This window comes from Lepus europaeus, chromosome 12, assembly GCF_033115175.1.
Source record: "Lepus europaeus isolate LE1 chromosome 12, mLepTim1.pri, whole genome shotgun sequence".
NCBI classification, from domain to species: domain Eukaryota; kingdom Metazoa; phylum Chordata; class Mammalia; order Lagomorpha; family Leporidae; genus Lepus; species Lepus europaeus.
Window position 1 is genome coordinate 49,373,410 of NC_084838.1, and position 144,179 is coordinate 49,517,588.

General features: G+C 36.5%; 1 pseudogene; it reads left to right on the forward strand.

The window, feature by feature from the left end:
- The first annotated feature begins 9,208 nt into the window (after positions 1–9,208).
- Positions 9,209–110,946, forward strand: LOC133770994 (oxysterol-binding protein-related protein 9-like; annotated as a pseudogene).
- The last annotated feature ends 33,233 nt before the right edge of the window (positions 110,947–144,179 follow it).

Sequence of the window (144,179 nt, forward strand, 5' to 3'; positions counted from 1 at the left end):
TGCACGATTATTTATACTATAAAACATCCCTCTCCACTTGAATTCATTGCAAATAATAAATCCTTGACCTTCTATTTACATGTTTATGACATATAGCAAAGTACACTTTTATCCAATTCAAACTCCTCTCCTGTTTTCATCAGGAACATGCTGCAAGCCTCTTGAATAGCTCCTTTTTTGTAAAATAACTTTAAATAAGGAGCTTATCCTGCTATGCAGAATGTGATGTTTTCTAGATAAATTCTATAGTTAATAGGAGGGCAACTGGGGCAACTAATTTGTTAAAGATTACATTCACAATAAAATAGACCTCTATCCTTCTTCTTCTGAAATAGTAATCCTAACATTTTTGTGACATTATAATATCACAGAAAATTGCTACCATAATTACATACCTTAGTAATGTCTGTATAACTCTAGGATGAATTAATAGTAATACTGCATTGGAACATGCAGTGAAATTTTCTGAGTATTATTCATATCTCTGCCAGAACATTCATTAGCTACTCATGACACAACCAGTACAATAGTTGTCATCTGTAATTGTGTATTGAAAATCTAGGTACACCTCACAATGACAAAGAGAACATAGAATTTCAGCAAACATTTAGGAGAAGTTAAGGGAGAATCTTAGAATCATATTTATTGTGCTCAGTACACCCTGTTAAGGCATCTTGTATGGGCCAATTTCACAAACAGGTGAGATCACGTGGCCTTACTTCTATATGGACATGTATTACTGGCTTTCAAGCGTTATGATTTCTACATGAATTTAATCTAATTCCCAGTGAAAAATGCTTATCGGCCGGCGCCGTGGCTTAACAGGCTAATCCTCTGCCTTGCGGCGCCGGCACACCGGGTTCTAGTCCTGGTTGGGGCGCCGGATTCTATCCCAGTTGCCTCTCTTCCAGGCCAGCTCTCTGCTATGGCCCGGGAAGGCAGTAGAGGATGGCCCAAGTCCTTGGGCTCTGCACCTGCATGGGAGACCAGGAGAAGCAACTGGCTCCTGGCTTCGGATCAGCGAGATGCGCCGGCTGCAGCGGCCATTGGAGGGTGAACCAACGGCAAAAGGAAGACCTTTCTCTCTCTCTCTCTCTCTCTCTCACTATCCACTCTGCCTGTCAAAAAAAAAAAATGCTTATCAAGGAAACCTGAAATGCATCTATTATATGAGTATGACATAGTCCATTATGCCACCCTGTTTCTTACTTCATTTCAATATTGATCACCCACAAATCACACATTTTCATTCAATATTTAGTGAAATTTTATAAAAATACTCATTAAAGATGCTAAAAGAAGAAAGACCTATACTTTATTACATATAAAATATGAGTTGCAGATTTTATTACAGCCAAAACAAATCATCCAAATGTAACAACTTCTTGAAATATTCACAGAATGATATAGCACACATGCTTCCTGATTTAAAATCTTAAATGCCCCTAAGAAATTCGCCATATACAAAATGTGTACTTGATAAATTTACCATGAGAAGCTTACCTTTCACAGTTCCCTAATAGTCACATTTAAGCACACAACATTAACTGTGTAAGATGTTGTAATCAACCTCTTTGCTTGTAATTTGTTTTAAATAAGACAAATCCCATCATGTGGTATATGAAGTCAAATAATCACGTGCATATCTACTGATAATAATAAAATGTATTTCAAAACAGATAAGAATTGGGAAATTAATTTATCCAATTTATTTAGTATCCATTTTACAGGTAAGGAAGCAACTCCAGAAAAATAATTATGAAGATTAAAAAATGAGTTGTTTTAGCACTACAGTGTCTTGATTTTAATTTAAAAGTATTTTATGGAAGTATTAACTTCCTTCATATTCCTGATGGGACAGCTTCCAAAAAAAAAAAAAAATAGAATGGTTTGTATGCCAAATTCCATAGTGATTGTGAGATGAACTTTTGCTGTTTGCCAGATACCCAGTTATTTTACATAAGCCCTCAGCAGTGAAATCACTTACTGTATTGTGCACCTTTTCTATCCTGTAGTCAATATATGTCCTGAAAATTGGCCTAAGGTTCTGGTAGGTAGCATGTTCTGTTTAGGACAACATTTCTTTTCTTTGCCTGATGGCTCCAAAGACAAGTGCAGATGTTCCCAGAGCCAAAATCCAGCTACACATCAGCTGCATAATAAGGAGGTGGTATGCTGTTTCCTTTCAGAGGAATATATTTTCCAACTCATAGTCTTTCATTGAGCTTTCCCAGGGTTCAAGCAGTGTCTTGAATGAAAGGTTAGACAAGCATCCCTGGAAAGCAGAAAAACTGAGACTTTTGATTATAGATGGCTAAGTTGTTCCATTCTACTCCATTGTGTGATGATGATGATAATGATTTTGATGAAGGTTGTGCAAAGAAGTTATGAAACCTGGAAAGAGTGTTGATTTGCTGTACTTTTTAGGTGAATGAGCATTATCTCTCTCACGTGATCATGCTATGTTGGCTTCTGGGATTCTACCTACTGATCTATCATTTATCTTCTATCTATCTACCTGTCTATCTATCTTTCCATGCTCCACTACAGCATTCTTTTCCTTTTCACAGATGACAAATGTACTTTAGTATGATGACTATTTTTGAAGTTTCACTTTGAACGTGGAACTGGAGAACTCAGTAGTACTGATGTGGCTAGAAAAAAGAGAAAACAACCAGGGAATAAAAGAAAAAAATAGATAAATAGCACTAAATCAAAATTTAAATTTGATGTCTGTGCATCAAAATACAAAATCATCAGCATTAAAAGGCAGCCTGAGGAATGGGGCAAATTTTGAAAACCATATATTTGGTGAGAATTAATATCTAGAACATGTAAATAATTCCTATAACTGAACAACAATAAAAAACAGCTAAACTGAGCAAAGTACTAGAATCAACATTTCTACAAAGAAAATACACAGATAGCAAATGAGCATGTGCAAAAATTCTCATCATTAATTATTAGGGAGGCAAAAATCAAAACCCGATTGAGATATTATCTCATACACATTAGGGAGGATATGTCAAAAATCAAAAAATAACAATGTTGGAGAAGATGTGAAACAATTGGAACTCCCAGGTACTGTTGATGGAAATGTAAAATTGTGTCCTGGTGGGGATAGTACGGTAGAGGAAGTGGGCTATGCTCACCTCCAACACTAGCATTCCATATGAACAATAGTTCTGGTTCCTCCACTTCTGATACAGCTTCCTGCTAATGCTTCTGGGAAAACAGTGGATGATCAAGTACTTGGGCCATTGGCACCCACATGGGAGATGGTGAAGCTCCTGCATCCAGTCTCTGGCCTGGCACAGCTCTAGCTGTTACAGCCTCTTAGAGAGTGAACAAGTGCATGGGACATCATTCTCTCTCTGTTTCTACCTCTTTGTAACTCTGCCTTTCAAATAAATAAATAAATAAGACCTTATTTATCTATATATTATTAATATATAAAAATTTATATATTGTATATGTAAAGAGAAAATCATGGTTGCTGCTCAAGAAATTAAGCATAATTAACATATCATCAAAAAATTCCAATTCTGGATATATACTAAAAAGCCCAGTGAAAACAGTGTCTCAAATAAATATGCGTGCATCCATATCACAGCATCATTCTTTACAACCCCTAGAATGTAGAAGCAACACAAGTTTCCATTAACAGATGGACAGATGAGCAAAAGGTTGTATACAAATACAGTGGAATGTTATTCGGCTTTAAAAAGAAGGAAACACTGTCATATGTTAAAATATGAGTGAAGTTTGAGAACACTATGCCAAATTAAATAAGTCAATTGCAAAAAGACAAATATTGCCAATCCCCTTTGTGGGAGGTACTTAGAGCAGGGGCAGAATGTAGAATGTTAGACACTATCAGCTGGGGAAAAGAAGGAACAGAGAGTTCTTGTTACATGGGTGCATTGTTTTAGTTTTGCAAGATAAAAAAAGAGTTCTGAATGCATCACTTCTGATCTATACACTTTAAGATTTTTTAAATGGCCATTTTAATTTTACAATGAGAAATTAAAAAATTAAAGAGAAGAAAAGAAAATCAAATAATTAAATTATTGGAAGAAATGAATCATTTCTGATATAAGACCTGATAGGTCTTCTTTTTATTATTTTATTTTGAATTTGAAGCTTGACCCTAGCTTCACATAATTACTTGACATGAAATAAGCTCTCTAAGCAAAATGTGTACCTTAGTGTTAATAAAGCATCTGAAATGGAATTAGTGATTTTTGAGCCTAAAAATAGTCCAAAGACACCTCCATTTTCACCAAGATATGCTTAATTGAAGGATTGACATACTTCCTTATATTCATTTCCTATAGAGAAATAGGAATACTGAAATAGTTTTAAATCCCAGATCCTCTAGTCTGGGCAAAGCTAATTTGAATCCTCTGGAAGGCTGCAATCATAATGTTAAACAAGATTGTATTCTCATCTGAGTGATCAATTGATAAAGAATGAACTTGTGCAATCACTGGGATTAATGAAAGAATTCATGTCCTTGTGACGGTAAATTCATATCAACTTTCTTTTTAAATGTTGAAAAAACTAGTGGAGAGATTCTGAGTGTTCCCAACAGAAATGATAAATGTTTGAGGCAAAGGATATGCTAATAAATCTGATCATTACATGGTATATAAATGCATTGAAATATCACATTGTACTCCATAAATATGTACAATTATGTGTCATTTATGAATAAACATATGTAAATTAAAGAAAATTAAATCCAGGAGAGTAGGTTGTATAGCAAATCAAAGTCTTAGATACTGTGACTTATTCAGGGGACTGACATTGCTTTACAATTTTCTGTTGTTAGAAGCAAATAATCGATCTCCCTTATAATCAAGAAGTTGGAAGTCAATATAAGTGTTTATCATACTCCTCCACCCATATTTTTATACCATTTATATTTTTTATGTTATCAGGGAGTATTCCTATGAATAATACCCTGTGGCTAAGTTGAAAGATGCCTGTAATTGATCTCTTGCTTACCTTGGGGATTTAAGCACATCTATTTCCTTGTTCGTACTTCCAGGATACAATTTTGTAAAATTTTTCTTCCTAAGTTTGGTTTCTGAATGCCGCACAAAACTCCTGGTTATTTTATATCACAGTGTATCTTAATTACAGGATGCAATATGATAGAAAACTCTGGTTTATTGTCCTCATTTTCAACTTTTCACATCAGATAACAGTTTAATCTCTAATATAACTTTATGTTAACCAATATGCGGGACTCAAATGTAATCTTTGAAATAGTGTTATTTTTAAGAAATCTAGGAAACTTGTTGTAACTTGTTGTTGTGATACTTTGATACCCTGGAGTAGATTGGCATCCAAAGATCCTGGCAAGTTCTGTTGTATTTTGTTCAAATTCTGCAAACTTTGTCCTCCTGCCTGACATCATTACAACGGAAGAGGAGCCCTTTCATCACAGTCACAGTAGATCTGTCATGTGCTAATTCTTCCCAGTTCTTGACCTTTTATCTAGCACTGAAACCTCCCAAATTCTTATGTGAATCTGGTTTGATTCCTCTTGTCATTTAATTCACGCTCATATATTTCTAAATAAGTACATTCCATGTTGCCTCTCAATAAATATATGTGTTAATGACAATTTATGCTAATCTCGAGAAATGTCTCTTCTTGTTTTCCCAAATATTCTCAATTAGTTTTCTGGGTAGGTCTGGGCTAGGCTGAAGCCAGGATTCAGGAAATCTATTCTAGTCTCCAAAGGAGTCACAGGGTCCCTAGTACTTGGGCCATCTTCCATTGTCATCCCAGGCTCATGAGCAGGAAGCTGAATGAGAAGCCCAGTAGCTAGAACTTGAACTGGTGCTCTGATATGGTATGACAATGTTGCAACTAAAGACCTAACCAACTGAGTCACAGTGCTGTCCCCACAACTGAAATCTTTGCCTTTCTTCTCACTACATGTTTACTGCAAGTTCATTCTTGCTGGACATTTCTGGATCTTTTCATATGCAATGGTTATATTAATTTCTGTGTATCATCTTAAAGCTTTAGCTAAATAATTGGTTATGATATATTTCTTCTTCAATACAAAATACCATTTTATAAAAGTTTTATGTTTTTTCCAGTTAGAAGGTCATCAGAAACAATTTTTTAACATCTTCCAACACAATTTAATATTATCTTAAATCAGAATTAAGATAGGAAACTCACATTATTATCCAAAGAACCAATATTGAAGACCACAGTCTCAGTAGTAGTCATCTCATGGAAAGTTTCCTTCACTCAGAAATTAATCTGGCTCTATTTCCAACTACAATACTTGGATAGCAACTTCGTCAATTTTTAATTCCTCTCTGTTTCTGATTTCCAAAGGACATCTGTTACATTTCCTACTTGGAGCTCCAACATAATGTTTGCTTTAGCTTTCCACATGACTTTAAAAAAATTAGGTGAGTCCAAAAAGTTGACATTAGCTACTTTTTACTGAATGACCTACTAAAATTTAAACATGCCATATACCAGGCACACATTGTTTTTTACTTCACCTTAGGTGGGAGGTGAGGATTTCACTAGAAATATTTTTATATTTCTTTAATAGGTAAAGAAAACAGACTGAGATTTTAGAGGAATTATAAAATCTATACGTCTACCTAAATAATAAAGATGGGATTTGAATCCAAAATTTTTTTTTAAGATTTACTTATTTACTATTTGAAAGGCAGAGTTACAGAGAAGCAGAGAAAGAGAAACAGAGAGACAGAGAGAGGGAGAGAGAGAAAAAGAAGTCTTCAATTTGCTGGTTCACTCCCTAAATGGCTGTAACAGGCAGAGCTGGGCTGATCCCAAGCCAGGAGTTTCTTCTGGGTCTCCCACGTGGGTGCAGGGGCCCAAACACTTGGGTCGTCCTCTACTGCTTTCCCAGGCCAGAGTAGACAGCTGGATCAGAAATGGAGCAGCCGGAACTCAAACTAGAACCCATATGGGATGCCAGCACTGCAGGTGGCAGCTTTACCTGCTATTCCACAGTGCCATCCCCTGAATCCAAATCTATTTAATCTCACACTCCAAACTGTTGTCATAACAAATCATAATTCTGCTTCAAAATAACATTTTTTCTTTCATAGTAGGCATTCTGGAAGCGTAAGAATGAGGTTTGACTCTCTTTAAAAAATATACAGGTAGAATAAAATATGGAGCCATTTCTCTATCTGCATAGTTGTAATGAATCCTCTTGTATGAAAATTCATAATGAAATTTAAATATAAACTATTGAATTATTTCTAATGTTTAGGAGATATGATAAATTTAAAATATTCTCAATGATGTAATATCCAGTTGCAAATTCTATTTCAAATTTTTCCATATTTTAAAATTATTGAAAATTAGGAAGTTTCCTCAATCATTTTATTCCTCTGATTCTCTAACAAGAGTAAGGCTTTTTTTTTTTTTAAATATATTATACTAGGGCTGGCACTGTGGCACAGTGGGTTAAAGCCCTGGCATGAAGCGCCAGCATCCAATATGGGTGCCGTTTCTAGTCCCGGCTGCTTCTCTTCCAATCCAGCTTTGTGCTGTGGCCTGGGATAGCAGTAAAAGATGGCCCAAGTCCTTGGGCCCCCATACTAGAGTGGGAGACCTGGAAGAAGCTCCTGGCTCCTGGCTTCTGATCAGTGCAGCTCCAGCCATTGTGGCCATCTGAGGAGTGAACCAGCAGATGGAAAACCTCTCTCTCTGTCTCTACCTCTCTCTGTAACTCTTTCAAATAAATAAAATAAATATTTTTAAAAATGTATATTATATTTTATTTAGGGTAGATTTAATTTTATGAGTATATAGTTAACTGAAAATAGTTCTTTAAAAATTAAGAGTGGGGATAGGAGAGGGAGGAGGAAGAAGGGTGGGAGCTGAGTAGGAGAGAAGGTAGAGTGAGAAATATCACAGTGTTTTTGAATCTGTATATAGGGGATACGTGAAATTTGTATACCATAAGAGAAATAAAAAAAAAAAGAAGTCTAAAAAAATTTGATAAACTTTTAGAGGTTGCAGCCATTTGATTTCTATACTATTCCTAATGGAGTCTCATATAATTCTACTAGCCTACTGGCATGTAAAAGGAAAAAAAAAAAATGTCAGCAGATTGGGTTAATACCAAGTTGCTTTGGAAATTATCATAAACCTTCTTGGACTCAAATTTCAAACCAGTTACACAAAATCTCTTCTCAGATTATTAATAATATCTCCATTTCCTATATTTTGTGAGTATTTCACTAGTAACATTGCTAACTGGGTAGACTAAATCCATACATTGACATACATGATAACTCTTCATAGAATTTGTAGGCCAGGGAAGTACCCAAGAAGAAAATATGTGTATCTGGTGATCAGATACCAGATTTTTCTATTACCATTACTGTTTAGCATGTTTGGTTATTTATACAGATAATTTCATTAAATTGTCAAAGCAACCCTGTCATTATTTTACAAATAAAAGCAAACTGATACTTAAGAGTGGTTGTGGCCGGCTCCACGGCTCACTAGGCTAATCCTCCTCCTGCAGCGCTGGCACACCAGGTTCTAGTCCGGTTCGGGGTGCCGGATTCTGTCCCGGTTGCCCCTCTTCCAGGCCAACTCTCTGCCGTGGCCAGGTTGTGCAGTGGAGGATGGCCCAAGTGCTTGGGCCCTGCACCCCATGGGAGACCAGGAGAAGCAGCTGGCTCCTGCCTTTGGATCAGCGCGGTGTGCCGGCCGCAGCGTGCCGGCCGCAGCAGCCATTGGAGGGTGAACCAACGGAAAATGAAGACCTTTCTGTCTCTCTCTCTCTCTCACTGTCCACTCTGCCTGTCAACAAATTAAAAAAAAAAAAAAAAAAGAGTGGTTGTGTGATTTTCCTAATATCAGAGAACTGATAGTAAAAGTAACATTTAATTCCATTTTTTAAGACCCAAAGTGCATTTGTTTTCCTCTGTGCTATGGTGCTTAGACAAAAGCGGTCCTTGTCACTCTCATGATTAGAATTAAACCCAGATTCAGACTGTTCCCTTGCTCCTAATGCTGATAATCTACTCTCAGGCCTTCAGGGAAAGCAGAGAATCTGTGTGCGGTTTGGTTTGATTGAGACCTATGTTCACTGTTACCAACTGTGGTAAAGAGGACAAAAATTATACAGAGCTAGAGAAGGAAGAAGTTAATAATTCTGAAAAGATACTCTGCTGACATGACCTATGACTTGATAAAAGAAAGAATAGATATGGTCTTGGGACTAAGAGGCCAGACAGTCTGTAAGTGCACGTGGCACGTGCACAAGCCTTTACTCAGCAGTTTTCAGGAATGCTGGGCAGTAGATGAGAAGGGGTCAGATACGGTAAGAAATAGATTGGAAGGCAAGCAGCATAATTGACCCTGCTTGGGAAAGAGAATGTGAGCTTGGAACAAGGCAAGATCCCTGAGCTCCTCCAACAGCAGGTAAGAGTTATCGATCCATTCACTCTTCATTTCATAGATATCCCTACATGAGCTCACCTTCACTCCTACATCCTCATCTCATCCACAAACCATGTGGGAATTGACCACACCAAATTCAAGGGAAATCGTCTGTAGATGTTCTCAGTAGACAAAGTAACAAGACCAGTTCCTCTGTTTGGCTTAAATTCACCTGAATTTAAAGACTGTGTATTTAAAAATAATTTGCTAACTTAAGCTGTTTCATTCTTGTACTTTGATCTAATAACTAATCAACATTTTGCCAAACCACAAAAGGTAAATGAAGAAAGCAGGCATTGAATATAACATCCAGTTCTGATATGATGTTAGCACTATTAAAAGGACTGCCTAGAAATAACAGTGAATGGAGTTGAGTATTCTGTGTCATAAGCCCAAAGATTCATGTAAAAATTCCAACCTTATATTTCAAGTCAAGTGAACAATTCCATATGCATTGAGGAAAAATGTATGTAAGTGTTCATATAGGAAGAGGTATAAAATCAAATTGTTTAAAGTTTGCTATTCAATGGAAACTTTACATGTACCATAGTAATTGCACACCAACTCTACACGGTAGTTAAAATCAGCTCCATTCTAGGCCGGCACTACAGCTCACTTGGCTAATCCTCCGCCTGCAGCACCGGCACCCCAGGTTCTAGTCCCGGTTGGGGAGCCGGATTCTGTCCTGGTTGCTCCTCTTCCAGTCCAGCTCTCTGCTCTGGCCTGGGAAGGCAGTGGAGGTTGGCCCAAGTGCATGGGAGACCAGGAGAAAGTGCCTGGCTCCTGGCTATAGATCGGCACAGTGCGCCTGCTATAGCGGCCATTTGGGGAGTGAACCAACGAAGGAAGACCTTTCTCTCTGTCTTTCTCTCTCACTGTCTAACTCTGCCTGTCAAAATAAAATTAAAAATCAGCTCCACTCTCTAAAAAATGATTCTGACGTTCATGGTGGTTAAATGTGTTCCAAGTTACAGAAGTGATAAGTGGTGTATTTGATTCCAAATCTATATCTTTTTCTTTGTAGGTGTTAATCAGTTGTGATGTTTGCAGTACTCTTTCTAGTATTTTCATGATCATCAGATTTTTTTCTATTTCAAATTCAGAGAGACAGGGATAGAGAGACAGAAAGATAAGCAGAGATCTCTCATCCCTTGTGTCACTCAACAAGTGCTTATAAAAGCCAGGGTAGTGCAGTTCAAAGCTAGGAGCTGGAACTCAATCTAGTGGGTGTCAGGAAGCTATTCTACTCTAGACATAACTTCCTGCCACGCAGGGTATGCGTCGGCTGTGGGAGGAGTCAGATGGGTTAATAGGCAATCAGGGTGATCCCAGTGGAATTTTGGGTGCAGAATGCTTGCTTCCCACCAAAAAATTATCTTTAGCAAGTTCAGAAGTGCCTGTCTGCCCACTCTTGGGAGCTTCCAATCTTACCATGAGAATAGCAAAGGAGTGGTGACTCCACCCCTCTGAGCTCTCATTTTATAGTGAAAACAAATTCGGTATCCTACCCTTGTTATGGTGTTTTTTTGTTTTTTGTTTTTTTTTTTTTGGTTTGTTTTATCATGAGCAAGCTTAACAGGCTAATCCTCCGCCTTGCGGTGCCGGCACACCGGGTTCTAGTCCCGGTAGGTGCGCCGGATTCTATCCTGGTTGCCCCTCTTCCAGGCCAGCTCTCTGCTGTGGCCAGGGAGTGCAGTGGAGGATGGCCCAGGTCCTTGGGCCCTGCACCCCATGGGAGACCAGGATAAGCCCCTGGCTCCTGCCATTGGATCAGCGCGGTGCGCTGGCCGCAGTGCGCCTACCGCGGCGGCCATTGGAGGGTGAACCAACGGCAAAAAGGAAGACCTTTCTCTCTGTCTCCCTCTACTGTCCACTCTGCCTGTCAAAAAAAAGAAAAAGAAGAAAAAAAAAAAAAAAGAATTGTCAATCAGGTCTTTTGATGGCTTTTGTCCCTGCCTGGTTACTGAATAACAAACTGATTCTGAAGTTTTTTTTTCTTTTTTTCTTTTTTTCCCTTGGAAATTGCACTTTAAAAACCCCAGTGCCACAGGTTCCTTGGGTTTTGCTTCTCTTGCAGCCCCCGTCCATGCCACTCTGGCTGCAGGCCTTTGACTCTAATAGATCTTGCTTTCAAACCTTTAAATCTCACTTTTCTCTTTGCCTTGTCTGCTTGGAAATTCTTTCAACGTGAGACAAAGAACCGAGGTAATATTTTCTCTGCTGCCGTTTCACTCATAATAGCAGGACACTGGGATGGGTAGTGCAGTTGGGGCTCCATCCAGCACTCTGATAGGGGCTGTGGGTATCCCGCATGACACCATAGCTACTACGCCAACTGCTCACTTGATCGTCACATTTTTAACACAAGACTCTTTAAACATCCCAATGAAGAAATGCTTCTAAAACATTATTTAAAATAAAATGTGTATTTCCAAGGAGACTCTACTCTGTTTAGAGATACAAATCAATATGCAAATTTAACCCAACTAAATGTGTTATCATGGAAATAGAATGACATTTTAATCATTTATTAATAATTATTATTTAAATGTTTACTTTCTTGGGGATTTTGTTTAGTAAATAAAACTTATTTAAAAATTTAGATGTTTAACAAATACACATGTAAATCTGGAGCTCCATAAGTATTCTTAAATTCCTCAAATGGAGATGGATAGCATTCTGAAGTTTCAGATAAATCACTGGTAATTTCATAGACAAAAATCCATATACCTGGCAGGCGCCACGGCTTAATAGACTAATCCTCCCCGTGAGGCACCGGCACACCAGGTTCTAGTCCCGGTTGGAGCACCGGATTCTGTCCCGATTGCTCCTCTTCCAGTCCAGCTCTCTGCTGTGGCCCGGGAGTGCAGTGGAGGATGGCCCAAGTGCTTGGGCCCTGAACCTGCATGGGAGACCAGGAGAAACACCTGGCTCCTGGCTTCGGATCAGCGCGGTGTGCTGGCCACAGCGGCCATTGGAGGGTGAACCAACGGCAAGAGAAGACCTTTCTCTCTGTCTCTCTCTCTCACTGTCCACTCTGCCTGTCAAAAAAATAAAAAATCCATATACCCAGCATCACATTCTCCCTTCCCAAAATCAGATTAGAGGAGGACATTCTTTTGGTCTCAAATATTCACTCTGTTTTCACATTAAAAATACTAATTCATCTCATTTGTAACCATAGCAAATAACTTGATGAGGTCTGGATGCATGTCTCTGGATATGAAGAGCTGACGTACATTTTCTTCACCCATGGTCTATGCATACAACATACAGTGGTGGATCGGGGACAAGCAAACACAGTAAATACTTTGAAAATTGAGAAAAGAGAACCCTGTGGCAGTTATCAGTGTCTAGCAATTCTGAGATCTTATTGGGCAAATTATCTCCAATTCTCCTATTTTAGGGGCTAGGTAAGATTCTTGATCAGACCCTATTTCAGCTTGGTCATTTTTGTTTTTCTCTATATCTCTTGATTTCATTCTCAGAGAATTTTTCCTTCCCATCACTTTCTTTGTTGTGTCTAATTCGAAAAAGTCATTGAACATACTTCTTCTTCAGCGTCCTGCCAAAGTCTTTTTTGATTAATTTTTTTTTTTAATGTTAGGCAAGTGGCACTTTTGGCAGTCACCATTCTCTTGAAATATTGTGTTTGATTCCAGTCAACTCCATGTACCACAAAATCACTTCTGGAATTGTTTCACAAATTATGCTTTTGTCCTTAATTATCAGTCCTGTGGATATATCAGGATTCCATGGGTTTGTGTTCATAAATTTCCTACATTTCCTAGAAGTCTTCATGATTTTTTTTTCTTCTTAAGATTGATTTATTTGTTTTAAAGGCAGAGTTACAGAGAGGCAGAGACAGAGAGAGAGGTCTTCCAACCATTGATTCATTCTCCAGATGGCCACAATGGCCGGAACTGCGCCAGTCCGAAGCCAGGAGACAGGAGCTTTCTCTGGGTCTCCCATGTAGGTGCAGGGGCCCAAGGACCTGGGCTATCTTCCATTGCTTTCACAGGCCATAGAAGAGAGCTGGGTCAGAAGAGGAGCTGCTGGGACTCAAATGAGCATCCATATGGGATACTGGCACTGTGGGTGGTGGCTTTATCTTTAATTCCACAACGCTGGCCCCCTATTTGTTTTTTTATTTTATTATTATGATTTATTTGACAGGTAGAGTTATAGACAGTGAGAGAGAGAGACAGAAAGGTCTTCTTTCCATTGGTTCACTCCCCAAATGGCTGCTACAGCCGGCGCTGCATCAATCCGAAGCCAGGAGCCGGGTGCTTCCTCCTGGTCTCTCATGCAGGTGCAGGGTCCAAGCACCTGGGCCATCCTCCACTGCACTCCCAGGCCACAGCAGAGAGCTGGACTGGAAGAGAAGCAACCAGGACTAGAACTGGTGCCCACAAGGGATGCTGGTGCTGCAGGCGGAGGATTAACCAACTGAGCCATGGCACCGGCCTCCCCTATTTGGTTTTTAAAAGTCTACTGAGTAGACCTTGTTACTTCAGGAGTTGTTGTTGTTAGTTAGCTTTTTATTTTTATCTTTTTACAAAGTATGTCAAGCCAGAATTTTGCTCTGAGGTCACATCTAATTGTTACACTTAAAGTACTTAACCTAAGACTATTTTTCAATGGACTGTCAAACATACAACACACACACACACACACATAGTATCAAAGTTAAGCAAAGAAGCCTTTATTCAAGACTGTTGCAATAGGGGACAGGGTTTTAGCTCACCATCACTGAAACAAAAAGCTAGTGTAGTAGGGTTTACAAGAGTAAAAGCAACAGATTTTAGGGGGAGGCTTGTCAAAGGGGTATATACTCATACCAAAGTGTTCTTAAATCAGCAAAAGTTTACTTTTCCTATGAATGGGCCACCTGTGTTAACTGGTGCCCATTGAAGAAGTTAGAGCGGGGTGAGGTAGAAGGGCTGTCTTCCCTGACTACAAAGGAATGGTTCCAGGTCTCTAAGACAGACATTTTTAGCAAAAGGTTGAGAGAATATTTACATTTCAAAGGGACACAGAAATGGTTTACAATGGAAAGTTTTAAAAATGAGAGTAAATTCCCTAATTACAGGGAGATCAGTGGCCAATAATTAGGAAGAAATTTACCTAAAATTTAGTGACACTGAGGGAAACATTATGGCTGTCCTGGTTAGGACACAGCATGGTGTTAAAGAAAAGCCCTTCTGTTTTCTAGTCACTCACTTTCTGGGCTTCTATATTTTCTCCAAATTTTGCTTTTAAAGTTGCCAGTTTCTGCTGTGCTTTTTTTGTTCTTAAATGAACTCATCGATTTGTTATAATACCTGAAAAAAATCATTCCTACATTCAAAATTCTCCCGCAAAATTTTATTTTCTTTCTTTATAGTGACTATAACTGAAATTGTACAGCATGTCTAACTATTACATAACATGGGTCATTTTCCAAGTTTTCTGTAAGAGTTTCTTTGCTACCTGTCACTTAATGCCAGATACAATGACCCATTTCAGTTTTTTTCCAATTGCTTTTGTTTTGTTTTATGGTATCACTCCATTAAGTTTCAGCATTGGTCAGGTTTTGTTACTTCAAAATATAACATAAAATCTCATTGGTATGCAACATTAAGCATTTGTCTTGCCTATGGTCTTTGTGTCATTGGGGTCATCTCTATGGGTTCAGCTGAGAAGTATTAAAATGCCAAAGGAACTTTTCTCGTGACAATGGGAGAAGCACAAGGGAGAAAGCCAAACACGAAAGAACATTTTAATCCTCTGCTGTCTGTCAATCCAGTAATATTCCATTTGCCAAAGTAAGTCAGACTGACAAGGCTGCAGTGACGGGGAGGGAAGTTCACACCACCCTCTGTGGATACAGGGTAAAGGAAGAGAATACTGAGCATAAGCAATGACTCAGTCTATCATAGCTCCTTGTCTTTCTTGCTTTTAAATTTAATGGATGAGAAAAACTTACGTTTTGAAGGATTGCTATGAGAATTATATAATATAGTATTCATTAAATACTTAATACACAATCATATGTATAAATTCCCTAGATGTTTGTTTTCTTGTACCAAGATAAATATCATTCTTCAAGGCAAAGCAATTTTACATATTGTTTATGCACATAAAATTATAGTTTCTTTAAGTTGTCTCTTCCCTTTCCCTTTAACATAATATTTCAAGTCAAATTTGTTACAATTATTATTATTATTATTATTTTTTGACAGGCAGAGTGGACAGTGAGAGAGAGACAGAGAGAAAGGTCTTCTTTTGCCTTTGGTTCACCCTCCAATGGCCGCCGCGGTAGCGCACTGCGGCCGGCACACTGCGCTGATCCAATGGCAGGAGCCAGGTGCTTCTCCTGGTCTCCCATGGGGTGCAGGGCCCAAGCACTTGGGCCATCCTCCACTGCACTCCCTGGCCTCAGCAGAGAGCTGGCCTGGAAGAGGGGCAACCAGGACAGGATCAGTGCCCTGACCGGGACTAGAACCCGGTGTGCCAGCGCCGCAAGGCGGAGGATTAGCCTAGTGAGCTGCGGCGCCGGCTGTTACAATTATTTTTAATCCCAAATAGTGCATAGGTCACATAATTCAACAACATTTTATTGCATTTTAGACATTCTGATTCTACTCTATGTCAGTTGCACCCAAGATACAGAATGGAACATTTTTCTCATAGAAAGCTATTTAAAAGAGTGGTTGAAGAAGAGACTTTGGTGGTTCCTACTGTCAAGACACTATCAGTGAGTAATCTAACTAACAACTGATCTTTGATTCTCTGGATTAAGAAGGCCTGCGTCTTGGTACAATGTAATCATTTGTACTTACTCTGTTATATACATTTAGAACAGGAGAACACCTAGAGGAATTTTGGCTGGTTTTCTTCTGCTTAATATTCCCTCCCTTCCTTTCCTCATTCAATTTGCATTTGCTATCTTATAGATATTTTTAGGAATATTCCCTGAAGTCCTTTAGAATGTGTGATATTCAATGTGCCTAGTCACCAGCTTATAAGGAAAACATTCCAGGAGAAAAAGATGAAAATGTATCAGTCCTTTTAGAACTGTCTTTCATCTGCATAAGCCTGCTCTGTCAACTTTAGGCATGCTACATATTACTGGCTTTCAAGATGGTTTTACCGAAACAGCAAAAGATTTCTTTGAAATTAAAATTGAAATAATGTGCTACAAAATCACTTTAGATCCTGCTGTCTTAATTAGTGTTTAACTATACACAAATCTTTAGGCATATAAGTATGAAACTAAAAGTACAAAGGGGAAATAATGGAAAACAGCACAGGCTTTGGAGTTAGACTAAAAGGGGTTTGATGTGTAACCCTGTAAATCATACAGTCTATGTAAATTCCAGTATCTGTATATGTTAAATGGGTTTAATTTTAGAACACTGCTTGCATAATTAATCCAGGGATTAAGTGAAATAACAAATATTTCTTATATTTCAGAAGGGGAGTGAATGAAATAATACATGCATAGTATAACACACCTAGTAAAAAATGCAATATATAAAAATATATATATAGCCCATTGTTGGAGAGAAAGTAATTTTCCCTCTCCCATTCTAAATTCTGGAGTGGACCCCTGAAACAAAACAAAATAACAAGACAAAAATAATCAAAATTTTATCAGCATATATATCATACGTAAAACACATGGGATGTCAGTAACTTAAAGAAGTGACTTAGGACTCAAGCTTATTTAGCACCCTTAGCAAATAAGATTACATTTCTAGAAAAATCAAAGAAAAGCATGTATCTGCTTCTCAATTGCCTTCTATTCAAAATAATACTTGTGCTACAGTGACATACTCTTGGGTATTCACTACACAAAGTGACCTCAAAAAGTTCATGGAAAATGGAATTAAAAGATCCATTTATTTTGGTGTAAAATATTTTGAAACCTGTACATAGATTTATCATAACATACATTTTAATGAACTTTTGAAAGATGTCTATTTTCATGGATTTTAAAATTTTTATACCAAAATATACATTTTTTCATTTCGTTTTCTTTCAAAACTTTGAGGCAATCTTATATGTCAAATATATTATATATGTGTAAAGGTATTGAACATTTTGTATTTTATATTTTACTATAACTTTACCAATGGATGTAAACACATATCTATTAATATTAATAACAGAAACACTGATATTCTTCAAGCAGGTAAAATTTGGAAATGGATTCAAACAGGTATGGGCAGACTTATCTGTGAAGGCCAGATAGCTAGTATTTTAGACTTTTTAGGAATAAAATCTGTCACAACTTCTGAACTCTGTTTCTGTAGTAGCCTAGAAACCACAGACTGCACATAAATGAATCAGTTATGGCTGTGCTTCAAGAAGATTTTATTTATGAACATTGAAATTCAAACTTTGTCTAATCTTCATGTTTCACAAAATATCAATATTGTGTATAATTTTCAGGCATTTAAATGTGAAAGTTTCTTAGCTAAATAGTTGTATAAAAATTGGTAGTGTGCCAGGATTGTTTTGGGAGCTATAGTTTGTCTACTTCTAAAGTAAAATATTGTGCCTGTGTTGACACTTCTGTTTAATGTGATTTCTGCCTTGTTTTGTTTAATCATATGGCTAGAGAATTTTTCACAGAAAAACTATATTGATTTCTATTTACTAAATGGGTAATACTATGTACACTCTTCTCCAAAAATTAATTTCAAAGATACAAAGTTCAGATGGACAGAAGTGTTGGTTATATTAAAAAAATAGGTCTTTAGCAAATATATATGTGCTCATGCTTGTATCCAAGAAAGTTATTATTCCTAATATATGTAGCTTTCCATGTCCACTATTATAAAATATTTATCTCTCTTTAACTTTTAATTTATTTGTTTGAAAGGCAGACACATACACAGAAAGCTAGAGCTAGAGCTAGAGGTGGAGAGAGAAAAAGAGAGTTTCCAATCATCTGGTTCACTCCACCAAATGCATGCAACCACTTGGGCTGGGCTGAGGCCAAAACTGGGAACACAATACTGTTCTTCACTGTGGGCGACAGAAACCCCATCACTTGAGCTTTCTCTTCTACCTCCAGCGTCTGTATTAGCATGTAGGTGGAGTCAGACGTTAGAGCTAGGAGTCAACCCCAGGAACTCCAATGTGAGTTGTAGGCACCTTATCTGCTAGGCTAAATACCCACCCCCTATTATTTTATTTTTAATTGAAAATAACTCTATTATCACTGGAAAGAAGTATTTAATGTATAAATAAAAGGAGTGCAAGTTGAAAGGCCTCAGCAAACAAAAGAATCATGAAAACTGCTCTAAAATCTTTTACTACATTACTTTTTATTATTTGTTGTTATAACTGTGCTTAAGAGGCTTACTCAAGGTTAGTTGATTTTTCTTTTAGTTTTGATTTTTCTTTTATTTGCAGATGGGAGTCAGAGAAAAAGAGTTCCAGGAGTTCACTCTCCAAATGGCTGCAAGAACTGGGCCAGGCCAAAGTGAGGCGCCAGAAACTCCATCTGGGTCTCCATGTGGGTGGCAGAGAATCAAGTACTTCAGCCATTATTCCCAGCAACATTAACAGGGATCTGGAACAGAAGTAGAAGAGCCTGGACTTGAACTGCCCTCTGACATGGGTGTCCCGAGCCATATGTGACTGGCTTCAGTGCCCACTCCTTTTGCTATTTTTGAAACTTACTTTCTTAGTGTGTAACTTTACTAGTATCGACTGCTTAATTGTTCATTTTACATTTTCTGGACAACACTGTGATCTTCACAAGAACAGGAACTACTTTGTTGATTTTGCCATTTTGCATCCAATAATCAGAATCAAGTCTAGTACAAACTAGCCTCAATAAATATTTGCTCAGTGGTTTTATAACATGATTTTCATAGATGTCCAATTCCTGCTGCTTTCCAATCTCTTTTTCCATGTGTTTCCTCAAGGATATCTCTGCCTAAAGTGCCTGAAAGAGCACCAGACACTGAAAAGAAGTTAATATATGCCTAATGAATGAATCTGTATGGTAGATAAATATAAACAAAACATGACCACATAACTCTATTCAGTATTCAGTTTTAAAATTCATATGTGGTGGACAGAATACCAGCCCTCTAACGATACCTAAGTCCTAGTGCCTAGAATATGTGATTATATGCTTTTATGTAGTAAAGGGGAGTTAGGTTGAAGATGGACTTCTGGTTGTTAATCAGTTGGTATTAGACAGATAACCTTTGAGTTTGTGAGAATCAGTTCTTTTTAAATGATTTGCTGAAATTGGGTCCATACACTCACTTCCTTGGGATTTGTCAAGGCTAGTGATATCATTATAGATGCGAATTGGAGGCAATATCCCCTATTCAAGAAAATGGTGTCTGCATGAAGTCAGATGTGTGTAAATTTTCAATCTGTCCTATAAATTGTGCCATTTAAGAACAGACAAAGGAAAAGTTAACGCAGCAAATTGTCAGAGAATACAGCCATTGACTCTCTCTTATTTAATGTCTGAGTGAAATGATATCAGCAAAAATCATCAAGATTAATAATCTTGACAAAGGTCACAAATGTTGAAAAAGAGGACGAAAAGGACCATCTTCCTGGTTCGTAATAAATAGGCCTTAAACGACTCATGTTGATTGGATTACAGTTTAATGTTATATTAATTGAATAGGACGTCAAGGAATTCATTTTTTGAGGGTGAATCTACTGCGAAAAAGCCTCCTCTGTGTCTCACTATCATTGATTCACAACTATAGAGGAAGTTATGTCACATTTACCTGCATAACTTTTTTTTTTTTCAAATTCTTCCCTATTCCCAGAGATTCAGATTTTGCAATGTTATTTCCTTTCTCCTAAAACCAAGGAATCAATACCCTGGTGTCAATAGTAGTAGTTACAAAATTGTTACATCATTCAAGTATACAAGGAACATAAATTATTGTTTTTTGTTTTAAACATTTTAATCTCTTAAAGAAAGAAAGAATAGGGATGGGGCATAGTGGGTAATCTATTGCCTGCAATACCTACATCCTACATGGGTGCCACTTACTGTCCTGGCTGCTCCACTTCCTCTTCAGCTCCCTGCTTATGGCCTGGAAAAAGCAGCAGAAGATGGTACAAGTGTTTGGGCTCCTGACAACACATGTGGGAGACCTGGAGGAATCTCCTGGCTCCTGGCTTCAGCCTGGCCCACTACCTGCCATTGGGGCCATCTGGGGAGTGAACCAGTGGGTGGAAAATCTCTTTCTCTGTCTCTTCATTCTCTGTAACTCTGACTTTCAATAAGTAAATAAATCTTAAAAAAATGGATTTTTTTCTTCATTATAAATAAATAAAAGCATATTAAGCAATTGTCACTGTTCCTCATCCACAAAAAGATTTCTGTTAATTATAGTAACTCTCATAGTAGATTGTTTTCTTCTTAACTTTCTATTAGTTTTCCCTCATATATTCTATGTGTCAATAAAGTTACTGTGTATACATTTCCTATTGCTACTGTAACTAGTTAACCACAAATGTAGTTGTTTAAAACACCACCAATTTATTGTCTTATGGCTCTTGAGTTTAGAAAAACAAAGTGAGCCTCCCTGAGCTAAAATCAAGGTCCTGACAGGACTGTGTTCCTTTCTAGAAACTTGTGGAGAGGATGTATTTCTTTCTTGGCCTTTTCAGCTTCTAAGAGTTACTCAGATTTCTTGATTCTTTATTCACACAGTCCTCAAAGTTACCAATGACTAGTAGAGTCTTCCTCAGGATGCCATCCATCTTGTTTTGACTCTTGCCTTCTCATTTCCATTTAAGTGTACTTTGTGACAACATCAGGCACATCAGAGTAATCCCTCTAATAACAACTGATTAACAAAAGGAAAAAAGCGACAAACTATGAATAATAAAAAATTTTGTTATTTTTTTAATAAACACATCAACTATCTTATGATTGAATAAGCAATTGAACAAACTTTTCTAATAAGAATTTTTGAAAGATGATGTTGTAAAATTTAGTGTTATTTTCCCTCTCATAGTTTCTTTTATGCAGGTTATTAGCACTGTGGCAAGACATATGTTTGCCTCTTTAAAAAAGTCCCCAGGATTTCCTTTTGATCGTTATTCTAGAATGTTCTTTAGTCAGTTATTACCAAAATAAATGCCAATTATTTTCAATATGTCTCATTGGAAACTAGAAATATTTTCAAGATTGGCCTAAAAACTTAGTGGATAAGGGCTTTAAAAGGGCAGAAAATGCACAGATGCACAATAAAAGTTTAAAGAGCAGGACCTGACATTTTTGGAATACCCTTAGTGAATATTAACTAGAATTCCATTGCTAGGGCTAACTTTGACTTTAACTGCTGCATTCTCACTGTTAGCTCAGTAGAACTTTGAGATTTTCTTCACTCTGGACAATGCTGTAATATGATGCTTTTGGCATCTAGTCTTCCTGTTTATTTTTTGCATTGTTACAGGTATTTTCAAGATGGAATTGTGTTCTCTACCCAAGAATCTCATTGCATTGTACTCTTGCACAACCAAGGACTCAAAGCCCAGGTAAATAAAACATAAATATAATGAAGAATCTTCAGTTTTATCTTTTAATCTGGATGTAAAGGAAAACTAGAGAAAAGTTGAAGGATTTTATCAAGTCATAAAGAAAATAAGAAAATTTTTTATATCAAACTAAAATAGTCTTTATATTTACACTGATATACACACACCCACACATACATACAAGTCAAGCAGAGTATGTTAAAGATTTATAGCATTCTTTTGTCTAAAATAGTACTTGAGATCTGGGAATTTCAACACATGATACCCATATCTTCCTTTAATAAATTATGGAAACACCTGGGTGTTTTCCCTCTACGGATTCCAATCTTGTTTTCAGAAGAACAAGATATTCAGATATTTACTACAAAGACATTTTAATATATTATTTGTTAACTCATACTCCTGTCTCCAGTATGAAGATCCTTCCACTCTTATTTTTTACTGAGATCCATCTTCAATTGATCTTATACAAATATGATTAACTCTATGTTAAGTAAAGAGTTAAACATCGCTTCTCAGCCTTTTGGCTAAGATCAAGTGAAGTAAAGAGTTAAACAAATAGTATGAAGAAAAAAAAGAAAAAATAAAAAAAATGACAAGACAAGACAAGGGCAGCTAAAGTCATCACTTCTCGAAATGTCAATTTAACTTCCAAAGATTTTGTTTTAAGTGCTCTATTAGTTCTCATAGATCAGGGAGAACATATTTGTTCCTTTGGGACTGGCTTATTTCACAAAGTATGATGTTTTCCAGGTTCATCCATTGTGTTGCAAATGACTGGATTTCATTTTTTTTTTTTTTACTGCTGTGTAGTATTTCATGGGGTACATATACCATAATTTCTTTATCCAATCTGGTTGATGGGCATTTAGGTTGATTCCATTTCTTAGCTATTGGGAATTGACCTGCAATAAACATAGGGGTGCAGATAACACTCTCATTTACTGATTTCATTGCCCTTTGGTAAGTTCCCAAGAATTGGATGCCTGGGTCAAATTGTAGGTCTATATTCAGATTTCTGAGATATCTCCATATTATCTTCAATAGTGGCTTTACCAGTTTACATTCCCAACAACAGTGCATTAGGCTACCTTTTTCCCCACATCCTCGCCAGCATTTGTTGTTTGCTGATATCTATATGAAAGCCATTCTAACTGGCATGAGGTGGTATGTTGTACTGTTGTCTTCATTTGTTTCCAGAAATTTTTTGATTTTTTTTTTAAATTTCTTCTATCCTGGTTGCCCCTCTTCTAGGCCAGCTCTCTGCTATGGCCCAGGAGTGCAGTGGAGGATGGCCCAAGTGCTTGGGCCCTGCACCCCATGGGAGACCAGGAGAAGCATCTGGCTCCTGCCTGCAGATCAGTGCGGTGCGCCAGCCGCAGCGCGCAGGCCGCGGAGGCCATTGGAGGGTGAACCAATGGAAAAGGAAGACCTTTCTCTCTGTCTCTCTCTCTCACTGTCCACTCTGCCTGTCAAAAAAAAAATTTCTTCTATGATCCACTGTTCATTCAGGAACGTGTTGTTCAGTCTCCATGTGTTCACATACATTCTAGAGATTCCTGAGTTGCTGATTTCCAGTTTCATTCTATTGTGGTCTGGGAATATACATGGTATGATTTTGATTTTTTTGCATTTGCTGAAACTTGCTTTATGGTTTAATATGTGGCCAACCCCAGAGAAAGTTCCATTTACTGGGAAGAAGAATCTTTATGCTGCAACTATAGGATAAAAAGTACTGTAGATATCTGTTAGGTCCATTTGGTCTATAATGTCAATTAAATCTGCTGTTTCCTTGCTGATTTTCTGTCTGGTTCATCAGTCCATTGCTGAATGTGTGGTACTGAAGTTCCACATTACTATTGTATTGATTGGAGTCTATGTCTCTCTTTGGATCCCTTAATATATTTTTTTTAAATAGCCAGGTGCCCTGTAATTAGATGCATATACATTTATAATAGTTACATCTTCCTGTTGAATTGATCCCTTAATCATTACATAGTGTCCTTCTTTGTCTCCTTTAACAGTTTTTATGTTAAAGTTTATTTTATCTGATATTAGGATTGCTACACCAGCTCTTTTTTTTTAGTTTCTGTTTGCATTGAATATCTTTTTCTATCCTTTCACTTTCAGTCTGGTGAGATATGTTTTTTGTAGGCAGCAAATAGATGGGTTTTGTTTTTTAACCCATTCAGGTAGTCTGTCTTTTAACTGGAGAGTTGAGACCATTTACATTCAAGATGACTTTTGGTAAGTAATAACTTTGCCTTGCCATTTTTTCCAAAAATATTCCTATTTTTTAATTTGAATTTCCTTTGAGCTTTTGCTGGGAGATTTTCTGCCTTTACGTTCTTTTGTAGTGATGACCATATTTCTATATTTCTCTGTGCAGCATATCCTTAAGCATCTTTTATAAGGCTGGATGAGTGCTGACAAATTATTTCAATTTCTGTTTGTTATGGCAGGTCTTTATTTCACCCTCATTCATAAATGAGAGCTTTGCAGCGTATAGTATTCTGGGTTGACAGTTTTTTTTTTCTCTTAATACTTGTAATATATTTCAATATATCTCACCATTCTCTCCTAGCCTATGGGATTTCTGATAAGAAGTCTGCTATGAGTCTAATTGGTGATCATCTGAAAAGAATCTGGCATTTCTCTCATGCACATTTTAGAATCTTTTCTTTATGTTTTATGGCGGTGAATTTGATGACAATGTGTCCTGATCTTTTCTGATCATGTCTATTAGAATTTCTATGTGCTTTCTGTACTTGAATGTCTCTTTCCTTTTCCAAATTATGGAAGTTTTCTGTTATTATTTGACTGAAAAGGCCTTCTAATCCATTCTCTCTCCATGCCTTCAGGAACTCCTAGAACCCATATGTTAGGTCTTCTGATAGCATTCTATAGATTCCCAACAGTTTTTTTTTTTTTTTAGTTTTCTTATTGTTTTTGTTTTGATTGTATAATTTCCTGTGCTTTGTCTTCTAAGTCATATATTCTTTCTTCTGCTTCAGTGATTCTATTAACGCCGCTTTTCACTGCATTTTTTAATTTGTTCTATTGAGTTCTTCATTTCATTTTGATTTCTCTTTAAGTTCTCAATTTCATGGGAGAAATTTTCTTTCATGTTCTGTATGGATTTCAGTAGTTCATGCATTTGCTCCTGATTACTTCTATGTAATCTTATGACCAAATTTTTGAATTCCATTTCTTGCATTTCTTCAATCTCATCATCTTCACAATCTAGTATTGAAGTGTTGTGTTCTTTTGGGGGCATCATATTGTCTTCCTTATTCTTGTTTCTTGAATTGATACATTTGTTATTCAATGTTTGTGGAGTTACACATTAGTTTCTTTGTTTTTTTCACTGTGACAGCTTTTATCCTTATACTGTGCTTCTGTAGATAAGTGGAGTATCTGCTTTCAGGGAATATCAAGACTTGTAATGGGTGTGGCCAGGGAGCTCTGCCCAGGTATCCATAGTTAAGGGTGTGCCTAAAGTGACACACCCAGGTTTGATGTAATCAATATCCTTTTTTTTTTTTTTAAATCAGATGTGAGGTTTATTCTGCTCAGCTGAGCCTCTCTTCTCAAAGGAGATCAGTGCCTGAGCACTAGACCCGAGGGGTATAATATTCATCTGCTCTGCCCCAAAGACCACACAAAGGATCCAAGCAGTCCTCAGTGTAAGCTCAGATTCCCCATCAATGTCCCTCACCAGGTAACCAGGAACCCATGAGTGTATGAAATCTCCCACAGTGACTGTCCAGAATCTCAGCCACACCAAGAGTCCTCCCACACAATCTCAGTTTTTTTTCTCACAGTCTCGGCACACAAGCCTCCCACAGTCACATGAACCCAGTCACCTGTTAGTTCTCCCCACCAGAGTCAGGAGTTCCCACTAGGCTGGTTGCTGGGTGCAGACACAAGCTGGCATAGCTGTTATGTATGCCCGAAATGGCACCCTCTCTATTGGCTTGTTACAGAACACCATTGTAAAGTCCTCAGGGAGAGAGAAACATGTCTTTTCTTTCCTACTCTAGTTTGGCAGATACACTATCCCTCTGGGCTCCAAGCTAGGTTCCCTCTAGGCTCTTCCTGCAACTTTATAGCCACTGGCTTGGGCTGCTGCAGTCTGGTCTCATCTCACTCTCCAACTCTGGTGTGTAGGCTCTCGGCTGCTGGGGTCCTGAGTTCTGGGTGTCCAGACTCTCCACATAGGTCCACTGTGTCACTCTAATTTGTGTAGAGTTTTCTTTGCCATTTTCCCTAACTTTTCCCTGAGATTCTACTCTCTCCACTTTTTAAAAACTGTTTTCTCCTAGACTAGAGCAGTAAGCTCCCTCCTTATTCTGCCAATTGGAACTCAGAAATATTGATTTAAACAGTTGTTCATGTGCTAAACTACTTTTACAAAAGCTAAGGAAATAAGGTGTACTAAAATATATGACTTTTATATAATAATAAAAGAGTGCCTGAAGGAAAGTTTCCCAAATCAACCTTTCCTCAACTCTTAACAGTGCACCCCAATGGGACAGATTCGTGCTTCACATTTCATTACTGCTAGTGATGGGCCTTGGTATGCACCCCTTGAGACTGCAGATATCTTAGGCCAATGAGACTAAAGTTTTACTCAACTTAATGTTGACCTTTGTGGTCCAGAGAATAACTTTACCACTCCAACCTCAAGAGTATGAGTAGGTTCTACCCACTGAGGAGTTAAACAGAAGTATCAGATAAATTTGTTTCAGTGCTGGGCCAGTGAGAACCAAGACTTTGTAAATTGTTGTTGCCTTTATCCCTTGGCTTGTGCCTGTGGATGGGATCTCTAGATCCACCACAGTACCAGGAAGAAAGTTGTAGCCCTAGTCAGTCAGATGTCTACTTCTGCTGGCATTATCAGAGGCTGATTTCAGAGGTCCCAAGTTGTGAACTCACCACTCACCAAAGCAGCAGGAAGCTTTGGCTTTGTTATACTCCTGTGCTACACTGGTATCAGTGAGCTATGGGCTCCTGGTATGAGCTGGCACTGCAGTTTTGGTGGCTGTAGGACTGTTACCCCATTCATCCTCCAAATCTCAAGTGTCATAATTTGAACAGAGAAACTGTCCAGTTGGGAATGGAAAAGGAAGGTAGACTTTGAGTCAGTGCATAAGAAGAGCCTGGGGTCAGTCTCTCCATAATAAAGCTCTGAGGTGGGCAAGATTCCATAATGGGATAAACCAGGAAAAGTCTTATTGAGATGTACTTCTTTATTTAGGTCTCTCCTAGTTTATTCCAAACACTACCCTAACAATCAATATAGGGCAAAAGCTAACTTGGGAAATCTTCCAGAGGTAAAACAGTGATTACATATCAACTACAAGATAACAGCACACCTAAACTTGGGGAACCATCCAGTGCTGAAATAGAGGAAGTGTTCAGAGGCTCAAAGAAGATAAACAGACTACTTAGAATTTCTGTAAGAACAGAGATAGCAAAAGACAGGTTAAAAAGACTGGAGAAAACACAGAATCCTTCTGCATAGATGACTTTGCAGATCAACATGCCTCAAGAAATTCCAGGAATCATGATTTCACCTAATAGATAAAATAAGGGTCCAGAAACTGACCACATAGTAATTGACATGTACAAGCTCTCAGGCATAAAACTTTAAATAGCTGTACTAAGAAAACTCAACAAACTTCAAGAAAACACAAATTAATATTTTGGAAGTCTACTAGAGAAACTTAACAGACATTGAAATAATTACAAACAAAATCACATATCCTTGAATTGAAAATTACACTAAGAAACAAAGAAAAAGAAACAAAAAAAGTAAAAGAAGGCATCAATAGTTGAATAGATCAAAGAGAAAAAAGAACCTGTGAGACCAAAGGTAGACTTTTTGAAAATACATAGTTGGAAGAGGAAAAAAAAATGGGAAAAGAATTAGAAAGAATGAATGAGCTTTATGAGAAACTTACAGCAGCATTAAATGTACAAATATTTGGGCTATTGATTTTTAAGCAGTATGTGCAAGGGGCAAAAGAATAGGAAGTCTATGCAAAGAGACAATAACAGAAAACTCTCCAAACCTATAGAAACACACAAGTGTCCAGGTATCCACCAGACAGTCAAAAGTAATCATTCTGATTCAACTCAACCAAATTTACCTCACTCAGTATCTCAGTGTCTCAAAGGGTAAAGAGAAAAACAAGTTTCTCAAAAATCAGCAAGAAAAAGAGACAAATAGCACACAGTATTCTAATTCACCTGACAGTACACTGTTCAGGAGAATCCTTAAAGACCAGAAGGGAGTGGTAAGAGATTTTTACAGTGCTGAAGGGAACAAAATGACAACTAAGAATACTATACCCAACAAAGCCACACTTCAAAATTGGAGAGATAAAGACATTCCCAGACACACAAAGCTGAGAGATTTACCACAAACCAGACTTGTTCTATAAGAAATTCTAAAAGGAAATTTTCAGTCTTAAAGGAAAAAATACTGAGTAAGAACAAAACAGAGAAACAAATAAATTTAACTGGTAATAGCAACTATAAAGGCAAATTTGGAACATTCTAATATTATGAACACAATGTATAAAATCTGCTTATGCCCTTCATATGAAGATTAAAAAACAAAGGAGTTAAAATAATAACTATATTAATCTAATAGGTGTTGGTAACATAGAAATTTGTTAAATGGGTCATCAAGAATTCAAATTTGGAAATGAATGGTGTTCAAGTATAGGGTATTTTATTAGTATTTTTCTCTTTCTTTTCTGGTTCTTTTCATATCTTCATGATAAATACTAAGGTACTATCACTTCCAAAGAGTTAACTCTAGTAAAACAATGAAACAGCACTTTACATTAAAGGTTGGATAGAATTCAACAGTGAATTCCTCCACCTACTCTTCCTCCCCCAGTCCTGAGCAAAAGCTGGGAGGATTTTTATTACTGATTCAATCTCTGTCCTGGTCATTGGTCTACTTAGGTTTTCTATGCCTTCATGCCTCATTTTATAAATTTTACATAGCAGGAAATCTTTCCATTTCTTCTAGATTTACAAATTACTTTTCATAATTTTTAAAGTAATTCCTGATGATTGTTTTTATTTCTGTTCTGTCAGATATAACATATCCTTTTTCATCTCTGATTTTATTAATTTGACTCTTCTCCACTGCCCCCTACCTTTTTTTAATTGGCTAATTAGGTCAATAGTTTATCAATTTTATTTTTTTAAAAAGCAGATCTCCATTTTACTGATTGTTATATTTCAATTTTTGTTTATTTTCTCCATCTTTTATTATTTCTTTCCTCCTCTAAATTTGGGGTTTGGTTTGTTCTCGTTTTTCTAGGTTCTTGATATGCACTGTTAGGTCATTTATTTGAAACTTTTCCACTTTTTTATGTAGGGACAAATTGCTATAATCTTTCCTCTTAGAACTGTTTTGCTGTAATACTTAAGTATTGATAATGAATCAAAGATCTAAATCTTTGACCCAACATCATAAAATTACTAGAGAAAAATTGCTGAGATTAATTTGAAATAAATGTTGATGGAATCCCAGAAATAGTTGAATGTGATATACCACATATACTAGGAATGCCATGTCTGAGGTCTATTATACTTATTTTTTAAGGAAGCTTTTTTAATGAGCACAGTGCACAGTGACTTCTGTTATTAATTTAACAATTAACACTTTTGTGTATGATGTCAGTGATCACCCAAGGCTCTTGACATGAGCTGTCAAGGCTTTTGAGTCCACAATCTCCATCAGTATTTGGAATAGGTAATAAGCAAAGTGGAAATTCTCTCTTCCCTTCAGAGAAAAGTACAGCCTTTGAAGGCCCCTTCTTTCCACTGGGGTCTCACTCACAGAGATCCTTCATGTAGGACATTTTTTTTTTTTTTAAAGCGTCTTGGCTTATCATGCCTAAAATGCTCTTGTGGGCTTTTCAGCCAGCCTAGAATGCCTTAAGGGCTGATTCTGAGGTCAGAGTGTGATTTAGAGCAATTGTCATTCTGTGAGTCTGCTATGTGGACTGCTTCCCATGTTGGAACATTCTTTCCTTTTTAATTATATCTGTTGTTACTACCAGACACTAGATCTTATTTATATGATCCCTTTAACACTTAATCCTATCTATATGACCAATTTAACAGTTAATATGATCACTTTAACACTTAAGATGGCATTATTACCATCAACTTAATGGGATTTGGAGTCCCATGGCAAGTTTTTAGCTGTACCCTTAGAAGTAAGTCCATAGGAATGTGTGCAGAATTATACAGCTTCTCCCTCTCTTATTCCCATTCTTATTTTTTACTGGGACCTATTTTCAATTGACTTTATATATATATATATATATATATATATATATATATGATTAATTCTATGATAAGTAAAGACTTCAACCAATTATACCAATCATTTGATGATGACCACTATGATTGATTCCAAGTTTTGGTTATTGTGAACAGTTCTACTATAAACATGGTTGTACAGGTATCTATTTGATAGACTGTGTTTGTGTCTTTGGGCTATATACCCAATAGTGGAATTACTGGATCATATTGTGTATCTATTTCCAGTTTTTAAAGAAACCTCCACACTATTTACTACAGTGACTGCACTAATTTACACTCTAATCAAAAGTATATTTGTGTTCCCATTTCTCTACATTCTTGCCAGCATTTCATTACTGCAGCAAGTATAGCTTTATTAAATGTTTTTTATATCTTTGTCAAACAATGGTTAAGAAAGTTATATTAGGGGCCGGCACCATGGCTCACTTGGTTAATCCTCTACCTGCAGCGCCGGCATCCCATATGGGCACTGGGTTCTAGTCCCTGTTACTCCTCTTCCAGTCCAGCTCTCTGCTGTGGCCTGGGAAGGCAGTGGAGGATGGTCCAAGTGCTTGGGCTCCTGCACCTGCATGGGAGACCAAGAAGAAGCACCTGGCTCCTGGCTTTGGATCGGCACAGCACACTGGTCATAGCGGCCATTTGGGTGGTAAACCAATGGAAGGAAGACCTTTCTCTCTGTTTCTTTCTCTATCTCACTGTCTAACTCTGCCTGTCTAATTAAAAAAAAAAAGAAAGTTATATTATTATAAGTTTAATGATTTCTGACTACTTTACAATTGTATATGGGTGAAATTATCATTTTTCCATTCAATTATTATTTGGTTGTCTATATTTCCACCAACTAGGATCTTTTAACTTTTTACTTGTTAAACTTCTTATTTGATGAAGTATTAACCCTTTTTATTGTAATGCAAATTTAAAATATGCTATCTCCAAAACTAAATGAAGAAAGGGAAAAGGAAGGAGGGTGGGTGGAAGAGGGGAGAAAGGAAGGAAATATCATTATATTGTTTGAATTATATCTACAAAATATATTCAATCTGTTAAAAACTAATAGAAAATTTAAAAAAAATTGAAATAATAAAACAAAAAATTTTTAAAAAGAAGAACCTGTCCAAGAACATGAAAAGGCAGTTTTCAAGAGAGGCTAATCTGGTGACACACTGAAAAACCCCAATGAAAAATTAGGTATAAATAAGAAAGTAGGATAAACAACAGCCTTAATTACAGTCATGATGATTATATATTTTCTTTTTTTATAAAATATCCAGTCTAGAATTTCATGAAAGTAGTTGCCTGTATCTAATTCCATTGATTCCTACACGTCTCTCTGCAAGTCTCCTGCCCTGGGCTGTTTCCTTGAGTACATATGCAAATGACCACCAAGCATGGTGCAAACTTCCCTTGGATATAACTTGACCATTCCCAACAGAAGTCAGTGATATCCAGGCATATACTATACATAGATTTCAACTGTCAGCCTCTTTTGTAGTGATGTTCTCATCATTAGAAAAAAATTCTCCAACACAGAGGGTTTCTGAAACAAGACAGAACTGAAAGGATTACAGATCCAGCATCTGACTCAACTTTCAGGAGATAACGAAACAGAGACCATAGCAGTTAGGGCTTGTTTTATTTTGTCCATGGACGATACAAGAGTGGGAATACTTTAGGATATTCTGCCAACTTTGAAAGTAGGAATATGAAATAATAGGATTCCAAAAATGATTGGTCTAGCACTTTTTGATTTTTTTTAACCCTCTCCCTATCTCTGTAGTTGAGCTATTTCTATCATTCTCAATATTCAGGCCCCTTTAGCTCCCTTGGATACCTCTCCACTGTAAGCACTGAACAGACTATCTACATTGGGTATTTGAAATGGTTCTCAAATTTAGCCTGTTCAAATCTGTACTATTAATTTCCACATTCCTGTCACCAGCTCTACATTACTCCTTTGCCCTCTTTTTTTTATCTGTAGTAAATTGCACAGTCAGGTTTACAATACTCAAGTGGGAATCTTGCAGTCATCTTTGGTCCTTGCCTTTTCCTCAAGCACGACAATAATATTTGACCCAATATTGATTTATCTCCTCTTGCCTGGAGGAAACATAAACTCTTACATGAGTGTTATAAAATCTCACTAACTACTCTCTTTATGTTCTCCTATGCTTCTCTCAAGTTCATTCTCTGCACAACAACTAAAATGATCCTAAAAATAAATAAATCAGATACAAGCAAAAACATGAATTTGGGGTTGGTATTGTGGTACAGTGTGCTAAGCCATCACTTAAGATGTCCACATCTCCTATCAGAGTGCCTGGAATCTAGTGCTGTCTCTGCCTCTGATTCAACTTCCAGCTAATACACACCCTAGGAGGCCGTGGATGATGGCTCAAGTACTTGGGTCCTCGCCACCCATGTGGGAAACCCAGATGGACTTCCTGGCTCCTGGCATCAGCCATGGGTAGAAATTTGATCTCTCTCTCTCTCTCTCTCTCTCTCTCTCTGTGTGTGTGTGTGTGTGTGTCTCTCTCTCTCTGCCTTTCAAATACATAAACATTTTTGTTTAAAAAAAAACATGGAAACGATTATTATTCTGTTTTGCTAAATCATTCTCTCATCTCAATGCAATATTTTAAGCATCTTTATTTTTATTTTTATTTCAATTAGAATAAATTAATCATTGGGAAATATTCATTAACATATTCTGTGGGGTAAAATTCTCAGTTTGGTTATGATTAAGTGACTAATTGCTTCTGTGCGAAAACTCTCCCACTTTAAAAGATATTTATTTATTTGAAAGAAAGAGAGAGGGAAATGACAGAGAGAAAAATGAAAAACAGAGAGAGAGAAACTGTGTGAGAGAGAGATTGGTGTTCCATCTGTTGGTTCATTACCCAAATGATCACAAGGGCCAGGCCAAAGCCAAGAACCAGGAACTTCATTCAGGTCTCACACAGGGGTACAGAGGCCTAAGCACTTGGGCCATCTTCTACTGTTTTTCCAGGTGCATTAGCAGAGAGTTGAATCAGAGATGGGCAGCCAGGACTTGAACCAGTGCACATTTAGGAGCTTGGTGCCCTCATATATTGTCAGTAGCACAGTTGGCAGCTTAGCCACTATGTCACAATGCAAGCCCCTCCCCCAATTTCCAGTAATAAGCACAATAACTCTGATCATATTGTTGGAAACACACTGTCACATTCTGTGATAATTCTATCATAGAATTAAAATAAATATAAAGTATCTATTATGACATAGGAAACTGTAGCAAGGCAATTTAGTATGTGTAGGTTGTGAGTACTGATTATTTTGGTTTCCAAGTTGATTTAGTTAATTCTGATTTTAAATTGTTTAACTGATTTAACCATAAATGATGACCCTATTTATAAATGAGCTCATAAAATTCCTGATCATTTAACACTCAGCTCTCACCAAATCAGTTTGCATAGCTCCATTAGACCCGAACGGAATCTAAAAACTTTTCCCTGCTGAAAGTTTCCTTCCTAACCTGAGCATTGCTCCTGTCTGGGGGTATTTCTAGTTTTTGAATGTTTGTTTTTCAGCTTGATTACCTTTCTGTGGCTGGAACCCAGCAAAGTTTGACTTCTTTCAAATTTTGAATCCGAGGGTAATTGAGTGGATGATTTTTTTTGTTGAAACTGAAACAATTAGAGGACATGATTCATCCACTAACATTTATCTTAAAGTGTGAGTGTACCAATATGTAAAAACTTGGATATATATACCACACACATCCATATATATATACATATAGACACATATATATAAAACATCAGTAAAGATAAAGACATCAAATGCATGGAATTGCAAATGCACATTAAGAAAATTTTCATTGTACTAAATTAAACAATTTACAAATTCGCCTAGAGTATTACAAGTATGACAAGGTAATCTATATTATTTTCTTTATCTGAATGTATTTTATCCGAATCTTAATATTTAAATATTAATGTCAGTTATTTCTTCTCATTTTTCTCAGGTTCTTTATATAAACTTATTTTTTTTCTTTTTAAAATTTTGAATAGTTATTTTGTGAGATATGCCTGAAATTTTCATTTGAATTAAGCAAGATTTCTTTGTTGTTCTTCTGTAGGGAATCCCATCCTCTACGGAGGATCTAGGGTACCAGGCCTCTCTCAAAGTTATAAACCTCTTCCTAGAGGAACCCTTTCTCCTGTCTCATCTTGAGGTCTTCCCCACTCTGATTTTCTGAGCTCTTTGTTGAAATTGCTTCATTCTTCAATTTATATCTTTGTTTAAACTTGGTTCCATCCCTCCTTCACAAGTTGTTTCTGTGAGCACTAGCCTGTTTCATATAGACAAGTTACCACCTCAGAGTTTGTTTCTTGAGGAATTTGATCTAGTAAGTAGATAGAATAGATTTTAAATTCCTTTCTCAAAACAAACCAAACAGATTTATTTGGATTAGTTAGGAAAATCTGTACCATTTATGTAACTGCTACTCCAAACTTTTGTACTCATAGATGCCTTCACAATAATTTTTTCAGCATTCTATACTACTCTCTATTTCATGGTGCATGGTGCAGGAGGATTTAAAGCAAATCTGTTTTTTATCCAATACATGGCATGTTACCAATATGGCTTTTTCTAACTTTTTACTGTTGCTTAAATTACCTTTAATGAAATTGGTGTTTGCTATTCTATACTTGATACCTTTCTTATGCCCCATCTTGGCCCTTCCAGCTTCTTGTAAACCTCCATTATATGTGAATTGTTTATCTTAAGTGTTCTTACATCTTTCCTATAAGATAATTATAAATGTAAATCATATAATTAGGTAAAGCATCCAGAAGAGTTACTCTGAAACATGTGAAAACTATTTTCTTTTTTTTTTTTAAGTTAAAACAAGAGATTCAACCTTAGTAAGAATCAATGCAAGTTCAGTAGAGTAGGTAATGTTAAGAATGCATTAAAGCCGGCGCCGCGGCTCACGAGGCTAATCCTCTGCCTTGCGGCGCCGGCACACCGGGTTCTAGTCCCGGTCGGGGCGCCGGATTCTGTCCCGGTTGCCCCTCTTCCAGGCCAGCTCTCTGCTGTGGCCAGGGAGTGCAGTGGAGGATGGCCCAAGTGCTTGGGCCCTGCACCCCAGGGGAGACCAGGAGAAGCACCTGGCTCCTGCCTTCGGATCAGCGTGGTGCGCCGGCTGCAGTGTGCTGGCCGCAGCGGCCATTGGAGGGTGAACCAAGGGCAAAAAGGAAGACCTTTCTCTCTGTCTCTCTCTCTCTCTCTCTCTCTCTCTCTCTCTCTCTGCCTCTCCATCTCTCTCTGAGTAAGTCTAGTTTCAAATAAATAAATAAATAAATCTTTAAAAAAATAATTGGGTCTATAATTATAAAGCGTCAGAGGCAAACCTTTAACAATTGGAAGGACCGGTGTTGTGGCTGCTACCTGCAACACCAGCATTCCATACGGGCCACGGGCCACAATTCGTTGCCTGGTTGCTCCATGTCTGATCCAGATCCCTGCTAATGGCCTGGAAAAAGCAGCAGAAGATGGTCCAAGTGTTTTGGCTCCTGCACCCACATGGGAGACCAGAATGAAGCTCCTTGTTCCCAACTTTAGCCTGCTCCAGCATTGTCAGCTGTAGCCATCTGGGGAGTGAACAACGGGCTGGAAGATAATTCTCTCTCTCTCTCTCTCTTTCTCTCTCTTTCTCTCCCTCATTCTGTCTCTCTCTGTAACTCTTCCTACCCAAATGAGTAAATAAATCTTTAAAAAATAAAGACATTGGCAATATTCCATAATAAGAATTTAAGGTAAATAAATTTGTACCTTTAATTCAGTAGACACTTTCACAATATTGGAGATAGCAGAACTCTCCCAGGTTTCAATTGTTTATCTAAAACTATTTAGGCCTTTGAGTTATGTGCATATTTTCTTCACTCACATTTCGGAGTTCTTGGGTATGTATCGTTGCCTGATTTTGTTACAGATATTGTCATGTGTTTTGTTGTTGTTGTTTATTAAGGCAAGAAATGTAACAGCATTTTCAGATTTAGTTGAGCTAAAGACTCATTGGAGATTTATATCTATATATATTTCTCTTCTTATTTATATTTATAATATCAGTTTTATGTGGGTATTCAGGGAGATTGGAATAGTACACTACTGCTACTGCTGCCTCTATTTTTTGAGAATCTCTGTCTTAAGATCTAGAAATCAAGATCTAACTACAAAGTTATCCATTATTACTTGGATATTCTTACTCCGAGGTCCTTCTGGAGATTAAATATGGAAACACACACACATTTTCTTTTCTATTCCCATATTGATAAACCTGCTTCCTAATAATATCAATATCTGTATTCAAATTTAGTCAAAACTATTATATGTGCAACGTAGCATCAGCATTATTATACAGTCTATATTCATAGTTTTTTGCATACTGAAATTAACTTTTTTTTTTGACAGGCAGAGTGGACAGTGAGAGATAGAGACAGAGAGAAAGGTCTTCCTTTTTGCCGTTGGTTCACCCTCCAATGGCTGCTGCGGCTGGCGCACTGCGCTGATCTGCAGGCAGGAGCCAGGTGCTTCTCCTGGTCTCCCATGGGGTGCAGGACCCAAGCACTTGGGCCATCCTCCACTGCACTCCCGGGCCACAGCAGAGAGCTGGCCTGGAAGAGGGGCAGCTGGAACAGAATCCGGCGCCCCGACCGGGACTAGAACCCAGTGTGCAGGCGGCGCAAGACAGAGGATTAGCCTATTGAGCCACGGCGCCAGCCCTAACTTTTATACCTTCCAAAAGTATCTGTGTTCTGGGAAGCATCCTAGGATTCTTAAATTGTTTTCTCTCTATAAAATACTTGAATGAACATCTTGTATGTTACATAGTCTGTATTATTAGCTCTAGTTTTCAGATGAACTAAGTGAGTCTCAGGGAATGCAAGAAACACATAAATGTACTCAACCAAAAAGTGGTGATGCAAAATTCAAACTTAAGTCTTGCTAATTCCAAAGTCTGTTTCCTTTATTCATACAAAATCTCAAACACATATAAATAAACACCTACAATTGGGTAGGTATCTGTGCACTGGCCACATGTATAAGGAAATGATGTCCCAAAAGGGTGGTGTTGCATAGGCCACAGTGCTGGTTTTTTGGATCATAAAGACAACTGGTTACAGTAAGTTAAGCCACCTCCTGGGATTTCTGCATCCTTTATTGGAGTTTCTAATTCGAGATCCAGCACCTCAACTTTAGATCTACCTTCTTGCTAATGTGTCAGAAGACTGTGAATAATGGCCCAGGTAAATTGGTTCTTGAAACTCACATGGGAGACCTGGATGGAGTACCAGGATCCTTGTTTGGGCAGACCCAGCTTTGTAAGCATTTGGGGAGTGAACCAATAAATGGATGATTCTCTCTCTCTCTGCCCCTCCTTCTCCCTCTCCCTCTTTCTCTTTCTCTGTGTGTCTCTGCCCCTCTCTGCCACTATGAATTTTAAATAAATAAACAAATGTTTTAAAAAACACAATTGGTTTTCAAAAATTGAGAACATGTAGCTCATAAAACAACTATTAAATAAGAAATAATCCACATTTCAATTTGCACTCATCAATTTGTAATTTTTTCCAAATTTTAGTTTAATATATGCTTTAAAAATTTTGGCAATTATACTGTAACATGAACACATTTAAAACAGATTATCTTTTTAGTTTAAAAATGAAGCAAGTATAAATATTTAATATACCTTTGAGCATATTTTATGTCGTGGTTGCCAACCGACTATGTACATAATGAAAAATTAAGATATCCTGCTGAGATGCAATAAACAGAATATGTATTAAGAGAGAATTAAATATGGCAGACTAATAACAAGTCAAACACAAACATATTTTCAGTTCCAATAGGATTGCAAAGGTCTAGAGTTTGGAACTGTAGCTTCTCTCTTACTACTGTTGTTGTAACCTAAAGGTTAAAATGTATCTGTCTTTAATTTTACTAAGTAAATTGTTCTTTGGCTGTGTTTTGATTTTTTCTTCTCAAAGATGGTAAAATCTAATTAGACTGAAATAGCAATAACAAACCTTACACTTAATATTAGAGGAATGAGTAAAGGAAAATAGTAAGAAACTAATGTTAATGCCATGTTGGGCTTATTATAGAAATCATATTATTTGATTTTTACAACAAAACTGAGAATAGCTGCTACCTAATTACCAATTTTGCTTCCTCTTTTCATCTAGACATTCAGATGCTCCATTTTCTATCCTTTCATGGTGTTAAAGTGAGTAATATATCCAGTACGAGCAAAAGGAATGTGGATCTCTCCTACGCCTGGTGGAAAAGACCTTCACCTGCTGACTTGAGTTGCTATCCCTAGGCCACCCTGATGTACTTAAAACAACCTTGGATGTCATGCATTAAAAATAGCAGAGCCTCAATATAGAAAGAGTCAAAGTGCCATAGCAGAGGATGGCTTCCCACAATTTGGAACTTGATACTGTATAAAAAAACAGATCTCTGAAATTTGGAGACTTTATTGCAACAGCTTAAAGCCACTCTAGCAATATTATCATTTCCATTTTAACAGCTCTATGGACACTGAAAACTATGTAACAGATAATTTTCTTGCCCTAGTAGATTTTGTCAAATTTTCTTCCTGGATTAAGCAGTAAGTAGATTATCCTGGTAACCTCGAAAATTCACCATTCAGGGTAAATAGAGGCTGTAACTTCTAGACACTGATTGTTGTTGCATCATTTTAACTTTCTGTGTGTACTTGCATATGTTGTGTGATTATTTATTTATTTATTTTGGTTACTGTATATTTACAAAAATCATAACACAAATAGTTATTATCTGTATTTCAACATTGAGTTGTTTTTAGCACATGTTCACTTGAATCTTTGATTTTATCAATGCTAGCTACTTTCACCTCTATCAACAGATTCTCTGGTTATGTATTTGTATTTCTTTCCACCTGGTGACATATTGATTACCATTTTCAGTTCTCTTTAATTATCTACAATAGTCCCTATTCACAGATTATGGAGTTTTGTCAGTGAAAGGAATTAAAAGGCTTGAAATCATTCTCAGAATAGGTTTTGTAGTTGGAGATTCAGGTAACGAAGAGACAAAGAACAAATAAAAAAGATATAGCTACAAAGGCTAATGGTTTTACTTATTTTTGATTGATTACTAGATTGAAAGCAGCGGTAGAGCATATATAGAAGAAAATGGCTTCATAAAGTTATATAACTTGACAATATTTTAGAACGGGACATAATAAAACCACCACACATCCTCAATTTGTTTATTTATAAACTTTGCCCCATCAGCATCTTTCTCTATCCTCTATGCTATCAGTGGCACAGCTACTTCCTGAGTTAGAAAACCATAATGGATCTCTATATCATACAGAGTTTGGAGGACTTATTCATTTTTCCTGCAAAAGTTAAATAAAGTGCAAAACTTTCAGCCCATCAATCCTTTAGCAAGCTGTCCAAGGTGACATTTCATTAGCACATTTTGTCAGTGGATAAATCGTACAGCATGCTCTGAAGGGAAGGTGGAAAACATCTAGTCCTTTTTCATTAGATCCATCTGAACTTGAACCACTGGAGATTACATACAAAAAGCACATGAGACAGAAGAAGCGCTATCCTGTCTATAAACTGCATTAATCATTCATTCCCTTCAGAGTGTCTTAAGTCAGTGCCATGTCTCTGGTTAAGCCCCAAACTGGCTATTCAATTTTGAATTGCATGACAGATACATTTCAAGGAAAATCAGAGACATAACGACTCCTGCCAGGCTTGATAAAGTCCTCATTCATCAATTAAGAGGTTCCAATAAACCAAAATGGATACCTAAAAATAAGGAAAATTGTACTACAACACTTACTGATTTTCTCTCCCCTTTCTTATTTCACTGAATCCCTGGGAATGAGTATGCACAGAGACTTACTGCACAACCTGGATTCAGGGGGAGAGTGCTACTATCTGAGTGATCAGGGTTCTTTTCCTACACTACCTAGGTCAAGTTCTATGTGAAGTCAGTTGGTACACAAATGTTTTGTGGATAGCTTGATAATTTGGATGTAGAGAATTTTAATTCACTTAGTAAAGTTCTCTGTACCTTGTATTATTGTTTGAACATGAAAGTCTGATATAGGGTTTAACTGCTGGTTTTATGTTCTCATTTTTGCTGGATCAAATCAGAGAGTTAGAAAATATTTCCCAGTTTTAAATAGCTGCAGTGTCAAAATGTTGTTGAATCATATTTTCAATGTAGTTTTTTGTACTTTGATACTATTATACAGCATATATATATATTTATATGTAAGTGTGTGTGTGTGTATACATCCAATGAAAAGTGTTTCACATGTATAAAATGCAAAGAATATGTATTTAAAAATGTCTATTTTCATTAGGCAAATTGTCAGGATAAATGGAAATTGATTGCAAATAGCGGTTGTGATTAAGCAAATAATCAACAAAATATCTAGTCAGTTTCTAAGTATATTGTGAGAAATAGCCAGTATCACTAAAGAGTATCTGTTATGATTGAGTTCAGAATTTTTAGAAGATAATGCCACATAAATGAGAACCTTGAGAAAAGAGAACATTGTATTGCTAATTTTTATGCATCAATAGAGCTACTCAATCAATAGAAATGTCCAAGCTGCCCCTGTGTCACAGGCAACATTTGGAAATTTTGTGAAATTGCATCATGATTCAACTTTATTTCAAAGTGCTTTGTCTTTAATAAATCAATGTTTTTCAAACTGCTACTAAGAGCACCCTGTGGCCACCTTTCAGGCAGTTCTGGATCAAGGTAAGCAGGTCGGGTCAGTGTTTGCTGAGGAATCCTCCAACATTAAGTGAAGTAATTACACTTTCGTGTGTTTTACTTCTTAGTAAAATTTCCTTTAAACAAATATTCTGCTGCTAAAATCCATCGGAACACTACTATATAATGAGAACCAAAGATATCTTTTTTTACTCACCCTCATAAGAGTGTTCATCAGACGTAACTGGAAAATTTCAGGTCTGAACATATGCCAACCACTGGCTCAGAAAATTTGGATGAAATATGTCTATTGCATTGATGGAATTATTGAAATTTGTTTGATGATCAGCAGCATAACCAACACTGACTCATTTATTGAAGTGATTAATCATGATTTACTATTAAACAGACTCTCTAAATATGTTTATTTTTCTTGGCATGTTACCTTTTTAAGTATAACTTAAAAAAATCAGTCAACTTTTTGTTATTGGGTTTAGAGTAGGCGAATATGTACTCATTTTAATTTTCATCAAGATTTACTGGGGTCTATAATACATTTGTTTTATGCTTTAGACTTCTTATATGTTTTCATGGCAACATTCTTTGATTTTCACAATGGTGAAAGGCAGAGTCTCATCAAACTGTAAGGACTTCCTACCCAAGTTGATCTGATCAGCATAGTGGCAGGGCTAGAACTGGATCTGGATCATCTTCATTTTAAATGTTGGGCTTTTCTCACATATATTTCCATTCTTAAATGGCTCTAGTTTTAGTTGATTTATGTGCATTTATTATATAGTATGATACTCCATAGTCACATAGATGTGGAATGAAAAGAGTGGTAGAATAGTGGTATCCAGGGGAATTCTAGGAAGTGTTAGGTACACCCATTCCTAAACACCTTTTATTCCCCTTGGTAAAGTCACTTATGATAAGAATAATAGATAAGAATAATAACAGCATCATTTGATACACAAAATTTACATTTTTTCATGTATTGGAATGCAAAAACATGCTCTTGACATTCTAGGAAAAGTAGTTGTAAAGCAAAATATTCATTCAATATTACAAATAAATTTGGCTTGTAAATACTTTTGAATCCAAGCTTTTGACCAGACTATTGTTTTTATTTATTTACTTTTCATGATTAATGGGAATTAATTTGATGGGGGTTATTAAAAGGAAAAGAAATTTATCTAAATTTAAAGTCAGATTATTTGCACTAATTAGGGTACTTGGACTTTACTGTTGTTTTTACTTCGAGTGAATACATAACTATACAATAGAGCTAGTTTGGATAGTGCCAGAGCAAGCACAGTAGTTAGAGCTGCCTACAAGTAGATGCTCTGGGTCAGCAGTTAGGCTCTTCTGGTTTTAAAACCTTAGGTCACTTAAAGGTTGATTTATAAAGGATATCTTATGCATATTGTCTGTAGATGCTGTTCCTAGATTAATGACACTGGAGCATGAAGATTATTAAATAGAAATTCAGGACTTTTGCATTTCATTCACAGATAGATTTTGACTGACTCTTAGTCTTGAGTTGATTATTCTACATCTTTGGGCTTCAGTTTTCTCACCTATAGCATGAGTTTGTTGTTCACTAAAATTTTAAGAATCCTGCATTTAATAAATTGGAAAGTCATGTGAAAACACAAATCCCATATTCTTTGTTTTTTCTATCCACTCATTAAGTATCGGTTGGTATTATGTCATCCAGTTTATGGGAAAAATGACTACAAAAACATCAATACATGCCATTCCTTTTGTCATCTTACAAAGCTCTTTTTAAGACATAAACAACTGTACAGATAGTATGAATGGTATATCGATTCTAAAGGAACAACCTAAGCAAGGCATTGTCTAAAATCACTTCAAACATGCAGAGATTCTTAATTATTTCTCTAAGAGACCAAATTTAACAGGACTTTGCTATATTGGCATCAGCTGACTCCATCCTTTTTACTTCCACACTTCATAACATTCCCACACTATGGTGATGATACAGAAAAGCACACAGCAGATGGGAACACAGGTTGGTGGAAGAGTCAGGCTTATAGTGGGAAAATCACAGCAAAATAAGATAAAGTTTGTGATAGTTAACTGCAGGACTATAGTGAAATCAGAGGGCAGGACCTGGCTGAAATTGTGAAGTTTCAGCATGGTTTTTGGAGTGTTGACCCAGAGCCTCATCTGTGATCTAAGAATGAGGTAAAAATCCCTAGCTGTTAGATATTAAATAATTAGTTCAACAGTCCTATCAATTGAATAGCCTTTAGAAAAACTAGATATTTGTGTTTTAATAAATCCATAAAAACTGGCTTAACACAATCCTTATCAGAATTTTAAGAAGCTGCTACAGGTAACTAAAACTACAACTCACTGTTTGAAAGAATTAATGTCTTAATCTATAAATCTAGCTCATAACTCTTTAAAGTTTATTTTTATTGCATAATTACACTTTGCTTGAACAAGTTGCAATAAAACGTGGCAACTCGGCAAATGCTATTCTTCTGCAACCCTTTTCTGTTTCAATCATATTATTATGGCTTGGGTTTGAAAGATTTATTACAATTGTAAATGTGAATAAACTACAGTGAAGTTTATGGAAGTATCTGTATTTTCACAATAATTTAATCTAGGAAATATACATCTCACTAAAATATAATAAAAGATAATGATACATAGTTTCAGTGATCTTCTTATTTAAGTATAAAAATATTGTGTGTCATATATACACGCTGGAAGCAGAGGCTTCATTTCCAAATATTTTTTGACTCATCATATAAAAGGCTGTGCTACACTTAGAGCTGTACTTTAAAGTGGACTTTACACAAAATGTTGATTTGCTCCTAAGACAGATGTAAGTAGAAAAAAGTCATCTGTTAAAAAAAGAATAAAGAATGCTTCATCTTTCAGTTAGCACATGCACACTAAGAACTCCTACATGCATGACAGTGAATGTACAGCATTCTCTCCTACCATCGCATCACTAGAGTTTTTGATGTTTGCTTCATATTCTGCTCTGAAATATCAACTTATTTTAAAGGCATGTCTTAGCCTATTCCTGCTTCTACAACAAAATGCCACAGATTGATTAACACAAAAATAATAGCAATCATTTCCAAGGGCTAGGAAGTCCAAGATTAAAGTATTAGCAATTTCATTCTTGACTGCCCTTCACAAGACTCTACATCTTAAAACAGTATTATCTCATCTAGTACTAGATTTCGATGTATGAATTCTGACAGGATGTATATATTCAAATCATAGCATTTCACCTCTGACCTCCCAAAATTCATTCCCTTCTCACATGCAAGATACATACATGCCATTCTAAGAGCTTTAAAAGTGCTAACTGGTTCCAGCACCAACTCAAAAGCATGCAGTGCAGAGACTCATCAAAATAGTAAAGTGAGAAATGGGAGAAACTCAAAGCTGCTTGATGCAAATTCTTCTGCAGTAGGAGCCTATAAAACCAGACACTGTATACCTGGCAAAATATGAGTACAGTGGTGGGATAAGCATAGGCTAGACCTCCCTATAGCAAAAGGGAGAGAGAGGGAAAAAGGTGACAGGCCCCAAGACAAATACATCAAGACAAATAATATTAAGCATTGAGGCTTGAGAATAATATTCTTTGACTTTATGTTCCACTTCTGTAACACTCTGGAGTGAAGGCTGGGTCCCCAAAGTCCCAGGCTACCCTGTATCATGAATTGCTGGGTGAAACCCAAAGCAGGTTTTACATACTGGAGTCACATGATTGAAGTTTTTTGAAGCTGGAGATGTATGCTACTGCAACAGCACAGGCGTGGTGTTGTGCTCTTCCTTTGGCTCTGTTCTGCCTTCAAGGCCCTGGCACTCTGAGTATGTGCTGGAGTTGCCAGCCTGGAAGACGACTGAAATGCAGGTGGAGGATTAACCTAGTGCACCACGGCGCCGGCCCCTGAAAAGATTTCAACTCTTTAAATTGTATTTCCTTTTAAATTATAAATTCCATCTTTAATTGGTTCCTCTCTCATAAGACAGTTTGGTAAAGTTGCAGGTTATAAAATTGACACACAAAAGTCAATAGCCTTTGTATACATAGAACGCCATGGCTGAGAAAGAAATTGAGATTGGTACCATTCACAGCAGCTACAAAGAATTTAAATACCTTGGAATAATTTTAACCCAAGAAGTAAAAGGTCTCTACAATGAAAATTACAAAACATTAAATAAATAGAAGGCTCACAAAAAATTGGAAGAATCTTCCATGTTTGTGGATTGGAAGGATTAATCTCATCAAAATGTCCACTATCTGAAGCAATTTACAGATTCAATGAGATCCCAATCAAAATATCAATGATATTCTTCTCACATACAGAAAAAAATTATGCTAAAATACATATGGAAACACAAGGGATCCCTGAACAGCTAGAGCAATCTTAAGCAACAAAATTAAAGCTGGAGAAACAACAATACCAGATTTCAAGACATATTGCAAGGCAGTTATAATTAAAACAGCCTATTACTGGCACAAAAAGAGACACGTAGACCAATGGAACAGAACAGAAGCCCCAGAAATTAATCTACAACCAACTAATTTTTGACAAAAGAGTTAAAATCAATCAATGGAGGAAGGACAGTCTCTTTAACAAATGATGCTGGGAAAATTGGGTCTTCAAGTGCAGAAGTATCAAACAAGATCCTTGCCTTACACTCAATACAAACATCAATTCAAAATGGATCAAGGATCTAATTATATGGTCTGATACCATCAAATTACTAGGCAGAAGCATCAGGGATACTCTGCAAGCCATTGGCATAGGCAAATTCTTTTTGGAAAAGAAGAGTTGAATTTAGTTGTTATTTAAATGTTTAGTGGAATTGGCAGTGAAGCCATCAAGTCTTGGGCTTTTCTTCAATAGGAGGGTCTTTATTACTGATTTAATCTCTGTCATGGTTATTGTTCTATTTTTGGTTTTCTATGTCTTCATGACTCAATTTTGTGTCCAGAAATCTATGTCTTCTAGGTTTTCTAATTTGTTCACATATATCTGTTTATGGTAATTCTTGATGATTCTTTTTATTTTTGTGATATCTGTTGTAACATTTCATTTTGTATTATTGATTTTATTAATTTGAATCTTCTCCCTCATTTTTTATTTGGTTAGTTGGGCCAATGGTGTATCAATTTTGTTTATTTTTTCCAAAAAAAAGAATCAGCTTTTGATTTCCTGATCTTTTGTACCTTTTTTGTTTCAATTTTATTTAGTTATTTCTTTACTCCTACTAAGTTTTAGTTCAGTTTGTTCTTGTTTTTTTCAACTCTTGAGACTCATTTTACATAATTTTCTTTATGAATTCCCAGTTTCTTGATGTAGGCACTAACTTCTATAACCCTCCCTCTTAAAACTGCTTTTTTCTATATCCTATAGGTTGTATTGTCGTCTTCACTCATTTCTTGGAATATTTTGTTTTCCCTTTGGATTTCTTCTATGACCCACTGTTCATTCATCAGCATGCTGTTCTGTCTCCATGTGTTTCCATATTTTCTAGAATTTCTTAAATTGCTAATTTCATTGTGGTCAGAAAAGATACATGGTACTATTTCATTTTTTTAAATTTGCTGAGCCATGCTTTATGGCCTAGCATATCATCTTTCCTAGAGAAATTTCCATGCATCAATTAAAAGAATGTGTATTCTGCATCTGTGGGATGAAATGTTCAGTAGATATCAATTAGGTCCACTTGGTCCATAGTTTAGATTAGCTCTGTTGTTTCTTTATTGATTTTTCTGTCTAGCTGAGCTATCCATTGATGAAAAGGGGGTGTTGAAGTCCCCCATTACTATTCTATTGGAGTCTATATATTCCTTTAGATCCTTAATATTTCTTTTAAATACTTAGGTCCCCTGCATTGGGTGCATATATAATGATAGTCACATCTTCCTGTTGAATTGACCCTTTAATCATTACATAGTGCCTTTCTTTGTCTCTTTTAACAATTTTTGTGTTAAAATCTATTTTGTCTGATATTAGGATGGCTACCCCTGCTGCTTTTTGCTTTCCATTAGCATGGAATATCTTTTTCTATCCTTTCACTTTCAGTCTGTTATATCTTAGTTGGTGAGGTATGTCTCTTGCAAGCAACAAATAGATGGGTCTTGTTTTTAATCCATTTATTCACTCTGTATCTTTTAATTGGATAATTTAATCCATTTACATTCATAGTTATTGATAAGTAATGACTTGGCCCTTCCATTTTTCTATAAACATTCATATTGTTTGCTTTGTATTTTCTTTGTACGTTTACTAGATTTTCTGTCTTCACATTCTTTCATAAAGGTGACTATCTTTCTGTATTTCTGAGTGTAGCATATCTTAAGCATCATTTGTAAGGTTGGACAAGCAGTGACAAATTCTATCAATTTCTGTTTTGAAAGGTCTTCATTTCTTCTTCATTCATAAGTGAGAGCTCTGCTGGGTCAATATTCTGGGTTGACAGGTTTTTTTGTTTGTTTTGTTTTTATTTTAAGACTTGGACTCTCTCTCTCCAGTCTTTCCTATCTTATAGGTTTCTGATGAGAAATCAGCAGTCATTCTAATTGGAGATCCTCTGACGGTAATCTGACATTTATCTCAAGCACATTTTAGAATGTTTTCTTTATGATTTACTGTTGAAAGTTTATGATGTGCTATGGTTAAGATCTTTTCTGGTCAGGTCTATCAGGACTTCTGTGTGCTTCCTATATTTAGATGTCCTTTTCTTTCTCCAAATTAGGGATGGTATCTTTTATTATTTCACTGAATAGGCCTTCTAACTCATTCTCTCTTTCTACATCTTCAGGAACTCTTAAGATATGCACGTTAGATCTTTTGATAGTATCCCATACGTCCTAAGTGCTATTCATAGTTTTACTCATTTTTTTTCATTTTTTTATTGTCTTAATGAGATATTTCCAAAGATTTATCTCCTAGATAAAATATTTTTTTTTCTTTTGCCTCACCAAGTCTGTTTTTAAGGCTTTCCACTGTATTTTTTATTTGGCATATTTATTTCTTCATTTCTAATATTTCAGTTCTTTTATTTGTAATTTCTATCACATAGAAAAATTTTTCATCCATGTAATTTATGAATTTCTTTAAGTCATGAATTCGCTTCTCATTGCTTTTGAGTAAACTTATGATCATTCTTTAAGCTCCTTTTTAGGCATTTCATCAATCTATTCACCTTCATGTTCTAATATTGAAGTGTTGCAGTGTTTCTTTGACAGAGTCAACTTGTCTTCCTTGTTAATGTTTCTTGTGTTTCTATGCGTATTTTTAGTCATTTGTGAAATCATCTGTTGGTTTTCTGCTCTGTTTTGTATTTGAAATGTGATTCAATGGCTCAGTGGAGCATATGTTTCTTTAGTGGGTATTCAGAAGCATGTGCTGGGTAGGGCTGGGGCTCTTGTCAGTTCTTGGTGGTGGTTCAAGAATCCAGGGTGACACTCAAATTGGGAGTGGCAGATCTGCTCTATTGTCACCAGAGGGGAGGGTGTTAATCAGGTTGGCTGGTATGATTACTGCCTCTCTGTCAAGGTGATCAATGACCAGGGTGAGCCCACAAGGGCTACAAATCCCACCCACAAATTTGCAAGAACCACACAAAGGATCTGTGTGGTCTTCAATGTTAGCATTGAATATTCTGCAATAACCCACTCCAAGCACTTAGGGAATTCTGAGACTCTGAAGCCAGACACAGTGATTGTCCAGAGATCTTGGTACACTCTGTGCCCTATTGTGCATTTACAGAATTTCCTGTCATGGTTCCCAGGGCCCCTGCTGTTACAGGGAGCAGAGGATCCACTCTGAGCCTCATGAAGCTGCTCCATACATGGAGAGAGCTGAGACACTCCCAGAGCCAGGTGCCTGTCGGTGTTCTGCCTGGAAGTTTGAGTACTGGTGCCAGTGATATAGAGAGGAAGGGAGCGCATCACAGTCTTACATGGGAGCCCTGCCCTCTGACAACCCTCCAGGCCAGACTCAAAGTCAGTGGGACCACGGATTTATCCTTTACACAAAATCCCTGGTCACATGTTCATAAGCTGCAGCAGTCTATACTTGATTTTTAAGATGGTAAGATGGTACTTCCTCCCTGCCATTTGGCCAGAAGCCCTTGTTGTGGAGATGGGAAGCAGCCAACATGCTCTTGCCTCATGGGTTTAGGTGGTTTAGCCCCTAACTAGTGCTCCAGGCTGGACTCAAAGTCCCTGTGGTCTGCAAGTTTCTCCCACAGGAAGTAGCGGCACTGTCAAGGGCTGCTGCAGTCTCCTCTCATTTCTCTTTAAGAAGCTGGCCTCTCCTGCTGATTCTGATACTGGTAGGAGTGGATCAGAGGATTACTCCCCAAATTTTCACTGCAGAGTATGGGCTCTGCAGGAGTGAAGGAGGGGAAGGAAGCAGGGCAGCTGTGCTGCTCCAAGCCTGGCAGATGCTCAGACCCTAGCAGCTCCCCAGGCTGAAGTAAAAGTCAGTGGGTCACTGTGGAATTCCCTCTCCACTGAAACAGCCAACGGCTGGGCGCATAGCTATTTCTTCCTGTCCTGTCGTGGTATGATGGCAGCTCATAGCCGGCACCTGTTTGTGCCACGTGGCTGTCCGAAGTAGTCAGTGTCTCTGTCTTCTCTCTTCTTATTCTTTGGTGTTTTTTCAGTTCTTGGCCAAAAAATTCCCTCAGTTAGCCCCTGGAAAGGTGGTCCTTTCTTGAAGTTAATGTGACCTATTCAGCCAACTTGGATCTAATATATTTTACATGAAATCTACTTTGTTGAAATTATTATTAGCATTCCCAGTCTTCTTATGCTTATAATACCTATGCTTAATCATTTCCCATGCATTTACTTTACTTCTCTATATATCTTTATGAAGAACTGCATTCTTGTGTTTTCACTCAGTCTGATAGTCTATACTCTGTATCAAAAAGTCCCTTCTACTGATACTGAAACCAATGTCTATATGATTTGATTTACTTATAAATGCTTTCATTTTGGTTGGTACTCTGTTTATTTTTTCTTTTCTGTTTCCTACTTTCATTTTTATTATTTGAATATGTTCAGAATTTTAATTTACTTATCTTTCTGCTTTTTGGTTACATTTTCTTACATTAATGTTTTAGTGCTTGCTCCAGGAAATACAGTATGCATTGTTAACTCTTCACAGTCCATTTAAAGTTAATATCACAGAACTTCACATGAAATGTAAAAACCTTGCAGTTTTGTAGCTCCATTTACCTCCACTCCATACTTCATGCTATATTTGTCATATATATCATGTCAACATAAATTCTAAGTCTCTCAAGTTAATCTTAAGTTTTATTTAAAGCAGGGCTGTGGTTTGGGTATAGATTGATTGTGCCCCCAAGGCTTGCTATATTGAAATTTAATTCTCATTGTGATGCATTCAGAGGTGGCAACTTAAACTGACTAGGTGTCTAAACACCTCTTAACGTGCAGCCTTTGAGACATGATTAAGACTAGATAAAGTTATTAGGGTAGAACTACCATGATTGAATCCTGCCGGATTTTTTAAAAAATATTTTTATTTATTTATTTGAGAGGTAGAGTTACAAACAGAGAAAGGGAGAGACAGAGAGAATGGTCTTCCATCCACTGGTTCTCTCCCCAGATGACCACTATAACTGGATCTGGGTTCTATCTGAAGCCAGGAGCCAGGAGCTTCTTCTGGGTCTCCCAATGGGTGCAGCGACCCAGGAACTTGGGCCAATTTCCACTGCTTTCCCAGGCCATAAGCAGTGAGGTGGACTGGAAGAGGGGCAGCTGGGACAAGAACTGGCACCCATATGGGATGCCTGCACTGCTTGCAGAGGATTAGCCTACTAGGCCACAGCACTGGCCCTCCTGCTGGCTTTTTCTTTCTTTTTTCTTTTTTTTTTTTGGCCTTTGGATTGTCACCACATCACCATGTAATGAATACATTGGCCAAGGCTTTTTTTTTTTTTTTTAAGATTTATTCATTTATTTGAAAAGCCAAGTTACAGAGAGACAGAGGCAGATAGAGAGAGAGGTCCTCTCTCCACTGGCTCACGTCACCATGTATTGTTCTCTATTGCTTTGGGACTTTGCCAGAAAAAGGTCATTGCCAGATGAAACCCCTTTATCTTGCAGCTCCAAAATAAATGTCTGCTCATTAGCAAGCAGCTTGCATCAGGGATTTTGCTATAGTAGTAAAAAGTGAACTGAAGAAGTTGTTATAGATCCTTGCCATTTCTTACATAATTCCCATTTCTGTTATCTTCATTCATTTAAAAAAATATGAATTTCCTAAAATACATTATTTTTCCTTGAAGTTCAGATATGCTGGCAACAATTCCTCCATTTTCTTTTTTCTGAAGAACATTTGCACTCAATATGTACTTATATAATGAGTTTTTACTGGCCTTTATTATTACCAATGAGAAGTTTGTGCTGCATACACAATATGTTAATAAAAATTTATTGTCAGGCAAGATATTTATATAAGCTACTTCGAGTCCAAAAGTAGTCAGAAGTAGTCAGAAGACAGATTGATTTAAAATAGCTATAGGGAAAAGCTTCTAGAACAACAAAGCAAAGAGCTCCACAGGTGCTCTTCACAGAAAAATATCAATTTACCTAGTGAAAATTATATATACAGAAATAAAACCATTCCAAATGTCCAGAAATTGTCTTAATGGCACATAGGAAATGGAGAAAGAAAACCTACAGAGTCTAGTTAAAAAACGAAAGTGATAGACATTTGGACCACTCTAGCTCTTCACCCTGTATGTTATAGAAACTCTACTCTCCATATGTATCTCCAAAATCTGGCTTCCTCCCTCACTAGCTCCCTTCCCAAAAGGGTGTATTGCTGGCATTCCTCATCCTCCACCAAACATACCTTAAATAACCTCTATTTCAGACACACATAGCTGGCACACAGGGTGAACTCAGTTTCTCTTTCTCTAGCCTCCACCTGGGGTGTAAAGCTGTATTCCAGGTTGAGCATGCTAATACTATGAAGAAATTGGAAACTTCAGATACTGTTGGTGGGATTTTAAAATGTTGCAGCTAATTTGTCAAACAACATAGTACTTCCTGAAAAAGAATAAAAATAAAATTATTACATAAGACACCAATTGTGTTCTCAGTATTCACTCAAGATTATGAAAACCTAGATCCATGGAAAAGCTTGTATAGGAATGCTCACAGAAACATTCATAGTAGTCCAAAGTACAAACAATCAAAATGTATATTGATGAGGAACAGATAAATAAAATGTGGCCTATTTATCCCATGAATTACTACTTGGCAATAGAAATACATGATGCATGCTATAAAATGGATAATGGAAACATTATGCTAAGCAAAGGAAGGCATTCATGAAAGCTGGAGATTTTATGATTCCATACATATAAACTATAGAAAATAAGCAAATTTATAGAGACAGGAAGTACATTTGTGGTTGCTGAGAGGAAGCAGGGACAGCACATGGGGAAAAATCAGAATGGACTACTACTGGCAAAGAATTTCTTTTGAGGCAACCAAAATGTTTGAAAATTAGGTTGTGGGGATGGTTATAAATACAAAAGAAAACATTGAACTATGTACTTGGAATGTGTGAATCACGTGATATATGAATTATAACTAAATAAAACTTTGAAGTTTGATGAAAGACTCAAACATGAAATAGAAGACAGTTGACTGAAATTTTATAAGGCAGTCTTCAACATAAATTGTTTTTATATTATTTAAAGAATTTTTAAAAATGTATTTGAAAGGCTGAGTGAGAGAGAGAGACAGACAGAGAGGGAGAGAATGTCCATCTACTGGTTCATTCCACAAATAACCACAACACTGAGGCTGGGCCAAGCCAAAGCCAGGAGTCAAGAGCTTCTTCTAGGGCTCCTACATGGGTGCAGCAGCCCAAGGACTTGGGACATCTTTTGCTGCTGTCCCAGGTGCATTAGCAAGGAGCTGGATTGGAAATGGAGCACTCAGATCATGAACTGGGGTTTACATGGGATGCTAGCGTTGCAGGATGCACAATGCCGGCCACCAACACAAATCCACTTTTAGGAAGAGTCTGGGGTTATTGGTGCACTGACACTGTATCACTCAAGGAATACCTCCAGTGTCCAGTCCTGTGGAAGTGCTGTAGAGAGTATACAAGGGAATCTAGATGAAAACTAAAAAGCTCTTCTCGCTATATGTTTTATCTAAATGATTGAAAATACCCAGATGGTGAAAGCTACTTCTGAAAATATAAATGCTTAGATAAAACCATTCTCTCTTTAAGTCTCTCCCTCCATTCTGTTCTCTGTCAACATTTCACACTGACATCCAATTAACTGTGCAGCAAAGTCCCATTTGGTAAGCAAGAATGCTGACTTCATTATGTTTTCATTACATTTCCAATAGTTTCTTCTGCAATGGAAATTTAGCTTATAGTATGATCAAAGATGTTAACACACCACCTGTTGTATGTCATAATACTTACCCTGTTTAATGGAATAAAAGCTATGGTGGGAATTCCTTTAAACAACCAACGATGGATAAGCTTGTTGTAGTGCTGTTTCTGAGACACCTTTGTTGCATAGCTATTATTATGTCTCTCTAATATTTTTGCCTTTACTTAGCTATTTAGCATGTTAATTTTTTCCATCAAAATAAACAGCATTTAAGGCAATATCATAGTGAAAATATTTAACTTAATTTTTTAAAATTTACTTAAAGAATATTGAAAAATTGCTTAATAATGTGTTAAAGTCATGAAAATTTCCTAAATCCTCCAAATTTGGTTGAATGTTTCTGATATTGTGAATATCTTACATAACAAATTTGAAGATTATTGAAATTTGTAATTGATACCTGAAATCCAGATATATATTCATATATATATATATATATATATATATATATATAGTGTATCTCTCTATCTATCAACCTTTCTATCCATCTATGTAGCTTAACATATATTAAGATCAACCAAGCCTTAAGATGTTTACTTACCTTTGTGGTTATTTCTTTCTCATTAAATATGATTTAAATGCTAATGACTGCTGGATTTGTTATTTTTAAAAGAAAATCATTTTCAACAAGGAAAATATAGATGGCAACAATATCTCAATGGTTTGTGTTCATGGTTACATTGGTTAATGCTTTGTAATTCTTTGCCATGGTGCCTGGAACATAGTAAGTGCTCAATAAATATTGGCTACTATGACCTTCAAATTAACTAGAGAATTGTATTTTAGCAATGGAAGCTATGGTTTATAGTTGATAAAGTTAGGTTTCCTGCTATTCTGAACCCTACCGGAGTGGATGGGTGTCTTGTTCTTAGTGCTACCATTCTCCTTTCTCATACCTATAAAATATATGACTGACAGATTGTAATACCTCATTGTTAGATGTGTACTTTCAAGTCAGGATGCTACATCAAAATATTTTCCAACAAGGTTAGAAGTAGCCACTAAAAAATAGATCTAATTTGACACATAGGGTGCAAATTGATTATCTTTCCCATTTTAAGTTGTTAGGCAATGTGTTAAGTTGAGTTGGCAGGAGGGGATTTGGTGATGAAAGCAGATCCATGACTCCAGCAAAGTATTCTGATCTGAAACTATTTCCACCATTTCAAGAAAGTTTCTGATTAACAATATTATCACAATGATCACTGCGGCCATTTTAGATGTAAGCATTTGCTTCATTTTACCTTCGGGCAAATTCACTCATTGCTAAACTGAGAACCTTAAGATTATGGAAGAGGAAAGTAGATTTGGGGGGTGGGTTTTGAATTCAACTGATCATTTATCTAAAGTTCATCTGTTTTGATGTCTAGGGGAAGAGATGACTCTTCTCACTGTCTACTATGAGAGCACAAATAATCTAAAATGGATATAATTTCAAAGTGTTCTGGTAAATATGGATCTCTTAATGCTATTTTGTGGCCTATAAAAGTGACATTTGACTAATGCCACAACAAAAAAGAATTATTTATGTCACATGAAGCAGTATCCAAAATCCTAATAATCCACTTCTAAGTGGCTGTACCAAATCCACCCATACAAAACTTTGAAATTATGCCTGCATCCTTTCAAATCATGAAGTATTTAAGAAAACAAATTGTACGTTGTGTAGCAGACATAACCCTGACCAAGCAGACTCTAGAATATAAATATAAGAAGTGTAAATTGATGAAGGAAATCTAAAAGCATCACATTCCATAGTAGATGTTCTTATATTATTAAAGTTTATAACTAATGTTCACTCCATAGGCAAGAGAAAATGTGTTTCTTGAAACCAGAGGAGTCTGAATTAATTCTTCTTGCGCCTATAATATCATCGTGGTTCCTGGCTGATTGGTGCCTACTCACATTGGGGGTTGATCTTTGCCACTCCGTTCATTAACTCAAATGTAAATCTCCTCCAATGTACTTACAGTCTCATTTTTGAAAGCCTTATTATTCTAATCAAATGCTATATCAAATGAGTTTCCCTTCCAGTGAAAGAAAAAGGGGATCAGTGTTGTAGCATGGGGGGTGAGGCCACTGTCTGTAACACTGGCATCCCTAATGGGCACAGGTTCCAGTCTCGGCTGCTCCTCTTCCAGTCTAGCTCCCTGATAACATGTCTGAGAGAACGTGCATTCATGTAGGAGACCTGGAAGAATCTCCTGCTTCTAGCTCCAGCCTGGACCAGCCCTGGTCATTGTGACCATTCGGGGAGTGAACCAGCAAATGAAGATCTCACTTTCTTTTTCCCTCCTGCTCTCTCTTTCTATAAGTCTGCCTTTCAAGTAAATAAATAAATCTAAAGAGAGGAAGGAACAAATGAAGGGAGGGAAGGAAGGAGAGATGGAGGAAGGGAGAAAGAAAGGAAGGAAGGAAGGAAGGAAGGAAGGAAGGAAGGACCAGTGCCTTCTAAAACACTGTGAATAATTTATGTTTTGGTAGTTGTTAGGGTATTATTTAATCCAATCAAGTGGGTGATTAACAGCAAAAGTCAGCCCTCAAAGATATCTTCTCAATATTGTGTATCCACACATAACTAAACTTAAAAATTGTCATTTGCTTCTTATCTTACATAAATGATCACTAGCCAATTTTCTGAATAATAATATTCACAAAATAATGCATATTCTTATCTCTTTTCTTTTACTATATTAGTCATTAAAAGCATCCTTATTCTGTTTTTTTGTTTGTTTGTTTGTTTTTTGTTTTTTTTTTTACACTTACGATTTTTCATGGTAGGGATGAGTATATTGTATTTAACCAAGTAGGTGTTAACACCCATCCACCAAATAGAGCCTTATCTATTGGAACACTAGACATTTTATTGAAAATAAGTTTTCATAGACTCTTGGTTTTAAATGTGATATGTAAAAAGTCTGGAAGTTGTTATCAAAGTCCATTCTGGAGACAAAATTAAGAGTACCAAAGTGACTGAAAATCAATGATTTTCTTGGATCCTTCAAGGAATTGAACTCACAGGCCAAACTGCCATCCAGAAATTTGGAAAAACAGGCAAGCACAGAGAAGAGCTGAGAACAACTTACCTAAAGGAGAATCCATTGGAAAGATTTAAATGGTATTTTTGACAAATGACGATAGGCTAAATATGGACTAGTTTAAGAGTTAAAGTTAAAGGAGATTCCAAATTTCAGGAATTTAATGCAGAGAAACTGATCAGATTCTCTTAAGAATGAGTTAAAAAAAATGCTTGTGATTGTGACAGAATAGGGAAAAAGAACTATTTAAATATGTCCAGAGAGTTATTGAAAACAAAGGATTTCCTGCAAGTAGTAGTAGTAAGAAAAACTATTCCATAAACTGATCCACTCTGAGGGAAAGGCAGTCACTCAGTCACTCAACTCCAGCTCCCTCTGGCATTCCTGTCTCACTTAAATGTGGAGAGGGGAATGCTAAGAAGCACTTGTGAAGAATATGGGTCCCCCAAAAACCAGATTGAATCCCAAGATTGTAGAAGGTTTCCCTTCCCACAGTCAAATATCATTAAAACTCCTGTATAGTAACATGAATTACTGATAAAAGAATTGCAAGAAACAGATTATAGTTAAGACAGATTTATTTTAAAAACTCACAGACAACAGGGGAGACAAAAACAAAGGTACTAGAGGGAGCCTCTTTCATCATTAGCTACAGTAAATATTTCGATACTCACTCTTGGCTAGAATAACATAAAATACTATAGCCAAGACCATTTACTTTACTTCCTGTTACACAATACTAAATACCCAGGATAGGGTTTACCTAAGCAGTATAAATACTAGAATACTATATACAGCAATATCATATTTAGACAGAAGAAAACCAAAGAAAAACAAAAAATGCTGAAAGAAGCCACAGGAATAAAACACATGATGAACAGAGGAACAAGGGTAATTATTATGCTGAATTTCTCATTAAAACCCATCCATGCAAGCAAGAAGAAACTGGGGTGAAATATTAAAATGTGGAAATGAAAAATGCCATGAAGTGTGAATTCAATATCTGGTGAAATTCTCTATTAAAAGTGAAGGAGATATAGACTTCCTTGGATAAACAAAATCTAAGGGAATTCATCACAAACACACCTGACCTCCAAAATACTAAATGTTCCTAAAGAAGTAAAATTATATAGGTCATAAACTTATATCTTCACAAATAATAAATAATTTATGTTATGGAAAGAATAGTGTAAGTAGAAATGGAATTTTTTATCTAATTTTAATTGATATGGATATATATATTTTAAAGTAATAATACTAGTGGTGTATTGAGTTGGTATAGATACAGATTAGTGAATTGAATTATTGCAGTGGTTTTTTTTTTTAAAGATTTATTTATTTGAAAGACAGAATTACAGAGAGAGGTAGAGACAGAGAGAGAGAGAGGTCTTCCATCCACTGGTTCACTCCCCAGATGGCCACAATGGTTGGAGCTGTGCCAATCCGAAGCCGGGAGCCAGGAGCTTCATCCTGGTTTCCCACGCAGGTGCAGGGGCCCAAGGACTTAGGTCATCATCTACTGCTATCCCAGGCAATAGCAGAGAGCCAGATCAGAAGAGGAGCAGCCAGGACTCGAACTGGTGCCCATATGGGATGCCGGCGCTTCAGGCCAGGGCTTTAACCCACTGCACCACAGCGCCGGCCCCTATTGCAGTGTTATGAAAGACAGAACAGCAGAAAGCATGACAGAGACAGAGATCTTCAATCCACTAGTTCACTCTCCAATGCTTGCAACAGCCAGGGCTGAGCCAGGACAAAGCCAGGAGTCAGGAACTCAATTGAGGTCTCCCATATGTGTGGGAGCCATAATCTGTAGCTTCCCAGAGTGAGCGTTGTCAGCACGCTGGATCAGTAGCAGAGGAGCTAGGACATGATTCAGGCACTCCAATATGGGATGCAGCTGCCTTAAACACTGTGCAAACACCCATGTTGGAAAGAAGTATAATTGTTACAGTAAGAGAGGAGTGAAAATGCAGTCACATAAAATCCTCAAACAAAATAGAGACGGTAGGAAAATAGTGGAAGATTAAATAGAAATAAAAAATAACAATGATTAGGACACAGTTACAAATATGGCTTGTGTTCACCTACATAAATAATCACTTTGGTGAACAATCATAATATGCTAATGAAAAGACAGAATTTGTCAGTGTTAAAATAAATTTTCTAAAAAATATTGATTTATTTATTTGAAAGACAGAGTTACAGAGAAAGGGAGAGACAGACACAGAGAAATGTCTTCCATCCTTTGGTTCCTCCACTAGTGGTTGTAATGGCCCAGGGCTAGGAGAATGAACTCCATTAGAGTCTCCACATGGATGGCAGGGGCCCAGACATTTGGACATTCTTCTATTGCTTTCATGGGCCACATTAGCAGGGAGCTGGATTGGACGTGGAGCAGCAGGGCTCCAATCAACTCCCATATGGGTTGCCAGTGTTGAAGGAGGCAGCTTAACCTTCCATACCGCAATTCTCTGAAAACAAATTAAAATACACATTTCCAGAAACATGGAAAAAGATGTAACTCACCAATACTAATCAAAGAAATCTGGAAGAACTGGTTTAATTTCAAACAAAACAGATTTCAGAACAAAGAAAATTGTCAGAGGAAAGATGGGCATTGTATAATGATAAAAGAATAATTTCTTTAAGCATATAATAATCTTTAATATGCATACATCTAACAACAGAGTGCCAAAAATATGAAACAGAAAGTGTTAGAAGGAGAAGTAAACAAATCTAATGTTAATGTTGGAGGTTTTCATACTATCATTTCATTAGTTGATAGGTCCAGTAGGCAGAAAATGTAAAAGCATATAATTGACCTCAATAGATTATTAAACAACTTCATCTAATTGACAGATATGTTTTTCTCTCAAGCTTATATGCTCCACAATAGACCATCTTTTAGGCCACTATGATGTACTACTCAGCTGTAAAAAAAAACAAAATGAAATCATGTCTTTTGCAAAAAAAAAAAAAAAAAAATGGTTGCAAGTGGAAACCATTATAATTAGTGAAATAAGCCAGTCCCAAAAAGACAGATATCATATGTTTTCCTTGATCAGAGGTAACCAATACCTAAAATGAAATGTATTGGAGTGAAATGGACATTTTGACATTTGATGATTGTTTACAACCCTTGTCTGTTCTGTTGAGGAGCAGTTTTTTTTTTCTTCATTCTATTTGTTGAACTCTTTTACTTAGTGGGTGTTAACCTTATGATCACTAAGTAAACTTAAAATAGATATCTGTAAAAATTAAGAATGGGAATTGGAGAGGGAGGAGGAAAAGGAGTTGGGGTGTGGGCAGGAGGGAGGGTAGTATCACTATGTTCTGAAATCTGTATGAAATACAGAAACTTATGAATATATGTGAAATACACATGTCTTGTATAACTTAAATAAGATTTTTAAAAGATTTAAAAATTCAAAAAAGAAAGATAAATAAAAAGATATAGAAAGTGAAAAGTATGTGACTTAGAAATGATAGTTGCTGTCCTATATAGCAGTAACTAATGATGAAATTTGAAGTTAAAACCTAATGTCACTTCTAATAACATCACTGAAATTGTAAAGTATAAAACTGATAAAGTATGTGCTTTATATATAATATGTACAGAAATTATTTAACTCTGATTAAATACATGAAAGTAAATCTAAATAAATGGAAACATTCCATGTCAATGGACTGGAATACACAACATTGTTAACATGTCAATTCTTCCCAGCTTGAACTATAGACTCTGCAGTTTCAATCAAAATCCTAGTAAATTATTTTGAGAATAAGAAAATTATTTTAGGAGAATAAACAAATAAAATATCTGAAAACATTTGATGGAGCCTATCAAAGGGGCTCAGGAGACTAAAAGAGCTACCATTTTCTAAAGATGAAACAATTTGAGTTCCAAAATAACTCAGTGAATAAAATAAATATTCACCATCATATACAGATACAAATATATGATTGAATAAATTAATAAATTAGGAAGAAGACACAAATCACTTCACTACCTAAAAACAGGGAGAGACAGACTTCTTAAGTGTACATCATGACTTCCTTCCAAAGGTTACAGTATGGGAAGAAGGAGAGAGTGACTTTACAGTGGAGAAACAACACACAGCACAGGTAATCAAGGTCAATATACATACGCTGTGGCCCCTTCCTTTTCTTAAGTGAGCTATTTTGGCCGGCGCCGTGGCTCAACAGGCTAATCCTCTGCCTTGCGGCGCCGGCACACCGGGTTCTAGTCCCGATCGGGACACCGGATTCTATCCCGGTTGCCCCTCTTCCAGGCCAGCTCTCTGCTGTGGCCCGGGAGTGCACTGCAGGATGGCCCAAGTGTTTGGGCTCTGCACCCCATGGGAGACCAGGATAAGCACCTGGCTCCTGCCATCAGAACAGCGCGGTGCACCGGCCGCAGCACACTACCGCGGCGGCCAATGGAGGGTGAACCAACGGCAAAAGGAAGACCTTTCTCTCTGTCTCTCTCTCACTGTCCACTCTGCCTGTCAAAAATAAAATAAAAAATAAATTAAGTGAGCTATTTTGTGACAAATCTCAGTCTATGTCTTTCTCCTGCTCCAACTGATAGGAAAAGCTAACTTTCAGAACAGGGGCCATATTACAAGCCAACTTGAAAATGTCAAAGGGCCTTGGAGTATTCAGTTAATGTTACTCGATACTGATTTTAAGGAATCCAAGTATGTAATACTTTAAGCATAAAAAATGAGATTTGTGTTTTGTATGACTGGCATTTCCTCTCCATAAATGATGATTATTGTAACAAGCTGTTGCCCTGTGGATATTTTTCTTTTGTAACATATGTTAACAGCAGAGGGCGTAGAAAATATGCACAAATGAATGCAGAGGACACAAAATGTGAGCAAATTGTAAAGAACTGTCCACACGTGGTTCTCTTGATTTTTATTACTATTTCTAGCTCAATAAATACTGATAATTTGACCCTTTTTTTTTGTCCTCACCCTAAATAGTATTTGCCACTGCATTTTGAACAAGTGAGAAGATTTGGAAACGAGGGTGCATGAGGAATTGCCATGGCAACTGCAGCCACACTCAGCCAGTGAAAAGCTTCCAACAGGCTCCTTCAACTTTACTCCACTTCCAAATTTAGTGATTTAAAACACCTGTTCTCTAGCACATGATTACTGTGATTTAATGGGGGTTTATTAGAGCTGTAAATAGGATGAATTCTTTTATGAAGGTGTTGAATATTGGTTTGCATATCTATTTTGGAAAATGATAAAAATTCTCTCCAACTTATATTTCCGTACCTATGGACTTCTTATTCTCATGTATTTGAAAACTTAAAATGTAGAATGAAGTGAAGAAACCACCCTTGATTTTATCGGGTTAACACATGAAGTCTTTCACTACCAAAGTGCAACTGTATTTAGCTCTCTAAGGGGCTCACATGTACATAAGAGATAAACTTCTGCAAAAGTCCTCTGTGTCTTCATCCATTTCCTACCTCTGATCTCTACCTTTGTCTCAGTGGCCAGAAGTGACTGTGTTCTTCTGTTTAGCACTAATTTAAAATCAACACTTCATTTTTTCTTATGAAATGAAAAGACTTTACCTTGATCATATGTGATGTACTAGTATATATGCTAAATGTTTTGCAAAGTCCAGCTAATTTTTAATTGTTCTCAATTGTTTGCCTTCCTTTATACTAAACTGAATAGTATTTTACAGAAACAAATCATAGTATTGTTTTTGTACTTTGTTTACTATTTGTACATACATATTACTTAAATATATGAAATAATGATGTAGATAATTTGTTTTGTAAAACATTTTAATGGAAAACAACCATTCCAAATCATAGGAAGGGTGCAAGGGTCCAAATATATGAGAAAATTCTAAAACTAAATAACTTTTATTTAAGCTATTAGATGTTGGAAAGATGCCCAGAAAAAAATGCCTAAGCATGTATGATATTTATAGATATTAAAATTATTTTTGATTTAATAATATGAAGTACACAATAATGCAATTCCTCTGATATACAGAAAAATGATAAATTACAAACTTTAAAAATGTCACAGAAAATTTGAAAATAAAATTTGTGTAACATATTAAAATGCAGTAAGAATGGTTTCATTTATAATAAGACTGCTGGCACTGAAAAATAATTGCTATTTATATGTATACTAATGATACATCTAGCTATATAAAATGTAGGTATTCTTTGACACTGAAAGGCAAAATATATATGCAATTAGTTCATTTTATCTTCAGTGAAGACTGTAGAAGCCACACATTTATGAAAACAAGAATGTCATCCAAGGCATTACCTCTGTATTTTTGGGTGCCATGTCAATATATACAACACATCTTGCAGGCCCTTATAAACTTCACTGAAACTGTCTTGGCAATCTAGTTCTTGACTAGAAGGTGCATGCAAAATGAAAATGAATTAGATTTTCATTTACAACTATTTTTCTTAATGAAAACAGACTACTTCCTCAAAATTGGAATTCTCTATCAACCCATTTATGATCTCTATTTACGGCATATAGTCTTGAAGCCCATTCCTAAGTTATTTCCATATCCTGTTATGAAAAATGTATCTTTGAAAAATTTTTATCTTTTAAAAAGCATACAACTAGCATCTCCATAGATACAAGAGATAAGTTTATAATGGATGCTATGTGTCAGTGTGCTTTTATTTGACTTGACAATGGATATAAAGTTGAGTAAGAAAAGGAACCAGCAAACAGGCCAGGAGAAATTGCTTTCAATACAATTTTGATAGAACATTTAGGAAATTCTTGCGTTCTCCTCTGAGACTATTTATATCTATTCCAGAGTGTGGTCTTCTCCTTACACAGGTATTTCTAGTATCAAGCCATTAGCAGGTATTGTGGTGCAGTGAGCAAAGTTATCACCAGCATCTCATATCAGAGCACTGGTTTGAATTCTAGCTGTGCTGCTTCCCATTCAACTCCCTACTGATGCACCTGGGAAAGCAGTGAAGGATGGTCTAACTACTTGGGCCACTGTGAGCCAAGGTGGGAGGCCAGGAGGGAGTTCTGGTTTCATCCTGGACCAGCTCCAGCCTTTGCAACCACTTGAGTGAACCAGTGAATGGACTCTCTCTCTTTTTTTTGTCCCTGTCACTCTTCCTTTTAAATAAGTAGATAAATCTTCTTGAAAAATTAGCAATGCTATAGGAATTGTTGAAAGTATGCACTAAAGCCCTAAATCAGGATGAAACATGTATTGTGCATCTTCATACAGTGCTCATGTATTTTGTGAATCTTTGGTTCCCAGTCTCCAAGCTGAGAAAAGAGATGTTCTCACTGATGGTTGTAACTTATTATATCTTTCCTCCTTTGTGCTCCCGCACTACATTATGTCTCACTTTTTTAATTTGCCAGATGATCTTAACAGATGAAAAATATACTGAAGTTTGGAAAGGTGCACTAAGGAGTATGTTTCTGTGGCTAGGGGTGAACAAATTGATGGTTACATTGGGATTATCTAAAGTAATGAGACACGGTGGGAATAGCCAAACTTTATCTGTAATGAGCACTTACTTCTCTTTCTTATCCTTTGCTCCTCACCCCAGGACATTGAATTTTTTCACCGTTTGGAAAGTTGGAATATCTCCTGGGATTCTACAGGTTTTTCAATAGTTCCAAATATTTATTTTATCTTTTTGGGTTTACATGAGTACTATAATTGGTCAGTCACTGTTATCATTACAGAAAAATTCTGCAAACATAACATATGAAGCATTTTTTCAAAGGTCATGCAACACAAAAACAAATGACCTTGTATCACAATGTTTGACTCAACTTACCCCACAGTTTGTAAAAATTTGGCCTGTCTCAGGAAATTCATTTGATTTTCTAATTTCATTTTTTGTGCCAGCAAGATTGTCCTTAAAAGCATTAATCATGCTGACTTATCCTTGAGAAACAGATCTTATAATCCCTTCTGTAACCTAACTCCAAGTTGAGCTCAGTGTTTCAGTATTTGAAATTCAGAGTAAAGAAACTGCTTTTGAGAAGAAATTCATAGTCAACTTGATGAAAACTGAATATCAGCCTATATTCTATTGCTAAGGTGTCTTTTTTTATGTACATAGTACATATAACAGTACAGACAATGTACACAGTAAGAAATACATTTTATAATACAAGTTTTTACACGAATATAAGCATGACCAACATCAAATTTTCCAAAATGGAGCCGGTGCTGTGGCGCAGCAGGTTAAAGCCCTGGCCTGAAGCACCGGCATCCCATATGGGCGCAGGTTCGAGACCCAGCTGCTCCTCTTCCGATCCAGCTCTCTGCTATGGCCTGGGAAAGCAGTCGAGGATGGCCCAAGTCCTTGGGTTCCTGTACCCATGTGGGAGACCCAGAGGAAGCTCCTGGCTCCTGGCTTCGGATCCGCACAGTTCCAGCCATTGCAGCCAATTGGGGAATGAACCAGTGGGTGGAAGACCTCTCTCTCTCTCTCTGCCTCTCCTCTCTCTGTTTAATTCTGACTTTCAAATAAATAAATAAATATTTTTTTAAAAATTCCCAAAACAATGCTTATTCTTATTAATAATGAGAAACACAGATATTTTCTATTCTACATTGTTATAATTAACGAAAATAAACTTAGACAAAGCTAAGCTAATGACCCAGTGAAGATCCATAATTTTAAAAGCATTAGTCTGCAGTACAATTTTTTTTTTTTTTGACAGGCAGAGTGGACAGTGAGAGAGAGAGAGACAGAGAGAAAGGTCTTCCTTTGCCGTTGGTTCACCCTCCAATGGCCGCCAGGGCCGGCGCGCTGCCGCTGGCGCATCGCGCTGATCCAAAGGCAGGAGCCAGGTTCTTCTCCTGGTCTCCCATGGGGTGCAGGGCCCAAGCACTTGGGCCATCCTCCACTGCACTCCCGGGCCACAGCAGAGAGCTGGCCTGGAAGAGGGGCAACCGGGATAGAATCCGGCGTCCCGACCAGGACTAGAATCCGGTGTGCCGGCGCCACAAGGCAGAGGATTAGCCAATTGAACCACGGTGCCAGCCTGCAGTACAATTTCTAATGATCTCTGTCAATATAAATTGTGGATACAAGCAACTTTCACAGAGTGTTAGCAAACCTTTAAGGCAAGTCACCACATAAGAGTAATTATACTGTTTAAGGATTGCCAGACAATATATGGAGATTTCCTCCTAATTTTAATTTTTTTGATCATTGGCACAAGAATGGAACCACTTTTTCATCTCAAAAATTTTCTTTCCCAGTTTTCAAAAGACAGTGCCCCTAACATATTCTCCATCTTACTATTAGGCATTGACAAGCTTACATATCCCTCTAGCCCCAAACACACACACTGTGACATGTGCTGGGTTTTGGCATCACTGATTATTGAATGAATTGCTGTTGAGGAAATTTTACAAAAGTAAGTAAAAAATCTAAAATATATATACAAGAGTTTTTCCTCGTATGTATATAGGAAATGTTAATATTCAATTGATAAGCTCTAATAAGATTCTACAACAACCACTCTCCAGTTCTAATTCTTTAAAACAATGTTACATTAATTCGTTTTTAAAAATTTCCTATGATGTAAAACACTAAATGTTAAAATTAAATTCTTGTAGTTAAAATTAGCATTTCATTTACTAAATGTAAGAATGAACCTTGCCTGTGCCACGGCTCAATAGGCTAATCCTCCACCTGTGGCACTGACACACCGGGTTCTAGTGCCGGTCGGAGCGCCAGATTCTGTTCCGGTTGCCCCTCTTCCAGGCCAGCTCTCTGTTATGGCCCGGGAGTGCAGTGGAGGATGGCCCAAGTCCTTGGGCCCTGCACCCGCATGGGAGACCAGGAAAAACACTTGGCTCCTGACTTCGGATCAGCGCAGTGCGCTGGCTGCAGCAGGCATTGGGGGGTGAACCAATGGTAAAGGAAGACCCTTCTCTCTGTCTCTCTCTCTCTCACTGTCCACTCTGCCTATCAAAAAAAAAAAAAAAGAATGAACCTTAAGAATATAAATATACATTTTTATATATAATCACTAAATAAAAAAGATAATTTAGAGGAAAATAATTTTTATGATATACTAAATTTTGTATATTCATGTTATTTATCAATTTAAGAATATAATTATTACTAGAATAAAATGATTTGCTAATTCTATTTCATCTCTCATTTTAACAAATATTAGTTCAAAGTGAATATATTTTCATAAATCACAGACTGGAATATAAATAATTAAATAAAAATAGTTATTTTCATAATTATAAAATTGTCCAGAGTTTGAGAGCTGTCCAAAATGCATAATGGAATTCGTATGTTATAAAAATAATTTTTAATGATCTTTCATTTAGTGACTAGCAAAGGAGACTATTTTAAATTTTTGAAAACACTAAGTTAGAGACCAGCTAATTTGGACAAAACTGTATTAATCACTAAGTTCACTCAGTATATTCATTTTAAGGGACTATTTTAAAATGAATTTATCTTCCAGTTGTTGTCTTAGTTGTAATATACATAATTATCACGAAGTAGTCAAAAAGAATTGTGAATATTAATTAATTTTAATGTTTTCCAATAAAATATTTTAATAAAATGTTTTAATTCATCTTAAAATTGTCTTTAAAATCTCACAGCTGAAGATTATGCTTATTTACCCTAATTGTCACAATCAGTCCTTGTCAAAACATTAGTTAAATCAGACTTATTTTCTCCTGGGAAAAAAAGGGCTATTTTCCAATGGAAAATATGCTAATACTCATATGTTTTGAAGCATACTAGAAAAATCCAGCAAAACATAAAGTTTTGAATGTTTCATGAAAAACAGGTAAAGAAAAACATTGAGATGAAGATATAAATAAGATAGATGTGAAATGATTATGTATATTTCTACATAAAGAAAAAAGGTTTATTATTTGCCAAGATACAAATTTTTATATACATACTACATGATCTGCAATCCAGAAAATCTTCAAGCTTTATTTTTTTTATTTTTAATCTCAAAGAATTCTTAAATACCAATTATCATATAGCCTTTCTCTCATGAAAGGTTTTGAGAGATATTTCTAAATTCCCATACATAGGAGAGATTTTTTTTATATGCAAGCTCATATTATTAATTTTTGATCTGGTTGCATTGTAATAGAAGCATATTCTTGTTTCTCTTTTTTATTTTTTAATATTTTTTGAAAGAGTTACAGAGAGAGGTCGAGCCAGAGAGAGAGGTCTTCCATCTACTGGTTCACACCCCAAATGACCACAATTGCCAGAGCCGAGTCGATCTGAAGCCAGGAGCCAGGAGCTTTTTCTGGGTCTCCCATATGGGTCCAGGGGCCCAAGGACTTGGACACTCTTCTATTGCTTTCCCTGGCCATAGCAGAAAGATGGATCAGAAGAGGAGCAGCTGGGATTTGAACCTGTGCCCATATGGGATGCTGGTGCTGCAGGCTGGGGCTTTACCCAATGTGTTACATTGCCAGCCCCATATTCTTGTTTCAAAGCTTTGAAATTTCCTGAGGCTGATTTTGTGGTCCAGCATACAGTAATTTTTAAACAATAGTGTGTATGTGTTTTATTGAGTATTGCAGTGATTGCATATAATATTCTATATGTCCATTAAAGTGTTTGATATTCAGTGTTTGATATTCAGCTATTTCAGTGTTCTTTTTTTTAAGATTTATTTATTTATTTGAAAGAGTTACATAAAGAAGGAGAGGCAGAGAGAGAAAGAGAGAGAGAGAGAGATCTCATCCTCTGGTTCACTCCCCAATTGACCGCAATGGCCAGAGCTGCGCTGATCTGAGGCCAGGAGCCAGGAGCTTCTTCCGAGTCTCCCACATGGGTGCAGGGGCCCAAGGACTGCTTTCCCAGGCCATAGCAGAGAGCTGGATTGGAAGTGGAGCAGCGGGGACTTGAACTGGTGCCCATATGGGTTACTGACAATGCAGGAAGCAGCTTTACTTGCTATGCTACAGTGCTGACCGACCCCTTAAGTGTTCTTTAGAGTCACTATTTTTTGTTAAAATGGTATTAAACAGTTTTGTTAAAAATATTTCCTTCAATTATTTTGAATTAATTTTTCTTATTTTAATCTTGTTACTTTTATTTATTTATAAGGATAATTTGAAAAGTTCTTTTGAAAATGGAATATAAAGATAAATGTATTATGGTATAAAACTTTCAAAATTCATATGTAATTTTCTTATAATACAAATTTTCCATGAACTTTTTGAAGACCTCTTGTATATGTCATTTTAACATTTTTCACACCAAAATAAAAATCACCATTTAATTGCATTTTGTGAGCTTTTTAAAGCACTTGTACATTTATAAGTCTTTTAATAATAATGTATGCATTTAAATGTCCATTGAGACTAATATACAGATATAATTTTAATTTAGCAATTGTTTGTGTGATGCTAATAAAATTATATAAGCTCTCTTTGGTTCATTTCCACTTGGATTACCTCTTACCACCCTCTAGCTTTGCTATTTTTATTTTGTTTTTTAATTTCCATTGTGTTTTTAACGTTGAAATTAGACTTTATTTCTGAATCTGATGTAGTAACATCACTTTTTTTTTTTTTTTTTGACAGGCAGAGTGGACAGTGAGAGAGAGAGACAGAGAGAAAGGTCTTCCTTTGCCGTTGGTTCACCCTCTAATGGCCGTCGCGGTAGCGCGCTGCGGCCCGCGCACCGCGCTGTTCCGATGGCAGGAGCCAGGTGCTTCTCCTGGTCTCCCATGGGGTGCAGGACCCAAACACTTGGGCCATCCTCCACTGCACTCCCTGGCCTTTTTAAGATCTAGTAACATCACCTTTTAAGGATAACAATTAGTCCATTTACACTTTATTTTAAAAGATTATTTATTTATTTGAAAGGCAGAGTTACAGTGATAGAGGGAGAGACACAGAGAGAGAGATTTTGCATCCACTGGTTCACTCCCCAAATGGCTGCAATAGCCAGGACTGGGGCAGGCCGAAGCCAGGAGCCTTGAACTCCATTTGAGTCTGCCATGTAGGTGATAGGGGATCCAGGCATTTGGGCCATGTTCCACTACTTTCCCCAGAACATTAACAGGGAGCTGAATCAGAATTCGAATAGTCATACCTCTAACTAGTGCTTGCATTATATGTTGGCATTGCAGGCATCAGCTAAACCTACTGTGCCACAATGCAGGTCCCTAGTCCACTTACGCTTTAAGTGACAGTTATTATTTTGTGGTTTAGACCTTCGGTGTTAAAATGCTTTTCTGTCTCTGTTCTACCTATTCCTTTCTTTTTTCTTCCTTTTTGGTTTCTTTATTCATTTTTTTCTTTATTCATTCCCTTATTCATTTTTATTTCATCTGTTACTGTGGTAAACACTTCAGTTCTGAAGATTAAAACTCAAATGTTTCATTTACTAAATTCTAATGTTAAGTAGTAATTTAGCTTTCTTTTTCATTTAAGAATTTAGGGATCTTACCAAATTTTAATTTTATTTAATTGCTAATGGTTCAAAAGAAATATTATGATCATGGTTATTTGATTATGGTTATTATAAAACATTATTTTAAAAATTTATACCCATTTAAAGTTATACACGTACTTTCTTTTGCATTCCTGTTTATTGCTTTCTAAGTGTCATTTCCCATTTGAGTTTTTTTTTCCTTCTAGCTCAACTCAGTTTTTAATACTTAATTTTATGTAAGCTTCTTTTTGTTTTATTTAATGTGCATGTATTTTACTCTAAACTTCAAAGGATATTTTCAATTAGGTAATTTTAGTTTGGCTGCTTTTTTTTTTTTTTAAGCTTTCATGTTTAAATTGAAGTCACCTATGTGCCTAATGTGATGATCCTGGAAGGAAAACTTTTTTTCTGCTTAATTTAAGTGTTTCCAGCCATACCTGTCACACCCCAATATCTTTATTGCCAGAACTTTCACTACAGTATTTGTAGATGTAAATTTACTTTTATTTATATTTCTTGAAAATTATTGGAACTTTTGGAACTTTTGCACTTGTGAATGATAGTATCCAACAATTTGGGGAGATTGTTACCCTTTGTCTTTTTTTTTTTTTTTTTTTTTTTTTTACAGGCTGAGTAGACAGTGAGAGAGAGAGACAGAGAGAAAGGTCTTCCTTTACCGTTGGTTTACCCTCCAATGGCTGCTGAGGTGTTTCTCCTGGTCTCCCATGCGGGTGCAGGGCCCAAGCATTTGGGCCATCCTCCACTGCACTCCCTGGCCACAGCAGAGAGCTGGCCTGGAAGAGGGGCAACCGGGACAGAATGCGGCACCCCGACTGGGACTAGAACTCCGTGTGCCAGCGCCTCAGGGTGAGGATTAGCCTATTGAGCCGTGGCGCCCGCCACCTTGGCCACCCTTTGTCTCTTTACATATTACTTTGGCCATTGTCTTTGACTTGTTCTTCACATTATAACCAAATTAATCTTAGGCTTCCTTATTCTATTTTCCCTTTTTCCTTCTACATTTCATCTACTTGTTTCATATGGGATTGTTTCCTTTGTCTGGTCTGATATGAGATCTATCCATTATAGTCTATTTTTAAAGATAATTTCATTATATTTGAAAAGCATAGAGAGAGAACTTCTAATTGCTGGTCTACTCCCCAAATGCCTGCAACAGCCAGGACTGTGCCAGGACAAAGCCAGCAACCTGGGATTCAATCCAGGTGCACCATATGAGTGGCAAGGACTCAAGTACCTGAACCATGATCTGCTGCCTCCCACAGTGTGCATTAGAAGGCAGATGGAGTAGAAGCTGTGCAGGCAGGACTCAAATGAGGCACTCTGGCTTAAGATGTGGGCATCTCAAATGCAGACCTAACAGTTAATTCAAATACCCACCCCACATTGTGATCTTAATTTTGGTTATTATTAATGTTGAATTTCTTATTTATTATTTTTCAAATATTTAATAGGACCTATTTTTTAAAAAATTATTAATGTAAAAAGAACAGATTTCATAGGTGCAATTATTCATAACTTTCACTTAGCTTGCCTTAAAATGTATCTGTCTGACCACATCAATTGCACATATTTTACTATGTATAATGCTAATTCCAACATTTGTAATATCTAAAGTTTGTTTCTATTACATTTGTGCAGATTCTCATTGAGATTGTTTTATCTCTTTATTGGTCTGGTTATATCTGATGGAGTAAGACAATGAATTTTAGAAATGAAAATAAAAACAGTGAGACCTGAGATGATATTTTCCCTCAGATAGTCTACATATGCACTTCTGTTTCAGAATAAACACAGCTGGGAGCCCTGAAATGCTGGAATCATCAAGTTTCAAGGTTTGAGATTATTCTAAACTACCCAAATGACTCGAAGTCAGTACAGTTCATATGACAGTTGTTTTGGTTTCAGTTCCCCTCAAATCCTGCAACCTTTCCAATTCCCAGCACTAAGCAGGAGCTATTTTACCAGAGCCATCATCATTTTAAACTTCCAGATGTTCTCCAGGGCAAGACAGAAAATCTTCATTCTCAGTAACAATTTTAATGCTTACTTGTCTCTCAGTGTTTTCCTTCATCTCTCAGATAATCACATAATACGTGCAAATGCTTCTAGAATCTAAGACAAATAGGTATACTATTAAAAAATAAGCACTTAAAGGTGGGTATTTGGCCTAGTGGTTAACACACTGGATAGGACACCCTCACCCCATACCAAAGAACATGGGTTCAATACCGGACTCTGGTTCCTGATTCCTGTCTGCTCCTGTAAATCCTGGAGTGGTGATTATGGTTCAAATTATTGGGTTCATGTCATCCACATGAGAGATCTCCACTGAGTTTTGGCTTCCAGCTTTGTCCTTCCTTCTTACCTTTTGGAGAGTGAGCCAATAGTGGATAAGTTCTGCCCCCAACACCCAATAAATAAATAACTAAAACAATATCACAGTTTGTATAGGTTAGGTTAAGACAACCACAGAAATTTCTCAAAGTTCTGGGGGCTATAACGTCAAATAGCAAATTGCTGGAAGTTATGATCTCTGGTGAGGATCCTCATGCTGGTTTGTAGACAGCTGTTTTCTTGCTGAATCATGATATGAGAGAGGGATTCTCCCTCCCTCCCTCTCTCTCCCTCCATCTCTCTCTCTCCCTCTCTTCCTGAGGGATGTATACATATATATCATCATGAGGGCTCCACCCTCATGATTTCATCTAAACTTAATTACTTTCCAAAGTGTCCACCTCTAAATACCACCACATTGGAGTTAGAAATTTATGAAATTGGGGTAGAATCAATTAAGTTCTTAGCACCTGCTAACTATTTTATGCTTTTAGGAGGATACATATATATTTTGCACAGCTTTCCTGGTTGTCATGCTTTAAGAAATATGATAGCTCAATTAACCCAATCCATTGTTGCCTGCAAAAGAAAGTCTCCATTAAATGAAATCTGTGTCATTCCTGTACAGTTTCACATGGATTATTCTTTTCACCCTTCCTGAGTGTAGGAATTGATTATGCTTTAGTTACGTGTACTTCACTGTACCTGTCAGAGTATATTTTAATGTATATTTATCCAAAATGAATAAAATATACTTTATCTTAAAAATATGAAGAAGTGAAAGTGAAAATAAAAACATTTACAGTCTTACCACCAAGTAATAACAATTATTAGCATACTACAATTTATCATGATAACATTTTCTACATGTACCTATGAGGGAACTTCAAATGTGTATTAAAACTATTCATAGATTTCAAATTTGTTTGCACCAAAATGAGGTTATCTTTTAAAGTAATACCAATAACTTGTCATTTTATACAGGTTGTTGGTAATTTAGATATTTTGGTGTATTCATTATAATTGTGTGTATACTAGTTTCTGATCATTTAATATTTCTGTTTGAAGAGGACATTTGCTTCTTGAACTCTAATGAAAGCTAAACTTAATAATACACTGCTAGTACAGCTTTGATAGTGTTTTATTGACCCATGTATTACAATTACAAATTTCAAAAAGCAACAGAAGTTAGTTTCTGGTTGAGTGAGTGTAATTAAGCAAGTTACACCATGAAATGTTCATACTCTCAAAAAGGTTATGGCTCTCAGCATTTATTTTGTGTATTTTTCATATAGAAAAGAGACAAAATGAGTTCTATCTTGCTATTGTCAAATGAATATGTTACGCAGTCTCCTCAAAACAGAGCTTCGATCAGGCACATAATATGTCCACTATCATCATTTTTAAACAAAAAAATATTTATTTTTTGCTCTGTGAATATGACTGCAAGAAATGTGTGGCTTTCTGTGAAAGACTTACTTAACGTTCCTTTAACTATAAAAAGATAACCTGATCACTACCACCACCCTGCTTCAAATCAATAAGTCCAGAGATGCAAATAGAAGAGTTATTAAAAATTAATCTCTACATTAAAATGCCTGTGTGACTAATAGTGAGTTAAAAATATATGGTGTCATAAATCTCTGTACTGGCACTAAACCCCTCTTCTCATAAAAACATTGTGATTTGCATGCACTGGTTATGCCTTGGAATTTATTAACAACAAATAGCAACATGACAGGAAAAAATACCATACTATGAAAGAAAAATGGAGAGAGCAGAAGGAATTTAAACAGCAGAATTGGCTCAGAGGAGAGGGACGTAAGGTGGATCTTGGACTCTAACAATGAAAAGATTAGACAAATGATAAATACTTTCAATAAGAAATATACTTGCCAGAAAGACATTATCATGTACTTTTTCTTGTTCATTCCTTGTGTATTTATTTACAAGAAATCATTTAACTAATTTAGAATCAAACTATGAATACTGCTACAGAGAAAATATAAAGACAAGTGAGGGATATAAAGTCCTTTTTTTTTTTTTTTTTTTTTTTTTTTTCATCTAGCATTCAGGGGATAAGATTTACTAGGAATCATCTGTAAAACCGTAACACCTCTTTAGGATGTTTAGCTGTTTATTGCATAAGAACAGAAGAGAGAATGATTCAATAGAGAAGATTCAAGATAATCACATCATTTGGATTTACAACAGGGTCTTCTTAACTTATTCAATGACTTAAGCTTTTTTGTTTTTTTAATCTTAACTGTATATGACTAACATCCTGCTCAAAGCGGCCTACACAACAATGATAGAAAATGAATTTAATTGTTATGCAATTAAGACAGGTATGGATACAACACAGTTTCCTAAGTGCTGATTAAAACACTATGGAACTTAGCTAAGAGTTTACTTATCTCTCAGTTTTGTCTTTGCATTTTACCTTCCAAACACAGTGCTTCTCAACAATTCTAGTTTTTCATTCTGCCATATTTAACAAGTGCCTGGAACATCTCCTAATAAATCCAGGAAAAGATCTCTCTAACTTTTAACGATTCTGAATGGGGATCAGTGATGTGTGTATCCTCAAACTCTCATTAAAAAAAAAATCTACATTAGATTCACTCAGGCCTGAGTCACATGTCCATTCCTCCATTCAGAGATCATAGCAACTCTTCAGAGATGCATGGACTGAGTGAGATAGGTCATGATTACACAATGGAAAGTAATGCAAGAGTAAATAAGAACTAAATGTAGTTTTTATAAAAAAGACTTCAACTTTATTCATCCAGTATTCTCACATACCTTTTTAAAAATCTATATATTTATAAAATCCTCATGAGACAACCCACATGCACGTAGAGATAGAACAATCATACCTTTTCCAAAGATAATACTATATATAAATCTTCTAATGTATCAGGCTCTATATCTTTTTTTTTTTTTTTTCTGACAGGCAGTTAGACAGTGAGAGAGAGAGACAGAGAGAAAGGTTCTCCTTCCATTGGTTCACCCCACAAATGGCTGCTACAGCCAGTGCGCTGCGCCGATCCGAAGGCAGGAGCCAGGCGCCTCCTCCTGGTCTCCCATGTGATTTCAGGGCCCAAGCACTTGGGCCATCCTCCACTGCCTTCCCGGGCCACAGCAGAGAGCTGGACTGGAAGAGGAGCAGCCGGGACAGAATCCAGCACCCCTGCCAGGACTAGAACCCTGGGGTGCCAGCGCCGCACGCGGAGGATTAGCCTAGTGAGCCACGGCACCGGCCTCTATATCTTGCATCTTCATGGAATATATACCCCTCTTTAAGGGATTTTGATATGGTCCTTCAATGTCTAAATGAAACAATTTATCACTTCCACAATACCTAGTATACCGTGGTGGGAAAAGGGAAGAAGAAATAGTTATTGAGTGATCACATCAAACAAACAGTAAGGAGAACAACCACTCCTGGACATGCCAAAAGATGTTAATTCCTTCCAATCCAAATGCTTACCTGATGGAAAGATACATGTATGCTCTTTACTTCCTATTATCTATCTATCATCTATCTAATCACCTATCTACTGTCTATCATCTACCTATCTTCCCCTCTTACTCACCCTTTCCAGCTACAATGTCACCCAAGCCACTCCTCACCCTTGCCCTGTAACCTCCCATTTGCCATTTTTTCTGAAAGTCCTTCCTCCAGGCATTTGCATGACTAGACTTTCCCCTTTGTCATTCATGGTTTTGTTCAAATGTCACCTACTCAGTAAGGTTTTTTCTTAAAAACTGAATATTTTAAAAATTTCTGTCCCTGTTTTAAATTTTTCCATTGCTGTTATAATGGATATAAATTTCATTTATTTTTGATATTTTGCTTCCATTATACTGAAGTTCCTCAGTGTACTTTTATCTGCTTTGGAAACTTCTGATTTTACAGTGTCTAGAACAGTCCTTGAAAAAGTATTGAGACAGAAAAATAGTCAGCAAAAAAGGTGATAACTGTTGCTATTTTATTGCAATTTTGGAATTATCTAAGAAATCCTATGTGTGTTCTCATACACAGTATGTTACTCAAGTTTTATAAGCCTGATTTTGATATTTTAAAAGTGGGATTGTATTTCCCTAAATTTGATAAGTCCTAATGAGATACATTTAAGACTCATTTGTGCAAAGGATATGACAGAAACTCAAGAAACAGTAGCTTCTGTACTTTATCCTATTCCATATCTATGCAAAAGTTGTCTCTGTTGATTATTTACTATACAATTGTTTCAGTTTGCTAGAGCTGCCATAGCAGAGTAGCACAAACTTGATTGCTTGAAACAAACAAAAGTATTTATTTGCTCATCGTCCTAAATCAAGATTTCATCAGTGTTGGTTCATTCTTGACACCCAAAGAGAATCTTTTCCATGCTTTTCTTCTAGCATCTGCAGAAGACATAGTTCTTCCATGTGTCTTTTCTCTGTCTCTGAGTCTGAATCCCTACTGTATCTAGAGCTCAAACTTATCCAGTGCAATTTCACTTTAAATTGATTACATTTTCCAAGACCAATTTTATTTCCAAATAAGCTCTCGTTCATAAGGACAGGACGAGATAGAACTGGTACACCTCTTTTTAAAGGACACAATTCAGCCTATTGCACTAACCTGCCCTTACTTATCTTGCTTTTTGATTCTACAGGGTCACATTTTTAACATTATTTCTCTGAGAATGTACATATAACAAGGATGATGCAACCAGAAAATTAAAGTGGAAAGAAATAAAATATGTTCATATAATTTAATTGCAATTTCAAAAGATATTGTACTTGATTTGGGATGCCTTCTAGAATTTTTCTGATAAATAAACAATATGTTTCCTTTAAAGTGCAAAAGTAATACATGTAAGATAGAGGTAATACACAGTTTAATAAGTGTTAAAATAAATGCAAATTAAAAATATCTTTACATAACTTTTTATTTTCATCAACAAATTGATCAAAGAGCATAAAAAAGCAAACTCATCTGCCAAGTTACACAGATTTCTCTCATGTACATTCAAGTTGGTGTTTAAATTAGAGGAAACTTTCTGAGAATCAATTTAACAATACACGTTTATACTTCTGAATAGGAATTTATCCTAACAATATATCCCCAAACCTATAGAAAGACATAGGGTATTAGAGTTTGAGTACAGTCGTAAAAATGTAGAAGCAACTTAAGCATTAAAAAGTAAGATACTGTTTATAAAGCGAAAGTTGGAATCCTGTGACAGTTTGGGATTTTTTTTTTTTTTTTTGACAGGCAGAGTGGACAGTGAGAGAAAGAGAGAGAGAGAGAGAGAGAGAGAGAGAGAGAAAGGTATTCCTTTTCCCTTGGTTCACCCTCCAATGGCAGCTGCGGCTGGCGCGCTGCAGCTGGCATACCCTGATGAACTGAAGCCAGGAGCCAGGTGCTTCTCCTGGTCTCCCAGGCGGGTGCAGGGCCCAAGCACTTGGGCCATCCTCCACTGCACTCCCGGGCCACAGCAGAGAGCTGGACAGGAAGAGGAGTGACCGGGACGGAATCCGGCTCCCCAACCGGGACTAGAACCTGGTATGCTGGCACCGCAGGCAGAGGATTAGCCTATTGAGCCGCGGTGCCGGCCCAGGAATGCTTTTTTAAAAGATGTAAATTTGCCAGTGCTATGGTGCAGTGGGATAAAGCCCAGGCCTGCAGCGCTGGCATCCCGTAAGGGTGCCAGTTCAAGTTCTGGCTGCTCCACTTCTGATCCAGCTCCCTGCTGATGTGCTTGGGAAGTCAGCAGAGGATGGTCCAAGTCCTTGGGCTCCTGCACCCAGTTGGGAGACCTGGGAGAAGCTCCTGGCTTCTGCCTTTGGATCAACTCAGCTCCAGCCATTGCAGCCCTTTGGGGAGTGAACCAGCAGATGGAATACCCCTGCCCTCGTCATTCTGTCTCTGCCTCTCTCTGTAACTCTTTCAAATAAATAAATAAAATAAATCTTAAAGAATCAATGAAGTTGTAAATAACTTTATACTTTTCTGATTTCAAATGTAATATATCCTCATATAAAATAGTTGTGTCTAATAAAGAAATAAAAAAATCCATATTCTCATGGTCAGAAGTAACTCAGTTTACGTAAGGAAGTATCAAGATAGTTAATGACAATACCATCTTTATTTTGACATACCAGTGGATCACTTCAGTTTAAACACACATCTGAAGAGTGGATATCAAGTCACTCAACATTCAAATTCTTCTGAACTCCTAAAATTAATTTTTAAAATTGGCTTATGGTGTTTTAACTTCAGTTATTTCTTTTAGAAGGCAAAGTAGCTTAAGCATGGATATCAGATCACATTTCCTTTTGTTTATTTGTTTACTTTGTTGTGAATGTAAATTTTTACTTCCTACCCTGCTCCTTGCAAATGGCCTGGGGAAGCAGCAGAAGAAGGCTCCAGCACGTGGGTCCCGGCACCCATGCGAAGTACCCAGGTGAGTTCTTGGTCCCAAGTTTCAGCCTGGCCCATTGCAGACTGTTGTGGTCATTTAGGGAATGAATCAATGCATGGAAGAGCCCTTTGTCATTGTTTGTCCCTCTGCTCTTCAAATAAATAAAATAAATGCTTTAAAAGATTATAATGGAAAAAAAAGTATTTTGATCCTCACATTTTATAGACAAACAATGCTATAATTTTGCATATTTGATTTGCCTTTTGTTCTTTTAATTCTTATATTACCAAGACTACATTTTTAAACTACCCTTGTCCTGCTATTTTCAATTAATATCATAAAACAGAAATTTCCTTCACTTTTGAAATTTTTGGCAGTCCTTGACCTATAATAACTTCTGAAGAGGTTAAAATTTTAAAAAAAGCTAGAAAAATTATGATCATATGCACTTTGGAATATGTGTTCAATGAATATGCTTAAATAGATCAATAAATAAAATAAATAGTACAAGGTATATATAAAAAGAATATGCACTCCTAAGATAAGTATAGAGAATAATTTAAAAAAACACTCAACATCCATTAACCAGATTGTGCTTAATCAACCATGATATGTAAAATGCAATAAAATAAAAATATTTTAAGTAGCTTAGTATTAGCAATAGCAATCATCAAAATATTTATTGTTGCCTGAAAAGCTCTTATTGAAAATACAGCATTTTTTTTATTTTACTCTAAAATATCAATTAAAGATGAGTATATTACTCTTCAATCATTATTCTCTTCCAGGTTTAAATGACTGATCTCCATTTGGCTTCAGAGTTCTGATCCTTTGCTCAGCTTTTGCAATTTCAAACAATTAGATAAATCCTTTGAAAAATTTGCTGATTTAACAAATTTGGCTTTGTAAAGTAAAAGAAAAAAATCAGCATTCTTTTAATTTCTGCTCTTCCATTCCTGACAATTCAAGCAGCTCTTCTAATCAATTTAAATCAAGGACAGATTTCATTTTTAGGTCTTAAAAAGTGAGAATGTAGAGAAAAAAGTCCCCTAATATGCTGTTGGTGGGAAAGTAAACTAACACAACCATTATGGAAGATGGTCCGGAGATTCCTCAGAAATCTGAAAATAGTTCTACCATATGATCTAGCCTCCCACTCTTGGGAATTTACCCAAAGGAAATGAAATCATCATATGAAAGAGTTGTCTTTACCCCCAAGTTTATGACAACTCAATCTACAATAACTAAGATATAGAATCAACCCTGATGGCCATCAATTGATGACTGGATAAAGAAAATGTGGTGTATATACACACTATGAAATACTACTCAGCCATAAAACGAATGAAATACTGTCTTTCACTACAAAATGGATGCCATTAGAGACTATTATGCTTAGTGAACTAAACCAGTTATTTTATTGTTCCAATCCTCTTGTCCTATTCAGTATGCTGCCCACTGATTGATGATGACTGTAGAGGAATTCTCTTGAGGACAAGGGTAAGGTTGAAGCAGAATTCAAACCTTACCTGATTGCTGCATTTGTAATCTGTTATTGACAAATTTCAGTTTTGGACACCTCCCAGATCTATTTATTTATTTGTTAATACTTTTTAATGGTTTTATTGCTCAAGAAGTAATGCATGTATACAATAGTCTTTAATAGGTATTAGTACAACTACCTAATTGTTGGCAGATAATTTATAATGAGTTGGTTATGTCTAAACTACTTATCAATCACAAAATATCAGAAAAATCAGTTTTTATGCCTGCTGAAACAATAGAATAGAAAGTACAGAGTATCATCTACACAGCAGCCTTGAAAAGTTGGACTTGAAATTAATCCAGCCTTTAAGTCTTATTTCATTTTTTAAAAATAGAACCTTTAGTATTCAGTATTTAAGTACACATTCTTATTTTTTATTTTATTGCGGAAAGTACTAGATTCTTTCAAGCTAAATATTTTGTTAGAATATAAGTTATGATTCAGTATGTCATGTGTTTAAACAAGAATATGCATTTTAAGAGATCCCAAGGTATTTGTGATGCATATGTGAAATGGACCTTCTTTTGAGAAATGCCATCTTAAGTATTCTCTCTTAAATTAGTTGTACTTAGCTAGATCACTTTTCATTTTCTCTATTACATTTTTCTCCCTTGAACATGACCATCTTGTTTAATATTCATCTCAGCATGTTTTTATTTTTAATACCCAAATTTCAAGAAACTCAATGCATATTTCAGCAGATATCTGTCTTTGTTATTTAGAGTTAGATCATAGCAATCAGCTCTTTAATATAAAGCTTTTTAATGTAGGGTTTGATATTAGGCTGTCCCAAAAGTCAAGCAAACTGCAGATTCAGGTAGTGTTTGATGTGCACTATTATATTTGGGTTTTATCCAAAATGACTGTTCTTTGTGTTTGACTTTCCTTTAGCATATTTGCATTTCATATTATTCTCTGATGCATGAGAATGCATTATCCAAACTAGTTATGTTTTCTTTAAAGAGCTAGGCATCTATAAAGAAACAGTATATTCATACCATTGGTGACATACAAATTTTATATAGATGTTGTTCCTATAGTTTTAAAATGTTTTCTTTTCTTATGTGTGTGCTTTTTCTGCAGTTGAAATTGATGTCCAACAATTTCATTAATCAAACTGTCATAACAATTGGCGATATACTTAAAGGCTTTTTTAATTTATCCTTTTTTTTGGACAGACAGAGTTAGACAGTGAGAGAGAGAGACAGAGAGAAAGGTCCTCCTTTCCATTGGTTCACCCCCCAAATGGCCGCCGCGGCCAGCGCTGCACTGATCCGCAGCCAGGAGTCAAGTGCTTCCTCCCGGTCTCCCATGCGGGCGCAGGGCCCACTGCCCACTGCCTTCCCAGGCCACAGCAGAGAGCTGGACTGGAAGAGGAGCAACCGGAACAGAATCCAGTGCCCCAACCGGGACTAGAACCGGGGTGCTGGCTCTGCAGGCAGAGCATTAGCCAAGTAAGCCGTGGCGCTGGCCTTTAATTATCCTTTAACGTTCTTTAAAGAATTTTTAAATTTAATATTTGAATGAAGCAAATACTAAGACATTTAGAATTGAGTTCCATGGTGTAATGGTGAGCACTCTGGACTCTGTCAGAGGTATTTAGAGAACTTCATTTTTAAAAATGTATAAATGTAAAGATTTCAACAGTTTGCACCCACACAGAAACACAAAGTGTAAAGCACTGTTTGAGTACTAGTTATAGCATTAATTCACATTGTGCAACACATTAAGGACAGAGATCCTACATGGGGAGTAAGTACACAATAACTCCTGTTGTTGACTTAACAATTGACACTCTTGCTTATGGCGTCAGTAATCACCCGAGGCTCTTGTCATGAGCTGCCAAGGCTATGGAAGCCTTTTGAGTTTGCCAACTCCGATCTTATTTAGACAAGGTCATAGTCAAAGTGTAAGTTTTCTCCTCTCTTCAGAGAAAGAAATCTTTATTTAATATATACTAAATTGATCTTCTGTATATGAAGATAATTGAAAATTAATCGACATGAATGGAATGGGAGAGGGAGTGGGAGATAGGAGGGTTGCGGGTAGGAGGGAAGTTATGGGGGGGAAGCCACTGTAATCCAAAAGCTGTACTTTGGAAATTTATATTTATCAAAAAGTTAAAAGAAAAGAAAAAATGTATAAATGTGTATTAAAGTCTTTAAATGAATTTTACTATATATTCATTATTAAGATTTTATTAGATTAAGATTGAAAGTTTTATTTTGACTGAATTAAGGAATCTAACACTGTCCCACTGTAAATATTTTCAATTTTCTCATATTAAGTTGCATTTGAATATTCAAATACAAAAGCTTTGAAATTGTATTTGAAAGGCAGAGAGGGAGAGAGAGAGTGAGTAGTTCGGTGGTGTGAGGCTGGTTAGGCAGAGCTTTGGTGTGAGAAATTACTAGCAATAATCTGCCCTGATAGGGAACATTTAGGAATCCTTATTTGTTGAATAATGAATGAACATTGGGATATATGAATGTTAAATCAGTTTTATTTCTTTTGGAGCTTGATATCAATGAAACCATACTGGCTTTTGAGGGATTTTTAACCAATTAGTTTAGTTTTTCAGTCCCTATTTAGGTAGTAGACTTTTAAAAAAAGTAATTAGCATTTAATTTTTTAATGGTGGTTGATCTACTTCAATTTCATGTAAACTTCTGCATTATGCAATTTTTTTCCTTAATTGATACTTTTTTTAATATTCAAACCTGGATCAGAAGTTCCTTGTAAAATTTCCCCTTACATATTTTACTTTCAAAAATGCATTCCAATGGCCTTGGACATCATCACACAAAGTAGGCACAAATCTATTCTGTTTATATCTTTCCTTTACACAATGTGTTCATATGGCTATTAGAAGAAATTCATGTAGAATACTTTGTGATCATCTGTAGATTGTTTGGCAACTGTGTATTTATCAACTTGTCATTTATATTTATAAGAAAGAAATATTTGAAATTGCATCATCTCTGGTTATTCTATTTTCCTGACTACTATGTAAACAGACAATAAAAATAAATAGCAAACTGTGGCTTGTGTAAATAGTCAGCACTCAGTAAATATATGTTGATTAGATTTTAAATTTTTTAGAATTATTCAAATTCTTTGGAAGCATGAGCATAAAACTGATGGTTTCAGCACATTTATTATTTGCCCACCATTAGTTCATATATTTACAAGTATTCATTGAATGAATGTTTATTGACACTTACCAGGATCTGAAGTATTGTTCAAAGCATTGGTGAACCAAGAAGATGAACTTTCAACTCTCTAGGATACTCCTCTTTGGTGCCTCAGCATTTGTATATCATTTTAAACTGAGATCTATCTCTCTATCTATCTACCCCCCTACCTATATAACTTGGGTTCTTATCAAACGAGGAAATATGTAACAAGATATTACCTCTAAGCATGTAATTCACATTTTAATAAAAGTATATCTATAGTAATCAATGTTTAGTGTAACTCTGTATTGGTCATTATATTTCTAATTTCGTGTGTGACCCATTATTGAAATAATTTTAAATAAAATGCTACACCTATGCCTCCAGTTAATGATAGTCTATTTCTATTTCTTATATGAATGTTGGAGAAAACATTCTGAGTTACTGTAATTTAAAATTGATAAGATGCCTTTTTAAGGCATCTTTTCTGCATTTTAGCTTCAGCTAATCACAAAGGATGTCTCTCATATGATGTTGATGGGCTTTCACTACATGGGTCATTGTGTGGTTTAAATTAATACTCATCACAGAAATGTTGGAGCATGTAACCACTGAGAAACCACTTATTTGCCTATGGTTTGTGCATTACAAATGAATATCATACAGTGATTTATTTGGTCAAAATATTTTTTGAGTGTAACTTAGTTGAATTTGGATTCTTGTAGTGGTCCAGGTATTTTTTTTTTTAATTAAGAAAGGCTTCCCAACAAACATACTGGTGGATGCAAAGTCCTGGCTTCAGTTTTCCACATCAGTGTGTTTAGTATGTATCAACATATCAGAGTAACTTTGGTGCTATGAACATCCCTTCCTTACTGCAGGAATGTTTATATTTAATCATGTTTTTTTTTTTTAAATTTCTTTTCCCTTTCTTGGTTTAAATGCATCTGGGTAGAAACATAATGCATTTAAAAAATCTCTTTCATTGTTTCACTGCTCCTCTCCTTCTGAGTTTCCATTCTTTTTGAATTTATTTCCTACCTCCATATCATTCAACCTTCAAATAATTATTGTTTACATCTGAAAAATTCTTTCAATACAATCTTCCATTTCACTATTTCATTCTCTGCATTGATTATGATACCAGTTATTCCAATTCTCACTGTACTTAGAATATTTCTGATTTTTAAAAAAGGTGTTCAATTTGAAGATATTTATGTATTTTATGTATTTATTTGAAAGAGTTATTTATTTCTTTGAGAGAGAGAGAGAGAGAGAGAGAGAGAGAGAGAGAATATCTTCCATCCTCTGGTTTACTCCCAAATGGCCATAAAGCTCAGTGTTGGACCAGGCCTGAGGCCAGGAGTCAGGAGCTCCACCTGAGTCTTCTACATTGGTAGCAGATCCCAAGTACTTGGGCCATCTGCTGCTGCTTTCCCAGGCACGTTATCAGGGAGCTGGATCAGATGCAGAGCAACTGTGACTTGAACAGTCACTCTGATATGAAATGCCAGGACTGTAGGCAGCAACTTAGCAGCTTGGATTGCTTCTCTACAATACTAGCCCCTTACTAAATCTATTTTAAAATTGTGCTGTCTGTATCAATCATTCTGAAACATGTGGTATCTCTTGCTCGTACTTTGCTAGCTATTTTTTTGTTTATTTAACAGGGCTTGTCCTCTTTGGATCTATATAATTGTATTTCTGCACGTGGATTCAGCTTCCATTTCACGATGTACATTAAGGAAGAGTTGAAGGTTAAACTCTAGTTTGCCCTCATGCATGTCCATTTAAGGAGAGGACCGGGAGGATTCCAAAGAGCAGGAGCCTTGGGCAACACCGAAGCACTGTCCATCCTCCTCAAATGTCTGGGAAACTGTAGAGTGGGCACAGGCAAATTCTTGTAAATGTAGTTAAGGCTCAGAGTTTGCAGGGTAAGAAGCTAGAGGAGTAAGCAAATTTCTCAGGGCATCTGGAAAATGTTCAGTTATTGTTATCAGCTTCTATCTTCAGCCAGACGTTCACATGTTTGAATATTGTAGCTGGGAGACACTTCAGGCTGACCTGATCCCTGTTTGTCCTGCAGGGGGTAGGCTTCAGTGTTTCTAAGGCAATGGGGAGAGAGGTAAGAACAGAAATCAAAAGCTTTCCCTATTATTAACTTAATATTTGTATTTGAAATAGGTGCTTTAAGAAAGTAACTAACTTAAATTTGGTCATAGGCTAGGGTTCTGATCAAGCAGTTAGTCTGCCCCAAGAAGATTTCATAAGGAGGGGTTTGTGCTCTCTCTCCATCTAACTCTCTACACACAAGAAGAAGAGTTCTTGTGATCGCACAGTGAAGAGGGGCCAACATGGAAGCCTGGTCAAAGCCTTAGCCAGGAGCTGAGTCAGCCAGCACCTTGATCTCAGACCTCCATGTTTCCAGAACCACGAAAAATTTCTGTTGCTTGAGCCATCAGATGTATGTGATTTTGTTATGGCCGCCCAAGCTGACTAACCTATCCCTCTGTGTATCTTCCAACCCAGAGTGCCACCAACACCAGCACCTAAGAGCCTCTACGCATTTCAGTGGCTTTTATTTTTTATGTTCTTTTCTCACATCCATGCTTCAAGTCTGCATTGGTAGCTTCTTTAGATTCTGTTTGCAAGAAGGGAGCCAGCTGTATAGGCTGGTTCTCCATCTTGTCAGTGCCCTTTGCTCAAAAAGCAACAGTACCCTTAGCTTTTCCCACATGCATGATGGTGGAGTTCATATGGTCCTAATAAATTATTGAATGCAATGATTGAATATGCTCCTTTGCTGTCAAAAGCAAACATTCCAGTAACTCATGGACTTTAAGGTGCTCTTAAAAGGATTTTTTGTACTTGTTTTTGTTAATATTCTGAATAGGAAGGTCATTAGTTTTTGCTTATCTTTCCCAGAAAGACCATCTTATTTAAGAAGTATTTGAGGAACACTCTGAAAAATATCAATTATTCTTCAAGAGCTGTGTGTATAAATGGAATATATGACTTCCATAACATAACTGCTGCACATACAATTGTGAAATGAAACACTGTAACTTTAAATAGTAAATTTTATGTCTCATTTGGGGATCAAAATTGAATATAATGCTTTGTCATTTATGTGGGAAATACGTTGCTGTTCAGAATTCTAATTCATAATACCTTGCCTGGTTACTTGGTGAGGATCATTCACTTTTTATTTTTCAGCCCACATTCTCATTTTCACATATTCTTTAGAATTCATAAATATACTCTGCCTAATTTCTTTGGATTGCAAATGAGTCCTTTTCTGCTGTTACATAATGTGAATAGTTAAGCTAATATTATTGAGAATGTACATTCATATCATTTGGTTATAAAAAATATACTATATCTGGGCTAGTATTTTTGATGATGTTGATAAACATAATTTCTGTTCATTGACATTCATTTATTTAATAAAGAATGTACACTGAAAATGTGTCTAGCACATTTTTCTAGTCAATATGATGAATATAAAATATGTAAGAATTAGAACCTTGATTTCCATAGGTTAAAAACAATAGAAATGTGCATAGTCAGAAAAGTACACACAAAAATGTAAAATATTATTGTTGTTTAGAAATTAAATAAAAATTGAAGATACTGAAATTGCTTCAGAGAAGAGCTGAGATACAAAAGATGTATGGAATTTTTCTAAGCCAAGAGGCAGATAGGGTAAGAAATTCATTTAAGAACCCATGACTGCAATACAGAATATTGTATGTTATATGAAGGAAAGAAAGAAGAGAAGGGAACAAGTGAGGATGAAAGAAGGGCAGAAAGAAAGACAAAACAGGAAGGAAGGAGGGAAGGAGGGAAGGAAGGAAGGAGTGAAGGAAGGAAGGAAGTTGGTAGGTTAAGCCTCGAGGATACAGGAAGAAAATGAAGATTCTGAGAACCCTGAGAATTTCATGTGCTGTGAGTATAATGTAGATATTATAATGGAAAGGTTGATCTGCAAATGAAAGGAGCTGCAGACATGGTATCTCTATGCTTAAGGTTTATTTTATTTTATTTTTTTTATTTTTTATTTTTGACAGGCAGAGTGGACAGTGAGAGAGAGAGACAGAGAGAAAGGTCTTCGTTTTGCCGTTGGTTTACCCTCCAATGGCTGCCGCGGCCGGCGCACCGCGCTGATCCAATGGCGGGAGCCAGGTGCTTCTCCTGATCTGCCATGGGGTGCAGGGCTCAAATACTTGGCCATCCTCCACTGCACTCCCTGGCCACAGCAGAGAGCTGGCCTGGAAGAGGGGCAGCTGGGACAGAATCCGGCTCCCTGACCGGGACTAGAACCCGGTGTGCCGGCGCCGCTAGGCGGAGGATTAGCCTATTGAGCCGCAGCGCCGGCCTATGCTTAAGGTTTAGAAGGATATAACTAGTTAACTAATCCTAAGTGCATGTTGAACATGATAGCCTAGAAGTGAAACCATGTGTCTGAAATCATGGGATGCTCACAGGTGGGGGAGTATATAGGAAGGTACACTTTATAAGAATTGTTTGGGTAAAAGGAACCTTGGCATATTCTTGGGCTGAGTGTAGACTGTAATGACTTAAAGGTCCATATTGGGGGATGGCATTGTGGCTCAGTGGGTTCAGTTGCTGCAGCTTGCAGTGCTGGCATCCCATATCAGAGCACAGGTTAGGGTCCCAACACCTCCATTTCCAATCTAGCAACTTGCTAATGAACCTGGGGTTCGCCAACTGAAACACTTGATCCCATACCTGAGGGCCAGTTCAAGTCCTGGCCGCTCTGCTTCCAATCCACCTCCCTACAAATGTGAATGAGAAGGTAACCGATGATGACCCAACTACTTGGGTCCCTGCCATCCAAGTGAGAGACCTGAATGGAGTACCTGGCTCCTGGCTTTGGTCTGGCCCAGCCCTGCCTGTGGTGTCCATTTGGGGAGTGAACCAGGAGATGGAAGGTCTGTCTCTTTCTATCTCTGTCTCTCCCTCTATGTCACTCTGATTTTCAAATAAATAACCTTTTTTTAAAAAAAGGAACTTATTGGTAAATGATACTTTGTTCTACACCCAATCTAGAAAGAGTGGAGTAGGGTAATGAGTACAACTTAAGTTGAAGACTAAGAACACTATTCTGAACTTTGGTAAATGTATAGCCACTAATCCACTACAGTTTAAGAAATAAGCTTCAAGAAAAGGATCTACTTATCATTTTTCAAGTGGAAATATTGTGTGCACACTTAAATATTAATCTCTGAAATACAAGAACATCAAATTTACTGTAAATATTTTTAAACAAATTTACACAGTCAAGAAAAACCATGATAAATCAAGGACAGATTTGCTTGCAACAGGTAAGTTGAACACATGCAATTAAACAATGCTACTCATTTTAAAACATTAACCTGGTGTCAGTTGTCTCTTCCTTACCTTGTTTTTCAGCGAGGTTCATTGAAGATTTATACTTTAAGTCATGTTCCTGCTGCTAATTGTTTATGCAACCTTGAGCAAATCACCTTGTCTCATCACATTCAGCACTTTCATTTATAAAATGAAAATTATAATACCTTCCTTATACGTTGGTTATAAGGATTATATGCATTAACACATGTGAAGGGACTCAAATTTTGCCTAAAACATAGTAAATGCTTAAATTATAGCTCTTCTAACACTATTTTCACTTTAAAACCTTAAAACTGACATTATTTTGCTCCTTTTGCTTTTGTCTTGGTCAGCTTTTAATTACTTTCTCTAAAATTCTGAAGGGGAACAATTTAGGAGACAAGAAGTTTTATTTCAGCTTAGACTTTTGGAAGTTCAGATCACTGATTTAAGCATCTGAAAGATTGGAGGATGACAAGAGATGATCACATGGCAAACCAGGACACAGAGAGACATGGGGAGCATGCTCTTCTAAAAACAGCCCTCTCAAAAACTACCTAAGGACCTCCCACTATGTCTCTACCCCATCCACCTGCCATACACTACAATTAGATCAGTTCTCCACCTTAGATCCACCAATCATTAACATTTATCTGTTAGGTGTTAAACCTTGAGGTTTAAAATTTCTTTATGGGCTTGCAGAATCAAATCCTATTGAAATTTTATAACAGTCTTGCAAACCCTAACTTGTGCTTAGAAACAAAGATTTGCTCCTTAGTTCCCTAAGAGCAGAGACACCTGTGTAAGTTTCCAGAAGCCCATTTCTCTAATGTCTCTCTTCAGCTTCCTGCAGTCTCCCCCTTCTGAACTGAGGACTGCCAGACTTAAATTAAGGGTGAGTTAGAAAATCATCTTCCTGCTATCGATGGTATTTGTGCTTTCCTGAAACTTTAGGACTTAAGTCAATGGCCAGATGGCCCTGCAAGTCTCTCTGGTCTTTGAATGGAGAAGTTTGCTTCTCAAATTTAACAGTCCTTGAATAGCTCACGTTCTTCTGATTTGGTTAACAGAGAGACAGGGACCTACTTTGAGAGGGCTCAGCTTTGCATATACTTATGCTGTGTGTTTATTCTTTCCAGAAGAATGGATTAGGCACAAGCTCACTGTAATTACATAAAGTATCTGTAAGCATTTTTGTCCCCCACCATCTGGGTCAAGACCCTGTCTAAAGAATGTGTAAGGATGCAATTTTCCTTGTTACTTGCTTCCTAGTTTTTAAGGTACTGCTATAGCAGAAACTCAAAAACAAGTAAGTTCTTTATTTTTCTTCCTCTTAAGTATTTTTAATAAAGATTTCTGTTCTCTTAAGCATTTTCAAGCGTGTGTGTGTGTATGTGTATGTGTGGTGATGGTCAAGGAAAACTAGGTGAAAGTGCCTAAATTACGTTCTTTTCTCCTCTAGCTCCAAAGCCCTGCTTTTACTTCTACATGTCTACTATAATCTAAGCTCAATGGTTAATGCTATCAGAGCCCATTTTACCACATCTCTCCATAAAAAACATATATCCACTAACCTCCCATTTATGGATAATAACTTAGCTAGTAACTAGCTCAACACAAAGATAACTCTCTACTTGCCTTTAACATGACTTTACTGGTTTATGGCAATATATTATCTATCTTAGTCAACAAATAGAGATAATATCTATCTATCTATCTATATATATATATAACCTCTTGATAAGGTTGGTTTATGAAATTCAAAATTATTATATCAACACTTGGCAAATCCATAAAATGGAAGTAAATGATAATTAAAGGAATGAAATATTGATTAATTCCACAACATGGAAAAACTGTGAAAATATTATATTGAGTGGTAATATCTATTTACAAAACTCTACACATTGTAAAATTTCACTTATAGGAATGTGAATCTTACAGGAATCTATAAAGAGAGAAAGAAGATTAGTAATTGCTTAGAATAAGGAGGAGGGATCAAAAGGAAGTGGTGAAAATGTTCTAAAATTATATTATGGTTATATTTGCCCAACTATGTGAATATACTGAATACTATTGAATTATACATTTTATACTGAGAAACTTTATGGGATATAAATTCTAACCTAATAAAACTGCCTTGGATGGATGATTTACCATCATGAATTATAATTTTTGTTTAAAAAATCTTTTCCTTACATGAGAACTGTTAGTCTTTCCAGACCACAGAATTATTTTGACCGTCAGATTATTTGACGTTGTATCTTTGAATCTCCACATCCATTCCAGCCCATCCAGCACTAGTTCAGGTGTATAGTATGTGCCATGTTTCATGAATCTGATTGAATGAATTCCATGAAAAACAACAAAAGGGATGGGCATTTGGTCAGTTGTTAAGACACTTATTAGGATGCCTTTATCCCATGTTAGAGTACCTGAGTTTGAGTCCTGGTTCTAGCTTCCTCATGCAGATTCTAGGAGGTAGCAGGCAATGACTTAAGTAACTGGATCACTACCACCCATATGAGAGACTGGCTTCAGCTTCTGGATCTGGGCTTTGGTGCAGCCCAAATCCTGTGGTTGGCAGGCATTTGAGGAGTTAATCAGTGGATGGGAGCTTGCTCTGCCTTTCTGTCTTTATCACTCTGCCTGTCAATTAAGAAAAAAATGCCACTAGCCAATAGAAAGTGAGGAGGCCTTCTCAACAGGGACTGAATAAATTTTAAACGTATTGTTTTTACAGTATCTGTTGTACATTAAGTAAATCACTCAATTAAAGGTGTTAATTATGAATTTGGTTATCAATAAAAGAAGAAGTGCAGTGGGTTCTCAATATAATGACTGAATTTTTTTAAAAAAATGTAGTCATGGATAATAGAACAAATGGCAGATTTTGAATGGATGAAATATTATTTTAGATTTTGAATGGATGCAATATTATTTTTTCAAATAACCTTGATCTTTTACTGGTTTAGCTGGTTTGTCTAAGACTTGAATATTACTTTTTGAGAAATCTGAATTATTTAAAAATCTGTACTCATAACATTAACTAGTATCATCTAATGGCATATAAAAGATTGAGTCACCATAAATGAGGCACAAAGCTATGGACGTTGTTTTGTATTGGTCTTTAATGGAGCTTTATTCAAAACAGTTTGGCTGTGGTGAGTTTATGATGTGAAGATGTTCAATCCTGGAACATTGACTGATTTGAGGAAAACTGATGTTTGTAGATTGCCTAAGCCAACTTGAAATGACAAAATTTCTGACAGGTAATAATATTCACTTGCCTCATTTGTACCTTAGAATCATTTCAGAAACTTCATCATAACATTAATTGTCTGAATGACCATTAGTACAATAAAAAGAAATGCAAAGATAGATAATTCTCATAATACTTCCCATTAGTCTATTAGTATGTTTTAGTCTTACCAACACTTTACACTTCTTTATATTCTTTAATTCTATTTAGTAAATACTTTGCAAATCACAAAGTGTTTTGTTTGCATCACATGAAGCAACGGCATAAAATGATGCATCCCTAAATGAGACTCTTTATTTGGTATATGGGAAAAAAAACGAAACAAAACTAGGAATAAATCAAGATTAAATAAGATTATATTTACAGGGAAAATGAAGCACTAGAATATGTGTATTATATTTGCTTAGGGTAATTTAAGCAAACAAAATATACAAAAGAAGATTAATAGTCAAAGTAAATGTGGTTATTCCATGTTTCTTGAATTAAGCCAAGCACTTTACATACATGATTTAAAAATTTTATTTATTTCCATTTCTTATTTGAAAGATGGAGACAGAGATCTTCCATCTGCTGTTTTAACTCCCCAAATTTGCCCAACGGTCAGGCTTAGCCAGGCTAAAGCCAGGAGCTAGAAACTCAATCTGTGTCTCCCACATGCATGGCATGGATCCAAGGACTTGTGCCATCATGGGCTTCCTTCCAAGAGAGTCCATTAATAGGAAGCTGAATCAGCAGAACTGGGAGTGAAACCAGGTGTTCACCTATGCAGGCATGCAAAATGATATCTTAAACTCTGTAGCAAAGGCCCTTCTCATATACACTATTTTGTTAATCCCAGAAAACCACAATAAATCATATACTTTAGATACAATATAGCAAAGACATAGAAAGGGTAAGGGTATTATAATATCACAGACTTATTAAATCATCCCTCTTAGAACCAAAGACAGGATTTCTGATTCCAAAGCCAATGCCTTGCCAGTAATTTGAGAGGTCCGCTAGAGTTGTTAAAGTTTGATCAGGCTTAGAGGTTTGAAACCTATAGAATTAAAAAAAATAAATAAATAACAGACAGTTGGGTAAAACTAGAGCCAAGATTCCATTGAAGAATAGGGAATTGTGTTGCAAAACAAAGCAAAATCTGTTGCTTTTGTATATGTATGTATTTTCTCCTAATATCTGATTCTTATTTAACTTACCCATCCACAAAGGAATCTCAAAGGAGAGAATTTCCTATTATGCTCTACATTTGGTATGAAACCAAATGCAGATAGTTGGTGTTTTCATAAATTCCCAAAGCTCAGGAGAAGGCTCATTTATTCCAGGTGAACAGATACCTATGCCTTCCCTAAATAAGGCTCACAAACTGGGGACTACAGGGGCCAGGGCCCAGAGCAGCTTGGCAGTTTTGCACAGATTTTTAAAAAGCTAGCAAGTTCCTTTTGGCCTTTCTGAAAGACAAACACTTTGCAGAAAAGCTGTGCAGTAAGGGAAACTATCAAAAATCATTCTTGTAGAACAGTGAGGCAGTGAGGCAAACACTGTCTCCCTCGTGGTTTTACAGTCTGTAATAGAAATTAACAGTGCCATCTGCAGCCCGATTATGCACTTTAAGATCCCTGCATGGTTTATAGCATGCATTATGGTATACAGCAGCAATTTTTGCTAAGCTAGTCACAGTTATATTCATTTCTCAAAAATTAAAAGATCCTAAGGACATAAAGAATACTAAGACAAAGGTGGGGGAAGAGGCCATGTGAGCACTAAAAAAAATCTTTGCCAGGGTTCCTCTAACATTGTCTGAGTCACTGGCATCAATTCTCTCCAGTTCCTTCGTGTTATCTTCAACTTCCTTTAGAATTTTTTCTTTTGCTGCTAAACTAAATTATATTATCTGCTCCAATGGTCTAAGCTAGCAATTTATTCCATATGTTCAGTTTCTTTGCATGAAACAAGTCTCTCTGCCAGTTCTATTTGGTCTTATGCTCATTGATGGCCAAAAATTCTGCATAACTAGCATAGGAGGAAAGAGCTTAGGCATTCCATGGGTGCTTCACAGCAACACCTATGGAAGATAAAAGCATGATTTTCTTTGAACTTGGTTTAAAATTAACTAATTAGTTAATTTACTTTTCAAATTGTGCCAAGAAGGTTTTGGCTCACAGTGTTCATTTATGATATGGAGTAATATAGATATTTAGGAAGGAAAGCAAAAACCGATGCCCAAGTAAACCAATACCTGTCTTGCATGGAGCATGTCAGGAAATTTTCATTTCAAATTACGTTTTATTTGAATTCTAGTTCAAAAGCTAAATTATAATACATTTTACAGAACATGTGTATGAAACAATATGCTTTGCAGAGAATGAGGGAAAACTAACACTGTTTTGACTCCCACCTTAATGAATATATAAAAGATATTTTCATATTTAGTTTATTTAGAGTCTGTAATAATTCTCTAGGGTAAAATTTTCAACCTCCACTTTCCAAATGAAAAGGAAAATTAGCAGCCCTAGACATTTAGTAATATGTTGCAATATTGATCACTGGTTGGTTTCAATACGTTTAAGTCAAGATTCCCCATTAGTCTCTCTATTTCAACTTTCTTGATATTTCAAACTCAGTTAAAGTAGATTATCTTCTTTGGTGAATAAAGTTCTTAGAATGAGGATATTTAAATGCAGACAAATGTTACCTTCTAAAACTTTTAAATAATTTATTTATGGCTTCGTGGCTAACAGACTAACCAAGATTTTATAGCAAATATAACCTAACTGCTAAGATCAATTCCATTCACAATAGCTACAAAAACAATCAAATACCTTAGAATAAACTTATCCGAGGACGTCAAAGATCTCTACGATGAGAATTACGAAATCTTAAAGAAAGAAATAGAAGAGGATACCAAAAAATGGAAAAATCTTCCATGCTCATGGATTGGAAGAATCAATATCATCAAAATGCGCATTCTCCCAAAAGCAATTTATAGATTCAATGCAATACCAATAAAAATACCAAAGACATTCTCAGATCTGGAAAAAAATGATGCTGAAATTCATATGGAGGCACAGGAGACCTCAAATATCTAAAGCAATCTTGTACAGCAAAAACAAAGTTGGAGGCATCACAATACCAGATTTCAGGACATACTACAGGGCAGTTATAATCAAAAGAGCATGACACTGGTACAGAAACTGATTTAGAAGTTCTTTCTCAGCCATGGTATTGCCTGTGTATACAAATGCTGTTGATTTTTGTGCATTGATTTTATATCCTGCTACTTTGCCAAACTCTTCTAAGAGTTCTGATAGTCTCTTAGTAAAGTTCTTTGAACCCCCTAAATATGTTGTGTTGTTATCCTCATTTATTTCCAGAAAGTTTTTGATTTCGCTCCTGATTTCTACTATGACCCAGTGTTCATACAGGAGCATGTTGTTCAATCTCCATGTGTTTGCATATACTCTAGGGATTCCTGAGTTGCTAATTTCCAGCTTCATTCCACTGTGGTCTGAGAAGATGCGTGGTATGACTTCAATTATTTTGAATTTGCTGAGACTTGCTTTATGGCCTAATATGTGGAAAATCCTAGAGTAGGTTCCATGTACTACTGAGAAGAATGTGTATTCTTTAAGTGTAGGGTGAAAAGTTCTGTATATATCTGTTAGATCCATTTGGGCTATAGTGTCATTTAAATCTACTCTTTGCTTGTTGATCTCTGTCTGGTTGATCTATTTATGAAAGTGGAGTATTGAAGTCCCCCAATACTATTGTATAGGAGTCTAAGTCTCCCTTTAAGTCCCTTAACATATCTTTTAAATAACCTGGTGCCCTGTCATTAGGTGCATATACATTTATAATAGTTACATCTTCCTGTTTAATTGATCCCTTAATCATTACATAGTACCCCTGTTTGTCTCTCTTAACAGTTTTTGTGTTAAAGTTTATTTTGTCTGATATTAAGATGGTTACGCCAGCTCTTTTTGCTTTCTGTTGGCATGGAATATCATTTTCCAACCTTTCACTTTCAGTCTGCATGCATTCTTGTTGGAAAGATATGTTTCTTGTAGGCAGCAAATAGGGTTTTGTTCCTTCATCCATTCAGCCACCCTCTGCCTTTTAATTGGCGAGTTGAGGCCCTTAACGTTCAATGTAACTATTGATAAGTAGTAACTTTGCCCTGCCATTTTCACAAAGATATTTCTTTTTTTCTTTTTTTTTAACTTTTATTTAGTAAATATAAATTTCCAAAGTACAGTTTATGGATTACAATGGCTTCCCCTCCCCCATAACTTCCCTCCCACCTGCAACCATCCCAACTCCCGCTCCTTCTCCCATTCCATTCACATCAAGATTCATTTTCAATTCTCTTTATATACAGAAGATCAGTTTAGTATATATTAAGTAAAGATTTCATCAGTTTGCACCCACACAGAAACATAAAGTGTAAAATACTGTTTGAGTACTAATTTTAGCATTAATTCACATTGAACATCACATTAAGGACAGAGATCCTACATGAGGAGTAAGTACACAGTGACTCTTGTTGTTGACTTAACAGATTGACACTCTTGTTTATGGTGTCAGTAATCTCCCTAGGCTCTGGTCATGAGTTTCCAGGGCTATGGAAGCCTTTTGAGTTCACTGACTTCAATCTTATTTAGACATGGTCATAGTCAAAGTGGAAGTTCTCTCCTCCCTTCAGAGAAAGGTACCTCCTTCTCCCAAAGATATTTCTAACATATGCTTGGAACTTCCTGTGATCTTTTACTTGGAGGTTTTCTTCTTTTATCTTCTTTCGTATCCATGGCTGTGTTTCTGTGTTTCTGTGTGTAACACATCTTTAAGCAACTTTTGCAGGGCTGGACAAGTGCTGACAAATTCTTTACATTTCTGTTTGCATTGAAAGGTCTTTATTTCACCTTCATTCACAAATGAGAGCTTTGCAGGATATAATATTCTGGGCTGGCAGTTTTTCTCTCTTAGTACCTGGGCTATATCTCACCATCCCCTCCTAGATTGTAGGGTTTCTGATGAGAAGTCAGCTGTGAGTCTAATTGGAGATCCTCTGAGAGTAATCTGACGTTTCTGTCTTGCACATTTTAGAATCTTTTCTTTATGTTTCCCTGTGGTGAGTTTGATTACAATGTATCATGGTGAGGATCTCTTTTTTCATGTTTATTGGGGGTTCTATATGCTTCTGTACTTGGATGTCTCTGTCCTTCTCCAAACCCGGGAAGTTTTCTGCTAGTATCTCACTAAAAAGGCCTTCTAATCCTTTCTCTCTCTCTCCACGCCTTCAGGAACTCCTAGAACCCGAATGTTGGGTTTTTTAATAGTATCCTGTAGATTCCTGACAATATTTTTTAGATTTCTAATTTCCTCTTCTTTTCTTTAATTTGACTATATACGTTCTTGTGCTCTGTCTTCTAAGTCTGATATTCTCTATTCTATCTCACTGATTCTGTTTTTAAGGCTCTCAAATGTGTTTTTCATTTGTTCTGTTGAATTCTTTATTTCATTTTGATTTCTCTTCAATATCTCAATTTCACGTTGTACTAAATTCCTCATTTCATTTTGATTCCTCCTTAATATTTCATTTTCATGAGAGAGATTTTCTATCTTGTCCATTAAGGATTTCTGTAGTTGAAGAATTTGTTTTTGAAAACTTCAAAATGTTCTATCATAAATTTTTTGAAATCCATATCTTGCATTTCTTCTATCTCATCATTTTCATAATCTTGTATTGAAATGTCATGTTCATTTGGGAGCATCATCATGTCTTCCTTGTTCTTGTGTCCTCAGTTTCTGCATTTGTTGTTTGGCGTTGTGGAGATATTCTTTGGTTTCTTTCCTTTTTTTTTCTCACTGCGGTGGATTTTCTCACTATACTATGATTCTAGATCAAATGGACTGTCTGATTTTGGTGAATCTCTAGATGCTTGTGGTGGGTGTGGCCAGAGAGCTCTGTTCAGTCTTCAAGTTTAAGAGTGCCAAAGGTGACACACCCAGCTTTGGCATGGTAAATCTCTCTCTTTTCTTTTTTTCAGAAGTGAAGTAATTCCGCTCAGCTGAGCTCTTCTCCTTGATGGCAATCAGTGCCTGAGCACTAGCCCCAGTGAGTATAATATTTGTCTGCTCTGTCCCAAGGACCACACAAAGGATCTGTGCAGCCCTCAGTGTGAGCTCAGATTCCACTGCAATGTCTCTCACTGTGTAGGCAAATCTTCCTGAATCTGTGATGTCTCCCACTGAGATTACTCACATCCTAGCCACACCATGAATTCTCCCACACACCCTCAGTTGTTTTTTTCCCCACAGTCCCAGTTCATAAGCTCCACATATTCACTAGGTCTTATTCTCCTGTTATTTCTCCCCACCAGAGTCAGGTTTTTCTGCTTGGCTGAGAGCAGGCACAGCCCCAAGCTGGCACAGCTTTTACGTATGTCCAAAATGGCACCTGCTCTATTGTCTTCCCTGCCTTTGTAAGGTGATTGGAGAGAGAGAAATGTGTCTGAACTAGTCCCTTTTATTATTATTTTTCTCTCCTCTAGTTAGGCTGGTATAATTTCCCCCATGGGACTTCAAGCTTTGTTCCCTCTAGGCTCTTCCTGCTGCTTTTTTGCCAGTGTCTTGGGCTACTGTGGTTTCGCCTCATCTCCCTTTCCAGTGCTGATGCATAGACTTGGCAGCTGGGGTCCCAAGCTGTGGGCGTCTGTGCCCTCCACTTAGGTCCACCATGTCCCACTAACTCTGGAAGAATTTCCCCTGCAGTTTTTTTCCCTAATTCTTCCCTGAGACTATAGTATCTCCACTTTTATTAAACTATCTTTTCCCGGACTATCAGTGAGCTCCCTCCCTATTCCACCATCTTGGAGCCCTCCTCTGGAGATTCCAATTCAATCCCATCAAGGTGGCATGTACCATTGCCATCTTATTTGTTAAAGTGATCAGTTTAAGTACATAATTGATCAAAAAGATGGGATTAATTGTAAAAGGGATTACATATATAAGACCTGAGTCTGTAAATAATTGATAGAATTAAAAAGGAGAGAATGATCCTACATGGGAATCAGGATACACAGCAGACTCATAGAATGGCAAAAGCCCTAAAAAGCACTCTGGCCTCAGAATCAGCCCTTTAGTCATTCATATCTGGCTACAAAGCCCATGAGAGTATTTCAGGCATGGAAAGCCAAGACACTGACAAAAAAATGACCTAAATGAAAGATCTCTGTGAGTGAGATCCCAGCAATATCTTTCTCTGAAGGGAGGAGAGAACTTCCACTTTGAATATGGCTTTGTCTAAATAAGATCAGGATTGGTGAACTCAAGAGGCTTCCATTGCCTTGGCAGCTCATGACAAGAGCCTCAGGTGATTACTGATGTCATAAATAAGAGTGTCAATTGTTAAATCAACAACGGAAATCACTGTGCTCCTGCTCCCCATGTAGGACCTCTGCCCTTAATGTGTTGTACTATGAGAATTAATGGTAAAACTACTACCCAAACAGAACTCTATACTTTGTGTGTCTTTGTGGGTGCTGTCTGTAGAAATCTTTACTTAACATATACTAAGTTGATCTTCTGTATATAAAGATAATTGGAAATGAATCATGATGAAGAATGGGATGGGAGAGGGAGTGGAAGATGGGATGGTTGTGGGTGGGAGGGATGTTATGGGGGAAAAGCTGCTATAAATTAAAAGTTGTACTTTGGAAATTTATATTTATTAAATAAAAGTTGAAAAGAAAAAAAAGCTGTAATTTTCACTGAAACACTGCTTTAGTTGCAAATAATATTTTCACATACTGTTTTAAATTTCATTATCTTAAATCATTTTAAATATCTCCTATTGTTAATTCTTTGACACACATTATATAAAAGGATGTTTCATATGTTTTCTCTGATATATGGCAGTTCATATATATCACAAGAAAATGTATGGGGATGAGATGGTGTTCTGTGATATAATTGTCATTTTTAGCCCTTTTATACTCCTATGGAATTGTGGTCTTCCTACTTTTTTTTTTTTTGGACAGGCAGAGTGGACAGAGAGAGAGTGACAGAGAGAAAGGTCTTCCTTTGCCATTGGTTCACCCTCTAATGGCCACCGTGGCTGGCGCGCTGTGGTCGGCGCACCACGCTGATCCGATGGTAGGAGCCAGGTGCTTCTCCTGGTCTCCCATGGAGTGCAGGGCCCAAGCACTGGGGCCATCCTCCACTGCACTCCAGGGCCACAACAGAGAGCTGGACTAGAAGAGGGGCAACCAGGACAGTATCCGGCACCCCGACTGGGACTAGAACCCGGTGTGCCGGGTTAGGATTAGCCTAGTGAGCCACGGCGCTGGCGTCTTCCTACTTTTTACTTGTTGAATAGTATAGTTTGATAGCAAATTAAACCTGTGAGTATGGAATGGATTAAAATTATATTTTTTCCAAAAACTGATGAAGAGAAGGGAGGGAGTGAAGAGAAGTTGGGAGGGAGTAGTGAGGGAAGTGTGGTTGTTTTCTTGGAACTACATCTATTGAATGCATGATATCTATTCTCTTTATATTAACAAAAAATTTAAAAAGGATTTTTCTCAATCCAAATATTTAGAGTTCTACATAATCTTATGTGTTAACTTATTTAATGTTGTTTCATGCTGTGAACTTGCTCTTTATGATTTTAACTATATGAAATTCAGATTTATTTTTTTCATACATTTTATGATCTATGTTGGTGAATATTTCATAGGTTTTATTGACAAGAATGTTTTTTCTGAATTGTTGATTGTCATGTTTATATTCATCAAGTTATTTTATAATTTTCTTTAAATTTTCTATATTATTTCCCTTTTGGGTACCATCTCTAATTACAAAAGTGTGTTTTTTTCTAACTTCATTTGTGACTATAGATTATTTAATCTCTTTTGAGACATCATATTTTTTATTCCAAGTATTTCAAAAGTTTGCTATTAGATTCATGAACATGTAGAACTTTTATATTTTCTTCACTGATTGAGTTTTAGAATTTTCCTTTTATTTTTTATTTAAGTCTATTTTTCTACTGTTATTATAGGCACACATTTTCTTACATTTATTAATCTTATGAGAAATCTTTCTGGGCTTGTTTACTTTCTTTGTGTGTGTGCCTTCATATTTAAAATTTGTTCTTGTATATGGAATATACATGTATCTTGCTTTCTAGTTGTGTCAAGCTTCTGCTTTTTGAATGAAATATTTAGTGTAATTTCATGTAATGTTATCAATCTGATTGACTTGAAGCCTATGACTTAGCTTAAATATTTTCTACTTGATAACTCTGTTTAATGATAATAATTATACCATTATCTTTTATGTTATTTATCTATTTATTTATTTAGGGAATGAGACAGAGAGAGAAAGAGGGAGAGAGAGAGAGAGAGACAGAGAGAGAATCTTCTATCTGCTGATTCACTCCTCAGATGGCTACAAGGGACAAGGCTGAGCCTGGGCAAATCCAGGAGCTTCATCTTGGTTTCACACTTGGGTACAAGGACCCAAGCACTTGTGCCATCTTCCACTGCTTTCCCATGCACATTAGCAGGGAGCTGGATTGGAAGTGGAGCAGCAGGATATAAACTGGCACCCATCTGGGATGCTGATGTTTCAGGTGATGGCTTTACTTGCTGTGCCACAACTACTGCCCCTCTTCTTTTGTTAAAAAGCCTTATTTATTTCATATCCAGAGAGAGAGAGAGAGAGAGAGAGAGAACTGATAAATAAACTGAGAGCGAGAACTTCCATCCTCTGGTTCCCTCCCCAAAAGCTTGTAATGACTGGGGTTAAGCTGGGACTAAATTTAGGAAATTTAGGAGCCTGGCACTCTATCTAGGTCATCTGCATGGGTGGTGGGGACTCTATTATGTTAAGTCATCTCGTCTTCCTGTCAGGGTCTGCATTAGCAGAAGACAGGAGTCAGGAGTTTGAGCCAGGAATTGAACCCATGTACTCTAGTCTGCGAGCATCTCAATAAATATCTGAACTGCTAGGCTAAATTCTCATCCTATAATTTACTCTTGAATCATATTTAAGGTAGAAGTGGAAAACTAACCATTTGCAAACTTTATAATTCTAAATCATTGTAGCTTTCATTTCTTATGTAAATCATTAAAATATCGATGTTAAATAATCACTGACATATACTTATCCTTTGATAAAACTTTCAAGTAATCACAGTGATGGTTATATTTTAATTGAATTTTCAAATGAATTTTTTGTGAAGTTAATTATTCTGAATTCTCTGACCATTAGGTTATAACATGATTTTCAAAAATTCAAAAAGTATATTATAAAACAACAATTAATCACTTAATCAATGCTGTAAAAGGTGAGGATATGATCAGCCACTTGTCAACATCCCTGGGCTGCTATATTTTTCTGTCATGTTTGTGTATTTTGTTCACAATCTCTAATGCTTCTTTTCTGGAAGACTTAATCTCTCTGGTCACTTCTGTGTATTTAACAACAAATGATTGTTCATACCCTAACTGCACTAAAGCAGCCTTTACCTTCAGAAAACTTAATTTCTTTGGTGACAAGGAGATATGGACTATAAAACTGTTCATTTTAATTATAAATGAAAGAAGTGAAATTAATAAGTTAACTCTCTGAGTTATGTTAGCATTTTTTAAAAGAGGCTTATAGCTAAGTCCCACAAGATTTGTCCTTGTTGTAGTTGTAGGAAATGTGGTTAATCCAATAATTCTTAACTTACATCATGTGGGCTACCACCTGTGCTGACTCTGATCAGACTTTATCCACAAAAACAGATTTCCCTAAAACCCAATCAGAAAAGAAGCAATAGAGGGAGAGTTTAAGCCACACTTTTAAGTTCTTAACTGGCAGATATTAGCTAATCTGTTTAACTTCAATAGGACAGCTGCTTACTTGACTTGTTATATTTTGTGGATTTCAAGAACTCTATTTTTCCTTTGTGCCCTAAAATTTTATTGAACCATTTTTTTAATACACAAAAATATTAATGACAATCCTTAACTGATATTTTTTTCCTCATGTCCTTTGCTTTGTTTTCTCTTTTGATGGATTTGGCATAGATTACATTTCTGATAAGCATTGTCTAAATCATTTGTCCTCTCACAGTTGGCATTTTTTCTAGTCTGATGATTTTGTGTTGTTTCCTTTAGAACTTGGCCTCATGAGCACTTTAAATCTAATGATGTTATGATCACTCGATCTTAGATGCTCCCAATGTGAAGCTTATTTAACATACTTGGCACTCTTTCAGGGACTAATTCCAGAATTCATTGGAGTCATGTTGGCTGCTCAACAGACCATTGAGAAAAGCAATCCTGCTGCACAGGCCCTAAGGAAACATGGAGTCCCATCTTTCCCTAGCACTGCCAATGACAGTTTCTCTAATAATGCACCAGCAGTGACAATTCTCAGGCAGGCCCTATTTTTAGCATGCATCTTGGAATATAATCCAGTTGCCATGCTTTAAAATCTTGGGTAGAATTCTGAGGAAGAAGCTGGTCCTTTGTGTCTGTTTCTTTCTAACCATCTGTTGTTCTGCCAACTCTATTTCTTTGATCTTCTATTCATTTCCCTTTACTTTTCAGAATCAACAGTGCTGGACATGAAACTGCTTCTCATGCCCTGTGAACTCATAAATGGTCAATGCTATGTTATTTTTTAAAATGATTTATTTTATTTTTTTTTGAAAGTCAGAGTTACAGAGAGAGAGAGAGAGGCAGAGACAGTCTTCTGCCTGCTGGTTTACTCCCCAGAATGACCTCAACTTCCGTACCTCAGCTGAGCCAAAGCCAGGAGTCAGGAACTTCTTCTGGAACTCCCAAGTGAGTGCAGGGGTCCAAGAACTTAGGCCATCCTCCACTGCTTTCCCAGGAACATTAGTACTGAGCTGGATCAGGAGTGGAGCAGGCAAGACTTCAAGCGTCCATATGGGATCCCAGCACTGCAGGCTGGAGCTTTAACCTGCTGTGCCACAGCACTGACCCCAGTGCCATGTCTTTGAAAGGCAGAGTTAGAGACAGACACACACACACATACACACACAGATATCTTTTATTTGCTGGGTCACTCTCCAAATGGATGTATCAGTAAGGGTTGGGCCAGGCCAGTCAGAAGCCTAGAACTCCACCTATATCTCCCAAGTAGGTGGCAAGGATGACAGGGGTCCAAGCACTTGGGCTATCTTCCTCATCTTACCTGGTATGTTATCAGGGAGCTGGATTGGAATTGGAGCAGCCAGGACTTGAATTGACCCTCATATGGGTGCCAGCATCATAAGTGGTGTTTAACCCACTGTGGCACTATGCTGGCCCAGGCATGGATTATTTTTTTAGTGTATTTTGGGGGTAATATGTGTGTAGTAGATATAGTGATCTCAATTTTTTTTTCTCTATAAATCCCACAAATCCCAGAAAACACATGTAATTAGCAAAGATCTAGTTCATATATATGCACATGTGCCTGTTTTAAAGTAATTTATTTTATTATAAGGAATAGATGAGTAGTAGGTTATTTTTATATAGGAGTAAGGAGATACGGGGTTCTATTTCAGAGTAACGTGACTATAGATGATGTTAACATACTTTATATTTCTCTAAAAAATAGAAGATAAAATTTTGGATTTTTTCAGTATAAAGAAATGTTAAATGCTTGCCATAATAAATATATTTACCTGATTGAACATTACACATGTATACATGTAATGAAACATCACATAGTATTCCATAAATATGTACAATTTATCAAATTGCTTTTTGAAAAATTTTAAAAGGAAATATATTAATTTTCAAATTTAACAAATATATCTTGACACACAAAATTATATATGTATATATATATCATTCAAATATATTAAAAATTTCCATCTAGGAATGATGATAATTGGCATTTAGATATTATTTCACATGGTCCTTACCTCATATATATTACAGCTATATTAATGTATTATAAATAATTATTTTATAAATTTGATTCCTTTAAAATATCTTCATTATTATTCTGTCATTCAAGCAGTTAATTTGGATTCTCTCTTGCATTTTGCTCTATAATGTTGTGAAATAATCTTGATTCAATAACATTTGTTACCAGGGAGCAGAGTTCTAACTATAGGAAATTAAGACTGTTTGGATATAAATCAGAATTATAACTTTTCCCCCTAAAAAGATGTGAGGTGACTTTCATTAAAGATAGGATGTGTTAAAGAACCAATATTCTAGCAAACAGTCATAACAAATGTTTTAAAATCCTACTAATTACTTAAAGCATTCATTCATACCATTAAGAATTACGGATAGCTTATATATGCTAAGATATATTCTGAGAACATTATAACAAACAAATTAAATATTATGTATAAGTTAATATTAGATAATATAATAAACATACTTCAGAATTTTGCTAGCTAAACACTAAAAAGGTAAATTTATTTCATTAAACATGTGAGCTTCCTCATTTAGACGAAGCTGGAATACAAAGGAAAAGATTTGGTTGACCATCTTAAATAAAAAATAAAAATATCTGAAACACTTATTGCTGAAATATTGGACATTAAGCAGCAAAGGAGAGTAACCAGTGGGAGTAGGAAAATAAGCGGAGGAGCCCAAACATAGTCCTTCTGTAGTTTCCACATAGCAGTAAAGTGAAGGAAATCCTAGAGCTTGGTGGGCTGCCTACATTAAAAAAACAGAGCTGAGAATTTGGAAAGAACAAAGTGACCAGAATTCACAGGGCAGCATAGCAGACGAGAGCATGCAGCTTACATACCTGCAGCTTACATACATACATACATACATGCAGCTTACATACCTGAAATATCCAGAGCTCTTCCCTCTGGTAACAGATACATACAGGTAAGTATACACACTTAAAACAAGCATTTAAATCTAGGAATGAAATGACAGAACTGGAGCAACATGAACAATTTTTGTAAATGACATGGGACAGGATACAGTTTATTTTTCTAACTACTACATTAAAGGTATAATAATGGGCTCTTAAAAATAGGCTACTACAAAGTATACTCAGAACTGCACAGCCTCAATGGTGGAGCAAGGGAGGAGCTTGACTAAATGTTGCTTTGGCACCATACAAAAAATAATTTTAAATTAAGTTTGCAAAATATACTTGTTTAAAATGCCTGTTGTCTAGGCAAAGGTCAATAACAAATTATATTAATACAAAAGACATTCACAGACCCAAAATAAAAATTCATAATATCAATCATTCAAATAGTAGGCATTCTAGAAGCAGAAAGACACAACTGAAGAAGAAAAATATCAGTAAAATAAGACTAAGGAAGAACTAACATAGATGAAAAAAATCAACAGATGAGAATATGAAAACAGCATTCCATATTTTGTTAAGATAGAGGAAACCATGAGTCTGCTGAACACGGCATGGTAGATATTAAAAGTAATAAATAAAAATTCTAGAGATGAAAATTATGCCAAAGGTAAGAATTTTAATGCATATCATAAATATTAGAAGAAATAGTACAGAAAAATTAGTGAAATAGAGGGTACAGTAATACAAAGGTATTTCAAAAAGCTTAAGGAGAGTTGAAGTAAAAGATGCATATTTTGGTGCAAAAATTTAAATTGTGTAGTTTCTTCATGTCATACATTTCCCATGAAATTCTTGAAGATTCTTTACTTGCATGGAATTCAATTTTTTGCAAATAATAAGCTTATCTTCTAAAAACTATTGTACTTATTTGAATGGCAGAGAGACACAGAAAGTCATTAGAAGAAGAAGCGAGAAATAGATATGCAGATAGAACATCTGTCTACCGGTTCACTCCCCAAATGGCCACCGGGGACAAAGCGGAGCAAGGATCAGAACCAGGTGCCAGAACAAAATCTATACCTTCAGGCAGGAATCCACTGATGTGAACCATCAACATTGCCTCCCAGGCTCTGCATGTGTGGGAAGCTGGAGTCAGTAGCCAGAGCTGAACTCAAACTTCAGCATTTTGATATGGAATAAGGGTGTCTTAACTACTCGGTTTATGATCTCTCCCTAACTATATCTGTTAATTCCGTTTCCCGTAAACTTCTGGAAGTACTCTTATATATGTAGGAGAAAAGATTGAAAAAATATCAGAACATCAGGAAATCGTAGGATAACTTTTTTTTTTTTTTGGACAGGCAGAGTGAACAGTGAGAGAGAGAAAGAGAGAGAGAAAGGTCTTCCTTTTCCATTGGTTCACCCCCCAATGGCCGCTGTAGCCGGTGCACCATGCTGATCTGAGGGCAAGAGCCAGGTGCTTCTCTTGGTCTCCCATGCGGGTGCAGGGCCCAAGCACTGGGGCCATCCTCCACTGCACTCCCGGGCCACAGCAGAGAGCTGGCCTGGAAGAGGGGCAACCGGGACTAGAACCCGGTGTGCTGGCGCCACAGGCGGAGGATTAGCCTACTGAGCTGTGGTGCCAGCCAATTATAAGATAACTTTTAGCACCTAATAGAGTTGTTATTGTGGTTCCTAGAGAAAGACGGGGATTGGAAAAAAGAATACTAGAACGGTGACCTAATTTTTTTCAAATTTGTTTGAAATCATAAATGTGTACATATAGACAAGAAGCTTAACCAACCCAAAAGAAGGACCAAGAAGAAGGAGTATCAAAATGAAATTGCTTAACAGCAGAGATAAAGAGAAAAATCTTAAAACAGTTCACAGTAAAAGAAGCCTTCTGCATAGGACAGAGGTGAAAATGACAGCTGATGTCTTATTTGACTCAATGAAAGCCAGAAGGCAGAGCAGAAACATTGTTAATGCACTGAAATAATTTAAAAATCTGTCAACTTAGAGTTTTATTTTCAGTAAAAAGAATCCAAAAACAAAGGTAAAATAAAGATAATTTGAGAAATAAAATTGTTTGAAAAGTGTCATCATGAACAGTACAGGCACATTCCAAGAAGCACTAAAGAAGGAACTGATATCTGATGGAAACAAGGATTTTTTCCCGCAAAAAGGAAGACTGCCAGAAATGTTTATACATAGAGGATATTAATAATCCTTAATAAAATTTTATTTTAAAGATAATTGACAGTTTAAGGGCTAAAATAGTAACATTTTTTCTTGAAGTTCTATACAGGACAACAAAAACACAGTATCTTGGAGGGGAGATATGAAGATATACAGTTTTAACAGGCTTATTCCCTATATAAAATGTTATAATATTACTTGAAGGTTGATGATATAAACTACATATGCTATAAGTCATGAAGCAGATATTCAAAACAGAGATATACATATCAAACTGTGAAGGAATTGAAATAGTATTAAAAATACTCAGCTCAAAACAAGCAGAAAAAATAGAGACAGAATTTTCTGAAAGGCTTGGATAACACTAATCATTAAAAGGATCTAGTGACATTTATAAAATATTAACCCAGATAATAGGAGAGTATCTAGTTTTCAAAAGTGAAAATAAAGCATTGTATAACAATATTGATCATTTTTGGAGGGAGTAAGTCAAAACCAATAACTTTAAGTCGGTTTAAATCATATAAATTATATTCTTTGATCACAGTCACTAAACCAGAAACAATTAACTGAAAGATATCCGTAAAGCCAAAATATTTGGAAAACAAATAAAGCATTATTAAATAATCCTAAATTCAAAATAAAGCTTCAGGTGAAATTAGACAATATTTTCAAGAGAATAAAAACGCAAGCAATGTTTGCAGATTATATAGAAAAGAAAAATGTTTTTAAGTCAGTGATCGTCTATGCAAATTTAAGAAACAAGAAATAGAAAAGCAAATCAAAGCTAAAGTGAAGAATAAAGTAGATAATAAAAACTAGAAGGAATTCAGTAAATTATTGTGCAGAAAAAAGTAGTGAATATTCAGTTTTAAGTGTCTGACTGTTACCTCCAGAACCTGCTCAGTTTTGTAAGTCAGAGCCACGTCCAGATTTCCTACCACTGGACATGTTTTAGTCACCTTGGGACATCATCAGACTCCAACACCAAATAGTATAGGCAGTAGAATTTCACTACCTAGTAGCATTCTAACTTCTCCAAGCTATGTGAACTTGTCTCCAACTGTAGTGAAGATGAATTCTATGATGCTGAAGAATTTCACCAAAGTGGCTCATCCCCAAAACACTTAATAGATTCTTCTGGATCTGCCTCCATTTTAACACAAAGCAGCATAGAAAGTAGTCTGAAGCATCTAGAAATTATAGTATCACTTAATTCTTCGGTGTCTAATGGAATAAGTGATTCCTTTTTGATTCACAGGATGAAAGAGATGATGCCAGAGAGGCAGGCTCCGTGAAAAAGCAGCGGAGTGTTATCATGTACATCTGATCATAGGTTAGGCTTGGAATGGATCCAGCTAAGGTAGTCCTTCTACCGATTGAATGCAAAATGTATGCAGACATTTTGCACATCTGAACCTGTTTGTGAGCATTAGTGACCAGAAAGATCCCAGGGTTTGAATGATTTATGTTGTGAAATTGTACTTCTCAGACTTTCATGCAGGAAGGACAGGATCGGTTGTCAAGACATACAACTCCATTTTAGGCGAGATCTTTCATTGTTACTGAACACTATCAAATGTTACTGAAGAGAACACAGAGCTAGTTTTGGAAGGACTGGTACCCTGGCTTTCCAAAAAACAATGCAATATTCATGACTGTACAGGTTTCCCATCATCCATCATTTCAGCCTTTTATGCTGAGTGTTTCAACAAGATACAATTCAATTCTCCTACCTGGATCAAATCCATATTCCTTGGGATGTCACCTGGCATGCACAAGATAGAGCAGGGCTGTATCTCATGTCTAAACTGTGATAATGTGGCTGGTGCTATGGCACAGTAGGTTAAAGCCCTGCTCTGAAGCGACAGCATCCCATATGGGCACCAATTTGAGTCCCAGTTGCTCCTCTTCCAATCCAGCTCTTTGCTATTGCCTGGGAAAGCAGTAGAAGATGGTCCACATGCTTAGGCACCTGCACCTGCACCTGCACCTGTGTGGGAGACCCAGAGGAAGCTCCTGGCTCCTGGCTCCTGGCTTCAGATTGGTGCAGCTCAAGCTGTTGCGGCCAATTGGGGAGTGAACCAGCAGATGGAAGACCTCTCTCTCTGTCTCTACCTCTCTCTGTAACTCTGTTTCAAATAAATAAAATAAATCTTAAAAAAATAAATTGTGATACTCATGTTTCCTGTGATTATGAAAGGTGTATCCTCATGGTGCCCTTAGTGGAATTAGGAAAGTGCAAGATTAATTATTACAAAATAGGCTATAGTGAAAATATTGTCTTCCATTCTAAAACTTTCTATGGAGACAAGAACACAGAATCACTGCCGAGATTTCTTTTTCTCTAAATTATAAGAGGTCTTTCTGTTCAATTGAAGGGGAATGTAATGGTGTAATGTATGCAACATATCCAACAAAGGAAAATACACTCTTCAAGGATACAAAGAAGTTGCCCATAAAGAAGAAAGTCAGGAAATTGAAAGATCAAAACGAGTAGGAGTAGCACTGTCTTTGGAATTATGTCACTTTCAATTTAAAAATCAGAGAAATTGATGCAGCAACTGAAGCAAGCACAGACTTGAAGAAAAGATGAAAAAAAAAAAAAGCCTGAGAAAGGGAATTCAATGGGAGACAAGGGTATTTCATGAAGATGGAGAATATTGTGTTTATGATGAACTGAAACATCTTGATGCTGCCAAACACTAGGTTGGTAAATACAAAGTTTACACCTGATGAGCAGGGTGTAATGATCAGTGGGTGTCATCAGGCAACAATCGTTCTGCGGGAGATCCTATTCATTCCTTTCTTCTTGCAGTGCTTCCTGTCTCAGGATTCTGGACTTCCTGATGCAGATAAGCAGTTACAGCAGGAAAAGCTACCCTTTCTTCCTCTGTGGCAGTTACAATTTTGACTTCAGTCCTGAGAAAAACTTCAGGTTTTTCAAACAAGATGTCTGCTTTTTTTCTAAACCCCATGCTCTGAAAAGAATTTATAAATCCATGTCTCAAACTCTGCTTCTAGTATTGTATTGAGATACATAACATCTGTTTCCTAGTTCAAGTAATCTTGGAAGGTAGGTAGGTAGGTAGATAGATAGATAGATAGATATAGATGTAAATGTAGATGTAGATATATACATACAAATATGTTTGGGATTTTTTTTCATAAATACTCTACTATAGATATCAGTTTCTTAGAGACATTTTAGAAATTTGTGCAATGCACTTAAAATCAAGTGTTAACAAAATTTTATGGTTTCTCCTACAATAACTTTTATTTTGGAGTTGAACTGTTGTTTAGTTGTATGTAACCCTGGATTACAGCTTAATTGTACTCATTACTTCTAACAGCTTCATAAAGTAATTTTTCCAACCTTTTTAAAAAAAATCCAATTGAATGTATAAATCTATATCCAGACTGATGGTTCTAAAAGGAGACTCAATAAATTTACTGATACATAGGGTATCACTATGGATTCTACAGTTTATGAAATGAAAGTAACTGCTCTCTAAATGAATTTGTCAATGTAAGTGAAAATATCTATAAATCAATTCTTTAAAGACAAAAACTATCAAAACTCATTAAAAAAGAAACTGATAATTTGAAAGTTATTTTATCTATGAAAAAGATTTCATTTTTTTTAGCTTTTTCAAATTTTTAATATATAGAGAACAGTTTTCATGTATTTCATAGATACAATTCTAATAAGATAACCATACCTCCTGCCCACCCTCCATGTATACCCCCTCCTTCCTTCCTTTCTTTTTTCTTTAATTTTTGCAATAATATAATTTCAAGTTACTTTATAATCATAGGCTTAATGTACCACTAACCACAATGCTTAACAATAAAAAGTTAAAAAGATCCCTGTTCCATAGTATAGACAAGGGCTAAAACAATAATCAAAGATAAGTTGTTAGTTTCATTCTTATACATTTTTTGCATTCTATATTAACTACCACATATCAAAGAAAGCATATGATATTTGTCTTTTTGGGACTGTCTTATTTCACTAAGCATAATGATCTCTAGTTACATCTACTTTGTTGCAAAAGACAGGATTTCATTCTATTTTAGGACTGAGTAGTATTCTAGGGTGTGTGTGTGTGTGTGTGTGTACATACTACATTTTCTTTATCCAGTTATTAGGTGATGGACATCTGGATTGATTCCAAATCCTAGCTATTGTGAACTGAGCTGCTATAAACATGGGGGTGTACACCTAACTCTTCCTATAGTAGATCTATTTTCAGATTTCTGAGGAATCTCCATCCTGTCTTCCATAATGTTTGTACTTGTTCACATTCTCATCAACAGTGGATTAGGATAGCTTCTTTTCCTGCATCTTTGCCAGAATTTATTGTGTCCTGATTTTTTGGTGATAGTCATTCTAACTGGGGTAAGGTGAAAGCTCATTGTGGTTTCCTTTATATTTCCCTGATGACTGGAGTTTCTGAACATCATTGCATGTTTCTATTGGCCATTTACATTTCATACTATGAAAAAAAAGTGTTCATGTCCTTTGCCAATTTTCAACTGGATTACTTGTTTTGTTGTTTAGTATATTGAACACTTTATATATCATGGATATTAATCCTTTTTCAGTTTTTGCAAATATTTTCTTCTGTTCTGTCAGTTGTCTCTTCACTATGTTGAGTGTTTTCTTTGCTAAACAGAAGTTTTTTACCTTGATGTAATCCTATTTGTCTACTTTTGCTTTTATTACCTATGCTTCTGGGGTTTTATCCAAAAAAATCTTTGCCTATGCTAATGTCTTGCAGTACTTTCCTGTGTTCTCCTCTAGTAATTTGATGATGACAGGTCATAGATTTAGATCTTTGATCCATTCTGAGTTGATTTTTTAATAAGGTGTTAGGTAAGTGTTTTGTTTCACACTTCTGTGCATGGAGATCCAATTTTCCCAGCACTATTAGTAGAAGAGACTGTCCTTTCTCAGTTGATAAAGATGAATTGGTTGTAGATGTGTGAATTAATTTCTGGGGTTTCTATTCTGTCTCATTGCTGTCCATGTCTATTTTTGTGCCAGGATCAGGCTGTTTTGATTATAACTGCACTGTAGTGTGACTTGAAATCTGGTATTGTTATGCCCCTGGCTTTTTATTTGTTGCTTAAGATTGCTTAAGCCATTAGGAGTGCCTTGTGTTTTCAAATGAATTTTTTGGATTTTTTCCCCTAGATTTGAGAAGAATGACATTGGTATTCTGATTGGGATTACCTTGAAACTATAAAATGTTTTGGGTATTTTGACAATACGAATTCTTCCATTCCACAAACATGGAAGATTTTTCATCTTTTGAATCTTCTATCTCTTTAATTGTTTTGAAATTTTCACAGTAGATTTCTTTCACAGTCTTAGTTAAATTTATTGCAAATTATTTAAAATTGCTGGAACTATTTTGAATGGTACTTATTTTATAACTTTTTCTCAGCTATAGAATTATTTTTATATACAAATGTATTGATTTTTCTGTGTTGATTTCATACCTGGACCATTTCCAAATTCTATTATAAGTTCCAATATTCTCTTTGATTCCCCTATATATATATATATATATATATATATATATATATATATATCATCATGTCATCTGAAAACAAGGTTAATTTGACTTCCTCCCTTCCAATTTTTATCCTTTTGATTTGTGTTTTCAATAATTTTCAGAAATTTATTGAATAGCAATGGTATACTTATTTGGTTCTAGATATTAATAGAAATTCTTCCAGCTTTTCCTCATTCAATAGGCTACTGGTTTGTCATATATTGCCTTTACTGTGTTGAGATATATTCCTTTTGTTTCCAATTTACTTAAGGTTTTTAATCATAAAAGGATGTTGTATTTTATCAAATGCTTTCCCTAAATCTGCTGATATAATCATGTGGTTTTTATTAATCAATTTGTCAATGTGAGGGATCATGATTATTTATTGATTTGCGTATGTTGAACCATCCCTACATCCCTGGGATAAATCCAATTTGGTTCAGGTGGATGATCTTTTTGATGTGTTGTTGAGTATATGTAGATAATATCTTATTGCAGATTTTTGCATCTGTGTTCATCAGTGATATTGGTCTATAGTTCTCTTTATTGTATCTTTTCCTGATTTTGTAATTAAGGTGATTCTAGCCTCATAGAAGGAGTTGTGGAAGATTCTCTTCCTTTCAATTGATTGGATAGCTTGAGAAGAATTGGAATTTTGGAGTTAGTCCTTTAAAAGTTTGGTTGAATTAAGTAGAGGAGCAATCTGTCCTGGGCTTTTCTTTGTTGAGAGGGTCCTTATTACTGATTTAATCTCCATATCAGTGTATTTGGGTTTTCTATGTCTTCATGATTCAATTTTGGTAAATTTTATGTGCCCAGAAATCTATGCATTTCTTATATATTTTCCAATTTGTTGGCATATAGCTGTTTGTATTGATTCCTGATGAATCTTTTCATTTCTGTGGTAGATATTGTAACATCTCCTTTAACATCTCAGATTTTATTTATTTAGGTCTTATTCCTTTTCTTTTTTGGTAGTTGAGCCAGTGGTTTATCAATTTTGTTTATTCTTTCAAAACACTAGTTCTTCATTTCACTGATCTTTTGTAACTTTTCTTGTTTAAATTTCATATATTTATTCTCTAATGTTTATTACTTCTTTCCTCTTACTAATTTTAGTTTCATTTGTTCTTATTTTTCTAGGTCCATGAGATGCATTGTTAGAAAATTTATCTGATGTCTTTCTAATTTCTTGATGTAGGAACTAATTGCTATAAACTTTCTTTTTAATACAGCTTTTGTTGTATAAGTTGTGATATGTTGTGTTGTCATCTTCATTTGTTTCAAGGAATTTTGTGATTTCCCTTTTCATTTCTTCTATGATCCATTGTTTATTCAGGAGTATATTGTTCATTCTCCTTTTCCAAAGAGAAAAACCTATGACTACTTTGCTCTCAATAATGCATTCGAAAAGTATTTAAGGAATAAATAACTCTTTTAAATAAATAACTCTTTTTAAAAATTGATGAGAGGATGGAGAGGCTACATCCAAATTCAAGTTCACTAAGATTGTTTCTTTTTCTTCATCTTTAAAGAAAAAGAGAGAGAGAGAGAGAGAATCAATTATCCACTGGTTCACTGTCCAAATGCCTGCAACAACAAAGGCTGGGCCAGGCTGAAGCTGGGAGCTTGAAACTTCATCATATTCTCTGTCATGGGTGGCAGGGACCCCAACTACTTAAACTGTCTTCTGCTGCCTCCCAGGATGTATTAGCAGGAATTTGAATTGGAAATGGAGAAGCTGGGACCCAAATAAGCATTCTGCTATGAGATTCAGGTATCCAAAAATGTGGCTTAACAATCTACACCACAAATCCTGCTGCAAATTAACTTTTTAAAAAAGTTTTGTTTTTTACTTGAGAGGTAGAGTTACAGACAGTGAGAGGGAGAGGCAGAGAGAAAGGTCTTCTGTCTGTTGGTTCACTCCCCAAATAGCCGCAACGGCTGGAGCTATACTGATCCGAAGCCAGGAGCCAGGTGCTTCTTCCCACTCTCCCATGTGAGCGCAGGGGCCATCTTCTACTGCTTTCCCAGGCCACAGCAGAGAGCTGGACTGGAAGAGGAGCAGCCATGACTTGAACTGGCACCCATATGGGATGCTGGCACCGCAGGCAGAGGATTAACCTACTGTGCCACAGCACTGGCCCCACTATAAATTCACTTATTAAAAATAACCATTTTATTTGAGTATGATTGACATATAAAAGACATATATACTTGTTTAATGTGTACATCTTGATGAGCTTTGGTTTAAGTATATATACCACTGAATTAACTTTTTTAAGTAGCATTATTCTGATAGCAAAAATCATAGAGATTGTAATTATATCTATAGACAAATATAGATTATAATGAAATTTAACAAGCCAATTCTAGTAATTTATAAAAATATAATATATAAATACCAGTTGTGTTTTATGAGGAATGCCAGATTAGTTCTACATTTGGAGATCAATCAATATATTTCACTATATGTTTACAACAAAAATTAAAATGACAATCTCAATAAATGCATAAATAGATGCAGTATGACAAAACATCATCAAATCAAAATAAAAATGAAATCAGATCATGAGAGAAAAGGATTAGCATCAGCATTTTAAAAACAATCATCAATTGGTGTGACATCAAAATTAACAGTGAAAGCAGTGAAAAAAACAGGCAAAAGAATAGAAAAAAATAGAACAAAAACTTGACAAAGTAAGCTCAAGAAAATATGCTAAATATCCTAAGATTTAGGATTAAATATTCAAAACTACAATAATCCATTATTAAACACTGAGCAGAAGAAATAAATTTAAAAATGAAAAGCTAACCAAACATGATTGACAAGGATGTGGAGCAAGTAGAACTCTCTCTCTCTCTCTTTTTTTTTTTTTTTTTTTAACAGGCAGAGTGGTTATTGAGAGAGAGAGACAGAGAGAAAGGTCTTCCTTTTCCCTTAGTTCACCCCGCAATGCCTGCTGCGGCCAGCACACCGCGCTGATCCGAAGGCAGGAGCCAGGTGCTTCTCCTGGTCTCCCATGGGGTGCAGGGCCCAAGAACCTGGGCCATCCTCCACTGCACTCCCGGGCCACAGCAGAGAGCTGGCCTGGACGAGAGGCAACCTGAATAGAATCTGGCGCCCCGATTGGGACTAGAACCCGGTGTGCCGGCGCCGCAGGCGGAGGATCAGCCTATTGAGCTGCAATGCCAGCCAAGTAGAACTCTCATTTGTATTTTAAATGAAGTCACTACTTTGAAAAAAATTTGGAAGCTTTTAAAAAGGAACATACACATCTCATGAGATCCAGTCTTTTCATTTCCAGGTAGTTACTCAAAAGAAACGAAAGCAGGTGATTACCTAAAGGTTGTAAACCTGAAATAAGCAACAAATGATTGTGTGGCATCAATATGGAAACAGGTGAACAAATTATGGAATTTGTTCACAAAATGGAATTACCTGAAAACGGATGACCAAATAACAATTTAAGAATATGATAGAGGCAAAGTGCCATTTTAATCATGTTATATGGATATATATAGGATATATACTATTAACACATATTGTTTATCTTGACCTTAGTCACCTGCCTGATTTCCTGTTTGACAGTTTCCACTGCACTATAAGGGAGCTTTGAAAATTTGATGGAGAATGTATATTATAAAAAGTCATTCATGTATTTCAAGGCTTTTTTATAACAAAATAATCTTATATTTTAATTACATTTTCTCATGAAATGTTTTGTAGTACCCTTGTGTTTTCCCCTTTCTCATACTGTATGCTTTTGGAATTAAGTTGTCAGTGCAATCCAGGAGTGGGAAGTTATAATTTACAACTTTTAGGACAAAACATCTATGTTAAGTTATTTGGAATTCTGTGCAGGAGATGTGCACTGTCTCTCAGACATATTTTTATTCAATAATTTATATTTATATGGACCTAGAGATATACATTTCATATTTTGGGTTATATTCTGTACTATTTTATTTTGTTACTGAAATTATTCTGTTTTGGACATTGGGAGTACGTGCAGCTGCCTTTTGTGTCCCCTTGACATGGCACCATTATTGTGAATTTATGTTACCCATTCACGGCCACACACTCCCATGCATACCCACACTGACCTCCGGTACTCACTAATCTGTTTACCGTGTCTGTAGGTTGACTTTTTCACGATGTCATATAAATGATTTCACAGCATAGATTACCTTTTCTGACTGACTTATTTTCTTGTTGATATACATTTATGGTATATCTATATGTTTTTGTTACTAAATAGTTCATTGTTTTCTCAAATCACAGAATATTCCATGATGTGGATGCACCTGTTTGCTTATCTACTACCTACTTCTGCCTATTGAAGGGTAACTTAGTTGCTTCACATTTCAGGTGATTTTGACTAAGCTGCCATACATATTTATGTGTAGGGTTTTGTATAGTCTTAAATTTTCAAATCAGATGGGAAGATATCTAGAATTGCTGTTGCTGAGTTGTATTATAATACTATGGTTAGCTTTGTATTAAATTGTGAGACTCCAAATGGACTTGCATCATTTTTCATTCTCATTAGCAATGAATGAGTATTCCTGTTGCTCTGCATCCATGCCAGAAATTGATATTGGTAAATTTTTTGAAGTTATAATAGGTGTGAAGTGTATCTTACTATTTTAATAGGCAAGTTCCCCCCTAAAATGAAGTTAAATATTGTGCATGTGTTTATTTTGCAAATGGGTATCATCTCTGTTGAGATATCTGTTTATATTGTTTTTCCCATTTTGAATTAGGTAGTTTGTTTACTTACTACTGTTTTTAAGGATTATTTGCATATTTTGGATATGAGTTATTTATTGGAAATATGTTTTTCAAACATTTTCTCCTAGTATGTCATTTGTCTTTGTCTTATTTTTTTATTTATTTTTTTGACAGGCATAGTTAGACAGTGAGAGAGACAGAGAGAAAGGTCTTCCTTTTCTGTTGGTTCACCCCCCAAATGGCCACTATGGCCTGTGTGCTGTGGCCAGCACACTGCGCAGATCTGAAGCCAGGAGCCAGGTGCTTCTCCTGGTCTCCCATGCAGGTGCAGAGCCCAAGCACTTGGGCCATCCTCCACTGCACTCCCGGGCCATAGCAGAGAGCTGGACTGGAAGAAGAGCAACCTGGACAGAATCCTGTGCCCCAACCAGTACTAGAACCCGGGGTGCCAGTGCCGCAGGCAGAGGATTAGCCAAGTGAGCCATGACGCCAGCTGTCTTTGTCCTATTAATAGTATCTTTCATAAGTAAGAATTATTTAATTTAAATAAAGTTCAAATTATCATTAGATTCTTTCATAGATTGTGCTTTTCATGTTTTATATAAGAACTCATTGCCAAACTCTTGGTCACTAATAATTTTCCAATTTCTTCTGGAGGATTTATAATTTTGTATTTTACAATTATATCTATGATCTAGTTTCAGCCATTTTTTGTGAAAGGTGTAAGATGTGGATTTCTTGAATCATTTGATGAAAAGGCTTTTCTTTTCCATTGATTTTTTTGTTTCTTTTAAAAAAAGATTTATTTATTTGAAAGGCAGAGTTACAAAGAAAGAGAGAGGGACAAATAGACTGATAGAGAGAGAGAGAGAGTGAGAGAGAGAGAGAGAGAAAGAGAGAGATCTTCTATTTGCTGCTTAACTCCCCAGATGGCTGCAATGGCCAGGAGTGGGGCAGGCTGAAGGCAGGAGCTAGAAACTCCATCTGTGTCTCCCAGTTGGTCTTTGTCTCCCATTTAGGTGGCAAGAGCCATCACCTGTTGCTTTCAAGGTATAATAGCAGGCAGCTGGATCAGAAGCAGAGCAGGTAGTTTTGAACTGACACTCATTGTGGGCAGTGGCTAACCCACTGTGCTATGACACAGGCCCCCATCTTTGAAAATTAGTGCCTAAAAATGATACATAGCAAAAAATGTCCACATGAAAGCATTCTCATCTCTGTCATTGCATTTTATAGTGGTAGTATTCAAGAAAAAGAAATACTGACATTTTCTACAAAATATCTAGATTCTATATCATATGCGTAGAGTCAATTCAGAAAAACAAGGATTGCTTTAAAAAATTAGAAAATAGTTCAAAGAACCAAGATGTCAGCTAAGTTAGAGGCTCTGGCAATCACTCATGCAAAGATATACCAAGGTGAACAGCTATACACACACCAAGTCACCATGACAAGTGCTGCAGAAACCAGGTGAGAGACTTCTCTCATTATAATCCTCAGAAAAGTCACATTGACGAAAGCAAGAAGGAAAGAATGACCTGTATCATTCCTGTCCCAACTCCAAGGAATGCAACATGGAAATATACTTCCTGCATTGGAGAGGGAGAACAAACTGAATTACAGTGCCAGGAGCACTGCTAAAGAATTCAGTTGAATTGAGACCTCCTGGTCTGCAATTGTGGACTGAGCGTTTGGACACTCCATATCCACTCTGCCTCTGCAACCTCTCTCCCAATTACCACCAGAAAGTGAAGCTCTAGCCGAGTGAGGATGCCAGGAGAGGCTGATTAAGAATATCCTTGGACCATGGAGCCAGGCCTACAGCACAGATCCAGCACCAGATAAAGCCCAAAGGCTGAACCCTGGCTGGTATTCACAGACTGAATCCAATAGCATTGTCCAGCGTCATGCAGAGACCTGCATTTCAGACTTGCTTTGTTCTAAGTCATTGCTGGCTTTGGGTAGATGTTGTGTACATACCTTGTGCTTCTCAGAGACTTAGACTAAGGGACCCAGCTGTGACCAGCCTGGGACTGGGATAGGCAGCCGGCCACCCACCTGACTTTATCATCGTCATCAAATGTTGGGCAGACAATAAGAGCTGCTGTGTTGTGACTTGGGACTCGGTGCCAGGCTGGTAAGCGCCAATGCTGGGCAGATCTACATGGATTCCATCTCTACGCAAAAGCCTGTGGACAGAGTATCTAGATTTGCCCCAGTATCAGGAAAAGGCCTGTGCAGTGGTGAGACAAACATGTTGGCACGTTTTCCTCTTGCAATTTTGGTGTATACACCCAAGATTGTCCAGGACATAGTGACTATGAGACCCAGGGATGACCCACCCAGGACTTGCCTGAGTAGCTGAGGAGTTGCCTTTCTTTATACCCATTCTAGAACAAATTTGAGTTAACAGTAAGGAATCACAGAAGAGTTTTGTAACTCAGTGCCAGGCTGATAAAACCCAGCACTTAGCAGATTCTAACCATACTTGTCCCTAGGTCAGTGTGTGTAGACAGTGTCCCTGGAACTGCTTCAGTGTCCAGCCAGACTTCTATGGTGCTGATTGAATGGTCTTTTATCCAAAGCACCATCACCAGTTTTTTATATGTGCAGGTGCTTTAGCACCTGACAGACCATAACAATGTAAGCTTTAGTGTTACCTCCAGGCTGCATTGGTTTTGGGGCTCTGTCTCTAGAGGAGACCTAGCATTGTGGCAATTGTGGACACAGGAAAAAGAGTGGAAGCCTACCACAGCCTCAGAAGAGACTTGGTAAGACAAACTACTCCTTTTTAGAAACTTCCTTAGTTAATAGTGAACAACACATCAACTGCAGTTTTGGGACAATCTTCAGTTTGAACTATCTTGTAGGACTTGATCAGTAAAATATATCAATAGCAAACCTGGAACAAACCTCAATACTGCCAAAATAGCAGAATATATATGGACTCAGAAAAAATAAACATATAATTTCTAGAATGGCAGACACAAATAAAGTTGTACTAGAACAAATCCACCAATGTGCAGATGATGTCATATACTAACAAACATTAAGAACTTCTAGGGAACCATTCTCCTATCTAAAGAGAAATGTTTCCAGTAACAAACCATTTAGGAGTTGAAATTTCCAAATGCTTGGATGAAAATCTCAAAACAGTTGTTTTAAGAAAGCTCAGCAAAAGTCAAGGACCATAGAGAAACAGACTAAGAGACATGGAAATAATTAAACAAAATCAAGTAGACATCCTATAAAATGTATCAATGCAGACTCTTCCTGTGAGGCCGCAGTGTCAAGGAAAGTGCGGCAATGGTGTTCTTCCACAAGAAGCACCGGGGACAGGCTTTGGTGAACATGTCTGTCTTTATTCACAGCCACGTACACGTTTAAAGGACAAGCAGAAGGGGTGTAACTAACTTATGGGAACACTAACTCTATAGGACAGAACCGACACTGGTGCCATTTTGCTTCTCCAATCAGCTTGAAGTTCATGTAGCTAGAATAGCTTTCCAGGTGGGCCTGGGCCACACCCAGGAGCTGTTTACCTGATTGGCAGAAGGTAGGGGTGGGGGAAATGTGCCTGGAGGTCCTGCCACCTTCCAGCAGTCAGGCTAACTGCATGGGCTAGGCAGATAGCCTCACAGGATCACCCCCACATCAATAGTAGAATAGATCAAACAGACAAGCTATTTGAAAATGCCCTGTTGGAGGAGGGAAGAAAAAAAAATCAAGAAAAATTAAAGAGTGATTACAGGAAATGTGGGATAGCATGAAAAGAGAAAATATTCATATTATTGGATTAAGAGGCAGTGAGGAATACTACTAAAGGCGTAGAAAGAATTTTTAAGGAGATGGTGGCAAAAACCTTCCCAAACCTACAGAAAGATGCAATTGTTCAGGTATAGAAAGGTCAAAAGTCAGCAGTCAGACTCAACACAACTAAGTCTACCTGAAGACAGGATAATCAAGCCCTCTTAGGTTAAAGATGAATACTGTTCTTTCATATGCTGATTTAATTTCCCTTGGGTAGAGTCCCAGGAGTGGGATGGCTGGGTCATATGGTCTATAGTCAGACCTCTAAGGAATCTCCACACTGTCTTCCACAGTGGCTTTACCAGTTTACATTCCCACCAACTGTGGATTAGGGTACCTTTTCTCCCACATTCTTGCCAGCAATTGTTGTTTGTGATTTCTTAATGAAAGCTATTCTAACGGAGATGAAGTGAAACTCCTTGTTGTTTTCATTTGTATTTCTCTGATGGCTAGAGATCCTGAGCATTAATTCATGTGTCTGTTGGCCAGGCCATTTGGATTTCCTCCTTCGAAAAATGTCTGTTTAAGTCTTTTGCCCATTTCTTAACTGGATTATTTGTTTTATTGTTGTTGAGTTTCTTAATTTCTTTATATATTCTGCTTATTGATCCTTTATCAGTTGTATAGTTTGCAAATATTTTCTCTCCTTCTGTTGGTTGTCTCTTCACCTGACTGATTGTTTCTTTTGCAGTGCAAAAGCTCCTCAATTTGATATAGTTCCATTTTGGCTTTGATTGCCTGTGCCCCTTGGATTGCCTGTGCCCCTTGGGTCTTTCCAAGAACTCTTTGTCTACGCTGATGTCCTGTAGGGTTTCCCCAATATTCTCTAATAATTTGATGGTGTCGGGTTATAGATTTAGGTCTTTCGTTCATTTTGAGTGGATTTTGGTGGAAGGTGTCAGGTGAAGGTCTTGCTTCATGCTTCTGCATGTGTTGACCCAGTTTTCCCAGAACCATTTGTTGAAAAGACTTGTTCCAGGGGTTGATTTTGGCTCCTTTAAGTTGGTTGTAGATACTTAGATTGATTTTGTGTGTTTCTGTTCTGTTCCATTGTTCTATCCATCTGTTCTTCTACCAGTACCAGGCTGTTTTGATTACAATTGCTCTATAGTATGTCTTGAAATCTGGTATTGTAATGCTGCTGGTCTTGTTTTTGTTGTAGAAGATTGATTTAGCTATTCAGGGTCTCTTGTGTCTCCATATGAGTTTCAATATCATTTTTTCTATATCTGAGAAGAATGTCTTTGGTATTTGGTTGGAATCTCATTGAATCTATAAATTCCTTTCTGTAGTTTGGATATTTTGATGGTATTGATTCTTCTAATTCATGAACATGGAAGATTTTTCTATTTTTTTATCTTCTTCTATTTCTTTATTTAATGTTTTCTAATTATCATTGTAGAGATCTTTGACATCTTTGGTTAAATTTACCAAGGTATTTGATTGTTTTGGTAGATATCTATGCCTCTATGTATATTGCAGCTCAATTCACAATCCTAAACACATGGCATCAACCCAAATGTCTGTCAACTGAAGACTGGATAAACAAATTATGGGATCTGTACACAATAAAATACTACACAGCAGTTAAAAAAAAGAAGTCTGGTCATTTGCAAAAAAATAGATGAAACTGGAAAATATCATACTTAGTGAAACAAGCCAGTCCCAAAGGGACAAATTCTATATACTCTCCCTGACCTGTGATAACTAATAGAGCACCTTAAAGGCAAGCTATAGAAACAAAATTGACTCTTTGAGAAGCAATGATTTGGAACAGCCCTTCTCTAGATTATTGAGGAACAGCTTTTTATTCTACAATTTTGTTTATCTTTTTCTTTATAATATTTTCCTTATCTTTTTCTCTTTGATATGATTCATTGAACACTATACTTAACATAGAGTTAACCATATATGTATAATGTTAAATGTAAACGTATTTTAGTAAAGAATAAGAGTGAGATAAGAAAGGGAAGAGGAAGGAGGGTGGGAGTGTGGGTGGTGGGGCAGGCACAGTAGGAATTACCAAGATCCTAAAGTTGTAATTGTGAAATATATGAAGTTTGCAACTGAAAAGCAATATAGTCATACTATATTCCTTCGTACTTACTTCTAAGGATACAGCTTCACAATTAGCCATAGGACCCCAAAATTCCTTAATCTGGATGATAAAAATAGCAGCTAAGTGTTACAAAGATCAAATGGGTAGTAATAAGTGCTAAAGTGACCATAAATGGATAGTAATAAGTGGTAAAGTATTGGATCAAGTGTTAACATGATCATATAAATAAGACTAAGTGTTTGGAAACAATAATAGAATTAAAAAAGAATGAAGGCTCCAACATGGGAAGCAGTCAATACAGCAGACTCATAGAATGACAATATCTTTACGTAGCACTCTGACCTCAGAATCAGCCCTAAAGGCATTCCAATCTGGCTGGAAAGCCCAGGAGGAACATTTCAGGCATGGAAAGCCAAGTCACTCTGGAAAATCAGGTGCTACATAAACAACTCCTGTGTGTAAGACCCCAGTGGGAAGAAATGGCCACCAAAGAAGAATGTACTTTTCTCTGAAGGGAGGAGAGAACTTTCATTTTGCTTAATGCCTTTTCAAGCCAGGGGATCCAAAAGGCTTCCATAGCTGAGGCAGCTAATGTTAAGAGCCTAGGGTAATTACTGATGTCATACATAAGAGTGTTATTTGTTAAATAAACAAGAGTCACTATGGACTAATTTCCCATGCAGGAGCAGTACCTCTATCCCCAAAGAGTTGTATTGTGAAACTTAATAGTAAAATTTGTTGTGAAGAATCACTTTCATTTAGTGTACTAAATGGAGGATAATACTATTTCTCATAAGTTAAAGTAATGTCTAAGAGCTCACAAGAGATATAGAATCCTTGAGTTCTTCTTTAAATGTAATTAAGTTTCTAAAAGGTAAGAAGGAGGAGGAAGGAAGGGAAAAGAGGCAGGGAAAAAAAAAACACAAAGAAATCACCTTCTAGAAGCAATAACATAGAACAGCCCTAGTCTAGACTGTTGAGCAACAGTTCTCTTAGTTATTTTATTCCATTATTTCTTTTTCTTTCTCAGACTAAACAGCTAATGGAGGAGGTAGTGGGGGAGTGTGTGGGAGGGAGGATATGGTGGGAAGAATTACTATGTTCCTAATGTTGTATTTATGAGACACATACAAATAAAAAAAAAAAGATGAAGAATGGATTCACAACACTGCAAAAGAAAGGAAGCAAATGACAAATAAAGGGTCTCAATTCACCTGACTGCATAATTCTCAAACATTATAGACTCCAGGCAAGAATGCTGATATTTTAATAGTACTGATAAAAAATATTTACACCCAAACATACTATAGCCAGCAAAACTATCTCTCAGATATGAGAAAGAAAAGACATTCCCAGGCCAATAAAAGCTAAAAGAATTTATCACTACCAGATCTGTTAAAAATAAAAAAATTAAATAAATGGAGTTATTCAAACTAATAGAAAGAGATGTTACCAATTAGGAAGAAAATGCCTGAAGATGTCAAACTTACTGGTAAGGGTATCCATCCAAACAAATTCAGAATGGTCTAGTGTTGTCAATATGATGTGTAAACAGTTTATATCTTTACCATGAAGAATAAAAATTATGATTACTCTTAAAATGTTAAGAGATAGGCAGTATAAAAAGATGTCAAAGGTGAAATCAAAAACTCAAAATGAAGGGAGGGATGTGACACAAATATAGAATGCTTTACTAGGATTTCTTATCACTGTTTTTGTTTTGTTTCTTTCCACATCTTTATAATCAATGTTTTCATTCCAAGATAGCTTCTTTATTCTTTTATTTTTTTTTTTAACTTTTGACAGGCAGAGTGGACAGTGAGAGAGAGAGAGACAGAGAGAAAGGTCTTCCTTTTGCCTTTGGTTCAGCCTCAATTGGCCACCACGGGCGGCGTGCTGCGGCCAGCGCACCTTGCTGATCTGAAGGCAGGAGCCAGGTGCTTCTCCTGGTCTCCCATGGGGTACAGGGCCCAAGCACTTGGGCCATCCTCCACTGCACTCCTGGGCCATAGCAGAGAGCTGGCCTGGAAGAGGGGCAACTGGGACAAAATCCGGCGCCTCGACCGGGACTAGAACCCGGTGTGCCGGCGCCGCAAGGTGGATGATTAGCCTGTTGAGCCACGGCACCGGCCCCAAGATAGCTTCTTGCAGCCAAAAGAAACTTTTTAAAAAATAAGACTCTAGGTAACCACGAGTCAAAACATAGACTTACCAAAATTTTTAACCAACAATTCAAAGTACACATTTAGAAAAAATCATTTAAATACAAATGAAGATTTTAAGATAGGCAGAAAGAAAACAGCTAACATAAAATTAAAAATAAAAGTATCAGCATGGCAGTATTAACACCTTATCTATGAACAATTCTCTTAAATGTCAATGAACTAAATTGTACCATTACAAGACGTAGATTGAGAATGTGGGTTAACAAACAGGACCCAACTCTAAGGTGCTTATAAGAAACTCTCTTCATTTCTAAAGACACACTTGACTGAAATTCTATGCAAGTGGAACCCAAAAGAAGGCAGGAGTTAGCCACACTTTCATCAGATAAAATAGATTTTAAATAAAAAGTAATATAAGGGGACCAGGAAGGTCATTATGTAATGATAAAGGATTCAATCTAGCAAGGGTAAATAACACTCATAAATATATATGCACTCAATGTTAGAGCACTCAGATATATAAAGCAAATATTACTGCACATAAAAGGAGAGATATACCCCTGCCCAATCATGCTAGGAGACTTTAACAGCACATTTTCAGAAAAGGACAGATCATCTAGACAGAAAATCAACACAGATACAACAGAGTTAAATTGCATCTTAGACCAACTGGGCATAACATACATTTACAAAACTCTATCTAACAGTTGTAGAATAAATGCTCTTCTCAAACATACATAAAACATTTTCCAGGATATATAATATAATAGGTCACAAAACAAGTCTCAACAAATTTAAAAGAATAGAAATCATATAGAGCATCTTCTCTGACCACAAGAATATAATTAGATATCAGTAACTAGAAAAAGTTTAGAAATTGAAAAAAAAAATGGAAATTCAACAACTCACTCCTGAGCAACAAACAAATCAATTAAAAAATCAAGGAAGAAATTTTAAAATCTAGAAATGAATGAAAATAGAAACATAACAAAACCTATGGAATACAGCAAAACAAATACTGACAGAAGTTGACAGCAATCCATGCCTATATAAAAAAGAGAAAGATTTCCAATAAGCTACTTACTGCTGCACCTAAAGCAACAGAGAAATAAGAACAAATAAAAGCAAAAATTGATAGAAGGAAAGAAATAATAAAATTCAGAGCACAAATAAATGACGTAGAGACATAAAGATATATGAAAATCAGTGAAACAAAGAGCTGGTCCCTTGAACAGATAAAGAAAATTGATAAGCACTTAGCAAGGCTAGCAAGGAAAATAAAAAGAAGATTCAAAGACATAGAATTAAAAATAAAACTTGAAACATCATGACTGTCACCACAAAAATATAAAGGATTATCACATTTACCATGAACAACTATATGGCAGCAGATAAAATAGCCTAGAATATACGGACGAGTTCTTGGACACATATACCTTACAAAATTGAATAATTAAGAAATAAAATACTTAATTCATCCAATAATGAGTACTAAGATTGAATCTTAAAGTCTCCCATCAAAGAAAAGCCCAAGACCAGATGGCTTCACCACTGATTCTACCAAACATTTAAAGAAGAATTAATACCAACTCTTCTTAAATTATATAGCAAAAAGGCGAGGAAACTCCTTTGCATTCATTCATTGAGGCCAGCATTACTTTAATTTCAAAACCAGACAAGGACACATACACACCCAGGAGGAAACTACAGGCCAACATCCTTGATGAACATGGTTGTAAATATCCTCAACAAAATATTAGCAAATTGAATCCAAGAGCATATTAAAAAATATCATTCATTACTGTCACATGAAATTCATTCCAAGGATGCAACCATGGTTCAACATATGCAAATCAATTAATGTGACACACTACATCAACAGAACAAAGGATAAAAATCGTATGGTCATATCGTAAGTTATAGATAAGGCATTTTGTTAAAATGCAATATGCCTTCATGATAAAATCTAGCCAAATTAGTTTTAGAAGGGATACACCTCAACATAATAAAAGCTATACACAATAAGCCAGCATCTAACCTCATAGAGAATGGAAAAACACAAACAAACAAAAAAAAACAACTCAAGGCATTTACTCTAAAACCTGCAATACGACAAAGAAGCCCACTTCATCTACTTTTTTTTTTTTTTTTGACAGAGTTAGAAAGAGAGAGAGAGAGAGAGAGAGGGAGAAAGGTCTTCCTTCCGTTGAGTCACCCTCCAATGGCCGCTACGGCTGGCGCGCTGCACTGATCCAAAGCCAGGAGCCGGGTGCTTCTCCTGGTCTCCCATGTGGGTGCAGGGCCCAAGCACTTGGGCCATCCTCCATTGCACTCCTGGGCCACAGCAGAGAGCTGGACTGGAAGAGGAGCAACCGGGATAGAATCTGGCATTCTGACCAGGACTAGAACCCTGGGTGCCACAGGCAGAGGATTAGCCAAGTAAGCCCATCTACTTTTCAACACAGAACTGGAAGTCCTAGGCAGTGGAATTAGGCAAGAGAAAGAAATAAAGGTTATCCAAATTAGAAAGAATGAAAGAAATCAAATTGTCACTGTTTGCAGATGACATGCTCTTAGATATGCAAATCCCAAAGATTCCTCTAAAATCTGTTGGAACTAATAAACATATTGAGCAAAATTATGGGATATAAAGTCAGTATTCTAAAATCAGTAGCACTGTAATACTCCAATAGTGAACCATCTCAAAGAGACAGCAAGAATTCAATCCCATTTCCAAAAGCCACTTCCAAAAATAAAAGAAAATAAAAATACCTGGAAATAAAACTAATCAAAGAGGTGAAAGATTTTTACAATGAAAACTATAAATCATTGATGAAAGAAGTTGGAAATGACACAAAGTATTTGAAAAACATCTTGTGTTCATGAACTGGAAGACTCAATATCACTAAAATGTGCATATTACATAAAGCAATTTATAGAAAGAGTACAATCTCTACCAAAATCCCAGTAACATTTCCACAGGACTAGAGGAAACACTTCTAGACTCTGCATGGAACCAGAGAAAAAAATTGAACAATCTTGAGCAAAAAGAACAGAACAGAAAAAATTACATACCTGATTTTAAAGTATGAGAAAAAGCTATAGTTATTACAACCGCATGTCACTCACATAAACACAGATGTATAGACCAGCAGAACAGACTAGAGATCCTAAAAGTAAAACCACACATCTACAGCCAACTGACAATTAGTGAACTTGCTAAAAACATGCATTGGGAAAAAGTATAATTTCTGAATAAACAGTGTTGTGAAATTTGAATAAAGATATGTAGAAAGATGAAACTAGGCCCATATATTGACAATGCACAAAAATGAGCTCCAAGAGGATTGAAGATCTAAATGTGAGACCTGAATCTTTGAAGCTCTCGGAGGAAAACATAGGGAAATACCTTTTAAGACAGTGAAATAACCATAATTTTTTTCTGGATCAGTTCCTAAAAGCACACTAAATAAAAGTAACAATATACAAATACAATATCATCAAAGTAAAGAGCTATTGCACAACAAAGGAAACACTTAACAAAATTGGAGAAAATATTTGGAAGGTATATATCTGACAAGAGGTTAATATCCAAAAAATATATGGAACTTAAACAACTCAATTTAAAAAAAATCCCAATAATCCACTCAAATGGGCAGTAGATCTAACCATATATTTCTCACAGGAGGTCATACAAAAATGCTTATCACTAATTATCAGGGAAATGCAAATCAAAGCCACAGTGAAATATCACCTCTCTCCAGTCAGATTGCCTATTATAAAAAAAGACAAAAGAGGTTACTAAAAACAAAAAGCAATTCAAATCAATTGGCAATCTACAAAAAGAGTTAAAGATTTTAAAAGCTATTATTAAAATTGCTATATTGGTCTACTATGCTGTGTTATATGTGTGTGTACATATTGTATGTCCACATGGGGAAATTTTATTAAGAGTTTTATTTTAAATGGCTTATGGATAAGATTGTCCATAAATTTAAGCTGCTAAAATCAATCAAAGATATATTTTAATTTGTGTGACCTGAATCTGTGTATCATATATTTTAAACTTGTTGGTAGAAAGAAACTAAAAACATTTTATATGGTTGTGCTTAAGTTTACTGGTTAAACAAACTACACCATATTAGATATTTAAGAGGTGTTTTCAAATACATGATTCTTAAAATTTATAGAAGGCATTGGACTTTCTGGTAAATGTTTTCTTAAGTTGTTATCTAATGGTTGAAACTGTTTGCTAAGTATTCATGTGATATTGCTACTGTCAGCAAGCGATCTAGGACTTGCTCCCTCATTTCTCTATTCTAAGCCCAACTTGTTCTTTCATTTCTCTATTCTCTTCAAGGTAGGAAACTAATTCTATTATGAAGGAATCTGTAGGACACACAATTTAATCTTTAGACCTTATAAAAGAGATGGCTAACATTTTTCTGCAATAGCATAGCCAAAATAAGAACTTAAATAATAATCTCATAGCTAGATTCACTTCGCCATCAGCGAAGTATACAGTAAGTAGAAAAAACCTCCCTTTCAGACCAAAGGGAAAGAAAGTTTTAAAGTGAGAATATAATTTTCCTCATGGGCATTGTCTACCTTAGAAAAACTACTACAGAACATGCCTGTGACTATAGACTTGTAGTTCAGGCCACCAAAGATTAGAGATGGGAAACGGGCACTCCCTTGACTTGCATCCTCTGGTCTGCTTTAACACAAACTAGGAGGAAAAGAAAGCTAGGCATCAGAAGCAATGGGTGGCAGGCCTATGAATGGGTGATCTGTACAGTGATCTGCCCTCAAGGAGACCCAACAGGCCAGTCCACTGCAGTGGCTTTCAAAGTGGTAAGCCTGGGCTTCAGCAGAAGTCAACTTGTGAAGAGCCCTGGCAGCTCTGCCAAGAGTTGGATCACTGGAAATGGACCTGCCCTGGAGTCGAAGAATGCCCAGGTCAGAGCCACAGATCTTATTGGCTCTAAGCTGAAAAGCCCTTCACTCAGCCCAACTTCCAAAGTGACCACTGCAGCTGAGGGTATGGTCAAGTAGGGTCAGCAACATTGCAGGCAGAACTGTAAATTTCTTGTTAGAGATGCCACCTGCCTTTACCTGGCCAGCTCTCCTCCTAGGCCAGCCAAGTAATGAAAGTCAACAGAGTGCCTTCCCCTAGGAGGTTCACACCTCCCTTAGGATGTACCCCACGTGAAGAGATAGATAGGTCTGGGCCTTTTAACTTACTAGGCCTAAAGCCCAACAGATTATTATCAAGCCCCTTCTGTCAGGTTCTATTTGCCTCTCAATCAGAAAACTTAATTGTAGCTTAGACAGCACCTTTCTTAGCTCCTCTAATAATGACTCTGTCCTTTGTTCTAGACCCTGTCTAGCGTACTTGGGCCTCATTCCTTTGTAATCATAACCTCTACTCTACCACCAATGGCTCTACTCCCAACCTGTGTGTACTGATGGTCCTCTTCCCCACTTAATGCTGTAGAATGGTTCAAACCTGGTAAATGCCACTCTTAGGATCATTGGTTACTATCCTCACTCTGTCTTTTATGACCTTGTCTAAATATGATCAGAGTCGGCAAACTTGGAAGGCTTCCATAGCCTTGGCAACTCATGACGACAGCCTAGGGTGTTCACTGGCGCCATAAACTAGAATGTCAATTTGTTGGGTCAACAACAGGAGCCACTGTACACTTGCTCCTCATGTGGGATCTCTGTCCTTATTACTGTACATTTTGATTTAATGCTATAACTACTACTCAAACAGTATGTTTCACTTTGTGTTTCTATGTGGGTGCAAACTGTTGAAATCTTTATACTAAATTGATCATCTGTATATAGAGAATTGAAAATGAATCTTGATGGAAATGGAAGGGGAGAGGGAGCGGGAGAGGGGAGGGTTGCGGGGGGGAGGGAAGTTATGGGAGGGGGAAGCCACTGTAATCCATAAGCTGTACACTGGAAATTTATATTCATTAAATAAAAGTTAAAAAAAACATGAAAAAAAAAGACAAAAGACTGTAAATATTGCTGAAGATGTGGAGAAAAGAGAACCATTGCATATTGTCTGGAATGTAAATTAGCACAACCATTGAAGTAAACCATATGGAAGCACTTCAAAAAGCTGAAAATAGAAAATAGAAATACCATATGATTTAGCATTCTCATTCTTGGGAATATATCCAAGGGAAATGATTTTCATCTGTTGAAGAGACTTCTGCACTCCCTTGTTTATGGTAGCAATAATAACTATAACCAAAAAATACAAACAACCTACGTGTCCATTCACTGATAAATGAATAAAATGAGGCACAAGTACACAATGGAATATTATTCAGAAAAAAGGAATGGAATCTTGTCATTTGTAACAATGTGGATAGAATTGGAGGTCATTAGGTTAAGTGAAATATGCTAAACAAAGAAAGAAAAATATCACATCATATCACTCAGGCAAATAATAAAATATAGGTGATGTCATTGAAGTTAAAAATATAATGATAGTGGCCAGCGCCGTGGCTCACTTGGTTAATCCCCCACCTGCGGTAGCAGCATCCCATATGGACACTGCATTCTAGTCCCAGCTGCTCCTCTTTCAATCCAGCTCTCTGCTGTGGCCCGGGAGGACAGTGGAGGATGGCCCAAGTGTTTGGGCCCCTGCACCCACATGGGAAACCGGGAGGAAGCACCTGGCTCCTGGCTTCAGACTGGCGCAGTTCTGGCTGTAGCGGCTATTTGGGGAGTAAACGAACAGAAGGAAGACCTTTCTCTCTGCCTCTCTCTCTCACTGTCTATAACTCTACCTATATATAGCTATATAATGATAGCTATCAGAAGTGAAGAGAGAAATGGAGGAGGGGGGGGTAAAGAAATGTTGATTAACAGTCTTGGTCCTATAGCAACTTCTATGCATATGTTGTGGGGAAAATGTGAAACTACAGTAGTACTATATATTGAAAGAAATCAGAGGGGAGGGCCACGGGAGGGAGGGAGGTTGGGGGGTGAGGAAGCCACAACAATACAAAAGTTGCACTTTGTAAATTCACATTTATGAAATAAAAAATTAAAAAAGAAAGAAATCAAAGGTATACATTTTGAAAATGTCTTCTTTTTGAAAAAATATTATTTGCCAAATTTATTTTCTATTTAAAAAAAAAAATACGTGAAAGGCAATGTTACAGAAAGAGAAGGAGAGACAGAGAGGAAGATCTTCCATCTGCTGATGCACTCCCCAAATGCTACAACAGCCAGAGGTGGGCTAGGCTGAAGCTAGGAGCCAGGAGCCTCATCAAGTTCTCCCAAGTGGGTACAAGGACCCAAGTACTTGGGCTGTCTTCTGCTGCTTTCCCAGTCAAATCGGCAGGGTGCTCGACTGGAAGTGAAGCAGCTGGGACTCAAAAGGGTGCCCAGGTGGCAGCTTAATTTACTATGCACAACACTGGCCCTTTATTTTCTAATAAAATCAAACACAGATGTATAAGAATTGTGCTTTTTTATGAGGTACTGTGTGATGTCTTGTTACATGTATGCATTGTGCGATGTGCTAACAAGGTAACTATATTTATCCTTTCAAAAATTTAACATATATTTATAGGGCAACATCAATGTACTACTTTATTGGATTTTTAACACTAAAATATAAAATATAAATAGTCGCTCTCTGTGCAATAGAACCCCAGAACTTCTCACTCCAGTCTATCTTTGACATTATACCCACCAAGTAAAATCAAAGTAGGTTTATCTTTATAGAACAGTGTATTCAGGCACTGACTTTTTGGCACAGCAGATTGAGCCACTGGTTACAACACCATCACCCTGTATCAGAGTGCTTGTTTGAGTCCTGATTACTCTGCTTCAAACCTGGCTCCCTGCTAATGCGCTTTGGTGGGAAGCAGAGGAAGGCGTAAGTGCTTGGACCTCTTAAACCCATGTGGGTGACCAAGTTGGAGTTACTGGCGGCTGACTTTGGGAGTAAACCAGCAGAGAGATCTCTTTCTTTCTCTCTCTCTCTCTCTCTCTCATTCTCTTCTCCTTCTCTCTCTGTTGCTCTGCTTTTCAAATTACCTTTTAAAAAAACTTTTAAAAAATATATTCATATCAGTCAGTACTTGCATTATTACTTTATTATTTACTAATTTTTCAAAAATCAGAATCTTGAAATCTGGTAAATATCATTGCATGAAAACTGTTGCATATATAAAATTCTAAAATATGAATTACTATTTTATTCTTCATGTAATATTTATTATAATTCCTTTTCCACAATACCAATTGATTCTGTTCTCTCCTTTGCTTAAAAATATTCCTGAATAAAAGGTCTCTGTCCACTTTGTGCTGACAGGGAGCTTATCCTTGTCTAACCAACATGGCTTTTTAAGTCTTGACTATATTCCATTATTCTAACAATACAAAAGTAAAACACAACTCAAACTCAGTTTCTTCTCATATTCAATCATTAAACAGATATATTTCGTGGCCTCAAAAATATGAGTATTTCCCCCACAGGTAAATAATCAGTTCTTCAGACATGAGCTTTGTGTCCTCTTGTCCAACTCTATTCTGATGCTATTTCCAGTTAAATAGTGTCAGACCCTACCGATTTAGGGCTCAGACCCCAAGATTGCTTCCAACTTCAGATACCAGTATCAAGTCCCAGTTTATTTTATCTTTGCTTTTTGAGCCACTGGCTCTAAATTAGAACCACAACCCTTTCCTTGTTTTTGATTAATTTGCTTGAGCAGCTCACAGAACTCAGGGAAACACATTTTTATTATAGTTTATGATAAAGGATATTACAAAGGATGCAGCTGAGGATATACATGGGGAAGGCAGTGATGAGTGGGTGTGGAGCTTCATGTCCTCTGAAGCAGCCACACCGTCCAGGAACTTCCTTGTGGTCAGCCAGTAGGAAACCTGCAGATCCTGTCATCTGTGTTTTAAGGAGACTTCCTTACATAAGCATGACTGGTAAAGACTGATATAGCTCTGTCTATATTCTTTTGCATTCCAGGCTTGTGGGAATGGGACAGATCACTCTACAGTGAGGAGGTCTTAATACCTACTCTGAGTTCATTCATATCCCTGCTGTGGGGATATAGTTATAAGCCTGGGGCCAAGGACAAAATTACACACACACACACACACAGTATTGCAATCATTGAGAAATAAATTCCTGTTGCCATCAGTCAAAATTAAATAAAGTATAGATCACAGATTTCTCACTTCTTTGGATAGTGCCGCATTTTCAAAATTAAGGTCTCTCTGTGGCACATTCAAAAGTTTAAAATGAATTTAAAAAACACTAGAAGAAGCAGGAATAACTGCAGTTCAGTTTCTAATGTAGTATAATGGTGTCTTACTCTATAAAAACTTATGTTGTTATGATACAAGTTATTTTGTCACAATTAGCAACAAGATCCCATAGGGAGCATTCAAACCTCTAGAGGCTAAGCTTGTCCCAGTGAGATGTGGCAACTTTTTTTTTTGGTTAATGCATACAGAGACTTGATTCTGCCAAAACACACTTAGTGAGAAGAACCCTTTCAGACAAATTGAACTGCTCACTTTTGCATGAAACACTTCTACATACCTTTTTCTGTTCCAAATAGCCCTTGAATCGATGTCCAATCCTTTGTACTCTCATTCAATTAACAGAGGCCTGAAGTTTCAGTGAATGAAAAAGATGAATGAATGAATGGTTAGGTGTATGAGTGACTAATGGCATAATTTTGAATGGAACTCCTAATGGAACACTTGGAGAAGAAAAAAGAAACCATTGAAAGAAAGGAAAAGGGCCATCTAAGTTGTTTTGAAAACTAAGAGCCAGTTAATTTGAAGCAGAGATTGGGTGACATGTCACTGATTTATCATGGTGAATAATATAATGACTTTAAGATTCTTATGGTTTTTCCAATAAAAAGGTAATTAATCATAGCCTAAGAATACTTTTCACAGAGTAGTGGGAAGGAAATTAAGTTTCAAGAGTTTCAGAAGGAAAACCCTCTACATGAAGAAAAAAAATAATTGTCCATATCTAACATTACATAACTGGATTCTACTTGAAATATTCAGAATTATCTTAATTCAATCTGTCACAGTCACATTATTTGCTGATTTCATTCCTTAAATTAGGGATTCATATTCTTTAGTTTTTTTTAATTTTTTTTTCTTTTTGAACAACACACATACTTTCCACACATTATCTTCCCATATCACACTAAAGATTTTTCGTGGCATCATTTTTGAATAATAGTATTTTCTAAAAGACTTGACATATTTTCTCCAGATTGTCTACTTCAATCCAGCTATAAAATACTATAAATACGAGTTTGTTAACTGAATGTATAACTTATATGCCTTATTCTTGCCTCTGAGACTGTTCATTTTTTCATTCTAGAACCATCTGTATCTCATTGATGTTTCTTATTTACTAAAATCTCTGCATTAATTTCAGGCATTTTCTCAAGGTTCAGTTCTATATCTTCCTTTATTTTCTCTGGATGTTTCTTTCATGTTCACATTAGTTTTTTTTTTTTTTTAATTATGTATGTGAGAAGCAGAGAGATGGAGGGGAGAGAGAGAGAGAGAAAGAGAGAGCAAGAGAGAGAACAAGAGACAACACTCCCATCCATTGGATCCTTGGATCACTACCCAAATGGTATATATTGCCAGTCATGGCTATGCTGAGGTCAAAGATGGGAGCCAAGAACTCAGTTAACAGGGGAGGTAAAAACCCAACTACTTTGAACCATCACTGCTGCTTCCCTGTGATCTGGAATAACAGGAAGCTAGAGTCAGGAGCCAGAATTGGGAATAAATCCTACATACTTCAATGTGGGTCACAGCTGTCCAATGGACAGCTTAACCAGTAATTCCAATACCAGATCTTCAAATGATTTATAAGATAAAAAGAATACACTAATATCATATGGCCTTGAAAAATATAACTGAGTACCCCACTCCTCCAGTTTTCCATATGTAAAATTAGGATAATAGTACCTATTTCTTCAGACTCCTGTGAAGATCAGTGTGTCACTGTGTATAAAACACACAGAGCAATTCTTGGGATATAGTACATCCTTAATATATTAATTCAAAGCACATAATTCAGTGTTTAGTGTTAAGTATACAATTTTACACAGTATTTTTGTTAAATCTAAATGAGAAGGTAAAGCTCACATATTGGAATTGTTGTAAGTTTATGCATACATAATGTGTTGCTACAATAGAGCTCTCTTCTCACATTTCATAAATTATTCTTTTCTGAGGTGGATTCTTAAGAATAAAAATTGAAAGTCATCACCATAGAGCTAGCTTTCTCTAGACCTGTAATTTTCACATTCTTAGCTCTATGCATATAGTACTCTAAATCCAAATTACTGGTTAGAGTACTACATGAAGTGGGGAGTCTATGACTTGGTGATCTTTCAAACCACATTGAAACTCCATATATATATATATTTTTCGCCTTGAGGATTTTCTTCTTTCATGATTTTCGCATTAGTCCATTTCCCTAGGAGTTCATTACACATCATTTTCTCTGTGTTTTGAGTGTGCAAAGGGCAGGAGCTGGGCTGATTCTTCATGAAGTGGACAGAGTTAATTATTTCTGTTATTTCTTTATTAAAAGGAAAATAAATCATTGATCTACTTAGCATTAGGAATAGAAGAAAGAGAATGTTCCCTAAGCTTCTTTTGGAGCTGCCTCCATGATAGAGGCCACAGGCAGAAAGGTAGAATGTTTTCTTATTTTAGGATTTATTGGTCAACCCTTGGGAAGATCTCTACCTTAGTGTATCTACTTCAGGAAATCTAAGGAGAAGTTTGGTTCAATGCCCTTCTGTTTTATTCTTGTTTGTCTTTTATGAAGTTATATGTACTAATTAGATAATTTAGTTTTTTAAGCTTTATTTTCTTTATTTGAAAGGTAGAGTTACAGAGAGAGTGAAAGAGAGAAAGTGAGATCTTTTATTCACTGGGTCACTCCCCAAATGGCTGCAGCAGTTGGGGCTGGGCCAGGCTGAAGCCAGGAGCCAGGGCCTTCATCAGGGTCTCCCATATGGGTGCAAGGGCTCCAGCATTTGCGCTATCCTCTGTTGCTTTCCCATGCTTATAAGCAGTGAACTGGGTCAGAAGCCACTGGAGGGTGAAACAATGGCAAAAAGGAAGTCCTTTCTCTCTCTCTCTCTCTCTCTCTCTCTCTCTCACTATCCACTCTGCCTATTAAAAAAAAATAATAGCAGAGTATTAAACAAAGGATGGAATCCTGATATCCTGATCGTGGGACCTGTGTGACTACAAACTCCATACACCTATGAGGTTACCCTTGGCTTGGAGAAAAACAATACCCTAATGATTCACCCTCCATCCTCACTTAGAATGCTTGTTGTTTCCCATTTACAGAATTCAGTAGAGTCAGAAGGCATGGGAGCTCCTATTTTAGGCAGGTCGTCTTGCTGGGACCCAGGCACAGTGGGAAGCAGTGCAGAGGGAAAGGGTAAGACGTTGACACACTTAGTCTTTCCAATGAGCTAAAGATATTTATCAAACCCCACCTTAAAAGATTCAGATTTCCATTGCAAGTGGTGAAGAACTGACTTCTGTAGATTCTCTTAAATAGAATAGAAAAAAAAAAACTGATGTAAAATGCAAATGAAGTGTTGTCAAAAGAGATAAATGGCATCTCATCCTGCTGTGAGCAAACTGAAAATGTTCAGACATTCATTGTAGCGTCATAACTTCTTATTGTACAACCACTTGTTTGCATGCAAAGAATCTTTACTAACCTTGCTATCTTCTTGTAAAGGATAATAAATAATCCTTTAATATAAGCACATTTATTTTGTGATCCTCTCTAACAAAGTAAAGATTAGGGTACTAAATGGTGAACTATATTTTCAAAACTAGAAAGTGAGAGAAAAATCGTACTTGCATAGAATAAAAGATAATCCATGTGAGAACTGATGTCTATTATGTACTGATCTGTCTTTGTGTATTTCAATTCTGAGCTTTTCCCACATGTATTAATTCTATCAAAAACAATGATTTTTATTTCAGAGAAGTATTTTATCTGCAACTATGTGTTTCCATAAACATATTCAGAACTATTAGTATGTTGACATACTCAGCAAGACTTGATTTTTTGGCTTAAAAATTCACACTAAAGTGTGTAACATTTTTTAAGAAGATTTATTTATCTATTTGTTTATTTGACAGCTGAAGTGATAAGATGGAAGAAGACACACACACACACACACAGAGTGAGTGAGAGAGAAAGGGGGGGGGGGGAGGTAGAGAGAGAGGTCTTCTACCTGATGGTTCACTCTCCAAATGACAGCAAAACTGGGACTAGGCCAAGTGAAAATTAGGAGCAATTCCATCCTGTTTTCCAACATTGGTGGCGTGGGACTCAGGTACTTGGGCTATCTCCTACTGCTCATCCAGGGGCATTAGTAGGGAGCTGGGTAAGAAGCGGAGCAGCTGGGACTTGTACTTTGATGGTATTGTCCATAGTGGTTTAACCTGTTGTGCCACAACCCTGGCCCATTTACAACACTGTTAACCCTTTCATCATCCTGAACTTGTAAATTCAGAAACTTAATTATATATATATATATATATATATATATATATATATATATATATATTTGAAATATCACCAAATATAAAATTGGGATAAGGCACTAATCAGGTATTAAAATGCTGAGGAACTTCTATTCTGACATTATTGTTTATTCATGGAAGCATTTAGTCAACAACTATTTATATAGTGTTTACTATGGCCTTGGCATTGTAAAAAGCAATAAGGGAAGGAGTAATAAAATCTTCCCTGCCCTGTACCAACTGCATATTCTTAGTTATAGTAATAAGTTTGTAAAAATAAAACAAAACACCAAGAAATGAAAAAATTCAAAGAAATGTATATTTGTATTTGTTGGATGTCTCTACTACTAGACTAAATGAAAAAAGACCGTGAGAATACTAGTAAGCAATGGAAAACTGTTTATGAGAGGAGGATCAATAACTATAGAATAATGCTAATAAAATAATGATAAAGTGGTAGGAAAAATCCATTTTTTTTTGCAAAGTGCCAGAGTCTATAAAGCATTTTACATGAAGTTATCAACTAACTCAAATTATTGTTTCATAGTAGTTACTACTTGTATCTATAATTTATAAGAGAAGGAAAAGGAATAAGATGAGGACTAAAAATCTACTCAAGGTTTCAGAAAAGGACTAGAGTCTTGTCTCAAAAAGGAACTAAATTCCCTGATCTACACCACTAGACTACTTTTACAATTCCCAGAAGTCCCAGAGAAGATGAGAGGTGATTATTCAAGGATGAGTGGAAGAAGTCCTAGCAGACAGGGGGCACCTGACTCATTTGGAGAACCACAAATACATCAGATACTGGGAACAGTATGCTTGTGAGGAAGTATAAAGAGGACCTGAAAATATAAATTTGCCAGATTACAAACATGAAGATGATAGTCAAAAGCTTGTGTGTTATTCCAAAGCAGATACAGAGCTATCAAAAAACACATTGAGAGGGCTGGCGATGTGGCACAGTGTGTTAACGCCCTGGCCTGAAGTGCCAGCATCCCATATGGGCGCCGGTTTAAAACCTGGCTGCTCCACTTCCGATCCAGCTCTCTGCTATGGCCTGGGAAAGAAGTAGAACATGGCCCAAGTCGTTGGGCCCCTGGACCCACGTGGGAGACCCAGAAGAAGCTCCTGGCTCCTGGCTCCTGGCTTCGAATCGGCACAGCTCCAGCCGTTGTGGCCATCAGGGGAGTGAACCATCGGATGGAAGACCTCTCTCTCTCTCTATCTCTCTCTCTCTCTATCTCTATCTCTATCTCTCTCTGCCTCTTCTCTCTCTGTGTAACTCTGACTTTCAAATGAATAAATAAATGAATAAATAAATCTTAAAAAACACATTGAGGAAGTAACCTGAGGGGACTTCATGTTTGTTGATTATTCACTCTTTTTAAGTATTTCCAAATGTGCTTTGAAATGTCAAAGCACATGTCAAAGTGTAGAAAAATAGATTTCATCTAAGTACAAATTTATCTTTAAATACAAATTTGTCTCTTTTGGTTTACTTAAATAATCATTTAGTACAGTGTATTTTAGGCATCATCAGATAATATTGCTACTGAATCTGCGCAGAGTTCCAAGGGGACAGAGATGTTCGAAGTCAGATAATTTCACATATTGGAATAAGGACAAAGCTTGCAGAAACATGACTGATCACATGTTTACATTACATATTTCAGCTGGGAAATTCCTTGGTGATGCTTGATAGAACATTAAATTGAAACTGTCTATCAAATTTCTAAAACTGTACACTTAATGGAACATATTACTTATCATATGAGAAGGAATAGATATTTTATAATAATCATATCTCAAAGATCTATCAGGAAAGTTCTGGTGTTGTTTTTTACACAAGGAATTTTGTGTGGTTAGTTCAAATAATTCACATAATATTGAATAATCCAGTCTATTTAACACTTAAGTTCACAACATTTTGAAAAGGCATACTTGCTCCATTACACAATTTTATAGATATAATATAGACAAAGATGTATGTATAAATATAAATATAAATATAGAAACATAGATTGGGGTATAGCAGGAATCTATCATCTGTGTATCCATCTAATCTATCATCTATCTTTTTAAATGAAATATATTTTTGAATGAACTTTTATGTTTTATAATTTTACTGCTTTTCCTTGAAAAGTGAGAAATGTCTAGAATTTTTGATTTTTAAGATTTATTTTATTTATTTGAAAGACAGAGTGACCAAATAGAGGGAGAGACAGGGAGAAAGAGATCTTCCATCCACTGGTTCATTCCCTAACTGGCTCCAATGGTCAGGTGTGAGCCAGGCTGAAGCCACACGCCTGGAATTCTATCCAGTCTCCCACTTGGGTGGCAGGAGTCCAAATACTTGGGCCATCTTTCTCTGCCTTCCCAGGAACATTAGCAGGGAGCTGGATTGCAAGTGGAGAAGTAGGGACTACAACCAGTGGTCTGACATAAGACGCCATCATGGGCATTGCAGGTGGCAGCTTAACCTGCTGCACCACAACACTGGCCCCACAGAATTTCTAATTTCAAGTCAAGGTGACTGCGATATAATTTTATTATTGATTTTTCTATTCCAGAGTTGCGTTTCCTGGAAACCCTCCCTCTGAATTATTCCAGGTTAGAGTCAGAAGAACAAAGGGCATTCATGAGATTTGTGACACAGGAGTAAAGCACCAATCATTGCTCTCTGGAGGAAAGGGTGGCTAGGGGTTGTACCCACAGACGTGAATGTGATGGCAGACTTTTTTGTATTTAATTTTGTCTCCCTGTTTCTAAATCCTCCTTGAGATCCCTGGCCCTGCTGAATAATGGAAGGCTCAGAGCCACTACTAGATACTTTTCTGCATACTCACAGATTGCCCCCTTAGACGTCCCCACCACAGTCTCCTTCACAAGCCCTCTTGACCTCTCAGATGTGCTGATCGATGGCTGCTTTGATTACCCTGCTGCCCCTTGCAGGCTTTGCTTGTAAAGCTCAATTCCTATAAGAAGTCTCTTATGTGATAATACATAATGATTCCACTTCCCTGAATGAACACTGATACGAAAAAGGAAAAAAAAATCTGTTTCTTCTTCTAGGCTTTTGGAGGAAAATGAGGAGAAATACAGCATAAGAAATACTGAAAATAAATAACTATGTCAAGATGATTAAAAAAGACTATTTGTTGATTAGGACAATTCAGTTTAATCTCACACTGCCACATTACTCTCTGGGTTTCTTATCAAGTCTAATGTAATTGATAGGTAATTTTATGGTTTCCTTTAAATATTAGATATACATGGTATGTGCATCAGCATTAAGAAATTGTTATGAAAATTCAACTAAGGTTTTATTTGCACAGTTTTAATCTCATTAGCCTCGTGACATCCTATTTGATCCACCTTTGTCTATTCACCTTAATTCTCAAATATTTATCATCTTTTAATGAATTCCTTCTACAAATATCCTGTGGAAAGGAAAGGGGAGAAAAATTAAATAATTAGTTTCTTTTTAAAAGACTGCAGCATAAATCTTTATTTCTATAAAACACAAACTTAACTTAGACAGAATTCTCCCCTTATTTACAGTGGCTTAGTGATACAAATTCTATACCTGGATTGAAATTTTTAAGCACTAGAGTATGGTGACACAAGATGGCGACTGAGTCAGATACTGTATAAACACCTCCCCACAGTGACACCAACTGGAATAACTATTCAACCACCAAGTCACTTTCCCAAGAGCTATAGAAGCCCGATGAGACACCACAGTACTTGGTTTCATGATACTAATTGCAAAAGTCACATTGAAGAAAGCAGGAAGGAGAGAGTTGCTTGCATCCCCCCTTCCCCAAATCCAAGTAGAACAGCATGGAGAGAGACATCTTGCCTCTCCTTGGAAGAGAGGTTATTAAATGCCATCCCTAAAGTTTAATCCCAGTGCCAGGCACAGCTATAAAATTCAGAATTGGACAGGGCCCTAAAGCCCCTATTCCCAGACTCATCCCTGAGGACTAGGTATT